At 41.6% G+C, this 144,179-nt stretch overlaps 1 protein-coding gene across 2 annotated transcripts; it reads right to left on the reverse strand.

The window, feature by feature from the left end:
• Positions 1-5,049: 5,049 nt before the first annotated feature.
• GCC2 (GRIP and coiled-coil domain containing 2) lies at positions 5,050-105,683 on the reverse strand. 2 transcript variants are annotated; one of them, XM_063458078.1, is made up of 23 exons: positions 105,641-105,683; positions 97,844-97,900; positions 96,932-97,016; positions 89,976-90,043; positions 86,668-86,772; positions 82,286-84,706; positions 74,649-74,721; positions 71,540-71,640; positions 69,684-69,782; positions 68,047-68,166; positions 66,512-66,676; positions 65,831-65,935; positions 64,220-64,382; positions 63,232-63,332; positions 56,802-56,879; positions 56,122-56,259; positions 32,911-33,032; positions 15,766-15,942; positions 13,144-13,361; positions 9,777-9,962; positions 8,200-8,351; positions 6,946-7,147; positions 5,050-6,784 (listed from the first exon to the last, which is right to left on the reverse strand). In XM_063458078.1, exons 1-23 carry the CDS (start codon positions 105,644-105,646, stop codon positions 6,714-6,716), a joined length of 5,013 nt encoding a protein of 1,670 aa, XP_063314148.1. In that variant the 5' UTR covers positions 105,647-105,683; the 3' UTR covers positions 5,050-6,713. The 2 variants fall into 2 exon arrangements, with proteins under 2 accessions (XP_063314148.1, XP_063314157.1); XM_063458087.1 differs by having other exon boundaries at positions 8,200-8,339; positions 9,768-9,962.
• Positions 105,684-144,179: the final 38,496 nt, after the last annotated feature.

The raw sequence follows: 144,179 nt of genomic DNA on the forward strand, positions 1-144,179 counted from the left end.
ACATTCATACTAAATACGCAAATGGAAATAATATAATATCACAGACACTTAAGCCAATGAAAAACGTTTAGCAAGTTATCTGCTGTGCAGACGTAAGTATATCAGTACTCACAACAGTGATTATGAAGAGTAAATATTGGACAAAGCTCAAAAAGTTGAACAGGAATTTATTGCAAACCAATGGATTTTTCCAGCTAATCTCTTTCAGATAAATATGTGCTCTTTAAAAAAAGAAAGTTTCCATCTAGCTCTAGCCATTTCAACTAGATGACAAGGGGGCATATGTGGCCATCAATTAATAAACAAATTTCCTACTGACTCCTGGGTCTAACGTTATATACCAGTAGGGTCTAATCTACAACCATTTAAATATGGAGGGAACAAAAAACAAAAAAAAACACACATTTCACAGCATATCAAAATGCTAGTTAGCAGTGATGTGAAAATACAAGTTTTAAAGTACTATTATCCATGGTTACAAAATGTAGAATTCCATAATAAAAAACCCAAAAACTAGCCATTGGTATCACATTTAGGCAAGGTTCAATGGACATTCCAAAAAGACACAGCACTTCAGGTAGCTAGCTGTGCTTTATGTGTTGACTGTCTCCTCTTTCGTATTTTGTAAAAGAGCCAATTTCAAAGAAATAGGCACGTTTTTACATTTCCAGAGTTACACCTTCCTGGCTGTCTGACAGCCAGGGTGTCTTTCTTCCACAATTTGCTTTGAGCCCTTGATCAAAGTACAAGTGAGGGTTTCTCTCAAAAAAACATTGTTTACCTAGGAAAATCATTCTACGAAGCACTAGTGCTTTTTCGTTAGAACCGTAAGAAAGGAAGAGGAAAGAAGCACTAGTCATGATCTCTAGAAAGCATAGCAAAGTTACCGCGAGAAGGTGTTTCGCTGCTGGATCAGAGGTAACTATTTGAGGACACTGTGGGCAGTTTGGGCACCAAATCAAAAGAACACACCATTGTTAGAAATAAATATATTGATTTTGAACATTGCAGTATTCCTTTCAAGTAACATATGGAAATTCTACACTGAATTAGCAAACAAACTATTTTGAAAGCATTTACAGGCATAATACATCACTTCCTAGATCAGGGGTAGGCAACCTTTTAGCAACACTGTGCCGATATAGGATTGTGATGTCCCGTAGCGTGCTGGTCCTATTTTTTTTTTATAAATCGAGGTGTGTGTGCTGCCGTATTCTGCTTGTGTTATTTGTACTGTAATTGCTTTGTATCGTTGTATTTGTGCGTATATATGCAGAACTGTCTTTAATAATGACTGGACCCTGGGCAAAGCATTTGCTTAGGGCCCTCTGGACCTTGTCCCCCCTTCCCAGGCATGCAATCACGTCCTCCACCTCAACACAGTGGCGGACCTAAAGTAGAGAGGTGCAAGAATTCTTGGCGGTCTCCCTGTTGCACGGGTGATTAAAAGGTAGATCCCCATCTGTCGTGCAACTCCAGAAATGCATTGACAGCTGGGGCTCTACCATTTACTCATGTTTGCAGGTCTGTATTTAGCACTAAGCAGTTTTTGTGTGTTTTTGTGGAATATGTTTGTATGTGGTGTTGGCGTGATTGCAAGCACACACACACACAGATATACTGACACACACAGAGACATACTGACATACACACAGACATGCTGTCATACAAACATACTGACACACACACACAGATATACTGACACACAAATAGACATGCTGACATACAAACATACTGACACACACACACACAGATATACTGACAGATATACTGACACACATACAGATATACTGACACACACAAAGACATACTGACACATACTGACACACAGACATGCTGACACACACAGATATGACACACACACAAACATACTGACACACACACACTGACAGACATACTGACACAGACATACACTTTAAAACTCACCCTCCAGTTTCCTACCTTTCCTGCTGGTGGCTGAAGGCGTTGGGAGTTGGGGTCTAGACCTCTTGGCCAGTCCCCCTCCAATCTGCCTACTCTTCTTTCCTGCGCGCTCCTCTCTTTGTGGGAGGAAGTGATGCGTGGCCGTCACTTCCTCCCAGCCTGCTGCCGAAAAGCAAGGGGTCCGCTCGCGCTGTTAAAGCACCTCAGCGTGTGCCGGGTCCCTGCTGACAGAAGCCCAGCGGGTGGTTCTTTTGTGCATGGGCCACCCGGTGGGCCTCCTTAGTGTGCAAATTACCAGCCAGAGGGTTAGAAATAGTTGAGGCCAGCAGGGCTCATGGTGCAGCTGCCCAGTTTGCCCCGCGTTAAAGAAGGCCCTGCGTATATGAGCTATTATATTGTTTATGTTCATGAGTAGTTTATGGTATTGTGTATGATACTAATGAATGTAAGCTGTGTATGGGTGCTGCTTGTGGAATTGTGTGTGTGTGGATGGATATGTCAAAGTGTGTGTTTGGTAGTGTGTGGGGGCTGTTTGGGGTATTGCATGTGGAGTTGTGTGCATGTATGTGGATTATTAGTGGTGTTTCGTTTGTGCGGATTGTGTGTATGTTTGTGTGTGGGCTGTCCGTATTATTTGTATGAGGGGAGGGTTATTCTGCATTTCTGTGTATATCTAGCAGTGTGGGTGGCTTCCCTGGGTTCCAGTGGGGACTAGTCCGGCCAGGTACAGGTCAAGGACATGAGCTGCAACAGCAACTGCGAGCTGCTCTACTACAGAGTGGCTTCCTATTCACAAGTGCTGGGAGGAAGTGATCTGAGATCACTACCTCTACGTGCTGCAATGCATAAATTGAGGATTGTCCTTCACCACCTTTTCGGATTAGCAGATATCTGAAGTTTTACTGGGACTCCTGATAGGCCAGAGCCTGTTTGACTCTAGCAGCCTTGAGTGCCGTGCAGAGACACCTCGAGTGCCGTGCATGGCACTAGTGCCGTAGGTTGCCTACCCCTGTCCTAGATCATGGGTGTATTTAAATACAATTATCTTTGGTTTGCAATCTGCCATATATAGAGTGCCACTGGTTATGTGGGTTAATTCAGAAAATATATAAATAAGCTTAACCTAAATTCCTTAAACAACACACAAAACACAAGCATTATTACTTGACAAAATATGTCTATTTTGTTTAACAAATCAGAGTTATTCAGCTTTCTAAAGGAGTGTTAAGAAATTGATGGCCATACTTTTTAAATGACAAACAATGACATGGTGCCCTTTGTAGAGAACATTTTAAACTACACACTGTGCTAGCTGAATTGCCACCAGCTGTACAATTAAAACACTATATTTCACCAGATTTTAGCGACCTGTCATTGGCATATTGTAAACGATACAAACGTGGGGTGCAGGAGAAGCTGTATGTGTACCCACATTATCTCTTAGTGACGTGGAAGCATCCCACAAATCCTTGGTGGATTTAGTGGCCAATTTGGAGGAAATGACATCAATTTATATATTTCTTTTAATCAATTCATTGGTTGGATATTTTGGAGCACAATGTATAGATTAAATATTTATCAATCTAAAGGTGAACTTGTGATCTACATGGCTTATTCAGTTTAAATAAGTGATAATTCATGAAAATGCTAACAGTTTTTAAGGAGTACTCTAAGCCCCACAACAAGTGCAGCTTTATAAGAGATGCAATGGTACGAAGTGTCCAGGGTGCCATCCCCATGAGTCAAATGGTTTTCAAGCAATTTGCAAAAAAAGGACTCTACTGACACCTATAATTGGACCCTTCCCGTCCCTCAGCTAATGTAGAAGTGCACCTCTGCATTACGCCATCCAACACTGCGTGGCAATGATATTCTGAGAGTGCTCAGGACATTCACGTAAAAATGAGTTTAGGAGTAAAATGTTTCCTGCACTATGGCATTGAGGTCTCTTGATTGCATTTAGAGAATATATAGCCAATATACTGGCTTTTGTTATGTTAAATATCATTTTCTATAATTCCCCACTATACATGTAAACAGTTCTATGAAACAACCCTTTTATTTATAGATATGTTGATATTAGCAGTCTGTGTGTAAAATATTGTTCTGTTTTTAAATAGGTGTTGGAAAGCAAATTTGATTCAAATATATTGCTTTGAGCATTTCATGGCCTACAAGTTATTACAACATTTATCAGTGGGATGAAGTTGCAAAGGAAAAAAGTGTTTAAAAGCTAGTGCATTGTTTTCATCCTTTTATAGTTCATGTCACACACAGCTCTGCTTTATGTCTACAAAAGTAAACCGGTTTCTGGATGGGAACACAAAAAGATGAATGCAAGTCAGAGCGGACACCTTGTCTTAACATATTAAATAATGCATTTAAAAAAAATCCAACAGCTTTCTGTGGAAGTACGGAGCAGGATCAGCATGTATGAGACTTTCTACTGAATATTGTATAGTTGCAACAATCTACCAAACCATGAATTAGGCTATTTTGGCTAGGTAATCAGGACCAGATGAAAGAGAAGATTGGGTTGTACATTATTCAGGTAGAGTAAACAGGCCTACCAAGAGAATACAGTTTTGTGTGATCACACAACATTTAGCTGTATTATTAGATTAAAAAGGGATCTGTACTGCTAGAGGGGTGGTACGCAAGTGGTGGGATTTGTGAGAAAGACTAATAAAAAAAAAGAAAATAATTACATATCACCACTGTAAACTAAAACACGTTTTACGTAATGTGTGGGAAACTGAACTGCCATCTAAGCATTTTGTCACAATGGTAAAGAAAGAGAAGATCAAATGAACAAGAAATTAACAAATTGACCCAATTTGTATTAAATTTACACAGACACACTTATTTCCAAGGTTCATGTTAACATATCAAATCATAGTATTGTAGACAGATTAGATGACCAACAGTTTAGAAATTATAGTTGTAATGGAACCCTCCAACATGCTGTGGAGGTTATGAAGACATAGTGCCCTAGTGTTCCCAATAAAGGTTTGCTACTGGTCTGACAACTTTTAATTCTGGGGTGATAGCAGAAGCTCCATGAATGAGCTTCCTGCTCTCAATGGATGGAGTGAGTGGCAACTGGCAGACCTAAATAAGTTACATGAGGGGACGCCTGCTCACTCCTGGCACAATAGCCACTACAGCAGACTGTAGTTGTTATGGTGCTTGGAGTGTTCCTTTAAAATCCAAAATTACATTATAAACACAAAAAGTAACAAAAGACTATTTAATACAAAAAGTGAACACATTTTAACATATGTACAATAACATAATCATGAATCCGAACTGGTTGTTTCTTTTCACAAAATCACATCAAATTGTTTTAAAATATTAGTGTTACTTCCCATTCGGGTTGCCAGATCACCATTTTGTTAAGAGGAGTTTATTTTAAAAAAATATATTTTTAGAAGAGTTCTTTAAATAATGGTGCAATCCTGGAAGGCATATGGTGGGACAACCATATCGAACTCTTAATATATGGATCCATAGGTCTAAACTGTGGCGCGATTATCCACTACATATCTCATAATACTCCTACGCTCAAATGTCAAAGTTAGTCATCATTAGCCAACATAATATAAAATCTCTTCAAAACTCCGTAAGCAGCAGAATAAATCAACCATTCACGCATTATTGTAAATTTCTACTTGTAAATCTTCAAACTTCCCACCTTGGACTTATCAAAATGGTAAAACACAGAGCATGTCCTCTAAATTGCACCGAACATGATGTAATTAAGGCACTGGCGGAGACATGATTAAACAGCTGCAACAACTAGTCATCTACAGAACTAAAGAATAATTCAGAATGCTAAAATACAGAAAGAATTGGTGATTTTTCACATTATTAGTTGGGATTAGAAAAAAAAAATGTACTAGGTACAACATTTATGCAACTCAAAGAATTAAAACCATTACAAAGAAGAACGTTGTGCATGATGGGTGCATTAGAGTGTACCTATAGAACTACATATTGCGGACATAAACAAACAAACAAGAACACTACCCCCCTCCTCTCAAAAAAAAAAAATAACCCCCCCACTTTAAAGACAAACAAAGACAAACCCCCCCAAAAAACAAAGACAACTGCACAGTATATTTTTTAGTTAAATAACCATGAATACATGAGAATACCATGTTATTTATGTTTAAAGAGAAAATGATCTCCTCATTTCCCTTTTCTGAAACCTATGCAACAAGTGAAAGGCTTTTGTCTCTTCTCACTCGGTATCAGTATCTGAGTTAAAGGGAACCATCCAGAATAGATTGCTGAAAATTAAGCAGCTAAGATGTTGGAGGGGTTTCGTTTTTCAAGTAAAAACCTAAATAACTCTTCAATATACAATACTATGACATTTATTCCAGATAGGGATATAGCATTTATTGTCATACAATGTTGGTGTTGGTGCTACCAAGGCTGATTCGTGAGAACAATGCCACAATCTAATAACAGGCATCAAACTATACCGAAGAAAGAAAAGGAACACTTGTATTAACGCCCAACCCCGCACTAGTTTGTATTTCATGGAAAAGGAAATCCAATAACTTCTTTTAAAAAAGTTTTCTAATGACAACTAAATAATCAATCTGGGGGAAAAAAACAACTGTCATATCAAATTCAAAGCTTTAAAACGCAGGGTAGAAAAAAACCCCACCAAACAAATGTCTTATCATGGGGTGCAAATAAAAGTTAAATAATAAAAGTAAAAGTAAGGAAGTATGTGCAATCCTGGAATGTATTGTGTGCATCTGTACATATCCTTGGTACTACCGGAGTCCTGACCAGCTATGCAAGTAGGAAGCCCAACCTGCGGGACGAGCATCTGCTTCTTCTTCACCTTTGAAAACAAAGGAGGTAAATATTTATTTAAAAAAAAAAAAAAAAAGGTCCTCACATTGTCATGACATCAAAGATGCTTTTTAAACTGTACTGAAAGCGATTTAGTATTAAGTGTACTGATGGAGCATACTTTCTAATGCATCACGCGCTTCACCATACCTTGAGCAATAGCAACCATTTTCGCCTTCTCCTCCGGACTTAGCTGCAACATGGTGTCTATGACAGGAAGGAGGCGCTGTCTCTCACTGCCTGCCTTCAGAAATATGAACTGTAGCAGCACATTCTTCAGATATTCCAAATTTGCCACAGATTTCTCTCTCTCCTGATTCCTCTCCAAGCGCCGAATTTCGTTCTTAAGAAGCTAACAAATAAGCACAAAACATAAAATTGGTTGCCAGCTAGATGCCTCAAATAAAATGTCTAAACATGCTGACAGAGTTATTCTGTAAATGTAATAGTATTAGAAAAATGTAGGTGGCATATTAACTTGAATTAAACTATAAAATAAGATTTTAGGGATTAAAGTCACAAGTGCACTCAACAGTAAATGCAATTTAAGTGAATTTGTGAACAGAATTCTGTCCCTTATTGTGATCTGTCTTTGTAGAGCTATTGTGAGAAAGTTGATTACAAGAGCAAAAAGATTAGTTTAAGACACATTTACACACACTTAGGCAGTTTTCTATGTTTAAACATGGAGTCGGACTGCAGTAAAATATCCACTAGGACAGGGAAAAACACTTGCAAAAACTAGTGGGCGGCTGTGCCTCTTGATGAAGATCTCTCCAGTTCAACAATAGATTGCACAGTAATCAATGAATTGGTCATGTTAGGATGACATGCCAGAACCTTGTTTCCTAAACCCCAAGATCACTGGGTGATCTTTTGCATGTCCACTTATTGAAAAATGTAATCTAGGGCTCACAACTTCAAGTCCTACGCCAACAGGCCTAAATCCTACTTGCCATTGCACGCCTTGCGAATCCACGGCACATTCACCAAGGCTGAATTTTCACTCACCAAAGGCTTGTAAAAATGTTGAGCCTTGACTTAATACATTAAATTAAATTATTAATTTCATCACTATTAGAGAATAATAAGGTGTGAAAAATTGCTAGGTTTTACTTAGTCAGAGAGAGGAAAGATATTTTCCTTTGAAGTTCCTACACTAAGGTGAAAATAAGCTTGAAATGCCTAATTTCCAGCATAACAAACACTGATCAGAAATTACTGACAAAAGTCTACAATTCAAATTAGTTTGATGAAGCGAGTATGATGAAATATACATATTGACCAATTCCTCCTTAAAATAGTGGTCAAGTTGTTAACAGTCATTCACCATTGTAGGAAGAAAAAAAAAATTCTATTTACAATACTGGAAAAGTTAAGGTGCAGATGAAAACAAAGACTTACTGTAATTTGTTCCATAAGAATGGCATTAGTTGCTTCTGTTTCATGAAGAAGCCCACTTAGATGATCAACACTCTTTGATGTGGTAGTTAGTTTCTGGGCCAGTTCTTCTTTAGAAACCTCTGGTTGCCATAACGTAGGTTCTGTTGATTTATCTAGTAAATAATTTTAGCGGAAATAGACATAATTATCTTTGGAAACTTTGATGTATCTTATAAAAAACAGAAAAACTATGGACACATGCATATTTAAAGGGACACTATAGTCACCAGAACAACTACAGCTTATTGCATTTGTTCTGGTTAATAGAACCATTCCCTTCAGGCTTTTTGCTGTAAACACTGTATTTTGAGAGAAAATGCAGTGTTTAACAGTGTTGCAGTGATAACTTCACTGGCTAGAGCTGCATGCAGACACTGAACTTTCCTCCAGAGATTCATTGATTCCATTCATCTCTATGAGGAGATGCTGATTGGCCAGGGCTGTGTTTGACTTGTGTTGGCCCTGCCCCTGCCCCTGATCTGCCTCCTTCACAGTCTCAGCCAATCCTATGGAGAAGCATTTTGATTCTCTTAGAACAACACTTCTGATGTCAGCAGACAGCTTGCAGGTCTGAGGCAGACAGGTGCAGAGACAGCAGCTTCAGGCTTGAATACAAGTAAGATTTTACTATATTTAGACAGGCAAGAGGAGGGCAGGGGGGCTAGATAGTGGTTTTAAAACTATGGGGTCAGAAATATACATTTGTGTTCCTGACCCTATAGTGTTCCTTTAACCCAAGGCTTTGTACAAAACCTGATCTAATTTAACATGGAGACAAGTACTAGATCAAATTTCAAATAAATGCCATAATACAATAATATAATATACTCTCTTTTACATTTAGCTTCCATTTTACCACTAGCGAATGTCAAAAGGTTCCTATATTACTATATGGTTTGGCACACACATACTAAAAGCAACCAGCAAGTGATAGTTTGAAAATGTATTATTATGGACAATGCTCTAGACACCCCAAAAAAAATTTTGCTTTTCAAGATAATGTACAATTAATTTACAATGCCTTTAATGTTCTAATTGGCACTGTCCAGATCATTGTGATCATACCGAAAATACAAAACATCAGGCACCATTGGCACAGCTTTTAAGTCTGAATACTGCAATTTTTATTCAGATAAAAGCAATGCCAAATAGATTTGTACACAATACACACGAGTGTCCTACAAAGACTTGCCTAAGAAACACTTTCACATTGTCGCACTACATCACAAAGCGTGATCCAATGGACTAAATATGTTCAGAAGCTTTGATCCAACAAAGGCTTTTATTTAATAGGCTTTCCCAATTATTCCAAAATTAATTATTCCAAAAAATCCCATAGACTTTAATGGTTAATTCTGTAGATACATTATTTTGAAACATTTTCTAACAGTAATAAATCATTTGGAAAGCTTATTAAATTAAAATTTAAAGTTAAAAAGTTCATCCAGAAATTTAACCTAAACTTTCACACTAGTCTAAGATTTACAGAATAAAGAGTCACAACATCCACTGATTGATTTTAGACAGACTGCACTCACCAGGTCTTAGATCAGATGAGTTGAGAAGCTGCTCTAATGATGCCACGTGCGTACCAGCAGAAGACACAGATTCAGTGTCTGTTGTTTCCATCCCTTCTCCTTCTTCTCGAGCCACAGAGTACATATCCAGGAGGGGAAGGTCAGTCGGTCTTCTTTCTCTAAAATTCTTTAATGATTGTTGGGAACCTGAAAGGTAAATATGATATCTCAAAGTTCTGAAAACAAGATGTTGAGGAATATACTACATGTGTTTGTGACAGAAGCTCCCGTGCCACTGACTTTTGGAGATGCTTGAAGGACTGCCTTTTACTCATAGACTATAGGCCTGGTCCAAAAACACCTAAAAAGGCTGTTGTCACTGTGGCAAGGACTATGGGGTCCCTGGGGGATTGCCTGGACTCATCTTACACATTGAGTGCCTGACCGGGACATACCCTGAAACACTCTAACAATTCCTCAATTCGGGACTGTGCCAGGGTCTGGTAAAACTTTAAGTGGATACTGCTCGGACCCCCTCAGTCCAGGAACCCATTTTGTGAGACCAGGACTAACGCACGCATGGAACTCCTCGCAGGATTGGAGAATAGCCGCAAATCATTAAAACTTTAACACGCTGTAACTTGGGCACAGATTTTTCTACCGGGGAGGGACAATTGTACTGTGTGCTGCATTGTATGGGGGACCCCTGGAGGGCATGTCAACACTGTTCTGTATAAATAGCTGTGTTTTGTGCAATAAAGATCATTCTATCCCCTACATTCAGTCTTGACTAATGTGTAGGAGAAAAGCTATAATCACTGCTTTACAGGAGAGATGGTCTCTTGAGTAAAGAGAGCTATGTCTGTTGCAGCCTGGTCAAGTGGAAAAAGTAGTCAAAGACCCCAGTTACGCAAAAGGATTTGTAGTGATCCATAGTTCCCTGGTAGAAGTAAGGAAGCTGACCTGGCTAAAGTGCTCAGAGTACAGAGCTCAGTCACAACGTTATACAGTATTTGTACGTTATTAAAAGATTAATTCATAATTTCCTTTACAAATGCAGATATAAACATTTGATTTAAGTGCCATATTACATACACATATTACATACATATTGATTTAAAGAATTTCAAACTCTCTCTCTCTCTCTCTCTCTCTCTCTCTCTCTATATATATATATATATATATATATATAGTGTAGATCGGATTAGCCGTATTAGTCCAGTAGACAAGATGCCAAAATACCAGAGTATTGCAGTATGCAATTATAACTTTTTTTTATTGGACTAACATAATATTTTAAAGACACGCTTTCGAGAGTTTTCCTTTCTTCCTCAGGTCTGAAGCAGAGTGCCTAAGGAAGAGAGGCGAAAGCTTGTCTTTGAAATATTATGTTAGGTAAAAGGTCTTATTGCCCACTGCAATACTCTGGTATTTTGGCATTATAATATATACAATTCCTCAATTCCTTTTAGGCACTTTTTTTTGCATGTTATAATGATCTTGAAATGAAAAAAATTGAGCAGTTAGAAGATTAGATGAGATTTTAGAGAATAAACACATGCCGACAAACACAAGAACATCTAGTCTCATTCCATCAGACACATTTAACACCATTTTTAACATAAAGAAGAGTAAAAACAGAAACAAGGTAGAAATCTGTTCATGTTTTACACCAATAACCCTGCATAAAGCATTGGCAAGACTGCTACAGGACTGAATTGGACAGAAGCTGAGAGGTTATGTAATCACACTGGCCATATATTACTGAATCAACAGAAGGAGAAAATAAAAGAAAGAAAAGCCAAGTCAAGTAAATGGACAAATACAAGCAAGCATAATGAACTTACAAGTGTCAAGGGATTAGGTGAGATATTAATTTGGACAAAATCGACAATACATGACCAAACAGACATGATTCACTGGGAAATTCTCAAGACAAGGCTCTTGACTAGGTCACAGCTTGCCGTAAGTACATAGCCATGCTAATCCTGAAAATCAGCAAGGACTTGGCAGCACAATACCAGCAAACAGGAATATAAAGACAAATAAGATTTCTGGACTATAGAATGCATTGTATATGTGAGGCAGGTTATGTTATTGTGTTAACTTCTGAACGTCTATTCTGTAATATTTTCCTGAGACACCTGCAGCCTGTAACATGTTTTCCCAGTGTCCCTCCCACACAGCATCCAGCTGAGCACACAAGTTGCTTTTAATGGACAGCAAACAAGGAACACAGCATGTGTAGATTCTCCATGGTTTATTTTGTGAGGGACCATTTGCACTTACAAAAAAAATAAAATAATAATAAAAATATAATCACGTGCACAGATGAGACAACATACACATGAAAACATTTTTATTTTAATGTGAAATTCATATTTTAACAAAAACATGGTGAAAAACAAAAGCTCAGGCTTAATTTACCAAATCAGCCAACTCCCAATTTACAAACAGATATGCTTTTGTAAGAACGAACAAACGTTTATTTTATTATGGATGAATAGGTTTCTGAGAGGTTAACATGTAGGACAACTTCCAACAATCCTTATTTTCAAATGGAAAACAAATATCCATTTGTCGAAGTGAAAAATCTCCCCAGGTTAACCAATGAATTGTCTTGCTTCTTACTGAACTCAGTTATTTTGTAGGACTAATTAACAAGAAATAAAATATCAATGGTTTTTCTGATTGGTAGGGTCAATAATTGATCACTAATGCAAAACAGAGCATGAGTATACATTTAAATATTTAATAACAAGTCTGTGATAGACACATTAAAGGGACACTATAGTCACCTGAACAACTTTAGCTTAATGAAGCAGTTTTTGTGTATAGAACATGCCCCTGCAGCCTCACTGCTCAATCCTCTGCCATTTAGGAGTTAAATCCCTTTGTTTATGAACCCTAGTCACACCTCCCTGCATGTGACTTGCACAGCCTTCCATAAACACTTCCTGTAAGAGCCCTATTTAGGCTTTCTTTATTGCAAGTTCCGTTTAATTAAATTTTTCTTATCCCCTGCTATGTTAATAGCTTGCTAGACCCTGCAAGAGCCTCCTGTATGTGATTAAAGTTCAATTTAGAGATTGAGATACAATTATTTAAGGTAAATTACATCTGTTTGAAAGTGAAACCAGATTTTTTTTTCATGCAGGCTCTGTCAATCATAGCCAGGGGAGGTGTGGCTCGGGCTGCATAAACAGAAACAAAGTGATTTAACTCCTAAATGACAGTGAATTGAGCAGTGAAATTGCAGGGGAATGATCTATACACTAAAACGGCTTTATTTAGCTAAAGTAATTTAGGTGACTATAGTGTTCCTTTAAATATGAAGTAAGAAATATCAAGGCTATCAATAAGATGGACAGATTTTCTTTGAACTTACTTGAAACAGAGGATTCGTTCTTGATTTGGAAGAGCTGTGATTCTACCTTAGTCAACTGTTGCTGTAGAGTCTCCACTGTTTTCCTATGATCATCTTGCATATGTCTGATTTTGTCCTGAAAGCTGTTCCTTTGAGCTTCAATTTGGGCGCTGAGCTGGCTGATTGCCTGTGCATGCTCAGTTTTAAGAATCACATTCTCAGACTGCGCTGTGCATAATCTGAAATATTAAATATTTATTAGCAGCAAGCCAGAGACTCGGTTGAACATAGGCCAATATTCAAACTTAATGACTAGTAATGCATGAACACAATCAATTCATATAGGGATTCAAGTGGTGAGCCAAACACATGGACTTATATATCGTCATTCAACGAGTCTGCAGAAATCTAGCCATGGACAGTTGTTATGACTCACTATTTAGAAAGGAATCAGGTTTATGTGTAAGCGTGTGTATAAGGCAATATTCTGCTGACAGGGGAATCTATAGCATTGAGGGCTGAAATCTAAAACAAATACAATGTTAAAGGGTTTCTCCAACCACCATAACCATTTCAGTGATTTGAAGTGGCCATGGTGGTACTAGTCCGTATGTGCAGTGTTTCTGCTTGAAACATGCACATACAGAGTTATTTTCCATTGTGTACTTGGGGCTAGTTGCACCCACACCAAACACGACTTAGGCAGCCCAGAGCTGTGCTGTGAGAGAGAGTTTTCCCCTTCCCTCATCCTACTTGTATTGGTATTTATACAAATAAGTAAATTACCTATCTGTCTCAGATTGCGCGCATGCGCTCTGAGCCAGCAAAATGGGCCAATCACAAGCTTCTCTATGAGAAATCTGCGATTGTACTGTGCAAGGCCCATGTGACATCAGAAGGAGATGTGAAAGTAAGCGCCCGGAGCTGGATTCCAGGTAAGTAAAATGCATCTTAATAATATTGCCCAATAGGGTATTTTACACCAAAAGGTGAATATTGTCTTAAGGAATTGTGGGAATTATACACACTCACAAATAACAATATCACTTTTTTTTTTTTTTTTTTTTAAATTCTTTATTTTTGGTATGCAGGTAGTTACAACAGTGCCTGTGTCGCCACAACAGCATTGACAGGCTCGATTTTCGTAGACATATGATAGCATTATTGTGGCAAGTCGGGTATGCATACATTTTTTAAATGAAAAAGGTTAAACAATAGCGTCATACGAAGTTATGGCAGAGTTAACAGCTCTTTTAAATTTTAGATATAAGTTTAGTACACGTCGATAAAACTTTATAGCTGAGTTATAAATGCTTATTTATGTAAGTATGCTACGATTAATAAGTTACAAGCTTATATGAAATTCTGTCAGGTGCAAATTTCTCCACCCTGCTTAAGATTAACCACCAGGGGGCAGCGAGTCACTGAGCTAGCCAGAATTAGCTTTCATGCAGGTTCAGGCAATTTCAGCTGATATCTATGCAGGTTAGCAGTGATTCTATCTATTGCATTAAAATCAAGGATAATAATAAGAGGGGTGTGCTAGACTAAATAGTGTACAGTGCTCTGCTGGGGTTTAGGTACATACATAGATATATATACAGCCGCTTAGCTACTCCTGCCGCTGCGCTGGGTCGGCTGGCATCCTGGCCGCCATAAAGTCTCTTATATTTCACGCTGGTTGCTTAATTGCTTCGGGACTTGCTAGCCAGGGGAGTGTTTGTTTTTGTGTTTCTTCCAGCATCAGCCTTGGGTGCAAATACTGCCTGCGTGCTGTGTCCGCTGCTTTGTGTGGGCAGAGTGAGAGTCCACTAACGGTGCTTGGGGGCTGCTAGCAGAGGTGTCTTGCAGGGCAGATGGCCCCCCCGGACGGGAATGGTCGCTGCTTGGTCACCCGTCCCCTCAGTGCTGCTGCTGTACGCTTGCTGTGGTGGCATGTGTGGTTGCGGGGGTAAGCATGGACATTGCCGCTTCCCTGTATGGCGGGATCTTCTTTCAGGAGCGGTTTTGTGAGGAGAGTGGAAGGGAGGTTTTACCTTCATGCAGTCGGCGCACGTGGCGCCCGCCATCTTGGAGGCAGCGATCTTGCTCCCCTGCCTCAAATGCAGAATCCCGCCCATGGCCACCGGGTGGGGACCGGGATCACCCCCCCGGTCCATAGGGGGGGGAACGGAGCCGGGTCTGCGCCGATCAGTGCTTTTGGTCGGGCTCTGTGGTGCAGGATAGCGAGGCAGCGGCCGTCTGCCTCGCTCACCGCCGGAGAAGGCCCGGGTTAGGGCACCATGATCCTCTCCCCTAGGGGACTGTAGCTCAGCGAGCCAGCCTCTCCCCAGGTCCAGCTGTACCTCGGCACTGGGCGTTTGTGTTGTCGGTCTGCCTAAGTTGAAAAACATAAGTTTTCAGCGTGTTGTTGGTGAAGTTTTGCCGGAGCCGCTCTGACCTGCGGCCATCCAGCTCGGCGGCCCGGCCCCGCCCCCCAATATCACTTTTTTATTCAATAGAAGATACCCCCTTATAGGATATGTTTTGCTTATTGAGTCCCATGGTGTAGAAAAGGTTTAAAACTCCTCAAAGTGCATTCGTTTTTAGAACATGAGGAATAAATGATGACATTACTAGTCTAAACGGATGTGCACGACTCACTTCTCTCTAAGTTCTGCCTCTTTTGTAACAGTCTCTTGTAGCATCTTGTTGTGTCTCTCAAGCAGTGTGTCATGTTCAGACTGTAAAGCAAGCAACTCAGATGTATTGATCTGCAGGTTCTGTTGTGTCTCTTGCAGCTTAGCTTTTACCTGGTCCAGCATTATCTGCAAGTGCTCCCTAAAATGGGGAAATATAAAGAAATAGCATGGATTATTCCAAATAAAAATACTTTCAATAATGCATTTTTGCTGTTTCGGTACAGAATATTATGCAGAACAGCTTGCTATACCATATATACTCGAGTATAAGCCGACCTGAATATAATTTTACCACAAAAAACTGGGAAAACCTTTTGACTCGAGTATAAGCCTAGGGTGGGAAATGCAGCAGCTACCGGTAAATCTCAAAATAAAAATAGATCCCAATAAAATGACTAATTGAGGCATCAGTAGGTTGAATATTTTTTTTGAATATTTATTTACAGTGTGTATAATGAATGCAGTGTGTGTGAGTGTATATAATGAATGCAGTGTGTGTGTATATAATGCAGACTGTGTGTGTATATAATGCAGACTGTGTGTGTTTGTGTGAATGCAGTGTGTGTATATATATAATGCAGATAGTGTGTGGCATGGGCTGAGCAGTGGGGAGCCGGCAGCAAGCTGTTACTTACCTTTCCAGCAGCTCCCTTCAGCTCCCCAGTGTAAATCTCGCGGTCTGCGTGCCACGCGGAGCGTTGCCATGGCTCTGACGGCCGCAGGACTCGCGAGATTTACACTGGGGAGCTGAAGGGATTTGCTGGAAAGGTAAGTAACAGCTTGCTGCCGGCCCCCCCCAGGACCGCCGGGCTCATCCTGGTCTGTATTATGGCAATGTGAGTTGCCATAATACAGACCCTGACTCGAGTATAAGCCGAGGGGGGCTTTTTCAGCATAAAAAAAGTGCTGAAAAACTGGGCTTATACTCGAGTATTTACGGTACATTTATTTATTTATAAAATATTTTACCAGGAAAGATACATTAAGATTTCTCTCATTTTCAAGTATGTACATACAAGGTCAATTGTGTTATTTTCCAAAAATTGTTTCACAAAGCTTCTAATTGTGAATTGTTACAAGCAGAAGCTGGAGTAGTGGTAACTTTCCAGCTGGGTTTAATGGAAAAGAGAAAATGTTGGCAAATTAAAATTGAACAAATATGGAGTTATTTTTAAAACCGTGAAAACATCTAGTGATAATCTACAAAAGAAATCATGTTGCGATAAATGAAAACTAAATTAGGGGCAAGATGAGATGAAAGCTATAAAAGTACTTTGTACCAGTCAATTTCAATGTGATCGGTGCATTATGCATGTTAGACCAGCAATTTGCTCAGTTTACAGGAATGAACTATGAGCCTAGAATGAGATTGCCATGCAATCAGTTGTCCACATGTTCTGCAGATTAAACCATACGCTGACAAGGTTTAGCAAGACACCATCTTGAGTAGATAGCAGTTGCTGCATGTTCCAGTTGGGATTAATGGTAGCATTGTCTAATGATCTGTGCAAGTCAAATGTGGAAAACAAAGACAGCAGACCCTGTCAATGGCTAATTAAAAACACAAAGAGACACTGTGTAAACAAGTCTTAGCCATAATTTTTTTATGTTGATTCTCCTTAACCCCTTAAGGATACATGACATGTGTGACATGTCATGATTCCCTTTTATTCCAGAAGTTTGGTCCTTAAGGGGTTAACCCCTTAAGGACACATGACATGTGTGACATGTCATGATTCCCTTTTATTCCAGAAGTTTGGTCCTTAAGGGGTTAAAGGACCACTATAGGCACCCAGACCACTTCAGCTCAATGAAGTGGTCTGGGTGCCAGGTCCATCTAGAGTTAACCCTGCAGCTGTAAACATAGCAGTTTTAGAGAAACTGCTATGTTTACATATAGGTTAATCCAGCCTCTTGTGGCTGTCTCATTGACAGCCGCTAGAGGCGCTTCTGCGCTTCTCACTCTCACAGTGAGAAGACGCTGCCGTCCATAGGAAAGCATTGAGAAATGCTTTCCTATGGACTGATTGAATGCGCGCGTGGCTCTTGCCGCGCATGCGCATACATCGAATGACGTCAGGAGAGGGAGAAGAGTCCCTGGGGAGCCCGGCGCTGGAGAAAGGTAAGAATTTAACCCCTTCCTCCCCCTAGAGCCTGGCGGGAGTGGGGCCATGAGGGTGGGGGGACGGACCCAAAGACCCTATAGTGCCAGGAAAACAAGTTTGTTTTCCTGGCACTATAGTGGTCCTTTAACCCCCTTTACTACCGTGAACAATTTGACTGAAAAAAAATATTAGCATAACATTTATATGAAGCAAGGAATGCATGGCTATCATTTACACAACTCATGACACCACAGTTTTGTCTATATATTGCCTTGCAGTCAAACTTAAAAATATGTACAGTTAAACGATCTTATTTTTCACTTATTCATTCATACTGTATAAAAAATATTTGGGAATGAAAAGCGTTCAGCCGTATATATGGTGTCCTTTATCTTGCAGCACATAGAGTCTGAAATATCAGTATAAAAGCAACAATTTTATTTTTCTCACATACACTAGGTGCGACAAATATATAAATAAAAATAGTCAATAAACCTTACTTATAGGTATTTGTAAGAACTGTAACAATAAATAAATGATGGCGCAGTGCAATCTTGCAGTGTACAGTGCAATTATTAAAGTGGAAATAATATCTCAATACAATAATACTTCATCACAATTAGAAAATATAACCACAATGGTGAAACCATCAAAAGATTTTGGCAAAAAATCCCAAATCAGGACAAATAAAATAATTGGTCCGCAAATAAAAATAGTGTTATATAAATTTGGATTACCGTATATACTCTAGTATAAGCCGACCAGAATATAAGCCGAGGCCCCTAATTTTACCCCCAAAAACTGGGAAAACGTATTGACTCGAGTATAAGACTAGGGTGGGAAATGCAGCAGCTACTGGTAAATTTCTAAATAAAATTAGATCCTAAAAAAATTATATTAATTGAATATTTATTTACAGTGTGTGTGTATATGAGTGCAGTGTGTGTGTGTATATGAGTGCAGTGTGTGTGTGTGTATATGAGTGCAGTGTGTGTGTGTGTATATGAGTGCAGTGTGTGTGTGTGTATATGAGTGCAGTGTGTGTGTGTGTATATGAGTGCAGTGTGTGTGTGTATATGAGTGCAGTGTGTGTGTGTGTGTGTATGAGTGCAGTGTGTGTGTGTGTGTGTGTGTGTGTGCAGTGTGTGTGTGTGTGTGTGTGTGTGTGTATATGAGTGCATGAGTGCAGTGTGTGTGTATATGAGTGCAGTGTGTGTGTGTATATGAGTGCAGTGTGTGTGTGTATATGAGTGCAGTGTGTGTGTGTATGAGTGCAGTGTGTGTGTGTATATGAGTGCAGTGTGTGTGTGTATGAGTGCAGTGTGTGTGTGTATATGAGTGCAGTGTGTGTGTGTATGAGTGCAGTGTGTGTGTGTATATGAGTGCAGTGTGTGTGTGTATATGAGTGCAGTGTGTGTGTGTATATGAGTGCAGTGTGTGTGTGTATATGAGTGCAGTGTGTGTGTATATGAGTGCAGTGTGTGTGTATATGAGTGCAGTGTGTGTGTATATGAGTGCAGTGTGTGTGTGTGCGTATATGAGTGCAGTGTGTGTATGAGTGCAGTGTGTGTGTATGAGTGCAGTGTGTGTGTGTATATGAGTGCAGTGTGTGTGTGTATATGAGTGCAGTGTGTGTGTGTATATGAGTGCAGTGTGTGTGTATATGAGTGCAGTGTGTGTGTGTATATGAGTGCAGTGTGTGTGTGTGTGTATGAGTGCAGTGTGTGTGTGTATATGAGTGCAGTGTGTGTGTATATGAGTGCAGTGTGTGTGTATATGAGTGCAGTGTGTGTGTATATGAGTGCAGTGTGTGTGTGTGTGTGTATATGAGTGCAGTGTGTGTGTGTGTGTATATGAGTGCAGTGTGTGTGTATATGAGTGCAGTGTGTGTGCGTATATGAGTGCAGTGTGTGTGCATGAGTGCAGTGTGTGTGCATGAGTGCAGTGTGTGTGCATGAGTGCAGTGTGTGTGTATGAGTGCAGTGTGTGTATGAGTGCAGTGTGTGTGTGTGAGTGCAGTGTGTGTGTGTGAGTGCAATGTGTGTATGTGAGTGCAGTGTGTGTATGTGAGTGCAGTGTGTGTGAGTATAGTGTGTGTGTGTGTGTGTGAGTGCAGTGTGTGTGTGCGTGCGTGCAGTGTGTGAGTGAGTGCAGTGTGTATATGAATGCAGTGTGTGCATGAATGCAGTGTGTGCATGAATGCAGTGTGTGCATATGAATGAAGTGTGAGTGTGTGTGATGCAGTGTGTGTTTGTGTATGTGTTGGTGGGGGGTGGGCATTTTGATTATTGTTATTTTATTAATTATTATTTTAATCATTTTTTTGTTCTATTATTATTTATTTTATTAATTATTATTTTCATTTTTTGTTATATTGTTATTTTTTTAAAATTATTATTATTTATAATATTTTATTATTATATTTATTTTTTTCGTCCCCCCTCCCTACTTGATACATGGCAGGGACGGGGGCTCTCCTTCCCTGGTTGTCCACTGGCATTGGCAGTTCAGTGGGGGGGGGAGGGGGCTGGCAGAGCTGTAACTTACCTTTCCTGCAGCTCCTGTCAGCTCTCTCCTCCTCCGCGCCGGTCCGATCAGCTCCCCTGTAAGTCTCGCGAGAGCCGCACTATGACCCCGCGGCTCTCGCGAGACTTACACTGGGAGCTGACAGAGGTGCTGAACGGACCAGCGCGGAGGAGAAGGGAGCTGACAGGAGCTGCAGGAGAGGTAAGTAAACGCCCTGCAGCCCCCACAGCCCCCAGTCTGTATTATGGCAATGTAAATTGCCATAATACAGACACTGACTCGAGTATAAGCCGAGTTGGGGTTTTTCAGCACAAAAAATGTGCTGAAAAACTCGGCTTATACTCGAGTATATACGGTAAGTGGTGGGAACACAAAGCCTCCAGACACTCTTTGCTTTTACCCGTATTTTGGACATCAATAAAGTCGAGCCTTTGGTGGTGATGGGTTCTTGCACTGCATTATAAAGATTGGATCCAACAACAACCAAAGGCTGAATAGTTCTGAGTGCTATGTTATCCACTCAATGTTGGCAAGTGTGCATTTATTTACTCATTGTATATACATATATTTGCAATACTGCACTAGGTTCTCTTTAATAATAGATCCAGAGTTTTGAGGGGTATTTTAAGCAAGTATTTTTACAGTCCATATTTGTGTTCATAATTTGTTTTACGTCACAGTATGTTTTTGCATGAAACACATTATATGCATTTTTGGGGTTATTTATGTATTTATATTTAGTTTGAAATTTATATAACACTAATTGTATTTGTAAGAACCCTGAAGGGTTACTAGTCCCTTGTGGAGAGAGGCACTGAGGCTAGTGGTGTTGTGGAGAGAGGCACTGAGGCTAATGGTGTTGTGGAGAGAGGAACTGAGGCTAGTGGTGTTGTGGAGAGAGGCACTGAGGCTAGTGGTGTTGTGGAGAGAGGCACTGAGGCTAGTGGTGTTGTGGAGAGAGGCACTGAGGCTAGTGGTGTTGTGGAGAGAGGCACTGAGGCTAGTGGTGTTGTGGAGAGAGGCACTGAGGCTAGTGGTGTTGTGGAGAGAGGCACTGAGGCTAGTGGTGTTGTGGAGAGAGGCACTGAGGCTAGTGGTGTTGTGGAGAGAGGCACTGAGGCTAGTGGTGTTGTGGAGAGAGGCACTGAGGCTAGTGGTGTTGTGGAGAGAGGCACTGAGGCTAGTGGTGTTGTGGAGAGAGGCACTGAGGCTAGTGGTGTTGTGGAGAGAGGCACTGAGGCTAGTGGTGTTGTGGAGAGAGGCACTGAGGCTAGTGGTGTTGTGGAGAGAGGCACTGAGGCTAGTGGTGTTGTGGAGAGAGGCACTGAGGCTAGTGGTGTTGTGGAGAGAGGCACTGAGGCTAGTGGTGTTGTGGAGAGAGGCACTGAGGCTAGTGGTGTTGTGGAGAGAGGCACTGAGGCTAGTGGTGTTGTGGAGAGAGGCACTGAGGCTAGTGGTGTTGTGGAGAGAGGCACTGAGGCTAGTGGTGTTGTGGAGAGAGGCACTGAGGCTAGTGGTGTTGTGGAGAGAGGCACTGAGGCTAGTGGTGTTGTGGAGAGAGGCACTGAGGCTAGTGGTGTTGTGGAGAGAGGCACTGAGGCTAGTGGTGTTGTGGAGAGAGGCACTGAGGCTAGTGGTGTTGTGGAGAGAGGCACTGAGGCTAGTGGTGTGGTGGAGAGAGGCTTCGAGACTATGGTGAGGCCTAATAGAAAGCAGTTGTTGTTGTTGGGGGATTCCATCATAAGAAGTGTGGAGATGGACAATGGTGGTCTTGTGAGGTGTCTTCCTGGAGATACTGCTCACAGAGACAGGAGACGTATCTGTAATATTGTTAAGCGAGCAAAGCAGGAAGGGGAATTGGATGTACTTGTTCATCTAGGGACAAATGACTTGGCTTGCAATGAGGTTTCAGAGGTTAAGGAAGTTTTTTGTGTGTTTTTTTGTGTTTTTGCCAATGATATACGGCAAGTTGCTTCCACACGGTCATTCTCTGAAGTTCTGCCTGTGCATAACACTCAGAACGACAGGCGTATGCATATTAGGGACTTTAACTTGTGGCTTGGTGAATGGTGTCGGGAGCAAGGATTTGGCTTTATTTCTCATGGTAGCTCTGTTTGGAATGGAAATAAACTGTACAAAAAAGATGTTTTGCATCTTTCTCAAAAGGGAACAAATGTTCTCAGTGAGCAGTTCAGAGGTTTTGCTAGGATGTATTTAAACTAGGAGGGGGTGCAAAAGGGTGATAAAACATCAATCCAACTGTCCCCAAAAACAAGGACAGAAGGTGCCTGTAGCAAGTGTGTTAAAAAATGATAAGCTTAAAGTCATGTCTACAAATGCTTGCAGTTTAGGGAATAAGATCCATGAACTTGTGGCAATAATGGCAACTGATAGTGTAGATTTAGTCGCTGTTACTGAGACATGGTATAATGGGAAAAATTACTGGGACATAGCAACACCAGGGTACTCTTTATATAGAAAAGACAGGGAAGGCAGGAAAGGGGGAGGGGTGGCCCTGTATGTGAAGGATAGCATAAAATCTAGCCTAATAAAAGTTAGTGAGGTGAACATAGAGTCCGTTTGAGTTACGTTAGAATTTGGTAATCACACAGTAATTCGTGTAGGTGTGATTTATAGGCCCCCAGGACAAATTAAAGAGTTAGATAATCTACTAGTTGAAGAAATAGCTAAAATGACAATGAAGGGGGAAGTTATCATCACGGGTGACTTTAATCTTCCTGATGTGAATTGGAAAACAAAAATAGCTGCTTGTGCCAGGAGCACACATATTCTAAACTCCCTACTGGGATTGTCTCTAAAACAAGTCGTTGAGGAGCCAACTCGTAAAGAGGCCATACTAGATTTAGTGTTAACAAATGGAGATTTGGTATCCGATATTACTGTAGGTGAAAGAATGTGGCCAAAATAGTAAAAAACAAAAAGTTAGCATTTAGTAATTATAAAAAAAAAAACAGAGTGAGGAAGACAGAATGATCTATAAGATTAGGCAGAAAGAGGCTAAGCAAGTTATAAGAGCTTTCAAATCACACACAGAAGAGAAAATAGCACAGTCAGTAAAAAAGGGGGACAAAACTTTTTTTAGATACATAAATGAGAAAAGAAAAGTAAAACAAGGATTAGTTAGATTAAAAACAAAAGAAGGAAGGTATGTAGAAGAGGATAAATGTCTAGCTGACTGCCTCAATGAATATTTTTGTTCGTGAGTTTACAGAGGAAGAGGTTCTATTTCAACTGTCAAAAGTAAAGACAAATAAGTCAATGGGACCTGATGGAATACACCCAAAGCTATTAAAAGAGCTTAGTGGTGTACTAGCAAAACCATTAACAGATTTATTTAACCAATCATTGATAATAGGGGTAGTCCAAGAAGATTGGAAGTTGGCAAATGTTGTGCCCATTAACAAGAAAGGTAATAGGGAGGAGTCAGGCAACTATAGGCCAGTAAGCCTTACTTCAGTAGTGGGGAAAGTGATGGAAACCATGGTAAAGGATAGGATTGTTGAACATCTAAAAACACATGGATTTCAAGATCAGACAAAACATGGGTTTACTTCAGGGAGATCATGCCAAACTAATCTTATTGATTTTTTTGATTGGGTAACTAAAATTATAGATCAGGGTGGTGCAGTAGACATTGCTTACCTAGATTTCAGTAAGGCTTTTGACACTGTTGCACATAGACGGCTTATCAATAAACTGTAATATTTAAGTTTGGATTCCAATATTGTTGAATGGGTGAGGCAGTGGCTGAGTGACAGGCAACAGAGGGGTGTAGTCAATGAAGTATCGAAGCTTGGGCTTGTCACCAGTGGGGTACCTCAGGGATCTGTACTTGGACCCATTCTCTTTAATATTTTTATTAGTGATATTGCAGAAGGTCTTGATGGTAAGGTATGTCTTTTTGCTGATGATACTAGGGTTGATGTTCCAGGAGGGATAAGCCAAATGGCTAATGATTTAGGTAAACTAGAAAAATGGTCAGAGTTGTGGCAACTGACATTTAATGTGGACAGGGGCGGACTGAGAACCCTCAGGGCCCCCGGGCAAAATAAATCAAGGGCCCCCTTACAGGCCCCACCCATACTCCGCAGCAAGCGCCACCCATGTCCCGCCTCCATGCACCGCCTCCAGCCACACCCTACACAATCTTTAGACACAAGGAACAAAAGTGCAATAATCCCTTCAAGGCCCCAGTAGAGACTACAATTGAGGGCTAATGGGCCATGGAGGGGGGTCTTTCTAGCAGAGGCTATCTCAGTGTCCTTTAGAGAGTGTGTTAGAAAGAATCCCCTCCAGGCCCTATTAGAGACTACAATGGAGTCTAATAGGCTTGGAAGGGGGTCTTTCTAACAGAGGCCATCTCAGTGTCCCTGCTGGAAACAGTCGCCTCCAGGCCCCAGTAGAGACTACAATTGAGGGTTAATGGGCCATGGGGGGGGGGGGGGGGGGGGGGGGGGGGGGGGGGGGGAGTATTCTAGCAGAGGATATCTCAGTGTCCTTTAGAGAGTGTGTTAGAAAGAATTTCCTCCAGGTCCCACTAGAGACTACAATGGAGTCTAATGGGGCCTGGAGGGGGGTCTCTCCAACACCCTGGTTCCTATTCACAATATAGCAACACAACATAGCTCGCTGATACCTAGGCCAAGTTGGCTCCTCTTACCTTAATTACTGTTGTTGGCTGGCAGTCTGTGGGCTTGCTGGAAGGCTGTGGGCTTACTGGCTGCGGCTGGCAGGCTGTGGGCTTGCTGGCTACTGCTGGCAGGCTGTGGGCTTGCTGGCTACTGCCGGCAGGCTGTGGGCTTGCTGGCTACTGCCGGCAGGCTGTGGGCTTGCTGGCTACTGCCGGCAGGCTGTGGGCTTGCTGGCTACTGCCGGCAGGCTGTGGGCTTGCTGGCTACTGCCGGCAGGCTGTGGGCTTGCTGGCTACTGCCGGCAGGCTGTGGGCTTGCTGGCTACTGCCGGCAGGCTGTGGGCTTGCTGGCTACTGCCGGCAGGCTGTGGGCTTGCTGGCTACTGCCGGCAGGCTGTGGGCTTGCTGGCTACTGCCGGCAGGCTGTGGGCTTGCTGGCTGCGGCTAGCAGGCTGTTGGCTTGCTGGCTGTGGCTTGCTGGCTGGCAGGCTGTGGCTTGCTGGCTGCGGTTGGCAGGCTGTAAGCCTAACTGGTGGCCTGTGGGCTGGCTGGCTGGCCGGCCTGTGGGCTGGCTGGCTGGCCGGCCTGTGGGCTGGCTGGCTGGCCGGCCTGTGGGCTGGCTGGCTGGCCGGCCTGTGGGCTGGCTGGCTGGCCGGCCGGCCTGTGGGCTGGCTGGCTGGCCGGCCGGCCTGTGGGCTGGCTGGCTGGCCGGCCGGCCTGTGGGCTGGCTGGCTGGCCGGCCTCTGGGCTGGCTGGCTGGCATGCAGGCCACTGGGGCACTTGGAGATTATTTCAAGAAATAATCCATGCACAATAACCACTACTGCTCTGTGTAGTCGTTATGGTGCCAGGAGGGCCGGGCCCCCCTCCCAGAGTAAGTAGTCAAACCGTTTAAGAACAGTTTGACAACTTACCTGCTGGGATATGAGGCTGTTGTAGGGTATAGGAGCAGTGGTGCAATGTGTAAGGGGTGCAGTGTGTGTGAGGGGGTGTAGTGTGTGAATGTGTAGGGTGTGTGGGGCAATGTGTGTATGAGGGGGCTGTGTATGTGTGTGGCAATGTTAGTATGGGTGGGCAGTGTATGTGTGTGAGGCAATGTGTAAATGTGTATGGTGTGTGTGTGGGGGCAGTGTGTGAATGTGTATGGTGTGTGTGTGGGGGCAGTGTGTGAATGTGTATGGTGTGTGGGGGTAGTGTGTTTATGGGGCTAGAGTTCACTCTCACCACTGCAACCACCAGGAATCCCTGGTGGTCACAGTGTTGAGAGTGAACTCGAGCCCGTAGCTCCAGGGCTAGAGTTTACTTTCGCCAGAGCCGTAACGTTGCCGTGGTAACCGCGGCAACGATCTGTGCTCGCGCAAGAAGGACCCAGAGGAGCTGCAGGCTGAGCTCCCGGGTCCTCTCTTCCTCCCTCCCCTGCCGGCTGCCCGCACGGTGCCTGCGGACAGGGGAGGGGGCAATTGCCCTCCTCTTACTCCCCCTTACCCCTCTTCTTACCCCCTTCTTACTCCCCCCTCCTCTCTTCTTACCCCCCTCTCTCTCTTCTTACTCCCCCTCCCTCTCGTCTTACCCCCCTCTTCTTAACCCCCTCTCTCTTCTTACCCCCTCCCTCTTCTTACCCCCCTCCCCTTACCCCCCCTCTCTCTTTTTACCCCCCCTTTATTTTTAGGGGGGGGGAGTATTCTAGCAGAGGATATCTCAGTGTCCTTTAGAGAGTGTGTTAGAAAGAATTTCCTCCAGGTCCCACTAGAGACTACAATGGAGTCTAATGGGGCCTGGAGGGGGGTCTCTCCAACACCCTGGTTCCTATTCACAATATAGCAACACAACATAGCTCGCTGATACCTAGGCCAAGTTGGCTCCTCTTACCTTAATTACTGTTGTTGGCTGGCAGTCTGTGGGCTTGCTGGAAGGCTGTGGGCTTACTGGCTGCGGCTGGCAGGCTGTGGGCTTGCTGGCTACTGCCGGCAGGCTGTGGGCTTGCTGGCTACTGCCGGCAGGCTGTGGGCTTGCTGGCTACTGCCGGCAGGCTGTGGGCTTGCTGGCTACTGCCGGCAGGCTGTGGGCTTGCTGGCTACTGCCGGCAGGCTGTGGGCTTGCTGGCTACTGCCGGCAGGCTGTGGGCTTGCTGGCTACTGCCGGCAGGCTGTGGGCTTGCTGGCTACTGCCGGCAGGCTGTGGGCTTGCTGGCTACTGCCGGCAGGCTGTGGGCTTGCTGGCTACTGCCGGCAGGCTGTGGGCTTGCTGGCTACTGCCGGCAGGCTGTGGGCTTGCTGGCTACTGCCGGCAGGCTGTGGGCTTGCTGGCTACTGCCGGCAGGCTGTGGGCTTGCTGGCTACTGCCGGCAGGCTGTGGGCTTGCTGGCTGCGGCTAGCAGGCTGTTGGCTTGCTGGCTGTGGCTTGCTGGCTGGCAGGCTGTGGCTTGCTGGCTGCGGTTGGCAGGCTGTAAGCCTAACTGGTGGCCTGTGGGCTGGCTGGCTGGCCGGCCTGTGGGCTGGCTGGCTGGCCGGCCTGTGGGCTGGCTGGCTGGCCGGCCTGTGGGCTGGCTGGCTGGCCGGCCGGCCTGTGGGCTGGCTGGCTGGCCGGCCGGCCTGTGGGCTGGCTGGCTGGCCGGCCGGCCTGTGGGCTGGCTGGCTGGCCGGCCGGCCTGTGGGCTGGCTGGCTGGCATGCAGGCCACTGGGGCACTTGGAGATTATTTCAAGAAATAATCCATGCACAATAACCACTACTGCTCTGTGTAGTCGTTATGGTGCCAGGAGGGCCGGGCCCCCCTCCCAGAGTAAGTAGTCAAACCGTTTAAGAACAGTTTGACAACTTACCTGCTGGGATATGAGGCTGTTGTAGGGTATAGGAGCAGTGGTGCAATGTGTAAGGGGTGCAGTGTGTGTGAGGGGGTGTAGTGTGTGAATGTGTAGGGTGTGTGGGGCAATGTGTGTATGAGGGGGCTGTGTATGTGTGTGGCAATGTTAGTATGGGTGGGCAGTGTATGTGTGTGAGGCAATGTGTAAATGTGTATGGTGTGTGTGTGGGGGCAGTGTGTGAATGTGTATGGTGTGTGGGGGTAGTGTGTTTATGGGGCTAGAGTTCACTCTCACCACTGCAACCACCAGGAATCCCTGGTGGTCACAGTGTTGAGAGTGAACTCGAGCCCGTAGCTCCAGGGCTAGAGTTTACTTTCGCCAGAGCCGTAACGTTGCCGTGGTAACCGCGGCAACGATCTGTGCTCGCGCAAGAAGGACCCAGAGGAGCTGCAGGCTGAGCTCCCGGGTCCTCTCTTCCTCCCTCCCCTGCCGGCTGCCCGCACGGTGCCTGCGGACAGGGGAGGGGGCAATTGCCCTCCTCTTACTCCCCCTTACCCCTCTTCTTACCCCCTTCTTACTCCCCCCTCCTCTCTTCTTACCCCCCTCTCTCTCTTCTTACTCCCCCTCCCTCTCGTCTTACCCCCCTCTTCTTAACCCCCTCTCTCTTCTTACCCCCTCCCTCTTCTTACCCCCCTCCCCTTACCCCCCCTCTCTCTTTTTACCCCCCCTTTATTTTTACTCCCTCCCCTCCCTCTCTCTTTTTGCCCCCCCTCCCCTTCTCTTTTTGCCCCCCCTCCCCTTCTCTTTTTGCCCCTCCCCTCCCCTCCCATCCCCTCCTTTTCTCTTTTTGCCCCCCCTCCCCTTCCTTTCTCTTTTTGCCCCTCACCACCTTTTCTCTTTTTGCCCCCCCTCCCTTTCTCTTTTTGCCCCCCCTCCCTTTCTCTTTTTGCCCCCCCCTCCCTTTCTCTTTTTGCCCCCCTCCTTTTCTCTTTTTGCCCCCCTCCTTTTCTCTTTTTGCCCCCCTCCTTTTCTCTTTTTGCCCCCCTCCTTTTCTCTTTTTGCCCCCCTCCTTTTCTCTTTTTGCCCCCCTCCTTTTCTCTTTTTGCCCCCCTCCACTCCTTTTCTCTTTTTGCCCCCCCCCCATCCTTTCTCTTTTTGCCCCCCCCCCCCCTCCTCTTTTTTAAAAATAATATCAGGAAGTATTACTTTACTGAGAGGGCAGTGGATGCATGGAATAGCCTTCCAGCTGAAGTGGTAGAGGTTAACACAGTAAAGGAGTTTAAGCATGCGCGGGATAGGCATAAGGCTATCCTAACTATAAGATAAGGCCAGAGACTAATGAAAGTATTTAGAAAATTGGGCAGACTAGATGGGCCGAATGGTTCTTATCTGCCGTCACATTCTATGTTTCTAGTCATTACTGGTAGTGCAGTTTACTAAACATTGCAACCTAATGTAAAAAGAATATCCACCTTTAAGAATAATGCTTACATACAGTAAAAACAGCTAAATTATATATTTCTAAAATGAACATATTTAAAACTGCTATAGCAATTTTTATCAATCTCTAGACTTCTACTGTAATGCAGACAGTAAGATGGTGGAATTAATTCACTCCCTGACTTTAAGAATGCTATCACCCAATTAAGCTTTCTTTACGGTTTGAAAGTATGGGTGAGCTTACACTTTCAGAAGTGACTAGTATCTTCTGGTAGAGAAATGTGTTCCTCTACAGGCCGGTAATCATAACTAGAGTATAAATGAGGGTGAGTGAGGCTTGAGGGACTAGATTTCATACTGCAAAATACAGGAAAATAAAACCTTTTATACTCTATTTTAGTATTGAAGAGGTTAATTGGCAAAGTTTTGTCCCTTTTGCTAATGCGGTTGCATGCAACTAAAGTTTTAATGGAGATACCTGTGGATTTATAATGTCATGGATTCTAAAGATGGGTGGATTGACTGATGTGGACAACAACAAAAAATCTAGACTGACAACCAATTTATACCCATCCAAGGATGGTCCAACCTTTTATTTATGGTCGAAACGAATACTCTCATATGTGGTTATCTACAGCATGTGTTAACTGTTCTCATTCTTTAAGCACTAAGGAATGATCCACATGATTTGTTTCTGCTTAGGCACTATGTAACGGCAGAGGTAGGCAGCTTTTCAGCACTCCAGATGTTGTGGATTACATTATGGCTGGAAGAGCATTCAAGGAGAAGTAGTCCGCAACATTTGGAGGGCCGAAAGGTTTCCAATCCCTATGCTCTGATATATATTCTGACTATTTTATGCCCCTTTGACACACTGCAACATTACTAATTTGGGAATTTTCTGATAAGGACAGCTCCTCATTCCCTAACCCAAATAAAAAAATCCTATTAAATAGTTTATTGGGGTTAGGACTGCAGTACAAAATAGACGGTATATACAGTATATAAAATATCTGCTAAGAACTTCTTGACTTGGGTTTGCACTCGGGCATCTAGTTACTAAGTGACATAAAAGTGCCTGTGTACACATGAGTTTCAAGCATTGCTACCATACAGTCCTCATGGCACCATAGGATGCAATATGGTTTAGGCAAATAGTTTACCTATGACAACTCCCCTTTTATGTAACAGTTTCCTATAGTTACATATACATACCTGAATGTGCAATTAAGGAAACGTAACAACTCTTGCTGTAGGTAGATTAATTTATGTGTGGTTCAACACTTTTTTTTATTTTTAATTACTTGAGTATATTCTTGCTTGGTCCACTGTCCACTTAATGATATTGATCACACAACAGAATTAAAGTGATTTGTTGGTCATTTTTTGGAATACAAACCTCACGGTTGTTCCCGCTGACGTCTGGCAATCTCACAATTACAAAAATGTCACACAAAAGAGAAGATAGAAGAGCAAAAATTTTGAAGTTGCAATCTGCAACATGGCAAATCTTCTCCCTGGCCTGCGTGCTCCATGTACTTGCCCTGCTATAAGACAGAAGTTGGTGTCTGCAACAAGGAAAGCCTCCACTCTCCTGATTATTACGGGGCATCCCAAGCTGCTCTTACATTATTATTATTCATACTTATATAGTGCCAGCTTATTCCGCAGCACTTTACAATACATGGATATTAAAGAGCAACATACTATGTGCACGAGCATAATATCCCAAAAGAAAAAAATGTTAATTTAATAACAGATTTTTACTTGACTATTCAAAATGTCAATTATTTGCTGCATACAAGCAAAAGTCATATTGTTTGACATTAGTCAAATTTCTGCGCTTGATAACAAATGTGCTCTGGCCTTAATATACTAGGGATCGACCGATTATCGGTTTTACCGATATAATCGGCCGATATTCGGTATTTTCGGCAATATCGGTATCGGCCAATAGGGATACCGATATTGCCGATAATACCTCCCAGGACCGCCAGGCTCATTACAAGCCCGGCGGTCCTGGGGGGGCGGGCAGCAAGCGTTTACTCACCTCCCAGCAGCTCCTCCAGCTCCCCAGTGTAAATCTTGCGAGACCCGCGGCCAGCTCTGACGGCCGCGGGTCTCTCGAGATTTACACTGGGGAGCTGGAGGAGCTGCTGGGAGGTGGGTAAACGCTTGCTGCCCACCCCACTTCCCTCCCCCAGCTAAGCCTATGCCACTGGACCACCAGGGATTAACATATCCCCCCTCCCTGGCAAGGCAACAAGCAGGGAGGGGGGACAACAAAAAATAAATAATAATAATTAAATATATAAAAAATAAATAAATAATTTAATATAAAAATTAAAAAAAAATGTTTTAATAAAAAATGCCCCCTCACACACACACTATTATTATACACATACACTACACAAACACACTGTGTATATAATTCAGTGTGTTTGTATAGTGTGTGTGTGTATATATAATGCAGTGTGTTTGTATAGTGTGTGTGTGTATATATAATGCAGTGTGTTTGTATAGTGTGTGTATATATAATGCACACTACACAAACACACTGCATTATATACACACACTGCATTATACACACACACACTATACAAACACACTGCATTATACACACACACACTATACAAACACACACTGCATTATACACACACACACTATACAAACACACACTGCATTATATACACACACACTATACAAACACACACTGCATTATATACACACACTATACAAACACACACTGCATTATATACACACACACTATACAAACACACACTGCATTATATATACACACACACACTATACAAACACACACTGCATTATATATACACACACACTATACAAACACGCACTGCATTATATACACACACACTATACAAACACGCACTGCATTATATACACACACTATACAAACACGCACTGCATTATATACACACACACTATACAAACACACACTGCATTATATACACACACACTATACAAACACACACTGCATTATATACACACACACTATACAAACACACACTGCATTATATACACACACACTATACAAACACGCACTGCATTATATACACACACACACTATACAAACACGCACTGCATTATATACACACACACTATACAAACACGCACTGCATTATATACACACACACTATACAAACACACACACTCTATACAAACACACACACTGCATTATATACACACACTATACAAACACACACTGCATTATATACACACACACTGCATCCACTACACACACACTGCATCCACTACACACACACTGCATCCACTACACACACACTGCATCCACTACACACACACTGCATCCACTACACACACACTGCATCCACTACACACACATACACAGCTCCCCTGTCTAAACACACTGCATCCACTACACGTGGCATGTATATTTTGTGCATTTACCTTTAGAAATAGTTTTTTATTTTCCAAAATGGTAAATGTACAGAATATCGGCAAATTATATCGGCTATCGGCCTGAAAGTTCACAGGATATCGGTATCGGTATCGGCTCTAAAAAATCAATATCGGTCGATCCCTATAATATACCATTTACCTCTCTTGTTTGAAGACCTCCTGTTCAGTTTGAGAAATAGATTTATTTTTCTGCTGTTTTAAAACATTATGGACACGCACTTTGTAGCTTTCAAATTCAGCACTCACTGTGGCTTGCTCGGTCTGTGGGAAGAAAAGAACGGTTTACTTCTCAAAAAAAACAACAACTATGTGAATAGAATATAAACAAAAATGTAGTACAAATAAGAATATTCGACTAAGACTGTCTAGTTAAATTATGAAGAGGATACAAAAAAAAATAGTGACAAAAATTATAATATTCACAAATATAAACATTTTCTCTAAAACAAACAAAAAACAAAGTCATATTTAAAAAGTTTGACAAATAGCCTTATTGAAAAGTGTAAATATCCTTAAACAGTTTTTGCTTTCAGCACAATAATTCTGGGTGACTGAACTTTTGGAAAACATCCTGTGTTTGTGAATCTAAGCAGAGTCATGGGAATGTTTTACAATGTGACATGGAATTAACCGGCCAGACAAGACAGAAAGTACTAACACTAGCTACTGCCCTACAGGAAGCACAGGGTCAATCCAAAACAGATGTGTCATTAATGGAAGTACTCTCACATTTCCCTACAAGTTTAAATTCCCTGCAAATCCATAAACACTGTTCACTAATCTATACAGTGTTTCCTACTGTAACAAACTGTACACTGCTATGTATTTCCAATGAAAAGCAGGCAATCCAACTTAGTTGGTGGGCCAGGCTGTTCTTTATGGCATCTCCATGCAAGTGAGTAGCATTTCATCCCCTTTTATATTTGGTTTTATTTGAACAGCAGTAAGTTCATTTCATCACTAATAATAAGCAACTACAGTCAATAATTACATTTACTCTCAGATTCTGGATTCAGTGCTAGGAACATAGAACAAATGTGAAACAGAATATTGTAAGGTAGGCAGCTAGGTATATTAAGAGCTCATGGGGGAGATGGTTTAAAGCGGCTCCATCACTCCCCCCCTCCCCCCCTCCCCCCTTTTCTTATGCCCCTTAAAGTAAAACTCCAGTGCCAGGAAAACAATCCGTTTTCCTGGCACTACAGGTCCCCTCACCCTCCCACCCCCCACTCCCCAGTTGCTGAAGGGATGAAAACCCCTTCAGTCACTTACCTGAGGCAGCGACGATGTCCCTCGTCGCTGTCTCCTCCTCCGCGCCGCTCCTCCTTCTGACTCCGTCGGCCGGTGGGAGAGACTGAACCCGCTCACCGGCCGAGGAGACCGAATGCGCATTCGCGGCAATGCATTAGCGCTCCCCATAGGAAAGCACTGAAAAAGTTGATATGATGATCATAATAAAGTGAACCAGTGCTTATTCAAAATACTTGAGAGTAAAGTGCAAATGTGAATTATGACAGAGCAAATGTTGCAGTGCAAATAGTGCAAACAAATATAGATAAATATAAAGTGCTGAGTTAAAATATCTTGAGGGACTGATCCAAAATTACATCATATGTTCACTATGCATATACAATAAACAACAATTACATAAACATTTTTTAACAGTAGTGACTTTATGCATATATATCTAGTGCCCAATACATATAACATGGGCCAAATTATTAGAGTACTTATTGCAGACTATTACTTCAATATATAGATCAATGATACATTGTATATTTTAGAAACTATAATGGAATTTATAGCTTATTGTTTAAGCATTTTTCTTTTTGTCTGCTTAGTGTACCAACTGCTCTAATATAATATATCTAGTCTATACATTACTGCATTATCAAGAACCCAGTAAGAACATATCTTGTGTGCACTACCGTAAACACCTACTCAAGAGAGTGAGTTAAAAGGCTATTAAAAAACTGTTAAAAAAATTCCAAGTTGGAGTTAAGACTCATATGAATGAAAGAAATTAAATAGTTTAATTCAGTCCCTTTGGAGACACAGTGTCTAATTCCGAAATCCAAAAAGTTTCCCGGTTAAGCAATATTCTCCCACGATCACCAGCTCTGCGAGACAGGGGTACATGATCTATACCCAAAAATTTCAAAGAAGCAAGTGGATGTTTATACTGTAAAAAAGTGCGTGGCCACCGGCTTATCTGATTGTCCATCCCTATAGGCCAACCTAATACTCGAGCGGTGGCCTCTAATCCTTTTACATAGGGCAGTTTCAGTCTTGCCAATATACACCAGTCCACAAGGGCATGTCTCAACCGCTAGCAGAGGAAAGCTCATATGCGCCCCGTTAGGTAGGGACGCCCCAATTCCCCTTTACCCGGTACAGTTACTGACACCCATATCTGAAAGGTGAATGGAGCTGATGGAGCATTTGTGGGTCAGTATTAAGATCTTGTCCCATTCCTGTTCTGTGAGCGTGGTCCCTGTCTCTGATTCCCACCTTGTGATGTACCTCGGGTGAGACTGGTGCTCGTTGCTGAGCAGGGTCGCATATAGCTGCGAGACTCCCCTTTCCGGGTGGGTTTGGGCTATGCAAAGGGATTCGAACTGCGTGGGTGGTCTGTTCAGGCATTGTTTATTTGGGAAGGCCGGGTAATAAGCTCGTATTTGGGCGTAGTGAAAGTAATCTACTCCTGTAGGTGTCTTGTCCCCTAATATGTCTGTGAGAGGTCTGAGTTGGTTACCCCGCAGTAGCTGCCGGAAGCTGAGCCAGCCAGTGTCCGTGTAAGCGTGTAGATCTGAGGGCGTGAGTCCCCCTCCCACCTGTGGGTTATGTGTGATGGGTGTAAGGGGGCCGTCAGTGGTGGTGAGTTGGTGTGTGAACCGTAACTTACACCAGACCCGTAGCGTAGCATCGGTCAGGGGATTACCTGTGCGCAGTGCTGTTAGAGTGAGTGAGCTGAGCCACAGACGGGAGGGGAGTGTCTGCTCCATGGGGACCCATAGTTTGGCTGTGGGACGGGCGTGCCAGTCAATGACCCTGAGTAAGTGTGCCGCGTGATAGTATCCCCGGAGGGATGGGAGTCCCGCACCCCCTTTACTTTTAGGGCGCTCTAGGAGCTTCCTGCTTATTCTGCTTGCCTTACCGTTCCAGACAAACTGCCGTATTGCTGTGTCTAGTGTTTGGAAGAATGACCTGGGTATTGTAATGGGAATTGCTTGAAACAAGTACAGAAGGCGCGGGAGTATATTCATCTTTACGGCATTGATTCGGCCGAACCAAGAGACGTAGAGGCCCTTCCAGCGATGAAGATCCGCCTGAAGGACTGAGAGAATGGTAAGGAAGTTTAATCGGAACAGGTGTGTTAGGCCACTGGGCAGCCAGACGCCGAGATATTTGAGTTTAGTGTCGCACCAGGTAAAGCGAAACTGTGACTTTAAATGCGCGACTCTCTCGGCGGCGAGTGAAATCGGCAAGGCTTCCGATTTGCTGAGGTTTAGCTTAAGATTGGAGATCTCACCGAAGATTCTGAAGGCTCGGAGGAGATTGGGGAAGGAGATTGTGGGGTTGTCTAGGAAAAACAACATGTCGTCGGCATAGGCGGCCACTTTATGCACTGTGTGGCGGTGCCTATACCCGGTGATTCCCCCGTCCCGTCTGACCGCCTCTAGGAAAGGTTCTAGAGTGAGGGCAAACAGGAGGGGGGACAGGGGGCAGCCCTGTCTGGTTCCGTTCCGAATGGCAGAGGGAGCAGAGAGACCGCCGTTAATCCGAATGCGGGCCGTCGGGATAGTGTATAGGGCGAGGATCCATGAGCGTATGTGGGGGCCAAACCGCATGTGACAGAGGGTGGCTTCGAGGTACTGCCAGTCTACCCGGTCGAAGGCCTTCTCCGCATCTGTGGAGATCAGGATTAGGCTTCTATTTGTCGACCGAGCAGAGTGGACCATGTGTAGGGCTCGGATGGTGTTGTCTCGAGCTTCCCGTCCCTGGATGAACCCCACCTGGTCTGGGTGGACCAGAGTGGGGAGGACGCGGGAGAGTCTCATGGCTATAGTTTTAGCGAAAAGCTTGAGATCAGCATTGAGGAGCGAGATCGGTCTGTAGCTCCCGCAGTCAGTGGGGTCCTTCCCCTCCTTTGGTATGACCGTGACCGTGGCGCGTAGGGAGTCTGTCGGGAACCGCCCGCCTTCCAGCAAGGAGTTGAGACCCTGTAACAGATGTGGTAGCAGTATGTCTTTGAACTTTCGCAGGTATGAGACCGTCAAACCGTCGGGGCCCGGTGCCTTATTCGACTTAGAACTTTTAAGTGCGGCGGCGAGTTCTTCCCCAGTCAGAGGTTGTTCTAATTCCTCGGCTAGCTCCTCTGGGAGCGTTCGGCCTACGTGTTCTGTGAGGAAGGCATTTATGTTGCGTAGGTGTTGGGGTCTATCTGAGCGTCGCGTTGTGGTATCTAAGTTATAGAAAAGCCTAAACGCTTGCAAAATATCCGTCGGTGTCCTTCTCAGCGTCCCATCTTTCCCCTTAATCTGGTGGATGTGGTGTTGTCTCTGTCTCTGCTTCAGTGTATGGGCTAGTGTCCTACCGCATTTGTCAGAGAACTCATAAAAGTGTCTGTGGGATTTGCGTATGGTTTGGAGTAAATTCTGGGATAACAGGTCTCTGAGCTGCCTACGTGTGTCTGTGAGGCGTCGGTAGGTATCGTCTGTCTGGTCACTTTTATGTCTTGTCTCTAAGGTGGCTATTTCGCGTATCAACTCCTGTGTTCTGGCTGAGTGCTCCTTTTTACGCTGGGTGCATAGTTTAATCATGTGTCCCCGTATTACGCATTTATGCGCCTCCCATATTGTGAGGGGTGCAGTATCTGGCCTGACATTTTCTTGAAAGTATTGGGTCAGAGTTTGGGCTATTTGTGTGGCGACATTGTTGTCCGTCAGTATAGTTTCATTTAGCCTCCAGTGGCGTTCACTGGGTTTGAAAAGCGGTGACTTAAGAGTGGCTCGGACCAGTGCATGGTCTGAGTCGTGCTGTATCCCTATCGAGGAAGACATTAGGAAGGGGAGGTATTCTTGGGCTAGGAAGATATAGTCTATCCTGCTATACCTATTGTGTGCTGCAGAGTAACATGTGAAATCTTTATCATCAGGATGCGCCACCCTCCAGCAGTCTACCAGACCCGATCTGGACAGGGCTTGCTTAGCTTGTCGGATACAGTGCGGGGGATGGTGCTAGTGCCCGCGGAGGAGTCCATCCGGGGGTCCAGGGGGATGTTGAGGTCACCGGTTAGGATCAAAGTTCCCTCCCGGAACCTCTCCAATTTCGCGAGGGTTTTTGCTAAGAATCGGTGTTGCCCTTTATTGGGGCAGTAGACAGTGGCGAACGTGTACTTGTGATCAGCTATCGTGCCTTTAACAAATAGAGATCTGCCCATGGGGTCTGCCTGTGTGGCTGAGCTAAGAAATGGGGTGTTTTGGGAGAAGATGATGGCAACCCCCGCACGTTTAGCGTCGGGGTGGTTGGCGTAGTACCTTAATGGGAATCTCCTGTCTTTGACCTGTGGAGCATCATCCCCTTTTAGATGCGTTTCCTGTAGAAACGCTACTGAGACCCTTTGTGACCAGAGTGTGCGTAGCAGATGGCGCCTCTTATCAGGGGAGTTGAGGCCGCGGACATTATGTGTCCGTAGGGGTAAAGGCGAGGGTCTGAAGCCCGACGCCATGGCTGTGTATTGGCACCGTTCGCGCGAAGGGAGCGGAGCGCCGGTGGTAGGGAGGGGGGGGAAAAGGGATATAGAGGGCAGTAAGGGACGGTTGGGAGAGGGGAGTTAGGCAGGTTAAGGTGCTAGCCCGTTAAGGGGCCTTGGGGTATTGGCAACCGTAGCCCTAGGTCGTGCTAGGGTGACCTAATTTACAAGAGGGCCGGTCGCAGGGGGTCACGGAAGTCAGGCGGGTGTGGTCTGTCGGTGTATACCAGGGACCGCGGTCCCTCGGCCCACGTCTCAGATTAGTTGGTACGTCCACTGGGGGTCTCTTTGGTAGTCTGGTGTGGGTGGGCTAGGTATTTAGTCTGGGCGGGATTAATGTGGCTTCTCTGGGGCGTCTGACCGTAAGCTGTCAGTTTTGTCGGAGTAGTAGGGCAACGGGTGCCGGGGAGGGAGCCTAACGTCCTTTGCTATGACTCTAGGGGGGTAGCAACGGCAGGGGCCGTCCAACCATGGTGTGGAGGGTCAGGTGTAGTGAAAGGTCTCGTTTCCCGACTCATAGGCCGTCACCAGGCCGTCTGGGGTGGCAGCGGAGGGAGAGGGTGGGAGGGGGTCGATCTAGTATCATCACAGCTGCGTTAACCTGGTGGGCATGTCGGTCGAGCCAGTCTAGAGAATGCAATACACACCGATAGAATTGTTTGGGTTTGCATACACAGTACATATCTGATAAAGTTATACAGTACTCGCAATACTCCCGCTAAGTTTAACCACTCCCAGATCCCCCAACTCCCATAACATCCCATCCCGGGGCAGTGCGGGCCACCCCAGCACCGGCACGGGCGGCCCGCACAGCCCCGGGAGTGAAAATACGACAGCAGCGTGGCAAACATGACATACGAGCATATATCGGAAGACAGACTCTATGGGTGCACGGGAGCAGGTGAACCGGCACATAACAGAACCGGAAGACATGCATGTTTCTCACAATACCTTGGCTAGTCTAGACAACCTCAAGGAACCCCCCCCCTCCCCCATCCCTGCTAAGGAATCATACGGGGTATCTCGTTGTAAGGGTGGGGAGCAGTTGGTATCTGGGGGCTAAAGTGTCGCAGCAATGTGGCCAACATATCTGCTAAGCAAGCCAAGACCCCTAAACAATAAGGCTAACAAACAGCGTGTGGGCTCATAATAAACAGGGTAGGCTACTTTTCACCTAACATGCGACATTCCATCCCAAGTAAATAACCCCCAAGATTCCCAATCCCCTCGCCACCCAACCCGGGATTAGTGTTTGTTCACTCGGCCCCAGTTAATGGGTCATCATGTGGGTCAACATTTATTGGTGAGTGGGTCAGCGAGACACAAGGGCGAGGCAGTCCTTCTTTAGGTTGGACCACGAGAAGGGTCCCGGGCAACGGCACTGCATGTGGGGGAGGCAGAGCCAGGGTGTCGCATCTCACAAACCCCGGTTAGATGAATTCCGTTACTTGGCCGACCCGGGAGAAATTTATAAGTATTGCGCCCGTACCCCACCCAAGAGACAATCAGAAAATATAAAGTATAGGCCCTCCCCGTGAACCCGTGATGCCCAGAACTGTAGGCCCCGGGCCCCCGTACCCTAGGTGGGATGGGAAATGTGGCAGTACCCCAATGGATGAAAGTGTGAGTACTTAGCTGTTATCGTGAAAACCATGGGGTAACCTCAGCAGGTTAAGTCTGTGCAGGAGGGCAGGGAAGCGCCGGGGCCGGAGTCTGCGTGGATCAGTCTATTCTTCGGGCCCATCGGGGCCTCCCCAGCGTGTAGGCTGTGTGTCTCTCCGTGCCTGGTTGCGTAGCGGAACAGGCACCTCAGGGTGGTCAGGACGAGTCGGAGGCTGATCCAAGATCCAGTTGCGGATGGTAACCGGTGGCAGTTCCATTGTCCTCAGGAAACTGGGTACGTCGTTGGGCCACCTCAGTGTGCACCACGTGTTCCCCCGTTTGGCCTGGAGGCTGAAGGGAAAGCCCCATTTATAGGGAATACGTTTTTCTTGGAGTATGTGCGTGAGAGGCCTTAGAGCTCTTCGTGCGTCCAATGTGAGGGTGGACAGGTCCTGGTAGAGCGAGATAGTGGCCTCATGGAAGGTGATAGTCTGAGGGCGCGCCGCTCTCTATAATGGCGTCGTTGAGTTAAAAGGACAGGAGGCAGCAGATCACGTCTCGTGGTAGGCCGTCTCTCCTGGGGGGACGCAGGGCCCTGTGGGCGCGTTCTATTTGGTAGTCCTCTGGGGCTTCTTCGCCCAGGATGTGTGTAAATAACTGTGTGAGGGCCGTAGTCAGGTTTTCCTGGTCAGTTTCTGGCAGGCCTCGAATTCTAATGTTATTGCGCCGCCCCCTGTTATCCAGGTCCTCCACCTGCCTTCGGAGTTCAAGCAGCACTGAGCCTTGCCTCGCTGTGTCATGATCTGCCGATTGGGAGTGTTGTATGGCCCTGAGGTTCTCCCCTTCCAGCTCTGTGACTCTTTCCTCCAGTGCAGAAAGGTCCCTCCGCACCTCCTGTATCTCCTCTCGTATCGCCGACCTCAGCTCCGCTACTAGGGCAGTCTTATCGTTCTTTGAGAGCATATTAGCCGAAATGGTTGCCAGTTCGGCAGTGATTCTAGATAGAGGGTCACCTCCCGTTGCTCCCGGCTCCGAGCTTGCGTTACTCTCAGCCCCTGGGGAAGTGGCCGCCATCTTGTCCGCGTGTCTCGCGGATCTGGGGCCGTCTGAATAAGTGAGGAAATCATCTAGCGGTCCGGCGTTTTTCCTTTGCGGGCTGGATCCAGAGGGTCCCGGGGTGCCCTGGCGCTTTGTTTTACCCATCTTTGTGGTGTAGTGAGGCATTGATATGGGGCTTTGTGGTCCGAGGGTGCGGAGCTGCGGCGGTGTGCGACTCACTCCATGCACGGCAAGCCACGCCCCCCTATTCCACCTCCTTTATCTGCAGACTGGATTACTATCGAGGAGTCTTCTCCAAGGATTTTAAGTAGTCGTCATTGATCTGTGGTTATGTTGTGCCGTGTGCTACCTCGTTTAGATATAATTTCACGTACTTCCTTATTTGTCATAGTTAGGAAAGTTTTAATTGACGATTTGTTTGTCATTGGGTCAAAAGTAGATCTAGGACGAAATTTCCCTAATGCCTTGTTGCTATTGCCTGATGGAGTTTTTTCCAATTGATTGAAATATTCTTTCAAACGCATATTTCTGCCAAACTTGTACCATTCAACATTCCATTTGAATTTATTTGGTTTGGCTGTTGGTACAAAAGACAATCCCCGGCTTAATAGGTCAATCTCATCCTGGATTAGAGGTCTGTGTGATAGGTTAAATATTGGGATTACTTCTTGTGAGGCGGTTTGCCCTTCGGTACGTTTCTTGTTCCCATGGCCTCTTCTGGTTCTGCGTGCTCTCTTCTTCGGTTCCTGTTGGTGGTACCTGTTTCTGGGACCCCTAAAAAAAGTCAACGCTGTAGGTGTGATGGTGGATTCAATGTTGTCATTATCTGAGGCTGACTCCCCTGACGTATTGTCAATAGTTGGTATTTTGGGTTTTACAATTCTTCTGCGTTGTCGTCTTGGTCTATTCGGGTTATTTCCAGATAACCATCTGTAAACCCTGTGATCTAAATAATCTTGCTGGACCTTCTCAAATTTATGTTTTTTAAATTTAATCAATTCATTTTTATATCTGAGGAGGTCTTCTTTTAACTTCTGTTGTAACTTTAATCCTTCCATGGACGCGAGTAACAAAGCATGTTCTATTTCAACCTCTAAGATTTTTTGGTTGACCTCCATTAAGTCTTCCTTAACATCTTTAATGATAATTAACATCATATCCATCGATGCTTTATTTAATACCATGGTCCATTCCTTACACACCTTCGCTTTGCCCCTTCCTATAGTAGGGATATTTAATATCCTGAACCCTCTAGGTATTCTTTTTGCCTTATAATAATCAGATAAGAAGACACCATGCAGATCCAAATCAATACTTTTCCTATGTAATTTAGACAGTTTAAAATACACATCTTTGGCAGAAATGTTGTAAGGTAACTCTAATCCAGTTTGTTCCCATAAATGCTTAAACAATAAGCTATAAATTCCATTATAGTTTCTAAAATATACAATGTATCATTGATCTATATATTGAAGTAATAGAGTCTGCAATAAGTACTCTAATAATTTGGCCCATGTTATATGTATTGGGCACTAGATATATATGCATAAAGTCACTACTGTTAAATAATTTTTATGTAATTGTTGTTTATTGTAAATGCATAGTGCACATATGATGTAATTTTGGATCAGTCCCTCAACATATTTTCACTCAGCACTTTATATTTATATATATTTGTTTGCACTATTTGCTATTTGCACTGCAACATTTGCTCTGTCATAATTCACATTTGCACTTTACTCTCAAGTATTTTGAATAAGCACTGGTTCACTTTATTATGATCATCATATCACATCAGCAACAGTGGTTGCATTACTAGTTTGAGCACTTATTATTGCATATTCTAAGCACTTTATCCATTTGCTATTATTCGTGGTCTCCTGTTTCTCTCACTGGTATGGTGTTTATTTTACTGTTCTCGGCAACCGCAGCCTTATCCCTATGATGACCGCGTTTGTATTATGGGAACGGGCGCGATGACGTCATCACATCATGTGGGCGGAGCCTCTTTGCACATGCGCAAGGGGTGGCATAGGACGCCGGTCAGGAATGCACTTCACCTGAGGGTAAGCTTATTTCTGTAATGTACCTTGCTATATAAAAGTTGGTTTAATTGAATGTATTAATGTATTGATCCTGAAGAAAACAGAAATTTTTACTTACCGTAAATTCTTTTTTTCTTAATATGGTGGCAGTACCAGTGGGTTTTGCTCCTTCCTGTGGACAAGCATCTAACAAGCTTAATTAAATCAACAAAACCCCTCCCCCTTGCCCTATAAGAAGGGCTATCCGGCAAAACCAACCTCAGTAAGTAGCAAGAAAAAACCCAAATAGAACTCATGCGAATCAAGATAATGTAAAATAGAGGGAGGGAAGCTGTACTGCCACCATATTAAGAAAAAAAGAATTTACGGTAAGTAAAAATTTCTGTTTTTTCTGTCATATGGTGGCAGTACCAGTGGGATATAGCAAGATCCTTAACTAGGGCGGGTTCAATGTCACCGTAGGTCGCAACTTATACGCCTAAAAGGCAGTTTCAGAGGATGAGAACATCTCTAACCTGTAGAGCTTTATGAAAATGTGGAATGGAAGCCCAAGATGGTGCCTAACAGAAGGCCACTAGAAAAAAACAAGTGTTCTTACTGGCCCAGAGGCAGCCAATACTCCAAGCGTCCTGAGAGAAGCCGGAACTTGAAGACCACCGGGAGAAAATGGCCAACCAACATACTCGCCTGAGTCAAATGAAACAAAAGAGTTGCAGGAATCACTGTATCCTGACACCTTTTATGGGAGGCTAACAAACAGAGGACCAGAATAACTGAGCTCTTTAGTCCTAGGAAAAGAGACATTACAAAGCTCCTTCAAGCTACACTTAGTACCAACCTGTAGGGAAAAAAAAATGTTTAGCGTGAAGAACCACCGTGACCATGAGAAAACTGAAAAATCATCTGGGGATGAAAACTGACTGAAGCTCTCTGAACATATTAGCCGATAAGATGGCCCCCAAGAAGGTGTCCTGGAGAAACAAAACTTGTAAGGGAAACCCTTTGACAGGATCGAACGGGTGTTACCTAAAAAAAATTTAACAAAATATATCAAAATTCAAGGACAAAAATACCAGGAAGGGAAAACAGAACTCTAGGAGGATGTCTGGACCTGGCAGATTACAAAAAACCTCAAGCTTAAAATCTGGATGTAAACTCTAAGAACAGCAGGATTCTCAGGCTTGAAGGCCTGGACCTCAAAGCAGAAAACGCCGAAGCCTGCCGAACAAGAAAAAACCAGAAGACATAAAGCAAGGGTTTTTAGACGAATGAAACACACCAGCAGGGGTGTTCCCAAAATCCCCCCAAAAAATTTCTAACCCTTATCAGAAAGTAGACCTTTAAACAGGATATATAGTTGCCAAGCAACATAGCCAAACAAATCTTCCCGCAGACCTAGATGATGAAAAAGAACCCTAGCCGTAGTCAGGCTATCAACCTGAAACTCTACAGAACCACTAGGGTAGATCCCTATACATCCTGAGACCGATAGAGCTTCGAACGTTTGGGAACCAGAAACTTTATGCTCAGCATGGAATAAGAACCAGGATAAGGCTCCGATAGACCTAATTTTCTAAGACAACTAGAAAAAACGTAAGCGGAAGTAAGACACATTACAAAGAGAGTAATCCATCACCGAGGGACCTGTAGTGAAACAGGAAGTGACTTGGTCGTTGAAAAGTTTGTCAACAGAGCCCTGGCTGGAACAACAATTTTCCACTCCAGAGAGTCAAATTACACGGACATAAGGACCAAACTTCCTAATTCCAAATACCCTCTCTGAGCTAGACGGCTATGTCAATCCCTCTGAAAGGAACTACCGAAAAATCTACTAGATGAATTTGCACCCCAGCAAGATAACCGCATGCAGGAGAGAGAGAGAGAGAGAGCGCCTACACCGGTTCCTCCCTGCCGGTTGATGTACCAACCCTGTAGAAGAGTGCGCATGAAAATTTACAGCCTTCTGCCATATCTATGGAATGAAGAGATGAAGGGTGGCAATACACCTTACAACCCCTGGAATCTGCGGATTTTCCCTTAATCATTACCACGAAACATGAAGGGGATTAAAAAAGAGCATCTGTAGCGATACCCAGAAAACAGACGGAAGACAGACTTCCTGAAATGAACTCTATCTAATTTGAAAATTGGATCCGCTACTACCAACACCCCTTCTTCTATGATCGGGGAGAGAAAACAGTGGGATTTCTTTTTTAACATGTTACGAGATCTAGGGACTCTATGAATAGGCAATAGAATATATGGATTGCTGGGGAAACGTCGGTCTCCCTCTGTATGCTCAGTCTGATCTGATCTCAGTCTGATCTCCAAAAATTAAAATAATCGCCTTAATATACACAACAGTACTTCTTTAGACAGTACCGAGGTTACACGCTAATCACCTGCTACAAGTAACGGAATTTATTAGACCACTGCAATTTCTGAAACGACTGGGGCAGAGGTTAATCCTGTTCTGCAGTGTGTTGATGAAAAAACACCTACATTGTGTGTGTTCGTTAACCGTCCAAATTGCCAGAGATATCAGTAACCTATACTGAATCTTGTATGAACAGAAAGCATACCTACACAACCTATGCCATATACCAGGGTTACGCAACTCCTGTGGAGATGATATAGATCTAGATATATGAGCTACTGTGAAGATGCCATCTCTATACCGGCTAATGAGCATACATCTCCTGGTAACTCATCCATCGAGAAACTAGTGAAGACATATACTGAGGCCCTGTCTTCCCAGTACCTCATACATAAGGCATATAGAGTATACCTATATCCCATAAACTAGTGAGGCTTTTTTTTTTTTTTTTTTTTTTTTTTTTTTTATATATAGAGTATATAAAAGGAAAAGAACCCCCCTAAAATAGCCTATAGTGGTTACTGAAGTTGAGACCACCCATCAACTCGACAGAGTATATAGTAGATGCATATACTAAGGCTGAGTCCTCAAGTAACTCCTAACAGAGCATGCACGGAGGTTGAGTTCTCATTCTTAACGAATACAGTGCATACAACTAATGAAGCGGAGGCCACACTTCAAACTCGGCATAGAGCATATAGTGGGTGCATCTACTAAGGTCGAGTGGATAACAAAACAATGCGACATAGAGCATCTAGTGGATACATCTAAAGAGGTTCTTGTCCTTATACAAGGACTTTATAGCGTGTACCCTTCTGAGGCCGAGTCATCTTAGACACACACACACAGAGCATATAGTGGGTACATATACTGTGCACAGCAACTCGTCATAGTGCCCATAGTGAGTGCATACACTGCTCACAGAACTTGTCATAGAACACATAGTGGTAACCTATACTGTTCACAGTAACACAACAGTGCATATAGAGAGAATATATACTGCTCATAGTAACTCGTCATAGAACATATAGTGATTACATATACTGCACATAGTAACACGTCATAGTGCATATAGTGAGAATATATACTGCTCATAGTAACTCGTCATAGAACATATAGTGATTACATATACTGTTCACAGCAACACGTCGTAGTGCCTATAGTGAGTATATATATACTGCTCATAGTAACACGTCATAGAACATATAGTGATTACATATACTGTTCACAGCAACACGTCATAGTGCATATAGCGAGAATATATACTGCACATAGTAACACGTCATAGTGCATATAGTGAGAATATATACTGCTCATAGTAACTCGTCATAGAACATATAGTGATTACATATACTGTTCACAGCAACACGTCGTAGTGCATATAGTGAGTATATATATACTGCTCATAGTAACTCGTCATAGAACATATAGTGATTACATATACTGTACACAGCAACACGTCGTAGTGCATATATTGCATACATCTTCTGCACACAGCAAGTCGTCATGGTGCATATAGTGAGTACATATACTACTCAGAGCAATTCGTCATAGTGCATATAGCGAGTACATATACTGCTCACAGCAATTCATCATAGTGCATATAGTGAGTTTATATACTGCTCATAGTAACTCGTCATAGAACATATAGTGATTACATATACTGTTCACAGCAACACATCGTAGTGTATATATTGCATACATCTTCTGCACACAGCACTTCGTCATAGTGCATATAGTGAGTACATATACTGCTCACAGCAATTCGTCATAGTGCATATAGCGAGTACATATACTGCTCACAGCAATTCGTCATAGTGCATATAGCGAGTACATATACTGCTCACAGCAATTCGTCATAGTGCATATAGCGAGTACATATACTGCTCACAGCAATTCGTCATAGTGCATATAGCGAGTACATATACTGCTCACAGCAATTCGTCATAGAGCATATAGAGAGTACCTATACTGCTCACAGCAATTCATCATAGTGCATAAAGTGGGTACATATACCGTCATCTTCGTCCTCTTCTTACCACGTGGCTTCACACTTTGCAAATGAAGTGTCTAAACTTTTACAGAGATCATTTTGAAGGAAAGATTAATTTACCTCACCTCAAAATGCCTCTGAACCGTGTGGGGGGTTGGTGACACGGCGTACCACTTCTGGCAAGCATCCATGCTGTCAGTGGGTACTGCACAGCTTCATCTGTGCCGAGCATCAAACTTCGCGCCTTTTTTTTTTTTTTTTTTTTTAAATAAAGTTTCGGCATGCGCATGCGCACCACCGGAAACTTTTGGTGGAACGCATCACCTCCCGGGCGTGCGTTCCACCGCTGTGCGCAGGTCATCAAGACCGCCTCCAGAAAGTATTCGCCGGAACCTTCTCGGCATAAGAGGCAATGTATCCATTTGCTCCGTAACCATAACGGAGGTAGCATGGTCTCTCAGCTAACCGCCCGGGCAGCTCTCGGACCGGAATCCCCCAGACCAGCAGCCTGTGTGTCTCACCCTCCAGATGCTGTGTCCTTCCCTCTCGGGACAAGAAAGGAAACTGGGGTTGGTTTTGCCGGATAGCCCTTCTTATAGGGCAAGGGGGAGGGGTTTTGTTGATTTAATTAAGCTTGTTAGATGCTTGTCCACAGGAAGGAGCAAAACCCACTGGTACTGCCACCATATGACAGAAAAAGTCCTGTTTGTTGGACTGAAACGTTGATCTTATTTTTTAACATGCAACAATAAACAAGATTAGATTTTTTAAACTCCGTGAGTGCCGCTACCTCGTTGGATATTATATATATATATATATTTTATCTTTTCTTTCTTGCACTGAATCTGAATACCTGGGTGCCTCTATTTTGTTAATTTCTATCCATGATGTCTGCAGTTTGCCCTTCTGTGGGATTATTTTGACTGATGGATTGTGGGTAAGCCCCAGCAACTAAAACTGAACCTTGAGAGAAATAGAGGGCCAAAAAAAAAAAAAAAAAAAATGCAAAACCTGCAAAGTGAGAGACACTTTAAGTAATCATTCACTAATATTTTTGCCCTCTTGCAGTTTTAGAGAAAAAGACTACCCCTGGTTTACACAGGTATTTGATCCAGATATTGGAATTTTTGAATACAGGGGAGGGCAAGCTCATTTCACATATACAGCTGCCTGCCATTTCATATATCAGTATATACCAATTGTGTTTACTGGCAGGATTACATTGCAAACCTCGTAATAAACACTATTGGTGTATCTGGATCAAATGTCTGTGTAAACCAGGGGTAAGTCAACCTTTAAATATCCAACTGCTCACTTTTGTATCTTTGTTGATGATACAATTTTCTTACCGCCCACCGGTGACGCAATAACTTTATATTTTAGTGCAAGTGAATTTTTTTTTTTTTTTTCGAAAGGAGGTTTTAAAAAAATTAAAACGTACTTAAACGTATCTATTTTTCCATTTTTCTTCTTCTATGTGTGTGTGTGTGTGTGTGTGTGTGTGTGTGTGTGTGACGGGTGCAGTGTGTGTGAGGGGTGCTCTGTGTGTTAGTGGTGCAGTGTTTGTGTGTGTGTGTGAGGGGTGCTGTGTGTGAGAGTTGGCATAAGATCTATATTGTTTGTACATTAATGATATGTGCAAATCAAGCTCAATATGTCTCCCCCTCCCTTCTTCAGGAAAGGGGCACATCATGCTGCAAGCCCTATTGGTCCAGTGGTGACACTTTCAATTTATTCTGAAGCTCCTCCAGCTGCAGGCTGATTCTCCAATCCTCCCGCGAGCACAGCACTGTATCGGAGCGTTGCCATGGTTAACGTGTGGCAACACTCAAACCAGGCTGCTCGTGGGAGGAATACAGAGCCTCCCAGCCCCTTCCCTCCCTCTCCTGGAACTAAGTGTCAGCGGGCAATGGAGGGAGATTTTGGATCTCCTCACCAGATTGAGAGGGCTTACAGCAAGGCTGGCTCTACATGAGCCAGTAGGGAAGATGAAAGGTTCTCCCCTGCCGGCCTGGGCATTTTACGCAAAACCCACAACCGCCCACCTGAAAGCCAGAATCGCCCACTAGTGGGCGGTAGGGACCAGATTGACGACCCCTGGTGTAAACAAAGCTTACCCCGATCTGGTGTGCCATAATTCAGTAATTATAAACAGAGGTCATATTCAATAGATCATAATTAAGAAAATTAGTTAAACCATTTTTGTGACGAGTATCTGGAGACAGCAACTCCTTCAATATAAACGCATCCTAAAACTCTGCTTCATTCACTACCCAGGAAGTAGTCAGCTGTTAATACATGTAATGAAGGCCGAACTGCGCTATGTGTCTGTAGTCTGTCATATTTATCACAGTTTATAAAAGTTCGTCTTGCAATTATTGTGGCTCTAGCACAGAGGATTCTCACGAAGTAGCCTCTAATTAGTGTATTCACTGGCATAGACTAAAGGTCGGAGCTGGGGAAAGAGAGGAGGGCTTGCAAATCATTATGTCATATACCCCCCCCAAAAATATGCATAAAAATATACCTGCTTATTTACTTTGGAAGTATATATATTAAAGAGTATATATATATATATATATATATATATATATATATATATATATATATATATATGTTATTAAACAAACAAACCAATAACAGCCTCTCTATTTTCAAAAAGCAGTAAAATATGGTAAATGTGGTTTAACCACACATACATCTGTTATATCTAATTGTTTATTTAGAAGTAAAGGAATGTCCTTCAGATTATTTGACCTCCACACAAGGCATACAACAAAATGATGAATATCTCATAGGCTTATGTTCCATGTCTACCAGGGCTGATTCATATTATAATTACATTTGGACCTGAATCTTGATAGCACATGGCTAAAATAATCCATACTAATGTATTTACAGCAATTATACTGTAATAATGCACAATACTCTTGCAGTGCCAGACAGTTACTGATGTGCACTGCAGGAGGATAGACTACACACTTATTCTGCAGCAAGCAAAGGTTAATATGGAATGTGTTCTATGCATCCACACAACTGCTGTATAAACCTTCCTCGCTAATTAAATATGACATAAGCCAGAAGCCATTTATCATTAAGATGCATTACAAAAACAGGCAACTTCTGAGTATTAAATGAACATGACAGATGTCTTTGGTTTGTATTTAGACACAAAATTCTCAGTGAAATTAAATACCTATTTTTATACATTAAAATAAAGCATGCTTTTTAAAAGTATTTTTAGGACTGGCAAATTGTACCTACGAATTCGATAATAACTGGGAAAATGGTTGGCTCTGAGTCAATCCCTGAGCTCCCCGTAAAACCAGTTGGAGGACAACGATGATGAAGTCACATGAGCAGAGCTTACCCACAGAAACATGCATACACGCACACTAGTCTCAGCAGTTTCTATAAAAGTGAATGCAAGACATGTGCAGCTAAAAAGCACAGTGAGAATCTCACTTGGTATATGTCCAACTATATGAACATTATACTAATACTATTACAGAATCCCTAGTGGGGGAGAGAATACATAAATCATTTGTAGCACCACCACCTCTTATTCAATTTTTACATTCACAACGATAGAATTACATCATGCTCGATATAATTGTGCTCAGATGGCAAACACAGCACAAGATCACAAGTCTTAATCACTAACAGTGAAGGAAGACATAACTCAGACAACTGCAGATAACCATTAGAGGATTTTAAATAAACTTTATATTTTGCTTTGTAAAGACACAGATTGATGGACATTCTGGTGTTTTTCAATATATGGCATTATGAAAATTACATTTCACAAAAAAAAAAAAAGAATGAAAAAGGACTGCTCAGGTGATATGCTTTTCTGTAGGGGTTTATGACTAACCTGCAAACTCTTCTCAGTATTTAATTGTGTTTTACTTTTCTCCCCTTTTTTAATAAAATGAATATATCATGCACTACAATACAAGAGCACAGGACCTGCTGTGCTGCAATGCAAAAATGTATCCTGCTTTTAATGCAACAAAATATGGAAATGGAAAAACTGCCATACTAGCAAAATAAAATACTAATAAAAAATAAAGTTGATTAATTGGCTGTTAGCGGTTACAACCTGAATGGCCTACCATTCATTTACTCAATAACCTTTCCCCTGCAAACCCACTCATAAGTGTGAACCTCCTGTGACTGCCTGTATCCCGGTGTATAACTTTATTCCACTAGTAGTTGGCCTCCACTGCTCTAAACAGCAGAACATTGGCTTTCTGGATACAAGCGGCTAGCAAGAGTAAATTTGAGACAACTGTCTTATTCAAAACCTTTAGCTGAAAAAAAAGCAGGTAAATTGGATTTTTGTTCAGTTTTCCCTGCTTCTTTCTTCTTATGCTTCCCACACTATTTCCACGGAGGGGGAACTTATCTAACCAATCAGCATCCTATCCTTAGGAATGCTGGAAATGTGCACTGGGCATGCTTGACATATTTACACATGTGGAAGATCTCTTCACCATACAAGGTTTAAATAGGGGGAGAAGAGAGTGAGTCTGATCAGTGTGATTATAAAGAGCAATCTCTTTTGTCATGTTTCTCTCTCTGGTACCCTGTTACTGTCATTAGTGGACTGGTCTTAAATTGAAAAAGGTGGATAAGGCAGGGGAGGTTTTTTGAAAACTTACCTAGCAAAGAGGTGGGCCATGTCATGAAATCTAACCAACTTTATGATTAGTCTATAAATGTTTATTATGCATTTTTAAATATTTTACTTGCTTTATTTTGGTTTGTTTAAAAGTGTATGCTTTCTGGTTTAAAAAAATAATAATTGTCAAGTGATGTATGTCCCTTTAAAGTTTCCCCATCTAATCCTTCTCACTTTTGCAGTCTCCATCTCCTGTTAATCACTCATCCTATCTATCTAGATTTTAAGTTCCCATGGGAACAGGGCCCTCATTTCCTTTTGTATTTGTTTATCAAATTTTATATAGTCTCTTGATGTATTGTACCTTTGTCTTTGTACATGTGTCAATTGTACCCAAGGACATCGCTGCGGTTGGTCATAAATAAAGTATTAAAGGGCGTGCCCACTTTGTGAGGCTATGAAACAGCATTGCAAAAAAGAATCAAAAATAAGTAACAAAGTAAAAAAAAAAAAAAAGTGGTTCTGGAGACTACTTTCCCACGTCACCCACCAGAGAAAACCATGGGGCACACACACAAATGGCACCCATGCCCAGGGGCCAACAAACTGCCTTATATCAGGCTCTCGAGACCTTGACCGCCACCACAACGTAACATGGCGCCCGAGGAATGAAGCAGCCAGGAGCTCTCAGAGGGCTCTAATGAAGACAAAGTGCCTTACTTCTCCCAGCCCAGGTGGAGTGTATCATTCTTCTGATTCAGACATAAAGGGGGACATAAAGGGGGACATCAAGAGGCTGCTCCTAGACCTGCAGAAAGTCTGGAAGATTGACCTACTAAAAATAAAGACCAAAATAGGCGATCTTCACAAGAAGGTACAAGCAGTGGATGGGAGGGAGGCCTCACAAGATCAATAACCAGCAGGAGGGCCTCACTAAACAAATCCACCTACTGAAACAATCAGTGGTCTCATTGGTAAACTGGCACCAGAACTTACACATAATAGGTGTAACTGACAAAGTAGGTGGGGAAGACCTTCTCCCATTTGTGCAGAAACTCATCGCCTCTAAGGAGATCAAGGAGGGCTCAGATGACTCATGCATAACATCAGTGTTCCGGGTGCGCAAATCTGCTACTGGCCCTGCGGTAGCACCTCGAGACATTACAGTCATCACCATAGACATAGCAGCAAGAACCGCCATACTAAATCGCTCTAGGAAAAAGAAAACAGTGAGGTTTGAAGGTCATTCAATTACATTGTACAGTGATTTGCCATTCTCTGTTTTCACGGAAAAAAGACAACGTTGGTGGTCCCTCACGGCGAAGAATCTTTAACCTTTACCTTGGCTGACGATGCTGAGGCATTTCTTCGCACCCTCGGCTTGGCAGCTAAAACGTGAACGGAGACAGCAAACCACCGTATGCTTACAGTTCTGGAGATGGCTATTCGAGACAGAAAAATGGACTGTATGGGAGTACAATCCGCAGATTGTCCTCTAGGCACTAGCAGGCCGGCAACACTTAGACGAATGGTGCTCTTCTAATGATCATGATCTTACTTTCTCTATGTGAAATATATTTCCAGAGTGTTATGTATAACTGTAGAGGTGAGACAGTGTTCCAGTGTGTAGCTCAGGCAGTGTACTGCTGTACGTACCATATTCCTTCCACCATATAATCCACTTTACCTTTCCTTGGTTCCAATGATGAAAGCTACAGTTACGTTATTTAATCCTACATGCCCAAAACCAGTAAATGTTTTTATGCTACATCCATTTATTGAAAAAGTTGCATACTGTGTGTATAAAAACAAATGAAATATAAATATAAAAATAAAGTATTCTAATAATATAATAAGCTCACAACAAAGGATCTTCCTGTGTCTAGACAGGCCTTCCTTAAGTTTACTTAGAATTTTATATAAATAAACATGTACAAACATGTAAAACATAACTTTGCATATTGTTTTTAATACAGGAATGTAGAAGTATATTAAAATATGTCACATTAAAAAAAACTGGGTGACGGGGGGCGGAGCTTGCCAGTGAGACTGACCACATGTCATTTCTGGCAGCTCCTTGCCAAATCAAATAAACCGGCCAATAATACATTGCAACACAACCTGTCCAGCTCCGAAAGTCCTTGCACCTCATCCACGAGGTCCTGCTGCATCGATAGATGCCGTTCTTTCACAAGTTGCCGAGGCGCAGATTCGGACCCTACCACACGCAGGCCTTCTCTGACTTGGAGATACTTGTCAGTGGTACCAGAGCACACAGAATGGGCTGATCCACTCACATCAATCCCAACCGAACTCACTGCTGCTATGGTGCGCTGATCTCAGAAACCTGGGGTCATGGCTAAAAACAGAGTCACAGGGGCCCATGCTTGCAAAAGCAAGTGTCACCAAAGATGGCACGTAAAGACATCTAAAATGACACGTAAAGCCATCATACAGTGGTTCCCACTAAGTCACCTGAGAGAAATGGGCCACGAGAAACAACAAAATCTCAATCAGACAACCCACTACCATGGAGTCTTTAGAAAACTTGGCTCCAACCACTAAACATAATGTGAAGATCATTGTATAAAATATTCACAAGCTGTTTGCAGAAGACGTAGCTGTAATTAAAGCTTATGTGCAAAATGTCCCTGACAGAGTGCAGGCTACTGAGGAGGATATCACAGACATCCACCATGGCATGTCACCTCTAAGACGTACTTACAACAGCTATAATCCACTCAACAGGCACTTTACATAGAAACATAGAATGTGACGGCAGATAAGAACCATTCGGCCCATCTAGTTATGTGCAGATGACTGCTCTAGAAGATAGATATCTATGCAATCATGTTAAAATTCAGTACAATAACATCTAATGTTGTAAGAGATGTAATTGTTCACTATTCCTCATCTCACATAATGACTGAGCTGAGAGGCAAGACGTCACAATCTTTGGAGGACTCACACATGTCCTTTTATCAAGATCTTACCAGGAAGTCCGAGGGGCTTATGGGTTGGGAGCACCCAAATCCCTCATGGTGACCGAAATGGGACAGTGCACACACTCACCTCGGTGTCAAAGGCGCCGACACTTTTTGCGGCACCGGGACTGATGTAGGACAGCACAAGCATGAGCCCACAAGAATCCACTACAACCTTGGAACCCTTCAATGCATGCCCTTCGAGGGCCGAAGCAACGAGTCATCCAAATACTTGACTACGGCTGGTGGTGGAGATGATCACATTTGTGCTATTAAACACCCATTACCAATTTTTTTCCTTTTTCTGTTGTTGTTCATGCGAATCTATTTGCTTTTTTTTTTTTAAGTTTATGTTTATCTAGTACAACATTGCCAAGCTCACTATGTCTTCGGCTACTTTATGTAGGGTATGCTTGGGCACCTACCTGAGCCAGGCTTTCATTCAGGCACTATGCTGTGCTGCCCATCTTGGTGGGTAATTATCCCCCCCCCCCCCTCCCCTCCCGTGCTGCCCCCTGGGTTAGGGTTAATACTGTTTCTGCATTTTATAGTTTTCATGACCGATTACTCAAATGGTCCTCAAAGCCAGGCATCCTGATATAGTCTCTAGATAAGCATGTTATGTGATTTACAATTTACGCTGACTCTCCACGTGCATACATTGTGTCCCACACATAAGGTCATATAGGACATATTCCCCTTAATAAATCATAGCTTACTGTTCAATCCTAATATGCGCCTATGGTATAGTTCATGGGTTTATTATAAAAAGTGCAGTATACTGGACATATCTCAATTCTTGAATCACTGATATGTAATTTCCTTGCTATTGTGTTTTTAACATGCCCTACAAAAATAAAAAAAACTTTAACCCGCCTCACCCCCAAAACAAAAAACAAAAATGCAAATACCTTTGCAACTGCGCATTCGTCTTGCAGAGCAGAAAGTTTTTGCTGGTAGGTGATTGCGGCCCTTTGATGCTGCTCAGACAGGGTTCGGAACTGTTCCTGAACTTTGTGCTTTTCAGACATCAGTTCAGCTAGCTGAATCTAGAACAGAAATCAACATCATGAGAAACTGATGCATTTTATTGTATGGTCCAGGGACCAGTGTGAGCTTAAGACAATTTATTAATCAGTTCTTACACGTTTTTATCTACAGCTCTTTACCAAAAATTGCAATCATACATAATCTGGCCTACAGACAAAAGGATATACAACAGTATTTTCTGAAACAAAAAGGAGAACCTAAGATTTATAGAAAGTGCTATGCAAGTGGGCATGTGAGCTTACAATCTAAAAGGAACAATATGCACTTAGACAAAAGACAGAAGAGGACAAAATGGTTTATAAATAGGAACACGGGAGCAATCAGGTGTGGGCACTTGTGAGAATCATGTGTTTAAATTAAAGTGGAGCAGGAGTGGGTGGAGTGGCAAATATTACTCTTTGTTGGGGATTTGGGCTGGATGTAGGCCTGGGGTGCATTTAGAAACCGAAAATAGATTTCCAACAGATTATTCCATTTTGCAATACTGAAAAGAAAACATGACTTCTAACCTCCGAGGGAGAAACTTTTTAATGCAGCTTACCTTGTAGGATTCCAACTGTTGCTGGCTTGCTTCCAACTCACCCCTCAGAGAGGCCTGAAGAATTAATTGGTCAGATTCCTAGGATTTGAATGAAGAAGAATTAGTCAAATATTTATTATGACAGAGCCTTCATTAAACACATTGGCAATACAAATATCTTACTAAATTAGTGAAGGTGCGTAGCGCTGAAAAGTGGATTACTTACTCCCAGCTTATTGGGGATATAGTAGTTGTGAATGGCTGTATAAGAACAAAAGGGAAAAGTATATAGTGCAACACTGTTGAATTAAAAAATGGAAATATATATTCCAAATTGGAAGCACTCACGTGGTTTAGAGCCTATTATGGATTGGCTCTAATCACTTGCGCCGTTGTGCACTTAAGGTGGCACACACCTTCTAGGTCCACGTGTAAGATGTTCCTCAGAAGCATGTAAAACAAAGGGGTAGGGGGAGACAGGGAGAATTGCCCTGGTGCAGAAATCCTTAATCAGGTAGGGTATAGTATAAACACATACAGATGGCTTCTCACCTTAAAGAGAGCCTATCACTTGGCTCTGAGTGTATAAGCAGATGAGTCCAATTCTAGGGTGACTCTACCCTTCTTTAAGCAGGATAAAATGGTCCACCAAAGTGCAGATTCAATAAAATTTATATTTATTCCATTAGTATAAAACTTTAAAAAATAAATTGCAATACATACACAGTGGTGTTAAGTCCAAAGTCCAAAACGCGTTTCGCCGATTCTGTTCGGCTTTTTCAATTGGTGATTTACTTCCTGCTTTCTAATACATATATACCCCTGTCTGAACATTTAATTGGTTGCAGGAGATCGTGATACAGCCAATCACGAGTGCTCCTGTTGAAGATGGGTGTGTAGTTCCAATATGCCAATAATCTATCCCTTATACGTGACGTCATCACGCACGCACACGCGTGCGCGTGTCGTCACTTCCGGGAACCTGAAAGTTGTGTATATACTTCTATAGTCCTTTTTAATCCGATCCCATTGAATCCAGAACAAAGATCTTTCTTTGTATCTTGCCTCTATACTTCATAATGCTTCGTTTTCTTGCATCAGTATGGCGGATGGTTGTGTCGTTAGTGTCTTTACTCGTTCAATCATCGTTATATCGATGTCCATGTCTCCATTTTGATTATGGGCAAAGTCCTGGCATCATTTAGTCATTTATAATGTGTAGTTCCTAAAGCCATATGCTCATTATCAGAGCAAAACAGGTATAATAACATAAAAAAAAAAAAAGGGAGGTATTAGTATAGGCACTGTTCCACTAATATGCTCTTATAAAAACATATATAAGTAACCAAAGTGGTGATGTGCAGAAATAATATCTATAATTAAAAGCATAATTGATATTAGTAAGTTCCTATCCAAGCCAGACCATACCAATACAAGTGTTGGTCCACCCATTATTAGAATCCAAAATAGATCTAGACCCAAAGGTGATTGAATGAGCCACTGTTAAAATTAGAAAGTTATTAAAATAAATATAGATATTAATAGAAAAATTAGTACAATAAAAAATTGTTAAAAATTGTAAAAAATCTATATATTACTTATAAGAAGTGGCATAATTCAAAATCATCATTGAGTCCATGTGGTTGCATGGTATTAAGGTTAAAAATCCACTGCATCTCTGTTTGTCCAATCAATTTTATAGGGTCCCCTCCTCTCCAATTACCGATTACTTTCTGGATTCCCATAAATTCCAGTAGTGATGGGTCACTATTGTGTTTATTCTTGAAGTGTAGGGACACACTATGTTTTAGGAAGCCATTTCTGATATTTCTAATGTGCTCCTGAATTCTTGTGTTGAGTGTCCTCATCGTCCTTCCTATATAGGTCAACCCACATGGACAGCTGATCATGTATATTACTTTAGTGGATTGGCAGGTGATGACTTGTTTAATTTTAAAATTTCTATTTACATCTTGTGGGTGATGGAACTCTTTTATCACTCTTCTTCTACTCCTCGAGTTTTTACATGCTCCACACATGCCACAACCGTAAAAGCCATTAGATTCTTTAAAAAACTGACTTGTAGATTTTTTGGGGGGTATGTGATTCTTTACCAAATTACTTTTCAAGTTTTGCACACCTCTATACACTATATTAGGTTTGTCCGGCAATATAGAATTGAGGACAGGGTCATTTTTCAGTATTGGCCAATATCTCTGAATGATCTTTTTCAAATGTCTACTGCTGTGGTTAAAGTCGCAAATAAACTTCAGATTTTGTGATTCTACATTGTCGATTTTCTCTTTATATTTGATCAGTTCATTTCTATCCTTTCCTTCGACCTCTTTGAAAGCTTTACTTAAAAGATCGTCATCATAGCCTTTTTCCCTGAAATCGTTTATTATCTTCTCTGATTGCTCTCGGAATTTATGTTGTTCTGTGCAATTTCTTCTTATCCTTAATAGTTGTGCTTTTGGGGCGTTTAACAGCCACGGGGAGAAATGACAACTCTTCTCCCCTATGTAGCTGTTAACATCGACGACTAGGGGAGGAACACTCATACAGAAAAGAAAGGAGAGAGAGGCACCCAAATCGAACGGAATCTTCAATCTTTCCAAAAAAGAACTAACGAAATCCCAGATCAGTCTATTGGCGAAGGGATTAAAATTTGCCCCCACAAAGCCGATTAACAAATTCAGTGTCTATTTGGATCTAAATAGATTTAAGAGAAAACTTTGTTTAAAAAAATTCTTTCTAAAACAGACGGTGACCCACAATTCAACAACCGACCAAGATAACGACATAATCCACACTAATCTGAGAGAAAATTCTACCTTTTTCCCTCGAAGTTGCATCTCTGACGAGATGACAACTTTTGAGAAGATGGTCCTAAGAGATATGGACAAAATAAAAAAACCTAAAAATAAGTACCATAACCTTAGCTTTCATGAGAGACAGGCTCTAAAAGAGTTAAGAGAAGACCAAACTTTGGTAATTAAACCAGCGGATAAGGGGGGAGGCATAGCCATCCTAAATGCTGACGATTACAACAAGGAGATACTTAGGTTATTGAATGATGACCAGACATATCGAGTCTTGAGTAAGGACCCCACGAAAGACATCAAGTCTAGTTACAATGCACTTATTGAAAAAGGAAAAGTGACAGAAGTTCTGAACCAAAAAGAATATAAGTTTTTAAATATGCAATATCCTAAAATCCCTGTTTTTTATTATTTGCCAAAATTGCACAAAAATAAGAGTAACCCTCCCGGGAGACCCATTGTCTCCGGTATAGGATCTATTTCTAGCAAGTTATCCCAGTATATCGATAAATGTCTTCAGCCCATAGTGTGTACGTGCCGAAGCTACCTCAAAGACACCATTAATGTCCTACAGATAATTCAAAATATTGTATGGAAGGACAACTACTACCTTGTAACAGCGGATGTGGGTTCACTGTATACTATAATTTCCCATACAAGAGGATGCGAAGCAATACGTCACTTTTTAGAACTTTCCAACAAGTTCCCACCCCAACAAGTAGATTTTATAATAGAAGGAATATATTGGATTTTAAACAATAATTATTTTTGGTATGGAGAACAGTTTTATTTACAGACTTGTGGAACGGCGATGGGCACGAGGTTCGCACCCAGTTACGCGAATCTCTTTATGTCCCATTGGGAACAACAATTTATTTATGGAGACCATAGATGGGATGCGAACCTCGTGTCCTATCGCCGTTACATTGACGATATATTTTTTATTTGGGAAGGGAACGAGGAGTCACTGAATGTATTTTTAACTCATTTAAACACCAACGATTGGGGCATCAAACTTACGAGCCATTTTAGCAAAAACTCTGTAGAATTTTTAGACCTCAATATATATGTTGAAAAGAATGTTTTAAAGACAAGTACATTTTTTAAAAAGGTCGATGTTAACAGCTACATAGGGGAGAAGAGTTGTCATTTCTCCCCGTGGCTGTTAAACGCCCCAAAAGCACAACTATTAAGGATAAGAAGAAATTGCACAGAACAACATAAATTCCGAGAGCAATCAGAGAAGATAATAAACGATTTCAGGGAAAAAGGCTATGATGACGATCTTTTAAGTAAAGCTTTCAAAGAGGTCGAAGGAAAGGATAGAAATGAACTGATCAAATATAAAGAGAAAATCGACAATGTAGAATCACAAAATCTGAAGTTTATTTGCGACTTTAACCACAGCAGTAGACATTTGAAAAAGATCATTCAGAGATATTGGCCAATACTGAAAAATGACCCTGTCCTCAATTCTATATTGCCGGACAAACCTAATATAGTGTATAGAGGTGTGCAAAACTTGAAAAGTAATTTGGTAAAGAATCACATACCCCCCAAAAAATCTACAAGTCAGTTTTTTAAAGAATCTAATGGCTTTTACGGTTGTGGCATGTGTGGAGCATGTAAAAACTCGAGGAGTAGAAGAAGAGTGATAAAAGAGTTCCATCACCCACAAGATGTAAATAGAAATTTTAAAATTAAACAAGTCATCACCTGCCAATCCACTAAAGTAATATACATGATCAGCTGTCCATGTGGGTTGACCTATATAGGAAGGACGATGAGGACACTCAACACAAGAATTCAGGAGCACATTAGAAATATCAGAAATGGCTTCCTAAAACATAGTGTGTCCCTACACTTCAAGAATAAACACAATAGTGACCCATCACTACTGGAATTTATGGGAATCCAGAAAGTAATCGGTAATTGGAGAGGAGGGGACCCTATAAAATTGATTGGACAAACAGAGATGCAGTGGATTTTTAACCTTAATACCATGCAACCACATGGACTCAATGATGATTTTGAATTATGCCACTTCTTATAAGTAATATATAGATTTTTTACAATTTTTAACAATTTTTTATTGTACTAATTTTTCTATTAATATCTATATTTATTTTAATAACTTTCTAATTTTAACAGTGGCTCATTCAATCACCTTTGGGTCTAGATCTATTTTGGATTCTAATAATGGGTGGACCAACACTTGTATTGGTATGGTCTGGCTTGGATAGGAACTTACTAATATCAATTATGCTTTTAATTATAGATATTATTTCTGCACATCACCACTTTGGTTACTTATATATGTTTTTATAAGAGCATATTAGTGGAACAGTGCCTATACTAATACCTCCCTTTTTTTTTTTTATGTTATTATACCTGTTTTGCTCTGATAATGAGCATATGGCTTTAGGAACTACACATTATAAATGACTAAATGATGCCAGGACTTTGCCCATAATCAAAATGGAGACATGGACATCGATATAACGATGATTGAACGAGTAAAGACACTAACGACACAACCATCCGCCATACTGATGCAAGAAAACGAAGCATTATGAAGTATAGAGGCAAGATACAAAGAAAGATCTTTGTTCTGGATTCAATGGGATCGGATTAAAAAGGACTATAGAAGTATATACACAACTTTCAGGTTCCCGGAAGTGACGACACGCGCACGCGTGTGCGTGCGTGATGACGTCACGTATAAGGGATAGATTATTGGCATATTGGAACTACACACCCATCTTCAACAGGAGCACTCGTGATTGGCTGTATCACGATCTCCTGCAACCAATTAAATGTTCAGACAGGGGTATATATGTATTAGAAAGCAGGAAGTAAATCACCAATTGAAAAAGCCGAACAGAATCGGCGAAACGCGTTTTGGACTTTGGACTTAACACCACTGTGTATGTATTGCAATTTATTTTTTAAAGTTTTATACTAATGGAATAAATATAAATTTTATTGAATCTGCACTTTGGTGGACCATTTTATCCTGCTTAAAGAAGGGTAGAGTCACCCTAGAATTGGACTCATCTGCTTATACACTCAGAGCCAAGTGATAGGCTCTCTTTAAGGTGAGAAGCCATCTGTATGTGTTTATACTATACCCTACCTGATTAAGGATTTCTGCACCAGGGCAATTCTCCCTGTCTCCCCCTACCCCTTTGTTTTACATGCTTCTGAGGAACATCTTACACGTGGACCTAGAAGGTGTGTGCCACCTTAAGTGCACAACGGCGCAAGTGATTAGAGCCAATCCATAATAGGCTCTAAACCACGTGAGTGCTTCCAATTTGGAATATATATTTCCATTTTTTAATTCAACAGTGTTGCACTATATACTTTTCCCTTTTGTTCTTATACAGCCATTCACAACTACTATATCCCCAATAAGCTGGGAGTAAGTAATCCACTTTTCAGCGCTACGCACCTTCACTAATTTGGCACTTATCTGTTAAATAGTGGTTTTTTTGTATTCAATGTAATAGGAATAGTGAGTTCCTATTTTTGTGTGAAAGCTGCTATAACTGAGAGCACTTTAAATTTCACTATTTTAAGCGCCTTATAACACAGAACACTTTGTATATTTATTACAAATATCTTACTGCTTGCTTAGTGTCTGCTATCTCCTTTTTGGTTTTCACCAGAAGTTGTTTCATCTTTGTACTACGCTCCTCATGTTGCTCGAGAGTTGCTTGTAACGAAGCTACAAAAGAAGCAGAGACAAAGTAGTTTATTGTTAGGTGATGTGCTATTAGGAGTACAGAAACAGGGTACAATATTCAAAGGAGTATATCTCCTGAATTTAGCTGGTCTGCATGAAAAAAGAGCATGAAAGTAAAATAAATACATATAATTTTAACCTTCAGGTGTTCCTGAAGGTTTAGATTCAGGGTTCCCTTTAAAGAAAAGGAAAAAATTAAACAACCCTAAAAAAACAAACCAAACTTGCCTGAAGTCCAGTACAGTCTTATCTCAGCAGTTGCTTCACCATTATATACTTGATGATCAAATTCTACTCAAAAACACTGGAGACCCATTTGGTATCATCATGCTGGGCATGATGACACGGAAAATAGAGATCTTTGATATTGGCTGTATGTCTGACAGTCTCAAAAGGCATGTTCTTTGACAAACATAACATTACGAGAGAAAAGAGACAGCATTTAGGTACCAAAACCGCCCACTTCATTAGGATGTAGTTATTTTGGTGTGCAGTGTGTCTCTTTCAAATATAAATCCTATGACAAGCTAAAGTAGATTTAACAATTGTAACATGTTTGTCCCTTTCAACTCGTTTTTAAATTAGCACTTGTATCTTTTCAAACATCCATGACTATATTTTTAGCAGCTACAAGTGTATAAAGTATATTCAAGGTTAGTGCTGAAAATAATGGGTATTTCCATTATAAATACAGTGTACAGTTTGCTTGAATTTTATCACTGTTTAAATTAACTTCAATGTGATAAGAAAAGTGCAGAAATGAGAACATAGAGTAAGAAACAAAAGTGGAGCTAATTAGTATAAGAAGGCAATTTTTAATATATATCATGTCTGCATTTCCAAGCAATGCACGTTTTTTTGTAGCTTACATATTTCTTCCTGAAGCATTTCCTGTTTCTGCTTCTGGATACGGACCTCCTGCTCCATGTCATCCAGCTGGCTGCTTTTGTTGGTAATCGTTTGGTTGAGTTCTTTAACCAGGCGATCGTAATGAGCAATTTCCATGTCCATCAGTGTACTCTGCTGAGCATCCTAAACAAAATGAAAACAGGTTAATGATAGGAGCCGGGAGAAAGTAAAATGCCTACAATCAGAGATGTTTATTAGACTTCTACCATGAAAATAGTACCACTGACTGCTTATTATGCGGAACAAATCATGAAAAATATGCAGGAATGTGTTTTATATGAAAGTGGATTATAAATTAAAGAAGCACTCTGAAATTCTCAAATAAAAATCTGCAGTTCATCTCACCACCCTACTACAAATGCTGGAGAGTGGAAAGCTCCTAACCAGGAACTTGCAAGTAGCTCTCCTGAGCCAAGCCCTAAAGAGCAGGACTTTGCTCATTGGCTGAGAACATCAACTGATCGCTCTCATAGGAACTGAACCTGGAAAAGCCTAAATCCTGGAATATTGATGTGCCTTTAGGCCCAGGATTGGAATCAATGCAGAAACTAACTTAGCGGTTCTTACACTTCTTTGACAGGGACTCAATTTATGTATATGACATTAGCTTGGCGACATATTCTTCAACTGAAAAAATCCTTCAGTGCACCAGTGTTCACCTGTAAAGTAATAAATGCTAAATAAATTCTGGTAAACCCCATCATTAGTCTTTTAAGTGCCTTGCAGCACAAAATATCCTGGGATATGATTCTTTATGTTTTGCACTGCTATGTCCTTACTTTTTTCTGTTTTTAGACCATTTAAATAAAAGGATTAGGTTTAGCAGGTGCAGGTTGCCTGGGTATTAATATGTGCCTGTTCTAACAAGTGTAGAGCCACTAAAATAGAATTGTGACATAATTTGAGGGACTAATAAGGAGTGGGAACAATGATTTAACATGTGTGCCCACTACCCAGAATTGAATAGCACATATATAGGCCAAAAGAGGTTAGAGAGGCTAGACTTGAGATAAGGCCAGGGACCAATGAAAGTATTTAAAAAAAATTGGGCAGACTAGATGGGCTGAATGGTTCTTATCTGCAGTCACATTCTATAAGTGCAAACTTTTAGGACTGTTCATATCTTTTGTGATGCGTAGGTCTAAGGGGTTTTTAAAATATGAATTTTAATATAATTCAGTTACAAAAATAAGAGTCTAGATCCAGTTATTTTAATTAATATTATTTGTAAATGCATACAATTCTATCACTGGACAAGGGGATGACATTAAAAAATATGTAAATAATACAGTGGCAGTACAAAAACGTGTAATTTGAGGGATATAGAAGGCCATTTTGAGTAACCCAGTCGCAAAAGTAAAATGTTTGCAAAAAAATAAAAAGTATGTTCGAAGCAGCCATTTTACAAACTCCCATAAAAGTAAATGATATGGCATGTTGGTCAGTTTTCACTTTGGTTACGCAGACATAAATCATATAGAGGTTAATGCATATTTATTGTTTTTCTTTATTTAAACTTCCATGTTTGTAGTACTCCAAAACTGCCCCTAGAGAAATATTTTCAAGATTACCTTCCTGACTAGCTCAAGCTCCTGCATAGTTTTTTGAAGCTGTTTCCGTTCTTTTTGTAGCTGTGTTTGAAGCTCTTCCACTTGTTTCTGGGCACCAGTGAATTCCTAGAATCAAAGCAAACACTATAAATATAGACCAGCAGCTTGTTGAACGATGGAATAATGTCAGGGAGCTCCTGCCAACAGATTACCCATAATAAATCATTCAGCAGATAATTAATGGAAAACGAATATATTCTAAATATGGTTTTAGTTATGCTACTATCACGGCACACTGCAGTATTAAATAAAAGTAAAAATCCTGTCCCATGTGCTGCAGTTATTTAAAGGAACAATCAAGGAACCAAATATTGCATCAGAAACGCATTTGAATTATGGCCCCAATTTAATATTTTTGGATGATCTTTTGAAATGATTGAATATATTTAAAGAACATATTTAAACATTTAAAAAAAAAAATACAAAAAATACAAAAATATATATCTCTATATCAAGTATAAAAAACAAAATCTAAAATATTAAAACATTTATCAAAACATTAAATCGTTTGAAAAGTTTATCCAAAAATATTAAATACTCCTGTGTTAGATATATAGCTTTTGTGGAATGAGACATCTAAAAAACAAACAACAAATCATATTTGTCTTTGCCTTTGCTTATATTATCAAACAAGTTAATCACCTTCATCTTTTGCTCCTTTATTAACCGTTCAGCATCCAGTTCTTTATCCAACACAGTCTTAGCACGCTGCGTCTCTAATAACTGTGCTTCCAGTAACTTGTTATTAGACTGCATAGTTTCCATGCGAGCCACGTAATCCTCATTTATAGACGTTAGCTTCTCTTGCTGAAATAAAACCACTGTGTTACTTATCACTTGGTTCAGGAGGTTAGGATAAATGTCATAATACAGCTGAAGGAAAAAGGTGGAATTAAGTATAATTGCATGAATAATGCTATTCAGAATAATTAAAAAAAAAAAAAATTCCCCCATCCAGATATGATGCCTCATTTGTTTCACTAATTTTATTTGCAATAAAAAGTTAAAAAATAAATAAATAAATGAAGCAAATTAAATCAAATGAGCATATGAAAATATATTATAATGAGCAAAAGAAAATAAGACAGTGTTAGAGTATAACATATGCATGGCATAGGAATAATAGCGCAATTTTATGGAAACATTAAAACTCAAGCTAAATAAACTTGTCTACCCAAGAAACAGAAACCAGGCATATGGTTAGCAAGGCATAGGTAGGCACGTGGGAAACATAGTAAAATCAACCACTAGGGTTCCCTCTCATGGGCACAACCGCACCTTGTTATATAAAGCTAAAAACAATATGATGGACTAGAGATAAATAAATAAAAATGCAAGGAAAACTCAGCTTGATCTCGCATGTAATGACAAAACAAAACCTAGGAAATCAGGATGGCGTCCACTCAGCCAGAGAAGACCTACAAAGGAAGCTGGTGGTTTTAGTATTGTCCTATTACTGTTTTATAATTATAAGTATTTTTATGTGCCCATTTTATTTAATTTTTTTTAAAAAATATTCTTTCACAAATAAGATTCTCTTGTACCACATTATGTTTAACTGAGCTTTCTTTTTAGCTTTTTGCTTTAGTTTTTTTTTATGTTTTAGCTCACCTTGAAAAAACCCCAAAAACTTAACACCAAAAATTTTTTTGTAAAATGAATCTATCCAGTGGTCTTTTAAAAAGTTGTTTATTACAAGTATGACACCATTTTGATATAGCCCCTAAGATTAAAGAGTAACTACAAGTACCATGACCACTTCATTGATTTGAAGTGGTCATGGTGCCTGCATGTGCAGTGTCCTTGGTATGTCACAGCCCAGCTCAGGACAAGAGTTCTGAGCTGGCTATTGTCAATTCTGTGCAATTTTTTTGCACAGTGTGCATTCACTGGCTGAGAGTGGTCAATTGACAGCATCAGCTTCAGCACCTTCTGCAGTAACTGGAACCCCATCAGCTGAAAAGCAAAGAGTATTGGAGCCTGGCGAGGACCAATGTTAGAGGGCAAAACTGTTGCTAAACAGGGGAACTGGGCCACGGAGTAAATAATTTACTACATCAAAAAAGAGAAAAAAACAGCATGGCATAAAGCAGGTACTGGATTGTGAGCTAAAGTTAAAAAATAAAATAAACAAATATTGGGTCAAGCGTCATAGTAAGAATGGAATTATAATTCACCTCAACAGAAGCTGCTCGCAACTGCCTGCATAAATCTTCAATTTGGCGCTCGGCATTGTTATTGCGTTCTCTCTCTGTTTCCAGCTGCTCTGTCTGTCTGTCGTATTCCAGCAAGAGATTCTGCATGGACAAAAAACACAAAACAAAAACAACAATGTCATTAGTTGAAAAAACGAAAATCAATAGAGATAGCATATTATATAAAACCAGTTGTTACACACACAAAAAAAAGTCTGTGTCAAAACAGGCATCCAATAGCAGTAGAAGCTAGATAATGCAATAAGCCCTTACATTTCCAGTAGCACTGCACAATGGGTAATAAACATACAAATAAGATGTGGATAAGACAATTCAAGCATATGGGAACAAGTAATCTAAATTATGTGCAAGCTTGCCAAGAGTCTATGGTTTATTGGATAGACATAAATGCAGGTAGCTGATGGTCAGGTGCAAAGATGTATATGCATGGTTTTATATATATAGAGAGAGAGACACTACTCATTTAAGTTGTATGAGAGGTATGCTTAGTGGTTGGAATAGTGTAAGAAGGTGTAGTAAAGTTAATACAGACCATTAGTAATGGGTACCTTAAAGAAACAAACAAATAAAAACAACCATTGCGTACTATTTCAAGGAAGTGTCACCATATTTATGCCAATTATTAGACAATTTACACAAATATATATATATATATTTTTTTACAATACATGTATGAATGCCCAAACTGCATTTTTTTCCTTGCTAAGTGATCCTTGCTAAGCCTTGATTCAGGAAAAAATAAACAAAACCATCTCAGGGAGCAGGACAGAACATGCATAACTAAATTTGTAATAAATAGAAAATATACTAAATAGGAAAGAAAACTCTATAAAATCAAATGTAGACTCACAACATAAACATAATTCATTTGATTAAAATTGTAAAAAAAAAAAAAAAAAGGAGACTTCCTCATCTTCTCCTTCACTCTTGAAAGTGTTTTGAGTTTTTCCATAAAGCTAAAAATTTCATCAGCACAACATACTAATTTGGTATTTTCTGGAAACCTTGACAACTGTATATCAATAAGATGCATCATTGCACGTACACTTCCCCCTTATTGTCTTTTTAATTTTATTTCTTATTTTACATCTTATCCTTGACGTGATAATGTTTATGCCCATGTTTTTTTAATTCTTGACTAAGACTGTGAGAAAAAAAACAAAATAACCTGCGTAGACAAAATGACTATGTACGCATACTTAACTGCTTGTATAATGTGTCAGTAACAAAGAATAAAAACAAAACACTTCTTTATGAGCTGAAGATGGACTGGAAAGGAACATGGTGGTGCTGCTAAGAAGAGAGCTGTAAGTAAGCATATCTCCCTTACTGCTCCACTTGGTAAACACCATGTAAGTGGCCATGCTAAATCGTTCACATTTGAATGCAAAGACCAAACAAGTGATCGATGGGCTTACTGCCTCTTGCACTTATTGTTTTAAAATATTTGGTATAAAAGTTTTAAATGCTATATTATGAATGAGGGTGTTTTTTTTATTTTATTTTTTAACACAGTTCTGTGGAATATGTTGACACTTGGTAAATAGATGCCGGTCATAAAATTCAGATGTCGCACGGTACAAAATGAAGTTCTGCACCTGATATCCTTCTGCAGTTTGCATGAGATCCTTCATGGAAACGGACAACTGATCTTTGTCTGCCTTCAGTCTCTCCAGCTCCTCTCTTGTTGATTGAACCTTAAAAGTATATGGAGTAAAGGTTATGACATTCAATTTGATGTACAGTTCAACTTTAACCAGATGCTCAATGCCGAAATATCTCTGCATGTAAGCAGCGCTAGTTTTTCCATTAAATGGATTTTCCATAAAAGGAACACAATAAGAATGAACAGTAGTGTTTTTCTCACTTGTGTTAGGAAAAAATCTATACCATTTGCACAACATAATGATCCCACCCGTTTTGACAGGTCAGAACCAAAATGCCAGGAAAGTCCCATCTGCAAAAGAGAGAGGACAACCTAAAAATCTAATTTCAGTCTCTCATAGGCTCTGAATGATAATATCCTTCTCGGCGGAGTAAAGGGTCAATGTCAGAACTGCCCTTTTTGTCTTAATGAGACGTTCAGTAAAATACACAAATTGAGAATAGTAAAAAGAAGGACATTTTACTGTTTACGTATCAAACTGATCCAACCACACATTAAAAGGTGAACATTTACAACAAAACACTTTGTGGTTTGTCCTCCTACCCAAACAGGCTTATTCAATAAATTGTAAATTGTAGGGAATTCAAAGCACATTTAAAATTTTTGGTCAAAAAACACATTTTAGCTCAGTTGGAGATTTTTACTTTTATTTGGGCTTAAAATTTCCAATTTACACTTCAGTAATTATCCCTGTAAGAGAGAAATAAGATAAAAAATATACCAAAAGACAGATTAAACAAGCTCACTGCAGAATAAATGAAAGAAATAATAGCCAGAGCAAATAAATCTGCATCTGTTCACTGGTGAGTCGGGCAGGTGCACAATAGGCCATGCAAGGTTAGACAGTTCAACGCATTGTCTTAAAAGGGCAGCTTAAACTTTAGATTTTATAAAAAAGCTTGTTCATTAACCAGAGATATTTGTTATTATATTACACAGAAGAAAAAGCACAGAACTAGAATGCCAGAAACCTAAAAATCTGCCACATTAAAGGAGCACTATAGTGGCAGGAATACAAATGTGTATTGCTGACACTATAGTGTTAAAATTTTACGGATAGCAGAAAAGGGAGAGATCCGCAATCTCATCACCTGTAGTAACAGCAAAGTAGTTCACATCAAGATAAAGGTCCCTGAAGGGATCAAAACGTTGCTGATGTATGAAGACCTTGAGTGCCTTGGACTAATTTGCTGTTACTATAGTGTTAAAAAAACACATTTAGGTGGCCAGCTTATTCCAGTGCTGCGCGGGTCCACCGTGGCTAGCTTCGCCTTCTTGGCTGAGAGCATCATAACTGACTATCTCAGTCAATTTCCAATAGTAAAGCACTGGGAGGCTTTTGCGCATGTACAGCAAAATGCTGCACCAATCACCATCTCCTCATATAGATGCATTGAATCAATGCATCTCTATTAGAAACGTTTAGAGCCTCCATGCAGAGCATGGAGACGTTGAAAATCAGTCCTGCACAGCACCTCTAGTGGCCATCTGAGTGGCTGCCACTAGAGGTGTTCTTAGGCAGTAATGTAAACACTCCTTTTCTCTGAAATTGCAGTGTTTACAGTGCCAAGGCTGCAGGGGCACAATAACCACTACATTAAGCTGTAGTTGTTCTGGTGACTATCGTGTCCCTTTAAACTTCTCTAAATATACAGACTTCCTTTTTGCAGGTTTCATATAAATCTATCCAGTGGCTTATTTGTGTTGTTATATTTATAAATAAAATTGCAAACGGGAAGTCAGCAAAAACACAAACCGTTTACAAACATTTTGTATGCAAACAATTACCTCCTTCTTACTGGAGTCTAATTCCTTCTTTGCTTTTATAGCAACTGCCTTAATTTTGTTGCTTTTCTCCTCTTTTTCTTTAGATTCCTTCAGCATAATGTCTGTAAACAGAGAGAAAAAAATACAGAGTCACACATTTCGATTATCAAAAAAAAATATATATACTACTTCAGAAACCATTTCTAAACAATATAAAGGATACTTAGAAACATGCTAATAAACAGTGATGAACTTAGAGGTTGGGTGCCCCATGATAGAACATTTTTGAAATGCCAGAAATTCCTACTTGTTTAAATAGCCCAAGCCTTCATTAATTTCAAGATTCTCTTTTTGTATGGATCACGTGTGGGGCTGGAGTCCCAGGGTTTATAGTACAATGGAAAAAATAAGGTCATAAAATAATAAATAAATATATAATTTAGTTATCTAGATTTTGGTTGCTACTAAATAGCTGGTTGCGAGGAATTGAAAAACAGCAGTGATTCCATATTGGTATATGGTTAAAAATACAGCTTAGATTTCGAACTAAGATGGAAAAATTTAACTTAGGTCAATCAAAAGAAAATTGGAGAATTTGATTAAGAAAAATAGAAAAACTGTAAGATTAAATTTCACCCCCTCTACGTACAATATTGGGGTTCATACTGGGTACTGCTGTTGCATAAACACATTTGTTTATGCATGGCTTGTATGGTTGTCATAATGTAGCTCGCGCTTTAAGACTGTATTGTTTTAACATTTTTGTTTTTGTGCTTTAAATCAGGGCTCGACAAATCCCAAGCGCCAGGTCACCATGGCAACTAGGGGCCGAGCAGCTAACTCATAGAGAGCAGAGGCAGGTGGCCAGTGCTGCCGGCTCATTGAGAGCGTAGGCAAACGGTGCGGTAGGCTCTAGGAAAGCGAAGTCGAAAACAAACCCGTAATCTTCTTGCTTTGCTCCCTCGTGGGTACACCTTGATACCGGGAACTGGAATATGACGCAATTCCGACCCAGACATCACTAAAAAGCACACCCGGGAGCAGAGCAAGAAGACCGTGGAGTTGATTAGAGCAGCCCCACTGGACCCAGGAAAGGATTCACTCCAGCTCTCCCAAAAGGTAGGAAGATTGGGTGGGCAAATTAAAAGAAAAATTATTCGCGAGTGTGTGAGTGTTGCAGTATAAGTGTGTGTGTCTGTCAGTGAGAGTGTGTGTCTGTCAGTGAGAGTGTCTGTTTGGGTGACTAGCCCCACTTACCTTTTTTCCCCCCCACACTGTGCTGGGCTCCCAACACTAGCCGATCTTGCTAATCTCAGCCAATCCAAAGCTTTCGCCCAAGAAGATTACGTAAAGCCCCAGAGCTGTGTCACTAAGTGCTGAGGGGCATGAAAGTCACCAGTGCTCTGCTGACTTCCACTGTGTGGCAGAAGCTTCATGGAATGGGTTTCCATGGCAGAGAAGCTGCATGCAAGCCTCCCCTCACCAAGAACAATACAAAGTAATCTAATCGAGTGGTGTAAAGCTGTGGTCTCTCATCCAGTCCTCATAGACCACCAACAGTCCAGGTTTTGTCAGTATCTCCATATAAATAAAACAGGGAAATACATAAATCCTGGACTGTTAGTAGGCCATGAGGACTGGGTTGGAGACCACTGATGTAAAGCACACCACCATTGGACTCTGGAGCAGTTGTAACATGTTCCGTGGAGAGAAGAGTGACGTTTCTCTGTTTGCCAGATGCCAGGAGAATGTTACCTGCCTGACGATACCTGCATTGTGCCAACTGTAAAGCTTGGTAGAGGAGGGATAATTGTATAGGGCTGTTTTTCAGGTGTTGGGCTAGGCCCCTTACTTCCAGTGATGCTTCAGCATACCAAGAAATATTGCACAATGCCATGCTTCCGACATTGTGGGAACAGTTTGGGGCAAGTTCCTTTTATATTCCAGCATGACTGTGCACAAAGCAAGGTTCATAAACACATGGTTGGATGTAGAAGAACTTGTCTGGTGTAGAATAACTTGACTGTACAGAGCCCAATCCCATTGATCTCAATCCCATTGAACACCTTTTGGATGAACTGAAACAGAGATTGTGAGCCAGGCCTTTTTGTCCAACATCAGTGTCTGACCTCACAAATGCTTTACTGGATGAATGGGCAAAAATACCCACAAAAACTCTCCAAAATCTTGTGATTTGACGCACGCACTAACAGAACACACACACACTCTTTAACTGAAACACACACACACACATTCTCTCACAAATTATGTGTTTTATTTTAATTTATGTCCACTCAGCCTCCCTACCTTTAGGGAGCTGGAGTGGATCCTGTCATCTTCCTGCTCTGTTCCCTCGTTCGCTGTTTAGAGATGCCGAGGCCGGAGTGACATCATATCCCTGCTCCTGGCATCACAGCAGGGTACACGAGTGAGCAGAGCAAGAAGATGACTGCTCCCTTGTGGCCGTCTCCATTCTGCCTCAGTCGGCCAAAAGAGCGCCTCCACTTTCTCTCTTGGCTGGTCAGTCGCAAGCCCGTCTCCATTCTCCCTCAGCCGGCCCTCTCTCCGGGAATGGATGGGCTGAAAAACTCCCAGGCACCAGGACAATATTTTTAGTCGCCATGGCGAGCTGGATTTGTTGAGCCCTGATGTTTGATATCTCCCATATGTACATAAAGGAAAAACCATTAACAATAATAAAATATAACATATCATGACCTCTGTATCATTTTGTAATACTCTAAAGAAAAGGCAGAAAATGAAGATTGTGCAAGTTTTTCTTCCTATGTATAGATTAGATAATCTCTGCAAGCCCAATGTAATGCACTTTTAAAGATGGGACCCGAAGGAGTAAGGGTAAGCCAAGAGATTCACTGAAAAGAGATTTTGGTTATATGCATGCATTACAAAATATACAGAGGAGGTATATCATTACTCATCTAATTATGTTTACAAGTGCAATTTCTAAATGTACCACATTTTCTATGTATACAATTCTTGTTACAAAAGGATATATACCCAATGAAACCTCCACTAATACTCTTATGTACAGACACATCATATTTGTAATGAGAAAGAACAATGTAATAGTCAGTCAAATATGAAAAAGAGAGAGAGAAAGACACAATACCTATTTTGTTTTGAAGTTCTGACATGTATGTTTGCTGTTCAAGTTCTAAAGCTTTTGCTTTTGAAAGTAAATCCTAAAATAAATAGAAATACAATTTAAAACATTAAATAGAATCACATTTACATCAACGATTCCTAGGACAAACATCTGTTTATAAGACATGGTGGGAGGTAATCTCCATTCTGTTGTACTCTGATTATATTGTAAAATGAATTGTTAAAAAGAGGTACATATAATTCAAATGAACTTGAATATCATGAGAGAATAACATTTAAATCATATGTTTTGCTAGCCAATATGCTAACACATCTATATATATAAAAAGCTCTCTTATTAAAGGGACACTATATTCACCCAGACCACTTCACTCCATCAAGTGGTCTGAGTACAGTGTCCCTGCAATGTAAAACAATACATTGTAACATGTTTATATTACTAATACTATAGTGGTCTGTTGCTAGGTTCAGGAATTTTACTTACTGAATGGGTGCAAAATTTATATTGGTTTTGTAAACATTTCATTTTAAATATAGTTTGTTTATTAATTTATTGTACATCTCTTACATATCTCCAGCTGGGCCCTGGGAAGTCTATAGAAGGATAGAGTAAATTCAAGAAAACACTTTTCAACAATTATCGTAGCCCAACAAGCAAATTATAAATATATACACACACACACACACACAGGGCCAGACTGGGAAAAAAATTCGGCCCGGGCATTTTCCAATCACAGCGGCCCCCTGAGAAAGGGGCAGGGCCAGAGAGGGTGTGTTATGTCATCACTAATGACAAGCACGCCTCCTCTCAAAGTGAGCATGTTAGTTCAATGCGCAGAGCCCTGCTGAAGAGCTCTAGCATGGAAAAAAGGACCTGTATTTGTTCTGTGCAGCGCAAGCAAATTTAATAACATGCTTGTGCTGTGTTTGCTATATAAGTGGGATACCAGAGGACAAAAGGGCCAGAAAAGTGTATGGTGCATGTGTTTGGAGCCTGCTTGTGGGATTGCGTCTGTGTAGAGTGAGCTGATTGTGGTGTGGTATTGTGTAAATAGGTCGATTTCATTTGTGTTTGGGGTGAAATATGTGTGCCTAGGGGCTGTAGAGAGTGTGTGAATAGGGGATGTAGCGAGTGTGTGCATACGGCCAGTAGAGTGTGTGTAGGGGTTGTAGAGAGTGTGTGTTTATAGAATGTAGTGTGTGCATAGGGGATCCAGAGTTTGTATGTCAGGAATGTAGTGTGTGTAGGTGGTGCAGTGTGTGTAGGGGATCTTGTGTGTAAAGGACCCAGAGTGTGTATAGGAGATTGTGTGTGTGTGTGTGTGTGTGTATAGAGGATTCAGAGTGTATATAGGGTAAGGGATCTAGCGTGTATCTGGAGCCTGTGTGTAGTGGTGCTGTATTATATAATACACACACACACATAAATATATATATATTTGGACGTATTGTATGTGTGAAGGGCGCAGTGTGTTGGGTGTGCTGTGTGTATGTGTGAAGGGTGCAGCATGTGAGTATTGCAGTGTGTGTGTGTGAGGGTGTTCTTATCTACTGTCACATTCTATGTTTCTAATTTTTTGTGTCTGTTAACTTACTGAGGGTTATTTTATATATTATACATACGTGTGTGTGTTGTATATGTGTGTAAGTGTGTTGTGTGACTGAAGTTGATGTGTGTGTCTGAGGGTGCTGTGTGTGTGTGTGTGAGGGTGCTGTGTGTGTGTGTAAGGGTGCTGTGTGTGCTGTCTGTGTATGAGGGTGCTGTGTGTGTGTCTGAGGGTGCTGTGTGTGTGTGTGTGTGTGTGTGTGTAAGGGTGCTGTGTGTGCTGTCTGTCTGAGGGTCTGATTTTAGTATGAGTGTGCTGTGTGTGAGTGCTCTTAGTAAGAGTGTATATAGCACAGTGTTTGTATAAATATGTTTTGTTTGTTTTTATTTAAATAAACTAAAAACTATGTTTCCCCCCCCCCCCTCCCCTTCTTACCTTTAGCCTGGGATGGGGTTGGAAGCTGGGTTTCCATGGGGAGGGTGGGGGGTGCCGTCTTCCCTGGTGGTCCAGTGGTGAGAGTGAACTCTAGCCTGCTGGGCTAGAGTTCACTCTCGCGAGATCTGAGCGTTGCCGTGGTAACCGCAGCAACGCTCAGACCTCGCAAGAGGACCTGGCGGAGCTGCTGGCTAGAGCTCCGCCGGTCCTCTCCTACCTCCTACCTCACTCCCCAGCTGGCGGCCGCATCTCAGTGCCTCTGGGCCGGTGAGGGAGATCTTCGATCTCCCTCACCGGCCCATGGAGGCACACAGCAGGGCCAGCGCTCTGATAGTGCTGGCCCTGCAGGTGCTGGCAGGTGTGATCCTGTGATCTTTCCTGCCGGCCTCGGCCCACCGGGCATTTGCCTGGTATGCCCGATGGCCAGTCCGGGCCTGCATATATACATATACACCTGTGCAATAATCATGCTTTATAATCAGCATCTTGATATGCCACACCTGTGAGGTGGATGGATTATCTCAGCAAAGGCGAAGTGCTCACTTACACAGATTTAGACAGATTTGTGAACAATATTTGAGAGAAAATGGCCTATTGTGATCTTTGAGTTCAGCTCGTGAAAAATGGGGGCAAAAACAAGTGTTGCGTTTATAATTTTGTTCAGTGTATATATGCCATTCTCGTTCAGGTCATCCCACCCACCTCACCCCTTAAACTTTATTTATTAATACTTTTACTCTTGGTGAGCCCTCTTTTTATTACAGGCCTACCCGTACGTTGGTTATGGCACACCCCAACCAACTTTGCATTAACTCGAATCACGCATATTATTATTATGTTTCCGACAACAAATACAGACATACATACATACATATATATATATAATATTTATTTTATTTATACACACAGAGAAATGTTAACTTGCTTCATTCCTCTCCTCTTTGCTCCAAACAATGTCATGATATGCTAAGAAAGTCTAAAGAAAAAGTAATATTTTTCTGTCAGCTCAACTTTCTAATCTTAGGATACATACCCTTGTTTCTGAAAATGTATGTTGTTACATGCCATTTACAAACATAATTAAAGATAGTAAAAAATGCTGTAAAGTAAGAACGTGCGACAGAAACTCGGTCCCAAGAGCCCCTAAAAGAGGTGTGTGAACAGCAATCAATGTACAAACTATACATTGTTACTTTGATAATTCTGCAGTGCCCTCTGCTGAGTACATAGAAGTGTGCACATTTGCATAATGTTGGTATGCAAATTAGGGCAACAAAATACAGGGAACCTTGGAACTCAAACAGTCCTTTACCTGAACAATTAGGTAACAAAAAAATGAGAGAGAAAAAAAATTGTGGCAGAACCAGAACAAAAGCTTGGTAAGCGAACAAATCTTGCAGAATTTATTTTATTGGTACCTCGTTGGTATGACGCATCAGCCGTTAGCGCTAGACAAAGCGAACAGAGCTCCATTCTGTCAGCCTTTAGTTGCACAAAAACTCACCATGGATCCAAAGAACATTAGCCAACCCAAGAGGAAAATTGTGAGAGTTTTAAATGGGATGCTCCTGTTGTTGAGGATATTATGTCTTTAAGAAAGTCGATGGCTTGCAGGTGAATGATGAAGATGTGGAGGAGTTAGTGGAGGATCGCCAGACCTACTTCACCACAAAAGAACTCAAAGACCTTCAAAGGGAGCAGAAACAGACAGCATCTGAGGAATGCTATGTCTTACTTTAGACACAGTTTAAAACATAGGCAACAAGTCTTACTTGAAAATATTTTTGTGAAGAAAAGGTCCCGTGAGTCTCAACAAAGTGTCAGTGGTGTGAAACGATCAAGGGAAAAAACGCCAGAAGAACAGTTACCTATTGTGATTATGGAAGGGGACTCCCGATCCAAACAATAACATCTCTTCTCCTTTCCACTTATGCCATGAACTCTCATCATTACAGGTGAAGCAAAGTTAAAATTTAATTTAATTTACATTGTGTTTAATGTTTTTCTGTATGACTTTAGGCATGTAAGGTATTTATAAACTGTAAAATTTGTGTTAAAATGCTGTACTTTTGGGGGTCTGGAATGGATTAATTTACAGTAATTCTTATGGGAATTTTTGATTCGGTTCTTGAACAAAATCAGATCTCGTACAGCCTTCTCGAATGGATTAAATTCGAGATTCCATTGTAAGTAGAAATGTATATATTGTTGCTTTTTATTGTGTTTGGAAATATTACTTGCATTATATAGTCCATGTTTTAATTTTAAATTGCTCATTCTCCAATGTTGTGTGTGTGTATATATATATATATATATATATATATATATATATATATATATATATATATATATATATATATTTATTTTAAATGTTTGTCACCACATGTTTAAGGCCTAGTCCTTGTCCAAAATAAACAATTATGTTAGTTCCTTTTGGAACGGTGTGTCCTGTGTGGATTTGTTTAGGGATCCCATTAATAGAGTCGTCGAACCAATTGGCTGGCTGCACGAACCCTCTAGCCTGGCCTAAAAGCTACAAGTGCCTTTATAAAAGCTAGAGCTATTCACAGAGTAGGCAGAAGTGTGGACACCTGCCTGAGAAAGAGAGCTGCAGAGGAATAGTCAGAGGGGACAATACCTGCCTGGAAGGAGAGAGTTCCAGAGAGATACCACAGTCAAGTGTTACAGGGTCCCAGAAAGCGGCTAGGAAGTGGACTGGGCAAAGGTATTTGGTCGGAGTACAGGATCTCAACCACAGAATGCTTTCGAAAACAGGAATGTAAACAGTTATCATTTTTATCAAAATGCAAAGTGAGGGAATAATGATTCATTCCGATTTTCCTTCTGTTCACTGTCAGAATTCCTCCATAATGTTTCCAGTCCGATCGTCATTACCCGTATGACTTCTGGGTTTCGCCGATCCGTCTGACGTCACGCGCTTCCCTTTGAAAAGGAAGCTGCAAACTAATCAAGATTGCTCAAATAATTTGTGCCTCTTGCATACTTGCTACTTTGTTTCAGATTGCTGTCTGAGCTTTACTTCTAGCTTCTCCGTGTACCAAACCATCTGGCTTGCTCCTGAAAACACTGTCTTCTATGTGTACCGAATCCAATGGCTTACTCCTGACTACGCTGATCTCTCCACTTTCTCTATTCCTCTACATACTTCCAGGAACCATAACCCTTATAATTTCTGGAAAGGACTTCAATGCACATCATTCAAAGTAAGCAAAATAAGTTCTCCAGTTCTCGGGATTATTAATTGGTTCGCACCTGAAGTTATTGGGAAGGATTAGAAGGAATATAATTGTCTGCCATCTGGGATTCAACTACTCATCCTTTTTTTTTTTTTTTAATTCTTTATTTTTCATGTGCAAAGAATAACAACAGGCTGGGAACGCCACGATAGCTGTATCCAGCACAACATAAACAGTTAATATATGACAGTTACATGGCTATAGTGAGTCAGCACATTTTTATATTTAAATGAGAGTATAAACGTAGATATGTACAAGTTGTGTCCGTGAATGAAAAGATAAATTAGCGTAGAATTAACATGTGGGCTTATTTTGCTATCGTTTCTAGTCGAAGCTTAGTGTTACTGCGGGACATGACCTCTCCTATGCTTGAGGCGGGTGGTTCACCCGTGGCTTGCATGCGCGGAGTGTATGTTTAGTGATGTCACCATGTGTGTAGTGGCCAGTAGGGTAATTTAGGATCCCCGGTCACCCTGGGGGGGGGGGGGGGGAGAAGAGAGAGAGTGAAAATCAAGTTCTCTCAATGGCCCTGTGTCTGTCGGGCAGATATGTGGTTGTGGGTATAACTGCTGTAGCGGGTCACCATTCCCTCTGACTTTAAAAAAGTATAGCCTGTGGCAATATAATGTGTCTAAAATAAAAAATACTAATGATATCAACAAAATACAAGGAAACGAATAACTTTTGCACTGTGCACCAACGTGCGTTTAGAGTTCCTTAGTGTATGCCCTTGGGGCGAGTCGGTGGGCCTGGAGACCCGTAAAGAACGAGAAGCGGCCTCATGAGCCATCAAAGTCCCGTCAGGTTGCGGCTGCTGTGCCTTTCCGTGTTTCGAGCCGTCGGGGGACAAATGGTAGAGTCGTCGCCGGGTCCCCGATCCCAGGTGTAGCGGGTATGGTGCGTTGTCCCGTCGCTGGAATGGAGTCCTGTATAAGGCCCAGTGTTGGAAGCAGGTCTCTCGCTCCCTGCATATCTTGAATAATGTGCCGGGAGTCTCCGTGTGAGATTTGTAAGGCGCGCGGGGCCCTCCACTTGTACGTGATGTTCTGCGCGTGGAGGAGTGCCGTGAAGGGCTGGAGAGACCGGCGCCAGGCCATTGTGGACCGTGAGAGGTCTGAGTAAAATGACAGCGATTGAGTTTCGAACAGGTAGGGAGAGCGGTTCCGTGTTGCGTTCAGCACTGCTGTTTTATCTCTACTGTTTGGTAGCCGTACCAGTAGGTCCCTGGGTTGTGTGGTAGGGGCTGTGGTAGGCCTTGGAAGTCGGAACATCCCTTCTGGGGTTATCTGCTTAGCTTGTTTGGCAGTAAGTAGGGTCGTGAGTAGCCGTCTTATAAAATGAGGTAATTCCTCCGCCGGCATCTCCTCTGCGATCCCTCGGATCTTAATGTTTTGGCTGCGCCTCTGGTCCTCCAGGACTGCGAATTGGTGCTCATCAACTACTCATCTTTTAATGAGACCTATTCATTTATTACTTCTGCCAGAACCAAAAGGACTCTGTTTCATTTACTAGGAAGAATTACCTCTGTGTTATTATTGCTTAAGTAAAATAACTTTATTATATGTTCCTAATTAATGAATTGCCATATTTAATTTATGTGCCAATCGATTCAGATTGAACCAATAACCTGCAAGATTATCTTTGCTCATGCATTATCATTTTAGAATCGTATTACAACAGAAGTTTGCCAAAGCAAAATTGTTTTATTTCCATCAACATTATTTTCTTAAAGTGACGGTAATAAATCTCTTTATTCATCTGGTTGAGTTCCAAATAACCTTTCCACAAGTATTACATTCACTTACTTTGCATTTTGCTAACTAATAAAAAAAAAAGTAAACTGTTAACATTTCTATTTTTGAAAACATTCTTACTTTACAGCATTTTTCCCACCTGCCTAAAACGTTTGCACAGTAGAATTATAAATTACTGTTATGCATTACCTTATTGGCTCATGTTGAACTTTGAGAAGTCCCTCCTGGGTCACAGATACTCAAGAAATCATGAATGAAGTCTGTTCTCATCTGCATGCCAAGTTGGGAACTGTGGGATATTTGTAGATGATTTTTTTGCACAGTGTGGACGATGATTTCTAGAGTTTCTGTGCCTAAGGGAAACTTTTCAAAGTCCAACATGAGATATGATGGTGCATAAGAGTATTTTTTCAATTTGCACTATATATATCTAATCACTGGCCAAAATGGTACAATCTGTAAAAAAAAAATCTCCATAAAAATTTCCTTAACTATTCTTAATTCCCAATTTAGAGAATTAGTCTAGTGTTCAGACCTGCCAAGATTTTGATGATTTCAGTGATTGCACATGGTTATTTAGGGAGTTTTATATGGATATGGAAGTATGAATATATGGGATAACACACTTTTCAAAATGCAACAACTAACCTTAGCCGAGTCCAGTTCTTGTGTAAGCGCATGGATACTAGAATCCTTATTTTCTATTGTGATTTTTACGTCTTCCTGATTAGACTCTAGATTAGTCGATGTCTTCTGTTTCTCAATACACTCCAGGTCTGCAGCAAGCTTTTCTGTGTGAGAAAGGAGGCCCTGATTTTCCAGCTTTGCTTTTTCGAGTGCAATTTTCATCTCTAGCAGGTCCATTTGCAGGGCTTTTTTGTCTGCAAGGGTTTCCTCTAATTCCTCCTTCAACAGCGTTTTCTCTTTAGAGTAGTCACTTGATAAAGCTCTTAACTCGGCACACTGAGACTCTAATTCTTCCTGTAGTCTCCCAAGTTGAACAGATTTCTCATCTATCAGTGATGTCAGATGTTGGTTTTCTTGATTCAGGTGACACACCGCAGCACTGATTGTTTGAAGCTCAAGGATTAGATCTTGCTCTTCATTATTCTCAAGTGACAATGCCTCCATAACAATAATAAGCTGACATTGTATTGCTTCAATCTGGTGTTTCTCTGTTTCAAGCAACTTTTCTGTACATTCCTTGCCTTCTGCGATGTCTTGCAATTTAATTCTCATTTCCTCCAGTTCATTTCTTAATGTGAGGCAGTCATCATGTTCAGTCTTAAGCTTATCAAGCTCTCTGATGAGCATATTGTTTTCTTCTCCAAGTCTTGAAACATTATTGTTGCCATTTTGTAACTCTATCTCCATCTTTTGCTTCTCAAGAACCAACATATCCATTTGCTGTTGGAGACTGTTGACACAACCTTGATTCTGGTGACTGCTGCTCATAGATTCGTCTAGTTGTTTAGTTAACTCATCTATGGTTTGTTTCAATTCAGCATTACATTTTGCCTGAGATTCAGCTTCCTGCTGTAAAGCCAAATTCTTTGCTTCCTCGCTTTTGCACATTGTCTGCAGTTCTGATAGTTTCTCACTTAATGAACTAATACTTGAGGCCATCTCTGTGTTTTGCACTGTATTTTGATTAAATTTGATCTCTGTGTCTTTTAGAATCTCCTCTTTTTGGGACAGTGATGCCATAATCTCTTCATTCATCTTCTGCAGGTGACTAATTTGAAGCTGAAGTTCATCATATTCAGTTTTCTTGGACGATAAATTCTCTGCCTCAGCCTTTAGCCTGTTCACAGTTTCCATCAAGTCATTCTTGTCTTTATAGGCAGCTCTCAGCTTCTGCTGAAGCTCATGGACATCAGTGGCCTGCTGCTCTTTCATTGCTTTAAACTCTTTGCTGATCTTGCCAGCAGATTCACCAAGTTCCATTTCAAAGTTAAGAAGTGTTTGCTTGATGGAATCATAATTACTTAGTGCCTCTTCTTTTTCCTCCTCAAGTTTAACACACTGTTCCTTAAGAACATTTATTTCATCTGTTAATGTTGATCTCTCATTTTCAAAGCGTGCTGATATTGCTTGTTTCAACTCTGCTATTTCTTTCTTGTGTTGTTCTCTCATGTCTTGGATTCCCTTGCTTTGCTCTGTCCTCAGTCTCTCAAACTCTGTTTTTGTGGTCTGAAGTTGAGATTGTAATTTCTCTGTTAAATTATTGTAGTCTTCTATGGCAAGTTGCAGCTCATTTATCTTGAATTCCAGGTCTTCTCGTTCGTGAAAATACTCCGCTTTTAGTTGTTGTACTTCCATTTCCAATTCGGCTTTCACATTGTTTGTATAGGTAAGCTCATCTCTCAGAATGCTGTGCCGAGACTCTAACTCGGCCAAAAGGCCTTCCAGATGTTCAGCTTTACCTTGTTCTACAGGTGTACTATCAAAAGTACACCTGTTCTCTAGTTTTTCTCTGAGAATTTGGATTTCACACTCATACTTTGCTTTTTTCTCGTTTTCTTCAATCAACAAGCTCTCTTTATTTTCATACTGTTTAATCAGGTCTTGCGTTTTCTCCTTCTCACTCTCATATTGCTTTGCTACATACTCAAGCTTATTCATTAGCTCGGACACTTCAGTCTGGTGTACAGACCCAAGCCTTAAAAGTTCCTCATTAAGGTTTTGGGTCTTAGCACAGTACTCTTCTGAACATGACAACGCTGCATCTTTGAGCTTGGCGATTTCCTGATTTTTCTCTTCTGTGACGGATTGCAAAGCTTTGTTTAAATCAGATATCTGTTCTTTGTAGGCTCTGTGGAGCTGTTGAACTTCTTCTTCCAGTTTTTTACTCTCTGCTTTTTTATCTTCACATAATTGTAGGGAATTTGAAAGAGCATTTTGTCTTTCAATAGCATCTTGCAGCTCTCTTTGCATCGAATCCACCTCGTCTTTTTGCCTGCATCGAGTTTGCTGCAGCTCATGCTTTAACGTTTCTACCTCTTTTAATAAGCTGTTGCGCGACTCTTCCCAAGATTTCTGTAGCTCCGATCCTTTTGTCTCAGCATCCTAAAAAATGTAAATACATTTACAACAATGAAAAATGTAAAGCATGCTTTATGTAAAGAGTCTTATACTTATTTACTTCATGTTTGTATATTTAGAATTATATTTAGCTTTGTTCTAATCAACCACATGTTTCATATAATTCTATAATTTTATATCTCTGATTTCTAAAGTAGGTCTTGATTTAATTCTATTCTCAGAAACCAGTTGAGGATTATTGCTTTATATATATTTTTTTTTAATCAAAATTTGTCTTGAATAAATGCCAGCCAAAATTCAAGCATCCAAACCTGATTAAAGAGTCAGCAGCTCAAAACAAAACCGCCAATAAAGGTGCATCAGAAGCACATTTATCAGTCTTTATTAGTAACATAACCTTAATTTTTCATTAAAAAACAAAACAAAACAAAAAGTCCATTGGAATCAATATGACCCAAATATTTAGTAGACATGCCCTCACTCTCAATGCAGATAGTTTGGGGCATGTGCGCTAAACAGTGAGCAGTTAGCTGTTGCTCACTGTAATAAAATTTAAAAATTGTGGCTAGTTGCTAGTAAAGTATGGAGGAGGCTTTGCACAGGTCCTCTACCTGTGTGCATCAGGTGGGGACTGACAAATAATAGTGAGTAGACAGGTAACTGTCCAACACCCTGCTCTGTGAACAGAGTATGGTGGGCTATTAAATAAAAGTGGGGTGGTGCATTCTAGTGTTTGCCCAACTCCCCCCCTCAGCCTCCAACCATGGGCAGCAGGTATGGGCTATTAATATAATCAAGGAGGGGGATCTAGTGGCCGCAGGTGGAGTCTATTTTAAAAATATAAGTTGGGATGGATGTACTGGAGCCGATAAACTGCTGATGAATGAAATTGGCTCTAATTAAATTAATTAAAAAGGTAGTATTTTCATAATTTGGAGTTAAATGGATTGTGAGTGAATGGAAAGCTACAGAGACTGACTGAGAAAAGTGAATATTTAGAAAAATACAAAAAATTAAATAAAACATTTGAGAAAATATATCTAAAAGTAGCCAACCCGATTTAGTTTTATTGTCCTCCCTCCGACTCACTAAGTCCTAAATGTCCCCCATGTATTGCTTTCTCTTCTATTCATCAGTTTTTTTCCTCCCCCTTCCATGATATTAATGCCAGATCTATCCAACCTATTGCCAAAGTCATTGCTGCCTTCACGTACACTTTACGTAATACGCATGCCGACTGTTTTCTTTCCCCCTCATGTGGAGGAGTTGAGGGCTGGCATGGAGCAGTTACATATATTGTGGTCTAGGGAGTTGGAGTCGTGGAGTTTGTGGCTTGGAAAAGCAGAGTTAACTGGGAGTGGGAGTGAAGCGGAGATATTGTGGGCAGCTGGAGTTTTATGAGTATATCATAGATACAATAATCAAGTAGGACAGGAGCAGAGATGAACAGCTACGTCAAAGAGGAGGCGGGGTTCTGAAGATTGCCGAGGGTTGGAGTGGAAACAGATCCTGATAAGTGTGCAGAATGGACGGATGGTTAGCGAGATTATAGAGAAAGGACGAGACAAGGGGACTTGACAAATCGATTTGTCAAGAGGAGGAAAGATACATAAGACAAGTTACTAAGTATTAATAAAAGATTTAAATAGAGGAAGAGAGGAGGAAACAATTCAAGAAAGATAACTTTGGCATGACAGAGGTAATTTAAAGAATTATAAAAATACGATAATTTTATCTTAAATTGCTAACATCTGTGCTATGAATAATGCTATAAATAACATTAGGGTTTAGTCACTAAAACAGAAATTATGGAGAATTGATAAATAAGTCACAAACTTTAGATGCAAATAGATAAATTGTAAAAAAAAAAAAAAAAGTTTTTTTTTTTTTTTTACCTAAACTGTGCAATTCCATTGTCAATTTTCCACAATTGCCACCTTATTTGATTTTGAGTAGATGTAGAGAAGAAGGCAAAACAGAATTACCTCAGCTTCATGTTTTGTTTTTGCATATTCTTTTTTCAGAATGACCAACTGCTGCTGAATTTCAGCTTTTTCTAAAAGAACAGAGTCAAGTCTTTCACTGAGTGCCTAGCAGAAGAGGGAGTAAATACACAAGTCACAGGTACAAGTAAGAATCAAGTTTGATTTTATTTTCCAGAAGGTTGCCAGTATTAAAGGGACACTCCAGGCACCCAGACCACTTCGGCTAATTGAAGTGGTCTGGGTGCTGTGTCCCTTTTGCATTTACAAGCAAATAGCACATCAATAAAACAATAAATAAAAATGAAATGGTAAGTAGTCAGTTTGAATATATATATATCTCACAAAAGTGAGTACACCCCTCACATTTTTGTAAATATATATCTTTTCATGTGACAACACTTAAGAAAAGACACTCTGCTACAATGTAAAGTAGTAAGTGTACAGCCTGTATAACTGTAAATTTGCTGTCCCCTCAAAATAACAACACACAGACATTAATGTCTAAACCGTTGGCAACAAAAGTGAGTACACTATGTGGAAATGTCCAAATTGGGCCCAAAGTATATTTTGTGTGGCCACAATTATTTTCCAGCACTGCCTTAACCCTCATGGGCATGGAGTTCACCAGAGCTTCACAGATTGCCACTGGAGTCCACTTCCATTCCTCCATGACGACATCACAGAGCTGGTGGATGTTAGAGACCTTGCGCTCCCCCACCTTCCGTTTGAGAATGTCCCACAGATGCTCAATAGGGTTTAGGTCTAGAGACATGCTTGGACAGTCCATCACCTTTACCTTCAGCTTCTTTAGCAAAGCAGTGGTCGTCTTGGAGGTGTGTTTGGGGTCGTTATCCTGTTGGAATGCTGCCCTGCGGCTCAGTCTCCAAAGGCAGGGGATCATGCTCTGCTTCAGTATGTCACAGTACAAGTTGGCATTCATGGTTCCCTCAATGAACTGTAGCTCCCCAGTACCGGCAGCACTCATGCACGCCCAGACCATGACACTCCCACCACCATGCTTGACTGTAGGCAAGACACACTTGTCTTTGTACTCTTCACCTGGTTGCCGCCACACATGCTTGACACCATCTGAACCAAATAAGTTTATCTTGGTCTCATCGGACCACGGGACATGGTTCCAGTAATCCATGCCCTTAGTGCACTCAACTTCTTTGGTCGACCATGGAGAGGCCTGTTCTGAGTGGAACCTGTCCTGTGAAACCACTGTATGGTCTTGCACACCGTGCTGCAGCTCAGTTTCAGGGTTTTGGCAATCTTCTTATAGCCTCCGCCATCTTTATGTAGAGCAACAATTCTTTTTTTCAGATCTTTAGAGAGTTCTTTGTCATGCGGTGCCATGTTGACCTTCCAGTGACCAGTATGAGAGCGATAACGCCAAATTTAACAAACCTGCTCCCCATTCACACCTGTGACCTTGTAACACTGACGAGTCACATGACACCGGGGAGGGAAAATGGCTAATTGGGCCCAATCTGGACATTTCCACTTAGGGGGTGTGCTCACTTTTGTTGCCAACAGCAAATTTACATTGTTATACAGGCTGTACACTTAGTACTTTATATTGTAGCAGAGTGTAATTTCTTCAGTGTTGTCACATGAAAAGATATAAAATATTTACAAAAATATGAGGGATGTACTCACTTTTGTGAGATAATATATTATAATTATTTCCATTTATATAGCACCAACAGATTCCTTAGCGCTTTACAATATTATAAGAGGGGGGATTTAGTTATAAATAGGACAATTACAAAAAAACCTACAGGAACGAAAGGTTGAAGAGGACCCTGCTCAAACAAGCTTACAATCTATAGGAGGTGGGGTGTAAAACATAATAAGACAGGGAATATATGGTTTTATATAAACCAAAATTCTATAACATCAAATGTTGCAAAACACCCCTAGGTTAAAACGGTTAATGTAAGTTCTCAGGAATTTTAATATTACCAGGGTTATTCGTTAAAGTGAGATCAGTGAGGTTGGATCAAAGCATAGCTGACCTGGAGAACTTTTTTAGTTCAGCTATTTTGACCTCAAATATACATGTTGAATTCTCACTTTAGTAAATAACCTGGCATGTTTTTGTATACTTAGCAAATATTATCTTGTAGCGCTTTTTAAACGAAATATGTAGAAATCCAGACACCTATCTTGGAATTAGGGGCCTTCATCTTGGCTGCCCATCATTCACAGCTATAAATGCTACCCTTTTCTAACAAGCAGTTATTTCTGTTCTCTTCCTCAAATGCAACGTGTAGCAGAGACTGATTTAGATTGTGACATCAATTGCAAAATCTTACATTTTAAGAGTAAATGGAGCATGAAAGAGTTAACGTGATTTTCAATGTTTTAATTAATGGTGTCAATGATTTTCAAAGACGAGAAAGTTCTGTTTTAACAGAGATGGGTGTCTACGTTTAAAAAAAATATATACTTTTGCACTGTGTTTTGGGATCCAAGTCTGGTAATAAGCTTAAAGGGACACTATAGTCTAAAAGAGCACATCATCTCAATGAAGTGGTCTGGGTGCAGGGTTCCTGTTTACATTGCAGTGTTCAATCCATCTCTAATAGTGCTTCTGCTGCACTAACCAAGTAAAGAAAAAAAAGTCACATGATGCGGAATCCCCAATATGAAAGCATTAAATCAATGATTTCCTACGGGGACATTTCAATGTGCGCCACTGACATTTCTGAATTGCAGAGAAGTGAAAGAACCTCTTTAAGTGTCCTTTGTAGAATCAAAAACCAAGGAATATAAGAACACTGAGAACAGACAAAAGCCTAGAGAAACTCAAAAGCTTGCCCTTCGGTAAATCCCCACGCAGGTCTCAAAAGTAATTTTTGCTCACTTGTGCCATTACAGAGAGAACATACCTGAAGCATACCAGACTGGCCCCACCCGTACGGGCAGCCCAGAACCGAAATGCCAGCAAGTTCCCTCTGCACAAGAGATACAGCAACCCCAGACAATCGTTTCTGCCTTCTTTGGGCCTCATCAGTGAGGTGTAGCTGATACCCCTCCAAGCACAGTGAGCACGGGTCCACGTCTGGATTACCCTTTTAACTTGGGGAGAGCCAAGTTAACGCATTGAAGCAAAAACAAAGAATATGAGAACGGACAGAAGCTTAGAGAAACTCAATATCTGGCTCTTGTAGAATCATGGATAATTTTCCATGAATCCCCACAGAGGAAGTCCATAAAACTCGGCAGCATTTAGAAAAGGGAAGAAATCTGCCCTTAGAAACATCAAGCTAAATAAAATAGAAATTTAAAACTCTCTTTACCTGTAAAACATCATTGTTCTCTTCTTTAACTGGTCTTGATTTGAGCACCTCTACTTCTTTCTCAAGATCTGGAAGAAATATTTTTAAAATTTTAGACAAATGGCTAGTTACACACACTACATTTGCTGTGTCTTGCACTATAATGCCAGTGACATAGAGGTTAAAACATTGTTTTTCTATAAACCTTATGGACTCAGGAGTTATACAAAAGGCGTAGTTTAGTATTGACACATCCTAACATTAGAGTGCAAATACCAAACGATATTTGTGTTCACAAAAAAAAAGTGCATTTAGTGAAAATAAAATATAAGAAGAAAGAAACTTCCCTGTATAAGGTAAAGCTTCGAGAGTACCCCAAAGACTTCCTCTTGTCTTCCACAGAATATGTATACAAAAAAAATTGGGGAGTATCTGCTAAAACAATAGAAGGCAAAACAACATAGCATATAACTGTCAAAACGAGAAAAAGAGAGAAAAAGTGGAGAAACACTCACCAAAATAGTGGGTGTAGTCCAGATTGTCTCTCTAGGGAATACCTCTTAATATAACTGTCACATATATAAACGGGGGAAAAACAGGGGAACGGGGAGGGAGAGGAGGGTTTTAAACCTTTATTGAAGTGACTAAATAAAATTGGTAGGTAGATTACCAAATAGAGGAAGAGCCCCTCTAAATAGTGGGTAAGTACTGTAAAGTTAGAAATGCTCAAATACAGGAGGTATATCTAAGGTACAGGGTACCTAGCTGGCTTTCAAATGTCTATATACAGAGTATCTGGCTGGCTTTCAATTATCTATATGTAGGCAAATGGGTGACTACTCATATGTAGTAAATTATAGACTGCACCTGAGTTAAACCAAAAATCCCTGCCCCAAGATAGCAACCTTCTACTGCCTCCCGAAAATCCACAAGAACATGGAGGACCCACCAGGCCGTCCCATAGTGTCTGGGATAGACAACCTGACCCAAAATGGGAGCTTGTACATTGATCAGATCCTCAGACCTTTTGTGGAACTTCTCCCCTCTTACATTAGAGACACCAAACAAGCTGCGCACCTACTTTCAAAACTCAAGATTTCGCCCACGTCCAATCTATGTAGTTTGGACGTGGAAGCGTTATACTCATCTATTCCACATCAAAGGGGAATTTAACACACCCATTTCTTCCTAGCCAAGAGGGGCATTGAACACCAGGCACATACCGACTTTGTTACCAAGCTAATGAAGTTTATCTTGTCACACAATTTCTTCCTTTTCAACAAGAAATTCTACCACCAGGTGAGAGGTACGGCAATGGGCACGGCTTGTGCGCCATCATATGCCAAGAACAAAGGTGGGAAGAACAAATTAAGACCTCTAGCGTATTAATGCCCTTTATATCCAAGATCACATCTTGGTACAGGTACATTGACGATGGTGGGAAGAACAAATTAAGACCTCTAGCGTATTAATGCCCTTTATATCCAAGATCACATCTTGGTACAGGTACATTGACGATGGTGGGAAGAACAAATTAAGACCTCTAGCGTATTAATGCCCTTTATATCCAAGATCACATATTGGTACAGGTACATTGACGATGTCCTACTAATCTGGCAGGGGGATACTGAGGAATTTAATCAATTTGTGTCTCTCCTCAATAACAACGAGGATAACCTCAGGTTCACCGCCGAGTTCGGCGGCGACTCCCTGAATTTTCTCGATCTAACAATCTTAAAAGGTGAGGATGGCTCCCTTAAAACAACTTTGTTTAGGAAACCGTCGGCATCAAATTCCCTCCTTAAATGGGAGAGCCATCACCCTAGAGCTCTCAAACAGGGGATCCCGACTGGACAATATCTGAGACTCCGACGCAACTGTTCGGACTTAGAGGACTTCCAAATAAAAGCGAAATCCCTAAACCTACAATTCAAAGAGAAGGGATACCCGAACAGATGTCTCAAAAGAGCGTACAAAAGGGCCCTTATGACCAACAGGGATGATCTCTTGTCGGAAGGTTCGAACTCCAAACCTACTGCAGACAAAACCATCAGAATGATAGGAACATTTGACAGCGGCTGGAACGAGGTTAAAGAGTCTCTCCAAAAATTTAATTTTACTTAAGGACATTCACCTTAAAACTGTTTTAACACCACAAGTTTCCATCACAGCCCGGAGAGGCAGAAATCTGCGTGATATCCTAGTCCCTAGCCATTTTATGGTAAAACAAAAACCACAGACCACATGGCTTGGTAGTAAAATCCCAGTAGGCACATACAAATGTGGCAGATGTGTAGCCTGCAAGTTCATCTCAAGAGACTCTAAAAGAGTAAACGACAGTGAAGGAAAACAGTCCTTCCAGATTACACATTTCTTCAATTGCAACTCTACGGGTGTTATCTATCTGCTCACCTGTAGTTGCAAACTAATGTATGTGGGGAAGACCTTCAGGCCCTTTAAGGAACGTATAAAAGAGCATGCGAGATGCACAAAAAACCGAATGGAGACACCTATCTCTAGACACCTCAAAGACAAACATGGGGGGTCTTCTAGAGATATACGGTTTTGTGGGTTGGAACTGGTTAAGCGGGAACAACGACGGGGAGATTATGATAAAATCCTGCGCCAAAAAGAGTGCAGGTGGATCTATAAACTGAACACCCTAGAGGCCTCAATGAGGGTTTCTCTTTCTCCCCCTTCATATGATTAACCCCTCTAACCCCTTTCCTCCTGGTCTTATAGCATCCACTATTTTTGAATGCTCTAATACGTACCTTTTTCCGTCATCCTACTACGTACATATAGTGATTTTCTAATCTTTCCCTTTGAAAGATGCCACTCCGGTCCCCCATTGGATACCAACAAGAGGAATGTGTCTCCAATTCCCACATAACATTATGAATGGGACACGGAGAGAAACCACTCCCCCCTCTTCCAGATTGGTTGATCCGAAGGGGGAGGAGTCATACCTGCGACGTAACATTACGTAGGGGACCTACACGCCGATTGGCGGTCCCCTTAGAATGGGAGGGACCTACCTCCTTTATAACCGGCATCTAGCCCGGTTTTCAATTCAGCTCTTGACAAAGGCGTGTTTAAACGCCGAAACGCGCGTCAAGCGTTTTTTTCTCCTGCCGATGCTCATTACTTTACTATTTTTTTGCCACTTGAAACTTCGGACCAGGCTTTTCTTTTCTTTTTGTTTGGGGTGTTTAATTTATTTGCACTGCCACTATGCTCATGGAGTAGGCATCTTTGTCTCTACACGGCATTTTTCTTTTGGGTAGACATGGGACTCATATGATCGGGATATGCTTGAGGCTGCCTTGAAGTAGCAGTTTAGCTATACTCTCACAGTGCGTGAGTTAGCTAGCTAGCCTAGGGATACGCTAGGATATTCCTGCAGTGATGTGTTAAGTGGCACGTTCCTGTAATCTTTTAAGCCACATTATCCCACTGTCTGCTGAGGGATACCCTCTTATCGGTATACACTCCTTTTGCATTTGGGGTGGACACGATATTTAGACTAACGTGGATATGCCCATGGTCTGACATATAATATGGGATTGGGGGATATGTGCAACATTACCCCATTATAAGACCTATTTTACTCTGTGTATAATCTTTTCAATATAGTAGCCTATACCAGAGACTACGGTCTTTTTGCTTCTTTATTTCACCATAACCACTGCCAGGTACCCTCCATCCCTACCTAAATTTACACTGCTATCTCACCAAGTTTTTGGTTTAACTCAGGTGCAGTCTATAATTTACTACATATGAGTAGTCACCCATTTGCCTACATATAGATAATTGAAAGCCAGCCAGTTACTCTGTATATAGACATTTGAAAGCCAGCTAGGTACCCTGTACCTTAGATATACCTCCTGTATTTGAGCATTTCTAACTTTACAGTACTTACCCATTATTTAGAGGGGCTCTTCCCCTATTTGGTAATCTACCTACCAATTTTATTTAGTCACTTCAATAAAGGTTTAAAACCCTCCTCCCCCTCCCCGTTCCCCTGTTTTTCCCCCGTTTATATATGTGACAGTTATATTAAGAGGTATTCCCTAGAGAGACAATCTGGACTACACCCACTATTTTGGTGAGTGTTTCTCCACTTTTTCTCTCTTTTTCTTGTTTTGACTTTACCTGGGGTTAAGCCCCGTATACCTCGTGTAACCTACTCTTGAGTCTGTGGGGCTGGTCTATCCAGCACGACATACTCTCTCTTTTTCTAGCATATAACTGTGTGGATAAGGTGCCCAAATAGTGCAAATCCAAATGGCCACTCACACTTTCCACAAATTAATAATGCCTTGTATATAGTTCCCTAAAGGGGATATATTAAAATCACTTTATGTAGGCTCTAGAACATATGCTCAAGAAAAGAAAAAAGAAAATTGTAGTGCAAATCCGAGTGTGTGTAGTAAAAAACAATTTATTGACTTACATATATGTTTAAAACAGTGGATGTAATGATGAAAAGTCACCACTACGCGACCTACGCGTTTCGACTGTGTGAAGGATTTCCTCAGGGACTTGACAGTGTCAGGTAACAATCCAAAGTGAATAACTAACCCTCCCTCCCCTCCCCTCCCCAGTCCTTTTATACCCCCTCAAATGTACTTAATGGTCTTTAAATCCTTGCAGATACTCCCCATTTTTTTTTGTATACACATCCTAACAGTATACTGTGAGCCTGGTTAAATTCTTGCTCACACCTTGATATGAATCAATACTTGGGCCTCCCTGTTTTGTTTGGGGCAATTTTTAACATCACCAGACTGGCAGATGCTCAAAGTGAGAGCTGCATACAGCCCATTAAAGGGGGAATTAAATCCCCATTGACAGCAATGTGGTTCGAGCACGGTTAAATCCCTGCTCGCATCAGAAGACTCCGGTATCAATAGATTTTAGTAGCACCAGACTGACAGCGCTGCTACAGCCATTTAAATGTCTATTTCTGCAATGCAGTGTGAGCAGGGTTAAATTCCTGCTCACACCAGGGAGACCCAGGTATTAATCAAGATTTAATAATCAGGACTGATATGCAAATCTATTCTGAGCTTTGGTAGAGACTTTAAAAGGGACACTATAGTCAACAATTCCACGGCAGACTAATGTGGTTTGGGTGGCTATAGCCTGTCCCTGCAGGCCCAGCATTGTAAACACTGCCTTTTCAGAAAAAAAGGCAGTGTTTACATTACTGCCTAAGAACTTCTCTAGTGACTCTCTCAGACAGTCACTAAAGGGTCTTCCTGAGTTAGGTCTTGCAACCTGGTACGGAGACCAGTGCAGCGATGGAGAAATACATCTAAGTAGAATACATTTTCACGACCAATCGGGGAAGTGAGGGGAGGGCTAGACATCTAAACAGATAGTCCAGCACTATAATACTATGAATATATGTTTGTATTCCAATACTATAGTGTTCCTTTAAGCTAAAAGTTATTTTGGTGCTTAGAGTATCTATAAAGCTGCTGGTTGAACTTTTTGAATAGTAAAAGTTTAAAAGATATTCAGATATTACATAAAAACATAGAATGTGACGGCAGATAAGAACCATTCGGCCCATCTAGTCTGCCCAATTTTCTAAATATTTTCATTAGTCCCTGGCCTTATCCTATAGTTAGGATAGCCTTATGCCTATCCCACGCATGCTTAAACTCCTTTACTGTGTTAACCTCTACCACTTCAGCTGGAAGGCTATTCCATGCATCCACTAACATTTAAACCTTTGTCCCTCTAATTTAAAACTATGTCCTCTTGTTGTGGTAGCTTTTCTTCTTTTAAATATAGTCTCCTCCTTTACTGTGTTGATTCCCTTTATGTATTTAAATATTTCTATCATATCCCTCTGTCTCGTCTTTCCTCCAAGCTATACATGTTAAGATCCTTTAACCTTTCCTGGTAAGTTTTATCCTGCAATCCATGAACCAGTTTAGTAGCCCTTCTCTGAACTCTCTCTAAAGTATCAATATCCTTCTGAAGATACAGTTTCCAGTACAATACTCCAAGTGAGGTCTTACCAGTGTTCTGTACCATGGCATGAGCACTTCCCTCTTTCTACTGCCAATACCTCTCCCTATACAACCAAGCATTTCCTGCTGCTCTATTACATTGTCTGCCTACCTTTACACCATCATTATTGACCTATAGATTCCAGGAAATACATGCAGGATATGCAGTCCTGATCAACATGAGTATGTTCACTTAATTTGCAGTATACACTTTAGCTGCCAAAAAAAAATTAAAAGAACACTATAAGGTCAGGAACCACCATTTAGCCTCCCTAAATATAGTAAAATCTTACTTGTATTCAAGTCTTTAGCGGCTTGCTCTGTCTGCATGCCTGACGACATCAGAAGGGATTCTGTGAGCCAATCACAATGCTTTCCAATAGGATTGGCTGAGACTGTCAAGAAGGCAAATCACGGGCATAGCCAGCACAAGTCAAACACAGCCCTGGCCAATCAGCATCTCCTCATAGAGATCCATTGAATCAATGCAACTCTATGAGAAAAGTTCTGAGTCTGAATAGAGAAGGCGGAGACACTGAATGGCAGTACTGCACTGTGTGCAGCACTGCCCCAGGAAGCACCTCTAGTAGCCATGTAAGAAGTGGCCAGTGGAGTTATTCCTAGACAGTAATGTAAACACTGCATTTTCTTTGAAAAGACAGAGTTTACTGCAAAAAGCCTGAAGGGAATAAACCAATAACCAAATAAACCAATTATGAAAGGGGCGATTTTTTTTCCAGCCTGGTTATTCAAACCCACATTGTACAAAATGGTCATGTTAAGTAAAAGCCATAAGAAAAATAGATAATAATTATATCCACTTTTGTGAATGAGTTGGTCTATGGGAGAGCAATTCTAAGCTGGCATGTATTAATAAAACCAAAATGATGACGCCGACAAAATAAAAAAAAGACCTTCTGTGTTTTTAACACAATACATATTGACACATACCTGAGCATCGTCCCTTAACTTTTTGAATAACAACCATTTGCTTCTTTGCAAATTTGATGAGCTCCTCCTTTGGCAGTAAGTCCAGCTGCAAAACAATGAAGAAGAAGAAAAAAAAGCTTTTTTTACTCTTTTAAAAAGGTTCTAATTAGGCTCAAAACAAATAGAAATTTTAAAATAATAATTTTGCTAGTGGAACTCCAAGACTTGGGATACTTAAAGGGATACTATGGGCACCAAACCTTTGGATTAGTAAAGCAGTTTTGGAGTATAGATCATGTCCCTGCAGTCTCGCTGCCCAATACTATGTCATTTAGGAGTTAAATCACTTTGTTTATACAGGCCTAGTCACACCTTCCTAAATGTGACACACGCATCTCTAAACACTTCCTGTAAAGAGGTATCTAAGGTTTAAACTTCTAAAGATCTAGAGTCTAAAGATCTGATCGAAAACTAAACAATTTTTTTCCATGCAGGGCATGTCAGTCATAGCCAGGGGAGGTGTAGCTGCGGCTGCCAAGATAGAAACAAAAGTGATTTTACTCCTAATGCAAATATGCAGAGAAATGAGCAGTGGAAACTATGATCTATACACTCAAACTGCTTCATTAAGCTAAAGTTGTTTTGATTCTGTTTTTAAATACTGTTTAACAATTAAAGAATTATGAGGAATGCTAAAATAAAGCAGATTGCCAGTCAATTGATTTTGCTTTAAAGGAGCAATATAGTCACCCATACAACTTCATCTCAATGAAGTGGTCTGGATGCAGTGTAAAATAATGGACCATTATTCATGAATACAACCAAACACAATAATAAGTACATATTTTCAAGACGACATGAAATAAATTTTATAATGCAAGCTAAACGCATGCACATTAACAAACAAACAAAAAAAAAAACTGATTTTTTTACCTTAGATTTGCCTGCTCCTGGGGTAGCTGGTGACAAGATTCCATCCTGACCAGTGTCCTATTAACAAAATTACAAAAAACAAAAAAAAAAAAACATTTATGTAAATAATTTGCCACATTTTCTGTATTTGACTTTAATTTTAGTCTGCAACTGGCATCTCGATGTTTATTTTTGTTTTTGGAGGATTTAGATAAATGTATAAATGTAGTATCTTTTTATATGAAAACAAGAAGTTATACATCAGGTCTGAATTAACCCCTTAAGGACCAAACTTCTGGAATAAAAGGGAATCATGACGTGTCACACACGTCATGTGTCCTTAAGGGGTTAAAGAAACACTTTAGGATAGGGAACACAAACATGTATTCCTTACCCTATAGTGTAAAACCATATTCCGCTCAACACCCCCCCTCCATCCCATTGCCTCCCTTTCTAAAATCGTATTTGTATTCAAGTCTGCAGCTGCTGCCTCAGTCCCTGATCTGCCTGCTTGGCTGACATAATCAGAAATAATTCTCTGAACCAATCACTGTCAAGGAGGCAGATCAGGGGCAGAGCAAAAACTTGTCAAACACAGCTCTGGTTAATCAGCATCTTCTCATAGAGATCCATTGAATCAATGCATCTCTATGTGGAGAGTTCATGGTTTTCACGCAAAGGGTGGAGACACTTAATGGCAGTACTGCACAGTGTGCAGCACTGCCCCAGGAAGCACCTCTGGTAGCCATCTGAGGAGTTATCCCTAGGCTGTAATGTAAATACTGCATTTTCTCTGAAAAGACAGAGTTTACTGCAAAAAGCCTGAACGGAATGATTATATTCACCAGAACAAATACCATAAGCTGTAGTTGTTCTGGTGACTATAGTGTCCCTTTAAAACATTTTGCAACCATTTTTAAATATTTAAGAAAATAAAAACACAAACAAGATGAAAACTGAAAAAGAAAATTAGTGCATTATGAGAAACGACACAAATTAAACACTAAAACTGATCATCTCTTAAAGTACCTTCTACAAGAAGCTACTCATGGCTGGGTCTTCCATGGACATGAGTGGCTACTATGCAACTATGCTGTAGCACTGCCTCTTTAAAGGGATTCTACAGTGCCAGGAAAACAAAGCCGCTTTCCTAGCACTATAGAATCCTACAATGCCCCCATCCTGCGGTGCTGAAGGTCTGAAAACTCCTTCATTCACGAAACTAAACCCAGCGCCAATGTCCCTCGGCGTTGGGTCAGGCTCCGCCCCGGCTGACGTCAGTGGGGGAGACCTAATGCGCATAAATGGCTACGCTTGCATTAGGATTTTCCTATAGGAAAGCATTATTCAATGCTTTCCTATGGGGAAAAATCTGATGCTGGAGGTCCTCATGCAGAGCATAAGGACATCCAGAGTCAGATAATGGACCTCTGGTAGACAGACACTAAAGATGGAGTTAACCCTGGATAGTAATTTCTCAACAGTTTCTTATTGTAGTTTCTCAATAACTGACATAATTACTATTGCAGGGTTAAGGGACATGGGACATTGCACCCAGACCACTTCAATGAGCTGAAGTGGTCTGGGTGCCTACAGTGTCCCCTTAGAGGGATTCTCTAGTGCCAAGAAAACAAACCCGTTTTCCTTGCACTGTAGAATCCTGGAGTGCCCCCCTCCGTCCCACCCGCCATCCCACAGTGCTGAAAGGGTTAAAACCCCTTCAATCACTTACCTGAATTCAGCTCCCTCAGCACTGGGTCAGGCTCCGCCCGCGCCATTGCCATTATTCAATGCTTTCCTATGTGGATTCCAGGGACGCTGGGAGGTCCTCATGCATAGCATGAGGACGTCCAGCGTTGTTTAGCCGACCAAAAGACGTCTAAGAAGCCAGAAGTCCCTCTAGTGGCTGTCTGGTAGACAGCCACTAGAGGAGGACTTAACCCTGCAAGGTAATTAAAGCAGTTTATAAAAACTGCAATAATTACACTTGCAGGGTTAAGGGTGACTGGAGTTGGCACCCAGACCACTTCAATGGGCTAAAGTGGTCTGGGCGCCTACAGTATCCCTTTAAGTACCAAAATAACTTCCTCTTGATTAAGTGCTTTCATGCAGATATGCTGCCTTTTCAACATTCAAATTTGAGGTAAATAACACTTGTGGTGGCTGTCAGATGAACAGCCACTAGTGTTACTTCCCCAACGAAGACATTCAATCCTTGTAGGTATTTATATGTGGTATCATCAACCACAGCTTGATGATGCTGAACACTGCTATTACTACCCATCGATAAGCATCGGATTCAGTTCTTCTCTATCAGAAGCATCAGTTTGATGGATTGTGGTGATTGTCACACATGTGCCAAGGGTTCCCAATGCTTCTTTATGAGGAGTATTGAATTAGCCCATGACCATCAATATTTATGATCCTAGGAGAGATAGAGCAGCTGCCAAGAAGAGCCTATCCACCTCCGGACACTGGATCACTGGCCAGTCTAAGACATATTTTTTTTTCATTTAAAAAAGATAAAAACATAAAAATATGTATGTAAACAAGAACAGGAGAAGATTGTTTTAAACATAGAATGATTAACATGACAATAATTTCAAACAGTACAAAATCAATAACATGCTAAGGGAAGTAACAAATAGCAAAAACACTGCAACAGTATCTTAGATCCAATAGTGCAGATGCCTCATATCTATAATCTTATCTGATGGGCACATAAAATAAATCAATTAAACAGTGTGTGCTACAGAACAGCTAGGGGGTACCATTAACATTGTTCATATCTGCATACACAAGTAACTACATAGAAATCTGCATGCATGCATACATATGACGTTAAAGTGGAAAAGTTTAGGAATAATTTAAGTAATTTGCTGAATGTGTCAATTCAAGCAAACTTCTACAAGGCGTACGACAGAGGGCAGTCAGATGAATAGATTCTAACACAAGCTTCAGCAAAATGGAATGTGAGCCCTAATTCCATAACCAAGCTCACAACAAGGTTCTTTATCAAACAATGGCAGGGATCAGCACTATGTGTACTACAGTTATATAAAAGGCACTGAATTCTTATTAAAGAGGAATACATGCATCAATTATAGCACCCAGACATCTTAATCTCAATGAAGTAATATAGGTGCCTTGTCCCTGATGTTTTAAAACTGCAATTGAAAACATTGCTGCTCTAGATTGGCACAGCAGCGTTTTTCAGGGCATGCACTAGCCTCCCAATGCTTTCTTACAGCAAAGCATTGGATTTGCTGAGATCATCCAGTTTGAGGATCTCACCCAAGGTGGCGGCACTTCGACAAAGCAAAATAAGTACTATTCACCTTTTAAATCCTCACAGCGGAGGTAGAGGAACACTATATATAGCACCAGGAATACACGTTGAATTCCTAGTGCTATAGTGTTCCTTTAAAGATGCTTAAACAGGAGGATGAGCTGATCTACAGTTGTAACAGTTGCAATAGTGCCAACAAGTTTACAAAAATGTGTTTTTTTTCTGGACCATTAATAAAATCAAGAATGTCCCAATTCTTTATGAATAAAATGGCACGTCCTATGTTCAATTTAGAGGTTTAAACAAGCTCTTAAAAGAACCAAGTGATTAAAGCTCAGGGGAGTATATAGAGCATAGCAATCCCCAGTGTGAGTATAGCTGTCCCCTCCAATCACGAGACAAGACTACGTGTTGAGGGTCAAGAAGAACTGTTTACTTGGCACCAAAGGGCCTTCTTTTATGCAGTTTTTCCCTACATAGGACCACCCAAAGGGTTTTTCAGAACAACCAATATAAAACATTACAACACATACAATAAAGTAAACCACTCCCATTCATCCCAGCAGAAATCCTCCCCTCTGCCTGTGATACAATTATCTCAACACAATATGAATTATCACAGGCATAAAATATACAGTTTTTACACATACACTGTAACTTTAAAACCACACATCCAATCTTCATACAAATATTATTAATCTGCACCCTTTAAATATAAACATACTTAAAAATCATAAAAATCAGTCCAGTAGATAAAAAGTTAGCTGGAAGTCCTTTGTGACCGACCGCAAGCACATTTTCATGCCCAAAACAGTTCCATGGATTTGGGCTGTGCGGTCGGTCTATTTTACACTGAAAAAAAGTCCCATTCGAACAAGCGTTCGAATCTTCGAACGGGACTTAGTCTCCAGCAGCAGTGTCGAAGTGGAGAAGAAGGTACAGGTCAGCGGTGTTCGTCTAAATGTGTAGCCGATTTCAGTTCCATAGATTCAGTGGCACACACCGCTGACCGCGTTCAACTAAATTAAAATGGCCGCTGCCACGTGTTCGTTTGCACGAACTGCGGCCACCCAGCGGTCGGCAATTTAACTACAGCAGGCTCCCAACATGGGAGGTAAATTGCCTGCACACTTCCACTTCTGGGTGGTCCGCCTGTGTGGTACTTGGTTCAGTAAGCCCCATTTACGGAACCAAGTGTAAAGAAGCCATGAATAAAGTACTTCAAGCAAGTCTGGGGACACAGTCTTAAAGTGGCATTGTCCCAATTTTCCCCATGTCCCAAAAATGTGCTTAAAGGGCCAGCACCAGTCCAATGAAAGTCCATAAGCCCCAATAATGTTCTTAAAAGGGCCACACACCCCCGGGCCATAGTCGCAGGGCAAGAGGCTGGCAAGCAGGCCTTCGTCACAGCTATATTTGTAACACTGCAACTCTATGGAAACCTTTTTCCACTAAATGCTCTAATTCCATAGAATATCAGTGATGTTGTCAGGGTTTACAAGAAGAAGCCCAGAATGTAATAAATAACTGTAGTTTAAAGTAACCAAGGCGAGGTACAGACAGGGACATGTCAAAAATGTAGCCAAGAACAGTAGTTCAGGCAGAGGGATCAAATACCAGGTAGACATACAGATAAACTTATTTACACACACAGAGCTTGCACCACATAGGGAGCACAGTACACCTTAGTGTGGAGGAAGGGGTGAATGGCAAATCTCTAGGGGTGAGATGTATATGCCCCTATGTCAGTCCTGCATTAAAGTACTGCCCCTGAGGCTATCCCCCTCCTTCTCCTTTAAAAAAAAAAAGACAAACCAGGCACATAGACTATTTAGACCTGTTAACCAACAACAGCAGTGATCGCCACTTTGGTCGGTTTGCAAGCTGCAATGCCATTACAGATGACGTGCCATTGTTCCTGACACTAGAGAAGATGACAACCTCTGCATGATTGTGCAAGTATAATCTGGGTGGTCTATACCGAAGGCCTCGCAGCACATTATCAAGGCACTTTGTGGAGGAGAGGGAGAGATGCAGCAAGGTGAACATTGACCTGACAGGTCCTGAATGGATTAACATCCATGAACACTGATTAATAATTTAGATAGCAGAGGATAATATGGGCAATTTATCAAACTGTTATTATTATTATTATTGCCATTTATATAGCGCCAACAGATTCCGGAGCGCTTTACAATATTATGAGAGGGGATTTAACTATAAATAAGACAATTACAAATAAACTTACGGGAACAATAGGTTGAAGAGGACCCTGCGCAATCGAGCTTACATTCTATAGGAGGTGGGGTGTAAAAAACATTAGGACAGGAATGTGCAGTCAAATGTGGTGGGCTGCCCTTTAGGAGAGGGCAAGAGACAGGTATGTGAGGTAGGAGTTAGTCTTGGAGGCCATAAGCTTTCCTAAAGAGATGGGTTTTAAGGCACTTCTTAAAAGATGCAAGACTAGGGGAGAGTCTGATGGCGGTAGGCAGGCTATTCCATAGGAAGGGAGACGCCCGCGAGAAGTCCTGCAAGCGTGAGTTAGCGGTACGGGTACGGACAACGGACAGGAGGTGGTCACGGGCAGATCTAAACCGTGGCGGTTTTCGTTATGGTAATTTCCACCACTTCAAATTTCCATTTCAGAAAACTGTCAAATTTACAGTTTCAGGAAATTTAGAGAAGAAAAGAAATAAAGCATAACTCACCATTACACCTTGACATTTCAGCCCTGTTATTATTATTATTATGATATTTATAGAGCACCGTCAAATTCCACAGCGCTTTACAATGGGTGGACAAACAGATATGTAGTTGTAACCAGACAAGTTGGACACACAGGAACGGTGGGGTTGAGGGCCCTGCTCAATGAGCTTACATGCTAGAGGGAGTGGGGTAAAATGACACAAAAGGTAAGGATGGTATTAGACTAGTGACAGTTGCAGAAGAGGAATCAGTTGGGAGCTATTAACAGTTTAATTGATACGCTTTTATAAAGAAGTGGGTTTTTAACGATTTTTTGAAGGAGTGGAGACTGGGTGAGCATCTAACGGAGGAGGGAAGCGAGTTCCACAGGAACGGTGCAGCCCTCAAGAAATCTTGAAGGCGAGCATCATAGGTGGGAGTACGGACAGAAGATAGACGTAAGTCTTCAGCAGATCGTAAGGGCCTAGACGGGACATACTTGTGTATAAGGGAGGATAGATAGGTGGGAGCAGCATTATGTAGAGATTTGAAAGAAAGAACCAGAATTTTAAATTGAGCTCTATATTTTATAGGAAGCCAATGTAGAAGGGACTGACAGAAGGGTGAGGCATGGGAGGTGTGGGCGGACAGGAAGATGAGCCTCGCCGCCGCATTCATTATGGACTGTAACGGCGCTCATTACGGACTGTAACGACTGTTAACAGGTGACCTACTCCCAATGTTACGGTGTTTAACTGAACAGTGGGTAAGCTCTACTATGTTCTGTACATGATGAAAGTACTTATATTTATAATTAGTAATTGTAGTGCAATGTTCTAAAAGTGGGGAAAATTACAGAGGAAAAAAAATGAAAATTTTCCTTTTTAGAACTTTGCCCAAGTGTTCTTTATACACAATACCTTCTTAGTAATTCTAATAAAACCATTAGAGCTTAGATTAGAGAACAATAACCCAAATATGTAGTTCAATTTCATATAATTATCGAGACATTTAAAAGTGAACATGATATACAGGCATCTTAAACACTTTAAAGAATTTCAGAAATTATTATTAGATCTATATTCAGCAATATACAATTTCTAAACTGTTTTTTCAGGTGTTTAACAGGCTTTGCTTACTATTCCAGAGGAATGGCAAACAATAAATGAACATCAGATGTCCTATGGTATATCCTTTATCGCTGATCTAAAGATAACCCAGATAGAAAACCCATATACTGGCAAGACACCAAAAAAGAAGATTATTATTACTATTGTCATTTATATAACAGGAACATTTTCCGCAGCACTTTTAGCACTCCAGATTTTGTGGACTACATTTTTACTGAAGCTTTGCCAGCATTTTTGCTGTAAGAGCATTACGGAAGATGTAGTCCACAAACTCTGGAGTGTCAACATTTGCCTACCCCTAGCATAGACAAAACTATTTGTTCACATACTTTTTATTTATTTTTTTGTATAAACATAATTATTTTTTTAAATATACTTTTTTTTTTAAATATAATTTGTACAGTGACAGCTATTGTAAAGAGTTAAAAAGTTATAAAGGATACAAAACACATTTATATTTTATTTTCATCTAACGTCTAAAGGTGTGTGTATATATATATATATATATATATATATATATATATCAATCAGCTCTCCAGTTTACACAGATCAATATAAATAGGAGCCCTGCTGTAAATCTGATTTCCCACCACTGATAGACCATAGCTCAGTGAGGTGAACCCTCAGTGGTTGGAACTCGGATTTACAGACAGGCTCCAGTTGTAATATTTATGTTGGAATATTATATTCCTGATCAGAACCCCAAATTCTCACCTCCATTTCCGGGCAGAGAGCAGAATACACACACTCCACTTCCGCCTCCGTCACTTGCTTTGCGTCACTTGCTTTGCGTCACCAGCTTGGGGTCCCGCCCCTTTCACATTCCACGCCATCACGTCCCATCCCAGTATCATTGCACGTACCATGCCAGAGAGCACAGAAACCGCAGGAGTGCACTGAGCGTACTGCTACTGGACGGCGTGTCTGCCAATCATAACCGAATGGGCCAATTAGTGTGTGGGAAGGGGGTGTGTGGCAGACAGCCATGCATCATTGGCTTGTTGTAAACGGACACGTTGACGAGTAGGAGAGTTGGACTAATAAATACACAATTTCTTGTATCCCTAGGGATACTCTGACATGGGCTGCATGGAGTTATTGTTCTATTATTCTTTTTTAACGTGTAAACTTTTTTAAAGTGAGAGATTCCAGCATTCTAAATTCCTAAATACTAAATACAATATTCAGATATTTTTATCTTGTAACTATCATATCTGGATGCTCATTTTATATAGTTTTGAAATATGGTTTGTTGTGCTATTCAAATGTTTTTGCATGATAATTTTAATTAGGTGTAATGTAATAATTTAATACAATTAAAGGGACAGTCCAGGCACCATGAATACTGAGCACAGTTTGAAGGTTAAATCACAGTTTTGTCAGAAGGCTTCTTAAAAACATTGTATTATTATTATTATTATTATTATTTAACAGTTACTCTTGCTTCATAATTCATGCCATGCTATCCCTCCAGTGTTTAGTATTTCCATTTCTTGTTCCAAAAATACACCCTGTGTGATGTCATAAGTTTGGAGTTGTGGTTCAGCTAATAATTTACAACTCCCAAAAATCTATGCTCTATGTATAAACTGGTCATCCCTGCTATAAAAAGGTCAAATTGACCTGTGACTTGTCTAGTGTTTGCACACAACTCCGTAACTAACTAAAATTTAGCAATAAACTGCCCTCCCCAACAGGCGAGTAAGGGTGGGGCCAGGTTTGAAACTGAACTGAGATCGTTTAGGTGGTTTAGTAATAACCGTTTATGCATTAAAAATGTAATTTAGAACATGGTGGCCTACATCATTTTCTAAGAAGATGCCCAAGCATCTGGGGTGGATTACTTTTGGAGCTAATGAAGCAACAGCTCCACTGCCATGCCCATCTATTAGACCTTGATTTTAATGGATATATATATATATATATATATATATATATTTCATTTTCCAGTCATAGGTCACTGCAGCACTGACTACAGGGTTAGCTATGCCCAAACATATTTAGACATGAATAAATATAAATACCCCTCCAACCCCAGTCTGATACAAAGCCTTTCCCTAGTTTGAGAACATAGTGCAGTCATAGTCTATGACTGGGAAAAGAAAATGGCAGTAAGTAAAGATACATTTTTAGTTTCTTGGCCATATGCAAGCCAAACAAGGAGGGATTATAAAAAATACCAGAAAGACAAAAAATTAATGCCAGAAAAATTACATTTATTAGTGGTAGTGGTAGTCTTATGTGTGCAGTGGTAGTCTTATGTGTCTATGGATTTTATTTCACTGACCGTCAGTAGAATGGAACAGTAATTTCACCACCAGATGCTGGAATCTCAGGGCTTGGAATCTGCTCAACGCATTTCGTCTCTCTCTTCAGACTTCGTCAGGAGCTTGTTCTTTCTTCTTAAACCGGCGTTTAAATATGCCTGGCTGCATACCATCCATGTGTCTGCGCATGCGCGGTCCGCGCATCGACGTGTGACATCACACCCAGTCTGCGTCAGCCGCGCATGTGCGTTCCTCCTTGGAACGCAGGCAAACTTTATTGATCTATGCAAAAGGACAAGACCCAGATTTGTATTCAAAAAGCCGGTCAGTGACCCAGTGCTACAAGACATTGGGTCCACATATCTAATACACCCTGTTTTAAATTATTATGCAAATTCTATTTGTGACGAAGTGCCCTTAGCCACTTGGGCCTGGAGAGGACTGCTTGCCAGCCTCTTGCCATGTGATTATGGTCCCTGGGAGATTGGGCCCTTTTAAAAAACGTATTCGGCCCTAACAGAGTGCATGTCACTCATTCTGGCCCTTTAAACACAGTGGGGCCATTCGGTACTTGCCCTGTGTGAGCGGTGATACCCCCAGATAGCTATGCCATGGAGCCTATTCATATAATGAAAGACTATGGGAAAGACTTTAGCTCCATGGCAATTGAACTGTGTGAATAGGATCTGCGCGCTATTCGGTAGTTTTGTGCGCCCAGATCCCAGCTATCTGGGGATATGTGAAATGTCTGTGTGTTATGTGTAAAAGGGGACTTTATGTATTTTAAAGTGTTTTACTGTCTTTGTTTCCCCATGTGCTCAATGGAGTCTGTCTCTGTACTGGGAGGTAATTGGATTACTTCTCCATTGTGTCTCCAGGAGAGAAGACTCTGTAAAACCGGTCTAAACTGGCAGCCATGCTGACAGGGGTTTTAAAAGATACTTTACTAACTTTTGAACCCCTGGTCTGATTCATGCCATTTTTTAATATGTTGTTCCCCTGAATGTATTGATTGTGGATATCTATTTTTATGTGAATGTGATGTATGGTTTTAAAGTTACCGAGTATGTGTGGAAACTGTATTTTTACTGTATGTAATAATTATGTTAATTGCTTATCTGAGGGGAGGGGATGTGTGGGTTGTACTGTTACTTGATTAGTTGTTTTATGCCTCCCCCTGGGTGTGTCCTGTATGTGCACAACTGTAATAAAAAGCAGGCTGGGTGTTCCAGACCTCTGACCACTGCTTGACCCTCAACACGGAGCCTTGTCTCGTTCTTGGGGGGGATTCACTGTATGCTGTTGGAGATCGATTGCTAGGAGTGTAAGCTGATGTCTGCTTTTCCTGTTCGTCTGCCAGCAGCTATTCCTGAGGTTCCAGTTTGGAGTGCTATTTTGTATCCAGTTCGGGAGTTTGGTGTTCTGCAGTAGCTGTGCCTGTGTCTCAGAAAGGGGATTATCACCTAAACGGATTTTAACCCCTTGTTTGCTGAAACGGTCCGTTACACTATTTAAGTGTCACAAAGATGAAATATTTTGTTTTTCAGTTTAACTCACAATTATGCTGACTGTTATTTACATCAATTATTTAGGTAAATGAGAAAAATATAATTTGCATAATAATTTGTAACAGGGTGTATATGTTAAAAAGGCATCCTAAAACGCCAGTGAGTTAAAGAAGACTTATAAATCAAGATGCATATTTATATATATATATAAAATAGAAAAAATGGTAGGTGGCACTCACGGATTCCGTTTAAAATATAACTTTTATTCCAGTAGGTTAAGACATATCAACGTTTCAGTCCATCATGTGGATTTTCATCAGGATCACAAGTACATGTTAAAACCATATTGTTTATATAGGATGTGCAATAAAGAAATGTAACTCACCCCAGGTGCTGTGTGTAAACGAGTATATCGCATTCAGGTGCTGTGTGTGAAAAACGGCGTCCTGCCGGATCATTTGCGCATGTGCGTGATAGTTCCGCCCACTTCCGTGTATGTGTTGTAAACTCCGCTCTCTTTCTGTGACATCATCACGCACGGTATTGCATCGTTGCTATAGCAACGCTAAAGATCACGACGCTTGTAATGCACTCTCTGCAACCATTCACTGAAGCAACCGCCTCAGAGGAGAGCTGGGGACACAATCGCCCTACTTCTGGAAGCTAAGTATCTTACAGTCTCTGAGATAAGAGCTAACAATGCTAAAGCTTTATTTCAACTTACTAAAGTCTTCTATCAAGTTGTCCAGCAAGCCTGCTACAGCTTTCCTCAATTCAAGTATTATTCATGTTCAGCTGTACCTGTCTTGCTACAGATAATCTTATTTCTTCATACTAAAGTTTGCTATCAAGTTGTCCAGCAAGCCTGCTACAGCATCCCTCAAAACAAGTACTATTTAAGTTCTGCTGTACCTGTCTTGCTACTGATAATTCCCATGTATACAATCTCTTATAATTTGAACTGTTAACAAGAATAACGGACTCTAATGAATTCTGAACCTTGTCATTGCTAACTGAAGCAAACCGTTTATTATTTAAAGAAACAGTACCTGTAATTCTGGAACTGAAGTCTCAGTTCCATCTAAGTATATTAATAAAATATCAAAGTCCTAAGAAATCTGCAGTTGTGTTCCACATCATTTACTGTGAACGTGACAGAATAATCCAGCCTTGTAATGGAACCAGCAGATTTCGATTCTAAAGTATTGTTGCTAAATCAACGAGTCGATTCACTTAACCAAGGTGTGCAAGACCTGCAGGTTACAAATGAAAGAATTCTCACTTATGTCAGAGACTTACAAACACATACTCCTCATACTGTTCTGCACTCAACTAGCGATCCTGCTGTATGTAACCCTGAAAAATTCTATGGTGATCGTTCTAAAAATAGGGAGTTTTTTAATTCCTGCAAATTATTGATTGCTTTAAAACCTAGATCTTATCCTACAGAAAGATCTAAGGTTTTTTCAGTTATCTCATTTCTGAGAGGTGAACCTATGTCCTGGGCCCATTCCTTTTTGGACAATGATGACCCCATCTTAGATTCACTGGAGGAATTCTTTAAAGCCATGTCTCTTCTCTATGAAGATCCATACAAACAAAATACTGCTGAATTAACAATTAGAACCTTGCTGCAAAAACATAGACCCGTTGAAGATTATATCGCTGAATTTAAAAGATGTGCAGTAGAAACGCAATGGAATGACATCGCATTGCGCAACCAGTTTCGAATCGGCTTATCTGAAGCTGTAAAGGATGAACTATCCAGAATAGAACTCCCCACTACTTTGAACGCTCTGATTCATCTATCGATCAGCATTGACAGAAGGCTTAGAGAAAGAAAGGCCGAAAAGACTCTCTCAACTTCAATTGGGAAAAAATCATTTCATCCTCCAAAGCCTTCTGACAACTCATCCTTACCAACCGAAACTATGGAAATAGGGGTAATAAGAAGCCCCCTCACTCCTGAAGAGAAAAATCGACGACGTATATTAAACCTCTGCATGTATTGTGCCTGTCAAGTTCATTTGGTCTCTGATTGCCCCTTATTGAAACGGATAAAGGGCAGTAGGCAGACTCATGCCTCTTCCATCCTAAGTGCACTCCCCTCTACAGCAAATACTCAAATGTCCCCTATCATTCTCATATTACAGTGGGACAATGAAAGAATTATGACCAAGGCTCAGCCTTTGTAACAAAGAATAAAATTCCTTGTATTCGTAAAAGAACTTCTGTTCCTGTTAGAGTGATTGACGGGTCCCTCATCTCATCGGGACCAATACTTCATGAAACCATCCCTCTAAAAGTAACCACCAATCATACTCATACTGAATTTCTTACATTTAATGTTCTTCCATCACCACTTTATCCAGTTATAATAGGGATCAATTGGTTAAGAAACCACAACCCTCAAATTTATTGGTCCCCTTTTTCTCTCACCTTTAACTCTGACTATTGTAAGAAAACATGCTTACAACATATTCCAAGCTTTCCGACTACTAAAGAACCAGCTATACCCTCTTGTTATTCGGACACCGAACTGAAACCTCCTCCTCATACAGTAGTTGGGACTCTATCTTCCCTTCTCGACGACATAAAAGGACTCAGTAAAGATACTCTTAATCTTCCTACATCAGTTAAACTATCAAAGAAAGACGGTCTCTACTATTTCAAGGACCAAATTTATGTACCTCCTGCTTTCAGAAATCAAGTGCTCAATTTTATTCATGATTCTACCCTGGCAGATCATCCAGGTATAAAAAAGATCCTTGAATTGTCCAAGAGAAATTATTGGTGGCCTCATCAAGACAAAACCGTTGAATCATATGTTAAAACTTGTTCAATCTGCCAAAGATCCAAACATGGACATCAGCACCTAAGTAGTCAATTATTGAACCTACCGATTCTCGGAAAACCTTGGCAATCCATTTCTATGCACTTCTTGGTGGATCTTCCCCCTTCTCAACAGCATACCACTATTCTAGTGGTAGTGGACCGCTTCACGAAAATGTCCCATTTTATCCCTTTAAAGATGTTACCCTCATCCTCTGAACTTTCAAAATTATTTCTTGACAACATTGTAAAACTTCATGGACTGCCTGACGAAATCATTTCAGACCGAGGGACTCAGTTTACCTCCAAATTCTGGAACGCATTATGTGCTTCTCTCCATATCCAACGTAAATTGTCATCCGCATATCATCCCCAAACTGATGGACAAACTGAAAGAGTCAACCAATGCTTAGAGCAATATCTACGATGTTATTGTTCTCACTTACAAGATGATTGGATAACCTGGTTGCCCATGGCAGAATTCGTATACAACAACTCCTATCATACTAATAGCAAAATGACTCAATTTTTCTCCAACTATGGATTTCATCCCTCCATGTTTCCTGCTCAGACAAGTCTTTCGTCTAACTCCTCAGTTTCAAATCAAATCTCTCACATGTCATCTTTATTCAAATTTTTACATGAACTTTTGGAATTTGCATTATCCACTCAAAGAAAAAATTTTGATATTAAAGAAAGATCTTCCCCCGATTATGGGATTGGGGATCTTGTCTGGCTTTCCTCAAAGGACATTTTCATAAATTGGCCATCTAAGAAGTTAAGTTCCCTTTTTCATGGTCCATTTCCAATTAAGTCAATAATCAACTGTAATGTTGTTGAATTGAAGCTTCCATCTACTTTGAAAATTCATCCCGTTTTCCATGTATCCTTACTTAAAACTCATCATCCTCATCCTTTCCATGGAGCTGTAACTACTTCTCCTGATCCTGTTCTAGTCCAAGGTATAGAAGAATACGAGATTCACAAAATTCTGAATTCAAGGATTCATCGTGGCTCTTTACAATACCTCATTAGATGGAAGGGATATGGAATTGATGAAGATACTTGGGAAAACTCCTCTGGGATCCATGCTGACAAATTGATTTCCGCTTTTCACAGACGCTACCCTTCTAAACCATGTTGAGATAGCACCCTGAGGTTGCTCATTAAGGTAGGGGTACTGTCAGGCCTTAAGCCTCCCGATGTCTCCTCATGCTTCCGGGTTTGACGGAACTTAGCCACACCCCCATTGACGCGGTCTGCTATTTAATGCGACCGCAAAGCTGATAGACGCTGGATTATTGAAACGCGTACCGCACCTAACTCACCGGCTCACATACCTCGCTGAGACGACCACATGCTACTGGACCGGACTGGAGGATTATTCAAGTCCCCAACATCTCTCCTCATCACCGACAAGTGCCTGCACTCTCTGCAACCATTCACTGAAGCAACCGCCTCAGAGGAGAGCTGGGGACACAATCCCTCTACTTCTGGAAGCTAAGTATCTTACAGTCTCTGAGATAAGAGCTAACAATGCTAAAGCTTTATTTCAACTTACTAAAGTCTGCTATCAAATTGTCCAGCAAGCCTGCTACAGCTTTCCTCAAATCAAGATTTATTCAAGTTCAGCTGTACCTGTCTTGCTACAGATAGTCATATTTCTTATTACTAAAGTTTGCTATCAAGTTGTCCAGCAAGCCTGCTACAGCATCCCTCAAAACAAGTACTATTTAAGTTCTGCTGTACCTGTCTTGCTACTGATAATTCCAATGTATACAATCTCTTATAATTTGAACTGTTAACAAGAATAACGGACTCTAATGAATTCTGAACCTTGTCATTGCTAACTAAAGCAAACCGTTTATTATTTAAAGAAACAGTACCTGTAATTCTGGAACTGAAGTCTCAGTTCCATCTAAGTATATTAATAAAATATCAAAGTCCTAAGAAATCTGCAGTTGTGTTCCACATCATTTACTGTGAACGTGACAATAACCTTAAAGGACCACTATAGGCACCCAGACCACTTCAGCTCAATGAAGTGGTCTGGGTGCCAGGTCCCTCTAGGGTTAACCCTGCCTGCTGTAAACATAGCAGTTTCAGAGAAACTGTCTCATTGACAGCCACTAGAGGCGATTTTCACAGTGAGAAGATGCCAGCATCCATAGGAAAGCATTGAGAATGCTTTTCTATGGACTGACTGAATGCGCGCGGCTCTTGCCGCGCATGCGCATTCAGCCGATGACGTCCAAAGGAGGAGGAGAGTCCCCAGCGCTGAGGGAGCCCGGCGGTGGAAAAAGGTAAGTGTTTAACCCCTTCCTCCAACTTCAGCGGGCGGGAGGGGGGCCATGAGGGTGGGGGCACCCTCCGGGCATTATATTGCCAGAAAAACGAGTATGTTTTCCTGGCACTATAGTGGTCCTTTAAATAGGTAATCAGGGGAATATATAAAATACATAAAAAATACATAAAGAATGTACAAAAACATATCTTGTATAAAAAATATAAATATTGAAGTCAAATACCTCACATAGGTAATCAAGAGGATATATAAAATTCATTAAAAAAAATAGGTGGGAAATTAATTCAGTCCCAACATTAGGAGAAAAATATTAATAATAAATATTAATATTAATACTTATTTACTTAGTATATAAATGGAAACATAGATCAAAGTCCTTGAGATCCCCCATGAAGAAGGCTAGTTCAGGAAAGTTAAACCTTTTATGTGCCTGATTTTTTAAATCATTTTTCTCTGTACAGTTCCTATATAACCACATTTGTTGACCCTTGGGAATATTTTTAGATATACAGATCTAGACATTCTGTTTTTTATGGACTGATTCCACTAAAATGTATTATATGTTTTATATATTATATTTTTATTATGTATTAATTTTTACTTATGATTTTGCACTACTTAGGTTTCACTTTCCTAAACTACATTGTTTATCCTTGAATATGAATATTGCTGTTATATTGCTTGTTACTAACCATTTTTCTTGTTTTTCTCTTAATGTTGGGACTGAATTAATTAATTTCCCACCTATCTATTTTTTATGAATTTTACATATCCCCTTGATTACCTATGTGAGGTATTTGACTTTTTTGGAGGGTTTTTGGAGGGATACAAGGAGTGTTTCCCATTTTTAGTGGCTTGCCTGAAGGGTGAGGGAAATGTGCCAGAGGAAAGGGAGAAATTGAAAATTATAGTGAGAGGAAGAGCAAGAGAAGGAGACAAGGTGCGGATGAGATACGAAGGAATAGGATCGAGGGAACAGGTGATGGGGCGGGAGGACCGGAGCAGAGCAGAAACCTCTTCTGCTGTAGCAGGTGCGAATATAAAGAGAGACATATGATAACAAGACCACATCAAAATAACCATGATGATTTATAGTAAAGATACATATGTCATATACAACCCAGATATCGTCAATCAGTTAAATCCCATCCATTTGTCATTTCTTAATTATCCCAACAGATTTACACCCTGTTCCAAATTATTATGCAAATTCTATTTAAGTGTCACAAAGATTAAATATTTTGTTTTTCAGTTTAACTCATGGATGGCATTGTGTCTCAGGGCTCTTTTGATCACTGAAAACAATCTCGGACACCTGTGATAATTAGATTGCCAGGTGAGCCTAATTTAAGGAAAAACTACTAAAGGAGGGTGTTCCACATTATTAAGCAGAGCACTATTTTCATGCAATATGGGGAAGAAAAAGGATCTCTCTGCTGCCGAAAAGAGTGAAATAGTTCAATGCCTTGGATGAGGTATGAAAACATTAGATATTTCACAAAAACTTAAGCGTGATCATCGCACCATTAAGAGATTTGTGGCTGATTCAGAGCACAGACGGGTTTGTGCAGATAAAGGCACATTGAGGAAGATTTCTGCCAGATCCATGCATCGGATCAAGAGAGCAGCTGCTAAAATACCATTACATAACAGCAAACAGATATTTGAAGCTGCTGGTGCCTCTGGAGTCCCACGGACATCAAGGTGTAGAGTCCTCCAGAGTCTTGCAACTGTGCATAAACCTTCTATTCGGCCACCACTAACCAATGCTCACAAGAAGAAATGGCTGCATTGGGCAGAAAAATACATGAAGACTAATTTTCAAACAGTCCTGTTCACTGATGAGTGCTGTGCAACCCTGGATGGTCCAGATGGATGGACTAGTGGATGGGCGTTGGATGGCCACCCTGTTCCAACAAGGCTGCGACATCAGCAAGGCGATGGTGGAGTCATGTTTTGGGCCAGAATCATGGGAAGAGAGCTGGTCGGCCCCTTTAGGGTGCCCGAAGGTGTAAAGATGACCTCTGCAAAGTATGTGGAGTTTCTGACTGACCACTTTCTTCCCTGGTTCAGAAGGAAGAACTATGCTTTCCGTAATAAAATCATCTTCATGCATGACAATGCACCATCTCATGCTGCAAAGAATACCTCTGCATCAATGGCTGCTATGGGGATAAAAGGAGAGAAAGTCATGGTGTGGCCTCCATTCTCTCCTGACCTCAATCCTATTGAGAACCTTTGGAGCATCCTCAAGCAAAAGATCTATGAGGGTGAGAGGCAGTTTACATCCAAACAGCAGCTCTGGGAGGCAGTGGCGTACTAAGGGGAGGGCGGGGGGGGGGGGGGGCGGCCCGCCCCGGGTGCCACTGACTAGGGGGGTGCCATGACTTCCAGTGTCATGTGTCACCCCCCATCATTACGCACCTTTGCGGCCCGGCGGGACTTACTTCAAGGATGAGAAGGGGGAGGAGTGTTGCGGGCCGCGGCGTCGCACAACGTGATGACGTCGTGCGCAGCGCCGTCAGCCCGCCTTCACGGATCTTCAGCGGAAGGATCCAATATCCGGGCGGTGAGGCACCCAGTCGGTCAAGGCATCATCAAAATGTGAGTAGTCATTTCATGTGATGGGGATAAATTAATTAAAGGGACACTATAGTCACCTGAACAACTTTAGCTTAATGAAGCAGTTTTGGTGTAAAGAACATGCCCCTGCAGCCTCACTGCTCAATCCTCTGCCATTTAGGAGTTAAATCCCTTTGTTTATGAACCCTAGTCACACCCCCCTGCATGTGACTTGCACAGCCTTCCATAAACACTTCCTGTAAAGAGAGCCCTATTTAGGCTTTCTTTATTGCAAGTTCTGTTTAATTAAGATTTTATTATCTGCTGCTATGTTAATAGCTTGCTAGACCAGTGATGGTGAACCTATGGCACGCGTGCCACAGGTGGCACGCCGGGCCCGCTCTGCTGGCACGCGGCCATAGGTCGCCGGGAGAGAGGGGGCCGCTGGCTGTCTGCAGAGTAGGCACCTGCCTGCCCGAAACGGCAGGTGCCTACTCTGCTTCCGGGTCGGGAGGCAGGGGGAGGGATCTAGCAAGCAGCTCCCCTGTCCTCCCGCGCGATACTGTGTGGAGCGTTGCCGCGCGTTACCATGGCAACGCTCCACACAGCATCGCGCAGGAGGACAGAAGAGTTGCTAGCTAGCTGCCACAAACAAACTTACCAACGGACCACCAGGGATCACTGTGCCTCCCCCCCCCCAAACCACCAAAGGTAAGAGGAAGGGAGGGGGGGGGATACAGCATTGATATATATTTTCTTTTGGGTTTTTTTATGTATTTTTACCCCTACCACCCCTTACCCCCACAGCACCCCTTACCCCCACAGCACCCCTTACCACCCCTTACCCCCACAGCACCCCTTACCACCCCTACCACCCACAGCACCCCTTACCACCCCTACCACCCACAGCACCCCTTACCACCCACAGCACCCCTACCACCACAGTACCACCCATAGGACCCATACCACCACAGTACCACCCACAGCACCCCTACCACCCACAGCACCCCTACCCCCAACACAGCACCCCTACCACCCCTTACCCCCACAGGACCCCTACCACCACAGTACCACCCACAGCACAGCACCCCTACCCGCCCACACACACACAGTACACCCCACACACAATGAGCACACCCCCCACACATTGCACCCCCCACACACACACAGCCCTCCACACCCTTACACACACACACACACTGCACCCCTCAATGCAGTATGTGTGTGTATTCAGCAGTCTGTCTGTATGTGTACTCAGCGGACTGTGTGTGTGCGTGTGTGTGTGTGTGTATTTAGTGGACTGTGTGTTTATGTATTTAGCTGATGGGGAGTGTGTATTTAGTGGACAGTGTGTGTGTATGTATTTAGCGGGCGATGTGTGTATGTGTTTAGCGGACGGTGTGTGTATGTATTTAGCGGACTGTGAGAATGTGTTCTGCAGTCTGTGTGTATGTATTGCATTTGTTGGAGATACTAATAAATATAAGCTGAATTTTATCTATTTATATCATTATTTAAAATCTGTATCATTGAACTCTCTGTTGTGTTCTTCTTTAAAAACAAAAGTTGTTAATTAGTTCGGACAACTGTACAAGTTGTTTTTTCTAAACGTAAACCTCAGTATTCAGGTTTAATTGCAGTGTTGGCACTTTGAGGAAAAAAAAGTTGGCATATATTGCGGTTTGGGCACTCAGGCTCAAAAAGCTTCGCCATCACTGTGCTAGACCCTGCAAGAGCCTCCTATATGTGATTAAAGTTCAATTTAGAGATTGAGATACAATTATTTAAGGTAAATTACATCTGTTTGAAAGTGAAACCAGTTTTTTTTTCATGCAGGCTCTGTCAATCATAGCCAGGGGAGGTGTTGCTAGGGCTGCATAAATAGAAACAAAGTGATTTAACTCCTAAATGACAGTGAATTGAGCAGTGAAATTGCAGGGGAATGATCTATACATTAAAACTGCTTTATTTAGCTAAAGTAATTTAGGTGACTATAGTGTTCCTTTAAAGGGGGGCAGGGGGGGGGGGTGGATAATGGATTAATTAAAGAATTAAAGGGGAGGGAGGTTTAATTAAAGGGGTGAGGATTAATTAAGGGGGTGTGGATTAATTAAGGTGGTGTATTAATTAAGGGGGGGAGTGAGGATTAATTAAGGGGGGTGGATTAATTAAGGGGGGAGTGAGGATTAATTAAGGGGTTGTATTAATTAAGGGGGGTGTATTAATTAAGGGGTGTGTGGATTAATTAAGGGGGGTGTATTAATTAAGGGGGAGTGAGGATTAATTAAGGGGGTGTATTAATTAAGGGAGGAGTATTAATTAAGGGGGGAGTGGGGATTAATTAAGGGGGTGTATTAATTAAGGGGGAGTGGATTAATTAAGGGGGGTGTATTAATTAAGGGGGAGTGAGGACTAAGGGGATGTATTAATTAAGGGGGGGTGTGGATTAATTAAGGTGGGTGTGAGGATTAATTAAGAGGAGGGTATTAATTAAGGGGGAGTGAGGATTAATTAAGAGGGTGTATTAATTACGAGGGGTGTATTAATTAAGGGGGGTGTGGATTAATTAAGGGGGGTGTATTAATTACGAGGGGTGTATTAATTAAGGGGGGTGTGGATTAATTAAGGGGGGTGTATTAATTAAGGGGGGAGTGAGGATTAATTAAGGGGGGTGTATTAATTAAGTGGGCTGTATTAAGGGGTGTGTGGATTAATTAAGGGGGGTGTATTAATTAAGGGGGAGTGAGGATTAATTAAGGTGGTGTATTAATTAAGGGGGGTGTGGATTAATTAAGGGGGTGTATTAATTAAGGGGGGAGTGAGGATTAATTAAGGGGGGTGTATTAAATAAGGGGGGTGGATTAATTAAAGGGGTGGATTAATTAAGGGGGAGTGAGTATTAATTAAGGGTGTGTGTATTAATTAAGGGGGTGTATTAATTAAGGGGTGTGTGGATTAATTAAGGGGGGTGGATAAATTAAGGGGGAGTGAGGATTAAGGGGGTGTATTAATTAAGGGGGAGTGAGGATTAATTAAGGGGGTATATTAATTAAGGGGGGTGTATTAATTAGGGGTGTGTGTATTAATTAAGGGGGGTGTATAATTAAGGGGTGTGAGGATTAATTAAGGGGGTGTATTAATTAAGGGGGGTGAGTATTAATTAAGGGGGTGAGTATTAATTAAGGGGGAGTATTAATTAAGGGGGGTGAGGATTAATTTAGGGGTTAAGGATTAATTAAGGGGGTGTATTAATTAAGGGGGAGTGAGGATTAATTAAGGGGGGTGTATTAATTAAGGGGGGTGAATTAATTAAGGGGGTGTGGATTAATTAAGAGGGTGTAATAATTAAGGGGGAGTGAGGATTAATTAAGAGGGGTGTATTAATTAAGGGGTGTGTGGATTAATTGAGGGGGGTGTATTAATTAAGGGGGAGTGTGGATTAATTAAGGGGGTGTATTAATTAAGGGGTTGTATTAATTAAGGGGGGTGTATTAATGAAGGGGTGTGTGGATTAATTGAGGGGGGTGTATTAATTAAGGGGGAGTGAGGATTAATTAAGGGGGGTGTATTAATTAAGGGGGGTGGATTAATTAAGGGGGGTGGATTAATTAAGAGGGTGTATTAATTAAGGGGGAGTGAGGATTAATTAAGAGGGGTGTATTAATTGAGGGGGGTGTATTAATTAAGGGGGAGTGAGGATTAATTAAGGGGGTGTATTAATTAAGGGGTGTGTATTAAGGGGGTCTATTAATTAAGGGGGGTATTAATTAAGGGGGATGTAGATTAATTAAGGGGGGTGTATTAATTAAGGGGGGTGTATTTATTAAGGGGGGTGTATTAAGGGAGTGTGGATTAAAGAATTAAAGGGGGAGGTTTGATTAATGGGGTGCAGGGTTTTTTTATTAAGGGGTTTGCAGGATTTTATTTATTAAGGGAGGATGTGCACTGCAGATTTTTGTTTTTTGTTAAGGGGGTGTGCAGGGTTTTTATAAGGGGGGTGTGCAGTATTTTTGTTATTAAGAGGGGTTGTGCACATTTTTGTTTTTTATTAAGGGGGTGTGCAGGGTTTTTTATTAAGGGGGTGTGCAGGATTTTTATGTGTAGGGAGTGTATGAAATGTATGTGATCGGGGTGCAGGGTTTTTATGTGTAGGGAGTGTATGAAATTTATGTGATCGGGGTGCAGGGTTTTTATATGAAGGGTGAAGGGCAGGGGTTTTCTAGAAGGGGCGAGACAAGGGGCTTTGTAGAAAGGGGCAGGGCAGGAGTTTTCTAGAAGGTTCTCACCAGCCCCTTTCTACAAAAGCACTGGTCTTCCCCCTTCTACAAAACTGGCGCATTTAAACAAAACCTCTGCCCTGGCCCCCTTCTCCAAAACCTCTGCCCTAGCTGAACCCAAATCCCTTTCCTATGCTGTTTCTCTTCCTAGAAATGTGTTTAACCCCTTAAAGGATCAGCTCAATGAAGTGGTCTGGGTGCCAGGTCCCTCTAGTTTTAACCCTGTAGCTGAAAACATAGCAGTTTCAGAGATGTATCACTCAGGGTTAATCCAGTCTCTAGTGGCTGTCTCATTGACAGCCGCTAGAGGCGCTTCCGCAATTCTCACTGAAAACTCACTGTGAGAAGAAGGGGGTGTATTAATTAAGGGGGAGTGAGGATTAATTAAGGGGGTATATTAATTAAGGGGGGTGTATTAATTAGGGGTGTGTGTATTAATTAAGGGGGGTGTATTAATTAAGGGGGTGTGTGGATTAATTAAGGGGGTGTATTAATTAAGGGGGTGAGTATTAATTAAGGGGGAGTATTAATTAAGGGGGGTGAGGATTAATTTAGGGGTTGAGGATTAATTAAGGGGGGTGTATTAATTAAGGGGGAGTGAGGATTAATTAAGGGGGGTGTATTAATTAAGGGGGGTGTATTAATTAAGGGGGGTGAATTAATTAAGGGGGTGTGGATTAATTAAGAGGGTGTAATAATTAAGGGGGAGTGAGGATTAATTAAGAGGGGTGTATTAATGAAGGGGTGTGTGGATTAATTGAGGGGGGGGTGTATTAATTAAGGGGGAGTGTGGATTAATTAAGGGGGTGTATTAATTAAGGGGTTGTATTAATTAAGGGGGTGTATTAATGAAGGGGTGTGTGGATTAATTGAGGGGGGTGTATTAATTAAGGGGGAGTGAGGATTAATTAAGGGGGGTGGATTAATTAAGGGGTGGATTAATTAAGAGGGTGTATTAATTAAGGGGGAGTGAGGATTAATTAAGAGGGGTGTATTAATTAAGGGGTGTGTGGATTAATTGAGGGGGGTGTATTAATTAAGGGGGAGTGAGGATTAATTAAGGGGGTGTATTGATTAAGGGGTGTGTATTAAGGGGGTCTATTAATTAAGGGGGGTATTAATTAAGGGGGATGTGGATTAATTAAGGGGGGTGTATTAATTAAGGGGGGTCTATTAATTAAGGGGGGTGTATTAAGGGAGTGTGGATTAAAGAATTAAAGGGGGAGGTTTGATTAATGGGGGTGCAGGGTTTTTTATTAAGGGGTTTGCAGGATTTTATTTATTAAGGGAGGATGTGCACTGCAGATTTTTGTTTTTTGTTAAGGGGGTGTGCAGGGTTTTTATAAGGGGGGTGTGCAGTATTTTTGTTATTAAGAGGGGTTGTGCACATTTTTGTTTTGTATTAAGGGGGTGTGCAGGGTTTTTTATTAAGGGGGTGTGCAGGATTTTTATGTGTAGGGAGTGTATGAAATGTATGTGATCGGGGTGCAGGGTTTTTATGTGTAGGGAGTGTATGAAATTTATGTGATCGGGGTGCAGGGTTTTTATATGAAGGGTGAAGGGCAGGGGTTTTCTAGAAGGGGCGAGACAAGGGGCTTTGTAGAAAGGGGCAGGGCAGGAGTTTTCTAGAAGGTTCTCACCAGCCCCTTTCTACAAAAGCACTGGTCTTCCCCCTTCTACAAAACTGGCGCATTTAAACAAAACCTCTGCCCTGGCCCCCTTCTCCAAAACCTCTGCCCTAGCTGAACCCAAATCCCTTTCCTATGCTGTTTCTCTTCCTAGAAATGTGTTTAACCCCTTAAAGGATCAGCTCAATGAAGTGGTCTGGGTGCCAGGTCCCTCTAGTTTTAACCCTGTAGCTGAAAACATAGCAGTTTCAGAGATGTATCACTCAGGGTTAATCCAGTCTCTAGTGGCTGTCTCATTGACAGCCGCTAGAGGCGCTTCCGCAATTCTCACTGAAAACTCACTGTGAGAAGAAGGGGGTGTATTAATTAAGGGGGAGTGAGGATTAATTAAGGGGGTATATTAATTAAGGGGGGTGTATTAATTAGGGGTGTGTGTATTAATTAAGGGGGGTGTATTAATTAAGGGGGTGTGTGGATTAATTAAGGGGGTGTATTAATTAAGGGGGTGAGTATTAATTAAGGGGGTGAGTATTAATTAAGGGGGAGTATTAATTAAGGGGGGTGAGGATTAATTTAGGGGTTGAGGATTAATTAAGGGGGGTGTATTAATTAAGGGGGAGTGAGGATTAATTAAGGGGGGTGTATTAATTAAGGGGGGTGTATTAATTAAGGGGGGTGAATTAATTAAGGGGGTGTGGATTAATTAAGAGGGTGTAATAATTAAGGGGGAGTGAGGATTAATTAAGAGGGGTGTATTAATGAAGGGGTGTGTGGATTAATTGAGGGGGGGGGTGTATTAATTAAGGGGGAGTGTGGATTAATTAAGGGGGTGTATTAATTAAGGGGTTGTATTAATTAAGGGGGTGTATTAATGAAGGGGTGTGTGGATTAATTGAGGGGGGTGTATTAATTAAGGGGGAGTGAGGATTAATTAAGGGGGGTGGATTAATTAAGGGGTGGATTAATTAAGAGGGTGTATTAATTAAGGGGGAGTGAGGATTAATTAAGAGGGGTGTATTAATTAAGGGGTGTGTGGATTAATTGAGGGGGGTGTATTAATTAAGGGGGAGTGAGGATTAATTAAGGGGGTGTATTGATTAAGGGGTGTGTATTAAGGGGGTCTATTAATTAAGGGGGGTATTAATTAAGGGGGATGTGGATTAATTAAGGGGGGTGTATTAATTAAGGGGGGTCTATTAATTAAGGGGGGTGTATTAAGGGAGTGTGGATTAAAGAATTAAAGGGGGAGGTTTGATTAATGGGGGTGCAGGGTTTTTTATTAAGGGGTTTGCAGGATTTTATTTATTAAGGGAGGATGTGCACTGCAGATTTTTGTTTTTTGTTAAGGGGGTGTGCAGGGTTTTTATAAGGGGGGTGTGCAGTATTTTTGTTATTAAGAGGGGTTGTGCACATTTTTGTTTTGTATTAAGGGGGTGTGCAGGGTTTTTTATTAAGGGGGTGTGCAGGATTTTTATGTGTAGGGAGTGTATGAAATGTATGTGATCGGGGTGCAGGGTTTTTATGTGTAGGGAGTGTATGAAATTTATGTGATCGGGGTGCAGGGTTTTTATATGAAGGGTGAAGGGCAGGGGTTTTCTAGAAGGGGCGAGACAAGGGGCTTTGTAGAAAGGGGCAGGGCAGGAGTTTTCTAGAAGGTTCTCACCAGCCCCTTTCTACAAAAGCACTGGTCTTCCCCCTTCTACAAAACTGGCGCATTTAAACAAAACCTCTGCCCTGGCCCCCTTCTCCAAAACCTCTGCCCTAGCCGAACCCAAATCCCTTTCCTATGCTGTTTCTCTTCCTAGAAATGTGTTTAACCCCTTAAAGGATCAGCTCAATGAAGTGGTCTGGGTGCCAGGTCCCTCTAGTTTTAACCCTGTAGCTGAAAACATAGCAGTTTCAGAGATGTATCACTCAGGGTTAATCCAGTCTCTAGTGGCTGTCTCATTGACAGCCGCTAGAGGCGCTTCCGCAATTCTCACTGAAAACTCACTGTGAGAAGAAGGGGGTGTATTAATTAAGGGGGAGTGAGGATTAATTAAGGGGGTATATTAATTAAGGGGGGTGTATTAATTAGGGGTGTGTGTATTAATTAAGGGGGGTGTATTAATTAAGGGGGTGTGTGGATTAATTAAGGGGGTGTATTAATTAAGGGGGTGAGTATTAATTAAGGGGGTGAGTATTAATTAAGGGGGAGTATTAATTAAGGGGGGTGAGGATTAATTTAGGGGTTGAGGATTAATTAAGGGGGGTGTATTAATTAAGGGGGAGTGAGGATTAATTAAGGGGGGTGTATTAATTAAGGGGGGTGTATTAATTAAGGGGGGTGAATTAATTAAGGGGGTGTGGATTAATTAAGAGGGTGTAATAATTAAGGGGGAGTGAGGATTAATTAAGAGGGGTGTATTAATGAAGGGGTGTGTGGATTAATTGAGGGAGGGTGTATTAATTAAGGGGGAGTGTGGATTAATTAAGGGGGTGTATTAATTAAGGGGTTGTATTAATTAAGGGGGTGTATTAATGAAGGGGTGTGTGGATTAATTGAGGGGGGTGTATTAATTAAGGGGGAGTGAGGATTAATTAAGGGGGGTGGATTAATTAAGGGGTGGATTAATTAAGAGGGTGTATTAATTAAGGGGGAGTGAGGATTAATTAAGAGGGGTGTATTAATTAAGGGGTGTGTGGATTAATTGAGGGGGGTGTATTAATTAAGGGGGAGTGAGGATTAATTAAGGGGGTGTATTGATTAAGGGGTGTGTATTAAGGGGGTCTATTAATTAAGGGGGGTATTAATTAAGGGGGATGTGGATTAATTAAGGGGGGTGTATTAATTAAGGGGGGTCTATTAATTAAGGGGGGTGTATTAAGGGAGTGTGGATTAAAGAATTAAAGGGGGAGGTTTGATTAATGGGGGTGCAGGGTTTTTTATTAAGGGGTTTGCAGGATTTTATTTATTAAGGGAGGATGTGCACTGCAGATTTTTGTTTTTTGTTAAGGGGGTGTGCAGGGTTTTTATAAGGGGGGTGTGCAGTATTTTTGTTATTAAGAGGGGTTGTGCACATTTTTGTTTTGTATTAAGGGGGTGTGCAGGGTTTTTTATTAAGGGGGTGTGCAGGATTTTTATGTGTAGGGAGTGTATGAAATGTATGTGATCGGGGTGCAGGGTTTTTATGTGTAGGGAGTGTATGAAATTTATGTGATCGGGGTGCAGGGTTTTTATATGAAGGGTGAAGGGCAGGGGTTTTCTAGAAGGGGCGAGACAAGGGGCTTTGTAGAAAGGGGCAGGGCAGGAGTTTTCTAGAAGGTTCTCACCAGCCCCTTTCTACAAAAGCACTGGTCTTCCCCCTTCTACAAAACTGGCGCATTTAAACAAAACCTCTGCCCTGGCCCCCTTCTCCAAAACCTCTGCCCTAGCCGAACCCAAATCCCTTTCCTATGCTGTTTCTCTTCCTAGAAATGTGTTTAACCCCTTAAAGGATCAGCTCAATGAAGTGGTCTGGGTGCCAGGTCCCTCTAGTTTTAACCCTGCAGCTGAAAACATAGCAGTTTCAGAGATGTATCACTCAGGGTTAATCCAGTCTCTAGTGGCTGTCTCACTGACAGCCGCTAGAGGCGCTTCCGCAATTCTCACTGAAAACTCACTGTGAGAAGACGCTGGACGTCCATAGGAAAGCATAGAGTAATGCTTTCCTAAGGGCAGTTTGAATGTGCACGCGGCTCTTGCCGCGCATGCGCATTCGGATCTGACGTCGGCAAGGGAGGAGAGGTCACCAGCGCCGAGGGAGCCTGACGCTGGAGAAAGGTAAGTGGCTGAATGGGTTTAAAGGGGTTAAAACCCCTTCAGCCACTTACCTTAATCCAGCGCCGGGCTCCCTCGGCCCTGGTTACCTCTCCTCCCCCACCGACGTCAGCTCCTGAGTGGAGCCGAATGCACATGCGCGGCAAGAGCTGCGCGCGCATTCAAACAGTCCATAGGAAAGCATTTCTCAATGCTTTCCTATGGACGTTCTGCAAGCTGGATGCGTTTTTTGCATCTGGAGGGCTAAAATCTGGGGGACCTGGCACACAGACCACTTCATTGAGCTGAAGTGGTCTGGGTGACTATAGTGTCCCTTTAAATACCCTTGGTTGTCTACTTTTACAAATGGTATGCAAAGATGGGAAATATAAGACAGATATCGCACTATAAATTTAGAATTTTTCTGCAGAAAACACCAATATGAAGCGAAATCGACAAAGCGGGTCTCAGCAACGAAAAATTAAAATGGCAAGAGAAAAGTCAGCTGAGGCGATGTCTGGATCAATTGTAAAATATGTTGCACCTTCAACATCTACCGCAGTAGGAGAAAGTGCTGAAGACGTTCAGTCTGTTGAATCCAGAGGTGAAATGCCTGAAGTATCTTCTCTAGAAGCTTCATATGTGAAAGCGCAAGAATTGGAGAAGATCATTTTATCTTCAAGCAGTGAAAGTGATGTAGATGAAGGAGATTCCAGCAGAAGCCTGCATCAGCAAGACTCTGATGATGATGATGATGATGAAGAAGAGGAGACTGTTCAACTGTCAGTTTATTCTGATGTTGGCCAGTTCCAGTTCCAGATGTTTTAAGAGTGGACCTTATTAAGAGGGGAAGTGAACCTTTCCAAAATAGAGATGGGCCATTCAGTCCTGTTGAAAGGCAAGGAGAGAATTCAAAAGGGAAGAGTCGACAGCTGACCACTGCATGGTTCTATAAGGCTCTGCCTAATGGCGAAAAAATTCTTAGAACGTGGATGGTGTACTCTCCATCAAAACAAAGTTTGTTTTGTTTTTGCTGCAGACTTTTTGCTGTTGATGACAAAGTAACAGGGGCATCCAGTTTTGTTACTGGATTTCAATTGTGGTGGAAGCTGAACCCAAAGGTGTCTGATCATGAGGCTTCTGAGCAGCATCTTACATGCTTGGAGAAATGGAAGACCTTGAGAGCAGGATTGAAGCTACAAAAATGCCTTGATCATGTCCATCAAACAACAGTGGGCAGAGAGAAAAGGAAATGGAGGGATATTTTGCATCGCCTTTTGGATGTAACTTTGTTTCTGGCTCACCAGAATCTTCCCTTTCGTGGTCATAGAGAGACCATGTCATCCGCAAACAAAGGCAACTTCCTTGAATTGGTAGAATTGCTCTCAACATGCTGTTGCATCTGGAAAGAGAATGACTTCCTATTTCTCTCCAAAAATTCAGAATGAATTAATTTGTCTTTTGGGAAATCATGTGAAGGACAAAATAGTGGCTGATATCAAGAAAGCAAATTACTTTGGGATTCTTTTTGACAACACCCCTGATGTGTCCCACACTGATCAGATGTGTGAAGTGATCAGATATGTTCATATTGAAGGGGACCATGTTGAAGTAAAGGAATCATTCTTGGGCTTCTTTCCTGTTGCTGAAAAGACTGCTGCTGAGCTCACAGAAAATATCCTGCAACATCTGGAGGAAGATGGACTAGACATAAGCCTTTGCCGTGGTCAAGGATATGATAATGCTGCAACTATGGCAGGGATTCATGGTGGTGTTCAGGCAAAAATAAAAGAGCTTAATCCCAAGGCTTTGTTTATGCCATGTGCAAACCATTCCCTGAACCTATGTGGGGTGCACTCATTTGGAAGTGTTGCTTCCTGTGTGACTTTTTTTGGAACGTTGGAGAGAGTTTATTCCTTTTTTTCGGTTTCTACACATCGTTGGGAATTGCTGATGGAGAATTTAGGTGTGACAGTGAAAAGACTTTCCCAAACAAGTTGGAGCGCTCATTATGATGCTGTGAAGCCAGTGAGGGCAAATTTTCAAAAACTGACTTCAGCCCTTGAAAAATTGTGTAATCCCAAAGAAAATGTGGACACAAGAGGATTGGCTCAGATGTTGCTGTCTGCCGTATGTGATTTTTCTTTTTTGTGTTACCTTTCTTTCTGGTGTGATGTTCTAGAAGAAGTTAATATCACACAGAACTATTTGCAAACTGTGGGACTCACTCTTGAAAAGTGCATTGTGAAACTACAAGGTTTGAAAGCGTTTCTAGCAGATCAGCGCAGTGAAATTGTGGAGAAGGCCATTTGTTATGCAACTACTACGTGTAAAGAAATGGACATTTCAATGGAAAGAAGAGGGAGAGTAAAGCTCCGTAAAACAATGCCAGGAGAGAAGGCAAAGGACGCGGGTTTGACGAATTCTCTGATGAAGACATCTTTAGGGAAATTGAACGTCTTCGGAGGCATTTGGAAGCTGCCAAGATCAGTGTTGAAGAAGCTAAGAAATGGACGGCATTGCAGTTCCTGGAGTTCATTGTTAAATGGGATTATTGTGAATCTCTGCCAAATTTGTCACTGTGTTTAAGATTATTTTGACTCTCTGTGTGTCTATTGCTTCATGTGAAAGAAGCTTTTCCAAATTAAAATTGATAAAAAATGTATTTCACTCAACCATGAGTGAGACAAGGTTGACAAATCTGGCTATACTTTCAATTGAGCATGAATATGCAAGGAAGATTGGCTTTGATGAAGCAATCGATAAGTTTGCAGAAATGAAGGCTCGAAGGCAGCGGATGTGAATCATTGCACATTACCACTGCCGAATAGACTGAGGGGTCACTTTGGATCTCTGTGTTTTTTTTTATTTATAGAAAGCGTATTAACTGTTAAGTAAATGTTAATTATTTAAATTTTATTTATTTCTAAGTTAATTTATTTTTCATAGTTCCATTTTTTTCAAGTTGATATACAGTTTACAAATTTGTGCAATAAATATTATTGAAAACATTGAAAAAATTGTGGGTGTTTTCTTACATTTTTATTATGGAGGGGTGGGGGGGGGGTGCCACACTCAGGGTCCGCTCCGGGTGCCAAATGCTCTAGGTACGCCCCTGCTGGGAGGCTATTCTGACATCTTGCAAACAAATTCAAGCCGAAACTGTCCAAAAACTCACATGCAAGACCTGTGAAGCTGCTATCAAATAAGGGGTCCTATGTTAAAATGTAACGTGACCTGTTAAAATGTTTAAAAAGTTAAAATGTTGTTATAAGTTTGATTGAAATAGCTTTTGATTTCAGTAAATATGCTGCAAACACAACAAATGACAATTTTCAGTTCTTTACAACCTATAAAGTGTTTTGAAACTTACTGTGGGTAATAATTTGGAACAGTGCATTGTAAGTTTTTTATGTTAAAAAAATTATTGTTATCATTAGGAGGTTTGTTCAATAAAATTTGAATTGTACTCTTAATAGTTGATAACATGAGAAATGAGAAAAATATCATCATCATAATACTTTGGAACAGGGTGTACATAACATAGCAATGAGTAAGAAGATACACAAATCCCCATAACAATATCTGAATCAGTAATACATATTTCCAAAAAGGAATCATTAAGCAAGAAATACAATGCACAGCACATATGGGGCCCCATATATAATAATGAAACATAATAAATAAAAAGCAATCAAATTCAAATAAAATATATATGATCAAATATTTGATAACAAAAATATGTGATAACTGAAAAAAAAGACATACATCATACATTTTTTTTATAAAAAATGATTTTTTAGGGGAAACCCGGAGGGGCTGGAGAAAATCTCGTAACAACATCGAGACCACCCCTATGGAGATACCCGGAATGCAATCGACAACAACTCAACAAGCCTTTTTTCATTGTAGTCCATTTCCTCTGCCTTTTTCTGGTCATATGTCAGTCCCCAGAACTCCCAAGAAAGATATGTCAGTCCCCAGAACTCCAGCCATGTCCGCTACCCCTACACGCAAGGGCGACACTGGTAGCCCAGCCTCCATAAGGTCATGGACTATCCCACGCATCATGGCCGAGCTACACAAGCGCAGCATCCCTTTCGTAGTTACGGCCCGGAAAGCCACGTGGACCAACACAGACGATATGGACGCAGGGGAGGGCACAAGTAGCTCTAACGACTCCAACCTCCATACAATGTTAGCTTCACTGGTGTCCTCCTTGGGGCAAATCAACGATAGGCTAGAGAGACTGGAAGCTCGTAGTCTTCCCATTACGGCAACAGGGCCCCTCACAGATGAACTTCCAAACATGCCCCAGTTACAACCGGGTAATAGTGTACCTGCTGCTTCCAGATCACACATTATCAATCCAGCCCACATGGTACCGGCAAATCTAAAAAAGGAAAACCTGGAAGGCAAAGACATATATCTCGTCTCCCTTCTGATTGCCTCGGAAGGATGTCGTCAAGAATCCACATACGCATATGGGGATATCTTGGTAGTTCTTAAATCAAGAGACCCTAGACTCAGCAAGAAGCTGTCGATCCCAGATTTTGTTGTTGCTTATTTTAGGGATGTTTTTTGTTCGGTACACCCACATAGAAGGGAAGAGCTGGACCTCTATATGCACAAGCTGGTAGACCTGGGCAACATATACGATGGTACATCCTTTTTCTCATTCTCAGCGAGGGCGTCTACAGCTCTCGCCCAGTACAACGTCAGTACAGATTGGAGCCAACTGCACACTGAGCTTTTTTGCAGACACTTCGCCATTGCTTGTGCAATTTGCGCTTCTGCCTCACATTCGACAAATTTCTGTCCAGTTTCACCTGATATCACCCCCAGTTCAGCAACCCCAAGCACCTCGAGGGTTGATAAACAGGGCAAAGATAAACTAGGCCACCCAATCGTATACCTTGGAAAGTCGCAGATTTGGAATCATTTAAATGAAGGATCCTGTGGTTATAGTGCCTGTCGTCTGTTGCATATTTGCTCTCACTGTTTCAGGGCACATGCGAAAGCCATGTGCCCTAATAAAAGGCATTATAAACCTTACTTGACCTTGTTTAATGTTGGTATGTTAGCTAGCCTACTGTCCACGCATCCTTCAAAACCCCTTGTGGATTTATTGATAACTGGGTTTACCCAAGGTTTCCACACAGGCCTTATCCACATGCCAACAGGGATATTGGAGTGTAACAATCTTCATTCAGCCATGGCTGACACCGAGGCAGTAGAGGTATTATGACAGCTAGATGTTGAGCAAGGGTTCTTACTAGGGCCTTTCCAGAGCCTCCTTTTTCCAACTGGAGAACTAATCCTATTGACCTAGTCTCCAGGAAAAACTGGGGAAAAACAGAGACTGATCATAGATCTCTCAGCACCACACTCCTCAGGGGTCCCAAGTCTAAACTCACTGATCCAGTCAGAAAAATTCTCTCTACAGTACACAACAATTGACAGTGCCGTAAATGCTATCATGACTGCAGGCATGGGGGCCTGGCTCAGCAAGACCGACATTGTCAACGCCTTCAAGGTATTGCCCATTCACCCATCGTTATGGTCCCTGCATGGCATTAAATGGAGAGGCCTGCATTTTTTTTACTAGACTTACATTTGGGTCAAAGAGTAGTCCTAAAATTTTTGATACTGTCGCAAAGACATTGTGTACATACAGACACATACATACATACTGAAATATATGCAGACACATATATATACATACGTCGAAAGGAGAGCATGAAAATATATAACTGTGCAGATTTAGCAATCTGAATACGTGCCGCTGCCATACCTGAATACGTGCCAGTGCCATACCGTCATCCACTATCTAGACAATTTTTTATTAATTGAAAGCAATTCTCTCCCCCCCCCCCCCCCGCACCCCCTGTGCAGCTTGGATAAAGCAGTCACGTTATTCAATACAATGGGGGTACCAGTCTCACCAAAGAAAACAGAGGGTCCTGACACCTTTATTAATTTCTTAGGGATACACCTGGATTTTGTGGCCATGGAAGCCAACCTTTCACAGGAGAAAGTCACTAGCATCCGCCACGATATCAACAATTACATGCTTACCGGCTCCTGTAACCAGAAAGAATTGCAGTCACTGTGAGGCTCCCTTCTGTTTGCCTTGTAAGGATGTCGTGAGAATCCACATACGCATATGGGGATATCTCGGTAGTTCTTAAATCAAGAGACCCTAGACTCAACAAGAAGCTGTCGATCCCAGATTTTGTTGTCGCTTTTGGTATTTATAGGGATGTTTTTTGTTCGGTACACCCACATAGAAGGGAAGAGCTGGACCTCGATATGCACAAGCTGGTAGACCTGGGCAATATATACGATGGTACATCCTTTTCATGACTACCACCGGTCATTCTCAGCGAGGGCGTCTGCAGCTCTGGCCCAGTACAACGTCAGTACAGATTGGAGCCAACTGCACACTGAGCTTTTTTGCAGACACTTCGCCAGGCTTAGGACCCCAGCTTGTGCAATTTGCGGTTCTGCCTCACATTTGACAAATTTCTGTCTAGTTTCACCTGATATCACCCCCAGTACAGCAACCCCAAGCACCTCGAGGGTTGATAAACAGGGCAAAGATAAACTAGGCCACCCAATCGTATACCTTGGAAAGTCGCAGATTTGGAATCATTTAAATGAAGGATCCCGTGGTTATAGTGCCTGTCGTCTGTTGCATATTTGCTCTCACTGTTTCAGGGCACATGCGAAAGCCATGTGCCCTAATAAAAGGCATTATAAACCTTACTTGACCTTGTTTAATGTTGGTATGTTAGCTAGCCTACTGTCCACGCGTCCTTCAAAACACCTTGTGGATTTCTTGATAACTGGGTTTACCCAGGGTTTCCACACAGGCCTTATCCACATGCCAACAGGGATATTGGAGTGTAACAATCTTCATTCAGCCATGGCTGACACCGAGGCAGTAGAGGTACTATTACAGCTAGATGTTGAGCAAGGGTTCTTACTAGGGCATTTCCAGAGCCTCCTTTTTCCAACTGGAGAACTAATCCCATTGACCTAGTCTCCAGGAAAAACTGGGGCAAACAGAGACTGATCATAGATCTCTCAGCACCACACTCCTCAGGGGTCCCAAGTCTAAACTCACTTATCCAGTCAGAAGAATTCTCTCTACAGTACACAACAATTGACAGTGCCATAAATGCTATCATGACTGCAGGCATGGGGGCCTGGCTCAGCAAGACCGACATTGTCAACGCCTTCAAGTTATTGCCCATTCACCCATTGTTATGGTCCCTGCATGGCATTAAATGGAGTGGCCTGTATTTTTTTTACTAGACTTACATTTGGGTCAAAGAGTAGTCCTAGAATTTTTGATACTGTCGCGAAGACATTGTGTACATACAGACACATACATACATACTGACATATATGCAGACACATATATACACATACGTTGAAAGGAGAGCATGAAAATATATAACTGTGCAGATTTAGCAATCTTAATACGTGCCGCTGCCATACCTGAATACGTGCCAGTGCCATACCGTCATCCACTATCTAGACAATTTTTTATTAATTGAAAGCAATTCTCCCCCCCCCCCCCCCCCCCGTGCAGCTTGGATAAAGCAGTCATGTTATTCAATACACTGGGGGTACGAGTCTCACCAAAGAAAACAGAGGGTCCTGATACCTTTATTAATTTCTTAGGGATACACCTGGATTTTGTGGCCATGGAAGCAAACCTTTCACAGGAGAAAGTCACTAGCATCCGCCATGATATCAACCATTACATGCTTACCGGCTCCTGTAACCAGAAAGAATTGCAGTCACTGTGAGTCTCCCTGAACTTCGCTTCGGTAGAGCTTTCATCTCCAGACTCCTGTGCCTACTGCCCACATTCCCTGACAACCTAAGCCGTATCTCCCTTAACACCCAAGCCACGGTGGACCTCCTCATGTGGAATACGTTTCTCTCAAACTGGAACGGGAGAAGCATGTTTTTCCCACAGGTTTCCGTACACTTCCCTGTCATTTGGATGGATGCAGCAGCTACCATGGACTTTACAGCCATACTCCATGATGAATGGTGCTGGGGTAGTTGGCCAGTGGAGGTACAAGAAATGGAGGGGTTCTACGACAACACAGCTCTATTTGAGGTGTACTCTATCATAGCTGCAGCAGTGGCTTGGGGCCATTTGTGGTCAGGCAGAACAGTTCAGTGCTATTCAGACAATCAGGCGAATTGCCACCTAATTAACAAAGGTCGCTCGTCTTCATTGATGATTTTGAGGTTCATTAGGAAACTGACGTGGCTAGCAGCCTGCAATCAGTTCTACTTGCTGTGCTGCCATATCCCAGGAGTTTAAAAACACTGCAGCTGATCGTTTGTCTCGTTTTCAATTTCAGGCTTTTCCGAGAATCCCTGCCCACAGCTTCATGTCTGGCCACAGCAGCCCCCCTATTCCGGGAACTAATCATGGACTAGACAAATTACTACAACATAGCAAGACAAAACTGGCCCTATCCTCTAACACTCCTACTTTCCTTATACAGGAGATTCATGTCAGAACATCACCTGGATAGCATGTTTGAAAGGACATCCCTGGTGATGTTTGCCACTTTTTGCCACCTCAAGTTAAAGTTATCCCACAACACAATAACATTATACCTGACAGGCATCCAGCATCGTATGTACTCCACCTTCCCTAACAACTCTAGTTTCCTCTCATCATACTCTATCAGGACCCTACTTAAGGGCATGACCAAGGCTAACGGTCCTACACCACAACAAAGGCTACCCATCAACAAACAGTTGTTCAAAGATTTGTCTGATCTAAAAGATTCAGCCGATTTTAACCCCTCACTAACTCAGTCATTAAAACTGCCATGTAACTGTCATTTTACGGCTTCCTGTGGCCATGGAAATTCACCATCAGTGGACAACATAACGCATAAATCTGCCTCTGGGTCTCCTACCTAATTAAACATCTAGATCACTACATACTTACTCTACCCGTGACAAAAACGAGCCAACTGGGTCAAACTGTCCACATACCGTACTATCCTACGAACAATAGCTGGTGCCCAGTGAAGCTTTCAATTCCTACCTTCTCACCATACCAAATCTCGCCTCTCTTCCGCTTTTGCCACTTCACGGGGCTATCCTCACTATGTCCAAATTCATGTTATATGTACGCTTATTGTTAACATGGCTCAGTATGAAACCTAGCAATTATTCAGGACACTCATTTAGGATAGGGGTCGCCTCTATCGAGCCAGGACATTCCAGTCCACATCATTAAATCGCTAGGTCAATCGCTAGGTCACTGGAAGTCATCAGCATATACAACATACATACCTCAACCGGTACAGGAAATGCGAAAGTCATTTGTTAAAATGTCTTCTTAATTGTATTTATGTTGCATTATGTTCTTTCTCAATGAATGTATTTTGAGTATATGTTTTCCTTTTTGCCCACTTTTAATTACTGGCCTACAGCATACGTCGGTTTGGGCACACCTCATCTGACTTTTTCCTATCACATGTTCTCTTAACACCAATCTTACTTCAATCATAATCGATGTAGCCCCGAACACAAATTAGAAGGCTTGTCCTGAAGTTGTGGGAGGGGCTAAGAGACCTTTAAAAGGGACTCCCCCCTTCCCTACCCTACTGTGATTGGTCCGACGATCTACTGCCCCACCCTCTACTCCCTTTATTAAGTGTTCTTGCATAGCAAGACCACTTAATGTTATCTCACATATATATTATTATTCTTATTATAGCCAAATTTACCACCCTCCTCCCACAGTTTTTACACTACATAGACAAAAATATACCAAAACGTGCGGATTGTTCCCGATTGGTGTGCTCGTTCTCGAGGCAAAATTGGTCCCATAGGAATGAATGGCAAAATGTTCAAAGCTAGAGTGGGAGCTGGCAAAAGCTGAAAAATCAGGACATGATTTCTAAACTTCCACCACTCCCTCATTTTCAAGCCCACCTACACAAATCTTATATCAAAACGTTCAGCTATCCCTGCTGTCACTAAAAATGTCCACGGCTAAGCCATAGTCCGAATAGTTTTCACAATATGACCATTTGTTTGCAACTCACGCCGTCCATTGACATTCATTGAAACTCCACTCTGCAAAGCTCACATTTGAAGGCTAATTTCTAAACTGCAAATTTTAAAACAGTGGAGCGCTTATATATTAACCCAGTGTTATATTGTGCACCAAAATTTAATATTATAGCACTTAGCTGGGATTTTTTCCGTTTTTTGTATTAGTATCCTCTGTACCTTTAAAACAAAAAATTGCATATAGTGTAATATTGTTATTTTTATTTTTTTGGGCACAGGGAAGAAACATTGGAAAAACTCACATATTCCAGAGCTAATATAACCTAGCTCTGGTGTGGACTGCTTTTAGGTCTGTTGTTGGGCGACCTCCCCCTCTTTTTATTCCAGTACTGGTGTAGATCCAACGTTACCTCTCAATGGAAAACAATATATAGTGAAGGTCCACTAGACATAGGTTGCAACTATATTATAAGTGGAGATATACTCACAAGTGTAGAGCCTGTATCCTGGCTCAGTAAATCAGCTTAGTGTAGTTTGGGACTACACACCCATCTGTATAGATGCCGGAGACTAAAATTAGGTAAAAAAGTATTATTTTATTATCCAAAACAAAATAAAGATATAAAAATACAAATACCAAATATAATAAAAAGTCTATTAGTAAAGAAACGCATTTCACCGTTCAATTCGGCTTCCTCAGTCTTCTAATTCTGACTTCGTGGGTCTCCGTTTTTAAATGCTTCCTCTATCTGTTCACCAACAGCTGTCGCTCGTTTAATTTTCTCTTCGCGCTGTATTTGCGGTCCACGCCTCGATTTCAATATGGATACGTGAACCGCATGACGTCATTGCGTCGGCGTAAGAGTTCATAGGACCTGATGTATTGCGGGAGGATGTGTTATATCGCTCCTCCCTCCTTTTTACGGTCTGCGTTCCATTATGCGTCTCACCATTTAAAGTTCCGTTTTTCAAATAGAAGATAAATTATATTGAATCAGTTCATTGTTTAAAACATTTTTTTTACAAAAAGAGAAGAAAGAATATCTCTCTTATAATATGCAATATGTATATAAAAGAGGAAAATGGATATTATTACATATATTGTGTGATAGATCGAACATCATTTTATTAAATATCACATTCTCTTTTTATAGCATATATAAGTATTTCAGTAATTCCTTGTCTATCTTTTAGTCAGGCAAATAGATCTAACATACTTCCTAGAATACATTCTTTCTCTCTTATTAAAGTGCAGTAAGTGTCCTAATTAATATACTTTAATTGAATATAATAACATAAAATATAGATATCTATTCAATCTAAAAAATTATCAATGATCAATAAAAATATAGATATCTATTCAATCACCTAAAATAAAGAATTATTAATAAACAATAGACTTGATAAACCTATAAGGATGGTAATTTTCTTACTTCCTATTACTTTAAAGATTCATAATTTAGTAGTCTGGTTATATCTAGAAAGTAGATTAATGTCCCTTTCACTTTAGGAAATGGCAGATCTCAAAATCATTATTGAGTCCATATGGGATCATTGTGTTTAGCATAAAGATCAATTCCATCTCTGCCTTCCCTCTAGTCTTGTTAAAATCTCCTCCTCTCCAATAGTTTCGGACTTTTTTTATACCTATAAATTTCATGCCTGTAGGTTTTTTTTGGCGACAAATTCCAAAGTGGGCTGAAACACTATGGTTTTCGTAACCCTTTAAAATGTTCCTAGAATGTTCCTCTATACGTGTATGTGGTGCTCTTGTTGTTCTCCCTACATACTTAAGCCCACACGGGCATTCTAGTAGATATATTATATTTTTTGTATAGCATGTAATAAATGATTTAATTTTGTAGGTTTTCTTATCTGAATTAAATTCTTTAATTATTCTCCTATGGTTACCTGTTCTCTTACACGCCATACATTGTACGCAGCCATAAAATCCTATGTTATTGTCTACAAAAACAGAACAAAAAAATAGGTAGCGGGTAACAGACCAGATAACTGAACCAGATGGAACAGTCACTAGCACTGAACCAAGTGGGACAGTCACAGTCTGGCCTCGCTTATCCTATTGTACCGCAGGGAGACTCCAGGGGTCTCCAGGGGCTTAACCCCTAAATTATATGAATGCAGAACAGACAGAAACAAATGCTCAAGGTCTCAAACTGGAGGAAGTAATGAGACCCTAGGCATACCTGGATATAAGTATAGTAGTTGGAAAAATAAAAAATGTACACAAATACTGATAGCTGGAACCCCCCAGCCAGGGAGGAGAGTGCTACAGAAGTAGTAAATAAATAAATAAATCTAAGTAAATGAAGTATATACAGCTCTACTGTCTGGTGGGTCTGGGATATAGTCAAAAGGCAGAGGACTATTATGGGATAGAGGGATAAAAAATAAAAAATCCTTTAATGTTAATAATCAATAGATATATCCATATCCCTGCCCCTAATGCTTACCCAGCCATGTATATATAACCATTGCCTGCTACAAGCTGGGGTTTTAGACCTAATTCGTAATGGTATAGTATAGGTCCTCAGCTCTCCAGCAAAAAAATGTACAGTTGAATCAAACAAAAATATTCAAAAAAATCAATGATAGAAGATTGAACTGTATCACAAAGGTAATGCAGACAGGAAATAAAGCAATATAGGGAGAGAGAAATGTAGGATAGAATAAGAGGTCAGTGCTAAATGTACTGACAAATGCTTTATAAAGCCTCTCTCCCTTTTCAGCTAACTAGACAGACATAGTAGAGAATGAGAAAAAACAAATCAGAAGTGGTGATTTAGAGCATAATCAAAGTGCTCTACACCCAGAGTGTTTAGTCAGTGCCCATGTGAGAAACAAAAAAAAGTTAATGCTAAGAAAACGCCCAACGCGCGTTTCGGTGCCTATGTCATGCACCTTCGTCAGGGACCAGTTTACTTAGATTTATTTATTTATTTACTACTTCTGTAGCACTCTCCTCCCTGGCTGGGGGGTTCCAGCTATCAGTATTTGTGTACATTTTTTATTTTTCCAACTACTATACTTATATCCAGGTATGCCTAGGGTCTCATTACTTCCTCCAGTTTGAGACCTTGAGCATTTGTTTCTGTCTGTTCTGTATGTTATTGTCTAACCTAGATGGGATTTTTGTTTCTCTTAGATGACTTCTTACTAGACTACTTTTAATATTCCCAACGCCCCTATGGACTATTCTTGTTTTTTCTGCCAAAATTTCTTTTAGAGTCGGGTCTTGCAACAGAATATACCAATTCTTCTGTATTATATTTCTTACTTTCCTATTTTGATTACTAAAGTTGCATATGATGGGGATACTACCTGGATATGTATTGTTTTTATTTGTTTTTGATTTATACTTTAGTATATCTTCTCTATTTCTTGATTTTATTTCTATTCTTGCCCGTTCTAATTTATCTTCCTCATATCCTTTTTGTAGAAAGTCATTTTTTATCTTAAGGGATTGTTCTTCATTTATTTTCTGATCTGTACAATTCCGTCTATGCGGAGAAATTGTCCCTTAGGGGCATTCTCTAGCCACGGAGAATAATGGCAACTGTCCCTTTCAATGAAACTATTAGTACCGTATATACTCGAGTATAAGCCGAGTTTTTCAGCCCATTTTTTGGGCTGAAAAACCCCAACTCGGCTTATACTCGAGTCAAGGTCTGTATTATGGCAATTTACATTGCCATAATACAGACTGGGGGGAGAGGGGGGCTGGCAGAGCTGTACTTACCTGTTCTGCAGCTCCTGTCAGCTCTCTCCTCCTCTGCGCCGTCCGGTCAGCACCTCGGTCAGCTCCCAGTGTAAATCTCGCGAGAGCCGCGGCTCTCGCGAGATTTACACTGGGAGCTGACAGAAGAGCAGAACGGACGGCGCAGAGGAGGAGAGAGCTGACAGGAGCTGCAGGACAGGTAAGTACAGCTCCGCCAGCCCCCCTCTCCCCCCCACTGAACTGCCACTGGACCACCAGGGAAGGAGAGCCCCCCTCCCTGCCATGTATCAAGCAGGGAGGGGGGACGAAAAATAAATATAAATAAAATAAGAAATAATAATAAAAAAATAATAAGAATAAAAAAAAAATTAATAATAACAAAAAAAAAGGGGTATAAGGACCACTATGGGAGGGGGGGGGGTATAAGGACCACTATGGGAGGGAGGGGGGGGGATAAGGACCACTATGGGAGGGAGGGGGGTATAAGGACCACTATGGGAGGGGGGGGGGGTATAAGGACCACTATGGGAGGGAGGGGGGGGGGGATAAGGACCACTATGGGAGGGAGGGGGGTATAAGGACCACTATGAGAGGGAGGGGGGTATAAGGACCACTATGAGAGGGAGGGGGGGTATAAGGACCACTATGGGAGGGAGGGGGTGGGATAAGGACCACTATGGGAGGGAGGGGGGGTATAAGGACCACTATGGGAGGGAGGGGGGTATAAGGACCACTATGGGAGGGAGGGGGGGTATATGGACCACTATGGGAGGGAGGGGGGTATAAGGACCCCTATGGGAGGGAGGGGGGGTATATGGACCACTATGGGAGGGAGGGGGGGATAAGGACCACTATGGGAGGGAGGGGGGATAAGGACCACTATTGGAGGGAGGGGGGTATAAGGACCACTATGAGAGGGAGGGGGGTATAAGGACCACTATGGGAGGGAGGGGGTGGGATAAGGACCACTATGGGAGGGAGGGGGGGTATAAGGACCACTATGGGAGGGAGGGGGGTATATGGACCACTATGGGAGGGAGGGGGGGTATATGGACCACTATGGGAGGGAGGGGGGGATAAGGACCACTATGGGAGGGAGGGGGGGGATAAGGACCACTATTGGAGGGAGGCGGGTATAAGGACCACTATGAGAGGGAGGGGGGGGTATAAGGACCACTATGGGAGGGAGGGGGTGGGATAAGGACCACTATGGGAGGGAGGGGGGGTATAAGGACCACTATCGGAGGGAGGGGGGATAAGGACCACTATGGGAGGGAGGGGGGTATAAGGACCACTATGGGAGGGAGGGGGGGTATATGGACCACTATGGGAGGGAGGGGGGGTATATGGACCACTATGGGAGGGAGGGGGGGTATATGGACCACTATGGGAGGGATGGGGGGGATAAGGAACACTATGGGAGGGAGAAGGGGGATAAGGACCACTATGAGAGGGAGGGGGTGGGATAAGGACCACTATGGGAGGGGAGGGGGAAGTAAGGACCACTGGGGGGGGGTGAAGGAACACGGGGGTGGGGAGGTAAGGACCACTGAGGGAGGAGGAGGGGAAGTCAGGACATATGGGGGGGGGAGGGGGCGGCAAAATTTTTTTTGCCTACGGCGGCAAATATCCTTGCACCGGCCCTGCACACACTGCATTCACACACTGCATTCATACACACACACACTGCATTCATGCACACACACACTGCATTCATGCACACACACACTGCACTCATACACACACACACTGCACTCATACACACACTGCACTCATACACACACGCTGCACTCATACACACACGCTGCACTCATACACACACACATACGCACACACTGCATTCATTATACACACACTGTAAATAAATATTCAATTAATATATTTTTTTTTGGATCTAATTTTATTTAGAAATTTACCAGTAGCTGCTGCATTTCCCACCCTAGTCTCAGGGCCGGTGCTATGATTTTTGACTACACAGGCGAAGATGCATTTTGACGCCCCACCCCACGCCTCTCCCCAAAAAATAAACAATGCATCTTCACCTCTGTGTCTCGTAGCCCCCTTTTGAATTTCTTAGCCCCCATTAGTGTTGCATATCCAACCTCTTCAATGTCTTACCCCTTTGGCCCCTTTGTGCCCTTTAGTGTGTCTCCTACAACCCCTCTTATGTATTTCTTACTTCCCCGACAGCCCATTTCTGTCTCTTTCTTCCCCTCGGCCCCTATCTATCTCTCTTTTTTTTCCCACATAGACATGGATACAGGCAAAAATACATACATGCACAAATACACAAACATACAGACACACAACCATACAAGCACACAGACATAATTATTCAGGCACACAGTCACAAAGATATACAGACACACAGTCATAAAAGGCACACAATCAAACAAACACAGTCATACAATCTACACATACAGGTACATTGTCGTGCAAACACAGACATACATTCATACAGACACAGGCACACACAGAAATACAGACACAGACATAAAGAAACAGAGAGGCATATAGAGACATACATACACAATGATACAGACAGACATACACACACACACACTGACAGACAGACATATACACACACACACTGAGACATATACACACACACACACACACACACTGACACAGATATACACACACACTGACAGACATATACACACACACACACTGACAGACAGACATATATACACAAACACTGACAGACATACACACACACAAACACAGACAGACACACACACTGACAGACATATACACACACACACACACACACTGACGGACAGACACACATACACACTGACAGACAGACACACATACACACTGACAGACAGGCACACACACACACACTGACAGACAGGCACACATACACACTGACAGACAGACAGACACACACTGACAGACAGACACACTGACAGACAGACACACTGACAGACATACACACACTGACAGACATACACACACTGACAGACAGACACACACAGACAGACAGACAGACACACACAGACAGACACACACACACACAGACAGACAGACACACAGACAGACAGACACACAGACAGACAGACACAGACAGACAGACACACAGACAGACACACACACTGACAGACATACACACACAGACAGACATACACACACTGACAGACAGACATACACACACTGACAGACAGACACACACTGACAGACATATACACACACTGACAGACATATACACACACTGACAGACATACACACACACTGACAGACATACACACACACTGACAGACATACACACACACTGACAGACAGACACACACACACAGACAGACAAACATATACACACACACTGACAGACAGACATACACACACACTGACAGACAGACATACAGACATACACACACTGACAGACAGGTTCAGGAGGGTGGCTTACCTGGGATCCAAAGTGCTGCCTGAGGTAGTTGGGAGTTGGAGGAGCTGGTCCTGCCCAGCCCCCCTCCTCTCTGCCTCCTCTCTGCTCTCTTCTTGGGGGGACTTCCTCCCATGCTGAAGTGAGGGGCCGGCGGTAGCTCTGCCCCTGCTGGGCGCCAGCCGCGCTGTGTGCTACAGAGGGAGCAGGGATATGACGTGTTCATATCCCCGCCCCCTCCACACAGTCCGCGGCACTGCCGGCTTGCGCTCGGTCACGCTACAAGAAGTGACCGGCAGGAGAGGGGAGCTGTGCGCTTCCCAACCTCCTGCTGGTCACCCGGACTTTTGCGCCCCCCGGGCCGGTGCGCCCTAAGGCGGCCGCCTGAGCCGCCTTATGGACGCGCCGGCCCTGCCTAGTCTTATACTCGAGTCAATACGTTTTCCCAGTTTTTTGGGATAAAATTAGGGGCCTCGGCTTATATTCGGGTCGGCTTATACTCGAGTATATACGGTATCTACTAACTTGAAGTGTTTTTTTGTTTTAATTTCTCCTTCCTCTATGTAAATAACTAAATCTAGAAAAATTACATCTGTTTTACTCCAAACACTGTTTAGTTCTATGCCCCATGTATTATTATTGAGGAATGTTAGGAAGGTTGACAATTTTTCCTCTGCAGGGCCGGACTGGGAATTAAAAGCAGCCCTGGAAAAAAATTATTTACCAGCCCCATAATGCGTCGCGCCAGCATAGTGTGCAGATTCAGAGTTAGAAAAGAGAACTTAAAATAAAAAATGATTACTCCAACGTGAAAAAAAGCACATATAGGCTTAAAAAAAAAGAGTGCAGATTTATTTTAAGCAGACGTGCCTTTGCATATAACCAATGTTTCAGTCCAACTACCATG

This window comes from Pelobates fuscus, chromosome 1 (genome assembly GCF_036172605.1).
Source record: "Pelobates fuscus isolate aPelFus1 chromosome 1, aPelFus1.pri, whole genome shotgun sequence".
Classification (NCBI taxonomy): Eukaryota; Metazoa; Chordata; class Amphibia; order Anura; family Pelobatidae; genus Pelobates; species Pelobates fuscus.

Coding starts and splice junctions, on each gene's coding strand:
- GCC2 (XM_063458078.1), bottom strand. Junction 64,383..65,830: donor AGCTTGAGCTAGTCAGGAAG/GTAATCTTGAAA, acceptor CATTTTGTTTAG/GATGCTCAGCAGAGTACACT. Junction 56,260..56,801: donor AACAGTTGGAATCCTACAAG/GTAAGCTGCATT, acceptor TTTCTGTTCTAG/ATTCAGCTAGCTGAACTGAT.